The 137,914-nt window shown below is 47.4% G+C and overlaps 2 protein-coding genes and 1 long non-coding RNA gene across 3 annotated transcripts; 2 read left to right on the forward strand and 1 right to left on the reverse strand.

Annotated features, from left to right (window-relative positions):
- The first annotated feature begins 10,969 nt into the window (after window positions 1–10,969).
- LOC123346785 (zinc finger protein 850-like) lies at window positions 10,970–59,339 on the forward strand. Its single transcript, XM_044984246.1, has 3 exons — window positions 10,970–11,289; window positions 35,354–36,584; window positions 55,976–59,339. The coding sequence occupies exons 2-3, from the start codon at window positions 35,456–35,458 to the stop codon at window positions 57,163–57,165; spliced, it is 2,319 nt and encodes a 772-aa protein (XP_044840181.1). The 5' UTR covers window positions 10,970–11,289; window positions 35,354–35,455; the 3' UTR covers window positions 57,166–59,339.
- On the forward strand, window positions 16,857–25,679 carry LOC123344805. The gene is made up of 3 exons (XM_044981276.1): window positions 16,857–16,970; window positions 19,577–21,491; window positions 22,782–25,679. Exons 2-3 carry the CDS (start codon window positions 19,739–19,741, stop codon window positions 23,648–23,650), a joined length of 2,622 nt encoding a protein of 873 aa, XP_044837211.1. The 5' UTR covers window positions 16,857–16,970; window positions 19,577–19,738; the 3' UTR covers window positions 23,651–25,679.
- Window positions 59,340–63,683: 4,344 nt separating the features above from the next.
- On the reverse strand, window positions 63,684–87,354 carry LOC123344822. The gene is made up of 3 exons (XR_006572670.1): window positions 87,188–87,354; window positions 78,908–79,018; window positions 63,684–63,806 (listed from the first exon to the last, which is right to left on the reverse strand). It is a non-coding gene; the product is annotated as an uncharacterized LOC123344822 (long non-coding RNA).
- Between the last annotated feature and the right edge of the window lie 50,560 nt (window positions 87,355–137,914).

Genomic DNA, 137,914 nt, shown 5'->3' on the forward strand with positions numbered 1-137,914 from the left:
TTTATTTGAAAAATTCTTAATAAAATATCCCCCCCACCACCTTCCTTTTCGGCCCACAGCTGTTTCGGCAGAGCGATGCTGGGGAAGGAGGGTTAGTTTCAGCAGGGATGGGGAGCTAGGGGGGGTCGTGTTTTGGGGGGAGGGCTGGGTGGCACTGGGGGTGTGTGTCCAGCCCTCAGCTGTTTTCTTTGGAGAAATATGGCCCTCTTCGCTTTATGAGTTGTGCAGGCCTGGCTTGGGGGAAGGCTGCTGCCCCCCCATGTGTCTTTGACAATTTCTAGAGGGAAAAGATTCCCCACTCACAGCTGGGTGGGGCAATCCCCACCCCCTCTCCTATCCCATGGGCTGGGGGAGCTGCCATTGTATCTCTCACCATCCCTCTCCCTTCTCCTATCCTCTGGCTCTCCCCTCCCCAGCTGGTCTCCACTTGCTCTCATATTCTCCCTCCAGCCTCCCCACGGTCTTTCCCCAGCCCCCATTTTCCTTCCCTTTATCCCCCACTCAGGGTTTCCCTCTGTTCCAGCTCTGCTCCCTGGAGCCCCAGAATTCTCCCCCTGCCCCCTGATTCCGGTGTAGTCCCTCAGCCTCCCTTCTGCAGCCCCACATCCCCATGGCCCCAACCCCCCCGCATCCCTGTCCAACCCCTCACACATCCCTGTTCACCCCTCAGTGCCCTCTGGCTCTCACACCCCCTGCCCCTCTTCAGCCCCCTTCTGGCTCCCACACCCCTCTGGCTCCCCACCTCCAATCCCTCCCACTCCCTGCAAACCATGGGAGTTGGCAGCCACCTTTCCTCTGCCCAACGCAGGGAATCGCGGCCAGCCCAGCTAGGAGCAGCCTGGGGCATCCCCCTGCCCCTGCAGACAGGCTGCCCCGGGAGCAGCGCTCCGGGGGGAGGGGGGCAGGTCTCACCGTCTCTCCACGCGGGGCTCTGCCTGGGAGCAGGGCTCTGGGTCCCAGTAAGGGCGGGCGGGACAGGCTGGGGTCTCTGCACGGGGAGAGTCTCTCGGGGAGCAGCGGGAATGTTCCTTCCCCGCCTGCAGCCAGGGCTCTGGGTCCCCAGCGGCAGCAGCCGAAGCCCCGGGGTCTCGCAAGGAACGTGGGTTTCACCGCGACAGAGTCGCTGCAGCGACCGCAATTCACTTCCTGCTGCCAGGCTGAGTGACCCCGGGAATCGCTCCGCCCGACGCCTCCTGGGTCCTAGCGCGATCGATTGCACTGGGTCTGGCCTCTGTGTGTGTATGTTATTGTTATTTATTGTATTGTCACCCCCAGGCCCACCGATGGGGGGGAGGGAGAGAAGGCGTCAATTGCCCGGGGGGGATTTAAAAGGTCCCGGGCAGATGGGATAATTATGTATTTTTAAATAAAAATTAAGATAAAAAGACCCTCCCTCCCTTCCCCAGACCCTCCCATGTCATTGTCTAGAGCTAGTAGCTGGGTGCCTCCCAAATCCACAGCATATTTTAGTGACAACCATACAGCACAACTCTCGTAACTACACATGCATTAGTGATATGCATATTTAGATAGAGAAATGACTTTCAGCAAGATCACAGCTTAGCTCCTGATACCTTACAAGACATGCTTTATATGTAAGATCACAATGATATAAAAATGAGGAATATGGGGGTTACAGGATGCCCCCCCAAGGTATAGACTGTCACACCAGGATATGGGGGATGATGGCTTCCTGGTCCTACAGAAGCTGCCCAGAACCCAGAGAGTCAGGGGGCATGTTTCCCGGTGACACTGACTCTGGTGGGATTCACTCTGGTAAGAGATTGATCCAGGGAGCAGTTTGTAAACTGTGATCTCTTTTTTCCACAGCATGTTCACTGCCTGCTAGCAGAGGGTTGAGCTGCAAGGTCTGCTCCCCTAGTTCGGGCCATGGAGTTGTCAGTGATATGCCACCAGGTTCCTCTGGTTATTTGTAGGTCAAATTAACCCATCACTGGGCTGTAGGAAAAAACCCTCCAGTTCTCCTCCCTTTCCCCTCAGGGCTTCCTGCTGCTCCTCACCCTGCCAGTGTAATTTTGCCTGCACAATTTGCTACTGGTAGCAGTTATTAACATCTGTGTATCCTCTCCTTTGCTGCCTTGTCACAACTTGCTGCATTTGACTTTCCCCATTCTACAGTCCAAGGGCAGTAAGTTGTGATGGATGGAGGCATTCCCACCTAGGGTGACCAGAAGTCCTGATTTTATAGGGGCAGTCCCAATTTTGGGGTCTTTTTCTTATATAGGCTCCTTTACCCCTTACCTCCTATTTACCCCCCACCTCCATCCCAATTTTTCGCACTTGCTGTCTGGTCACCCTATTCCCACCACAATTTGGTATCTGTCACTTTCCCCGCTTTCTGGTCCAGGGGTAACAAACTGTGATGGATGGGGTTGATCTGTCATAGTTTTACCACCTCTGCCTTTCTCCATCCTTTGGTCCAGGGCTGGTAATTTTTGATGTATGAGGACACTTCCAGCACAATTTGCTACCTCTTACCTTTCCCCATCCTCTGCCTTTCCCTATATCCTAGTCTAGGGGTAGAAAGTTGTGACAGATATGGGGTATTGTAGCCTATACGGCTAGCCTGCTTATTTGTCTATCTATCTATCTATCTATCTATCTATCTATCTATCTATCTATCTATCTATCTATCTATCTATCTATCTATATTATCTTATAGGTTTCTAAGGGTTTGACTATTTGCTTTATTATAATAGGTTTCTAGATTTATATTATTTTTGGCTATAACACAAGGGACCTACAGGCAACATCCTCTATGATGTGCTAACGCAAAGTTAGCATACATATGTTTCATAGACTCATAGAACTGGAAAGGACCTCAAGAGGTCATCAAGTCCTATCCTCTGCACTCAGGGCAGGACTAAGTATTATCTAGCCCATGCCTGACAGGTGTTTGTCCAACCTGCGCTTAAAAATCCCCAATTATGGAGATTCCACAACCTCCCTAGGCAATTTATTCCAGTGCTTAACCACCCAGACAGTTAGGAAATTTTTCCTAATGTCCAACCTAAACCATCCTTGCTGCAATTTAACCCCGTTGCTTCTTGCTTCTTCCTCCTCCTTTTTAGACTCATAGACTTTAAGGTCAGAAGGGACCATTATGATCATCTAGTCTGACCTCCTGCACAATGCAGGCCACAGAATCTCACCCACCCACTCCTGTAACAAACCCCTAACCTACGTCTGAGTTACTGAAGTCCTCAAATTGTGGTTTGAAGACCTCAAGCTGCAGAGAATCCTCCAGCAAGTGACCCGTGCCCCATGCTGCAGAGGAAGGCGAAAAACCTCCAGGGCCTCTGCCAATCTGCCCTGGAGGAAAATTCCTTCCTGACCCCAAATATGGCGATCAGTTAAACCCTGAGCATGTGGGCAAGACTCACCAGCCAGCACCCAGGAAAGAATTCTCTGTAGTAACTCAGATCCCACCCCATGTAACATCCCATCACAGACCACTGGGCATACTTATCTGCTGATAATCAAAGATCAGTTGCCAAATTAATTGCCAAAATTAGGCTATCCCATCATACCATCCCCTCCATAAACTTATCAAGCTTAGTCTTAAAGCCAGATATGTCTTTTGCCCCCACTACTCCCCTTGGAAGGCTGTTCCAGAACTTCACTCCTCTAGTGGTTAGAAACCATCATCTAATTTCAAGTCTAAACTTCCTAGTGTCCAGTTTACACCTTCTCAAAAAAGGAGATCAGGTTGGTTTGGCATGATCTACCTTTTGTAAAATCATGTTGTATTTCGTCCCAATTACCATTGAGCTCAATGTCCTTAACTACTTTCTCCTTCAAAATTTTTTCCAAGACCTTACATACTACAGATGTCAAACTAACAGGCCTATAGTTACTCGGATCACCTTTTTTCCCTTTCTAACAACCTTTTGTGTACTTGAAAACTGTTATCATGTCCCTTCTCAGTCTTCTCTTCTCCAGACTAAACAAACCCATTTTTTTTTCAATCTTCCCTCGTAGGTCATGTTTTATAGACCTTTAATCATTTTTGTTGCTCTTCTCTGGACTTTCTCCAATTTGTACACATCTTTCCTGAAATATGACACCCAGAACTGGACACAGTACTCCAGTTGAAAATTACATATTCCAGGATTTAGTTTTATTCCTGTACAGACCCGGTCATCCCTGGCCAAGTGTATCTTGAGCTCAGGGCCATTGTTGTTTTGACTATTCCTTGATGTCCACCCCATGGATTGTCATGATACCGTTCAAAGAGTTGTAGAGCTTGTTTCATGGTGTGCACGACTACAACTTTCTTCCTTTGGCAGAAAGGAAAAGTGCCCCCTCTGATAATCAGAGAAAATGGAGATGTGATGATGACATCAACTGTTGCCCTTAAGCAATTATCAGATATCTTTGAAGTCATAGATTCATTATAAAGCATATGCATTTAAAAGCTATCTGAATACAGAATGGGTCGTCCTGCCTTTGGAAAGGGGGGTAAGGGGGGGAGAATTTCAATATCTGACTATAAATAATGTTGAAAAAAAAATTTAAACTAGAAGTCATTGCTCAATGAACATATATCGACTGTTGTTGTTTGTAGGATAGACTGGATAACATACTTGAGAAATAAAGATACATTTTAGGCTTTTTGGATAATATTTATATTTCATACTCTTTTGTCATGTAACTGACAAATACACTGTTACAGTGCCCGCATATGTAGCAAAGGAGATTTTCTGGGAAATGTGAAGAAAACTAGTGATCCTAATCCCAGTCCCAGTGAAGGTAAATTTAACACTTCAAATAATCCCAGTGTTAGGGGATCAGGACCATCATGTATATGCTGAAAATTCCATTGTTTGCAGGAAATTGACACAGATTAAGTCTGCCTGTTTTATTCATTCCTTCAGGATATGTGTTACTCCTCTTATATGCCAATATCTGTGCAATTTTTCCCTCAAAAGATTTCACTGAGTATTGTTCACAGAAGAAAACATTACACACTTAACTTCCACAAAATTGCAAACATCAAATATTTATGCATATAATAAGCAGTGTTTATATTGTAGGAATGACATGAAAATTGCAGACATATAAGCAGGGAGAGCCAAACTCAACAAACTTCACAGTGCAGCATCATTCATAGGCCAATCACAAGGGCTACATAAATACACTGGAGCTATGTGCATAAATTCAAAGTCAGAGGTGAAAATAAGCCGGTACGCCCTGGTACAGCGTACTGGCAAGAGCTGGTTTGCCGTACCAGGGCGGCCCAGCTTCCCCAGGGGGCAATTTAAAGGGCCTGGGGCTCCCAGCAGGGTCTGGAGCCCTGGGGTTGGGCTGCAGGATTCTGGGAGCTATTTAAAAAGTCCAGGGCTCCTGCTGCTTCTAGTGCCCTGGCCCTTTAAATAGCCATCAGAGCCCCACTGCCAGTACTCCAGGGCTCTAGTGGCTATTTACAGGCCTGGGACGGTAGAAGCAGGGGAGCCGCAGGCCCTTCAAATATCTCCCAGAGCCCAGGGGTAGGGGGAGGCTCCAGGGGCTATTTAAAGGGCCCGGGGCTCCAGCTGCCTTTGCCACCCTGGTCCTTTAAATAGCTGCTGGAGCACTGCTGCTTCCCCAGGGCTCCCATGGCTATTTACAGGGCTGGGGCAGTAGAAGGGGAGCCCCGGGCCCTTTAAATAGTCCCTGGAGTCCCGGGCTGCTGCTGCTACCCTGGGTGGGGAGGGGGCACTTACCTTACAGGATGGTCTGGGGCCGACTCCCTCAGCTACACCCCTTCTGCCCTAGGCCCTGCCCCTTCTGGGACCAGAGCTGGCCCCAGTGTATTGGTAAGTCACTGGATTTACTTTCATCCCTGTTCAAAGTATTTCTGGTACAAAGTGTGCCAGCATTTGTTCCATGGAAATCACATGTCACTTGAAATAATGAGATCACCTGTAACATTTTAACAAAATGAAATCATAGTAACTCAGGATAGGAAATATATTAACAGCACAAGAATGTGAATTTAAAAAAAGCACAAGCAGGGGTGTTTGCAGACACTGTTTAATGCATTCAGAAAACAACAGAACATATACATGGAAACCCTCTTCTTACCTGCCTTATCTGCCATACTGATTTTTTATTACAGGGAGTTCTTTCTTTTCTTAGTAAAGGTTTTGAGTGGTTTTTTTTTTTTGAAAAATGAGTTTTCTGAAATGCTGAAGACTCTGAAATTGATAAACCCATATAACACACATATTTATGTATCACGATGATAACAAGCATGAAAAACATTTAAAAAGTAAAAGCATGCATTTGTACAAAACATCTATTAATCCTAAAACAATACTAAATATGGGGGTTCCAGGTACTACTTTGAGGATCAGAGTGTCACAGCCTTATGTTCATGATGTTTATTACTCAAGAAATCATAAGTGACACTTTAGTTGTATGACAAGATGCTTAGGCAACATCCTCACAGTACCTATTAGATAACACTTGATACCAAACACATTTTTGGAGTAGAGAGGACCAAGCCTACATCTTTTCAGGACTATTTAAAAAGCATTTTACAAGTTGAATTACATGGCTATTGCATGAAAAACTCTTAATGAAAGTCTGAGCATTTCAAAAGAAATCTTTATTAATCCTTTTTGCACTGCATATTAGGTCATACAGTCTGTTAGTAAAGAAACATTGAATGCACACAAAACATTGAGGGAAGGACAAGAGTAGTGCAAAGCATTATAAATAGTATTTGAAATGCTTATGAATTCCTTCTGAAAGCAAGCTCATAGGCAGAAAAGCTACCATTGTGCTTTATACAGACTTCCACTTTTGTCACTGTTACATATATCAAGCAACAAGGTATCACCACAGAAAATTTAGTCAGAACCGTGGCGCTCACGTCACATCATTGCTCTCTGATTTTATTTTTGAGACATTTTCTTCCCTGTTAAAACTTGTGTTGTCTTGTCTTCATTGTGCTGTCACTTCACAACAGATCAATCACCCTTCTTACAGTAAGGTGACAAAAAATCAGTTTTTTAGCAGTGAGGAAAAGGCCTATGTCTGCATAATGTAGGCATAACACATACTGTACACAGCTGGATTCTTCAGTGCAGTGGTTGGTAATGTCAGAGCTTTGCTCCTTCTTAGTATCCTGAGCTGAAGCATTTGTCTTGCCAGCGTTCAGGTTGCTTCCAGCATAGGTGGGTGAAGATTTTGAGGCAAATGCATGTTGCCTTTATTTCATAGCTTGAGTCCATGTGCCTGGAAAATCCTTGCCAGACAGGTGATGATGGATTTTGCAGAGTGAAATTGTTCAGAAATACCCCTGGTATGGTTTGTCATTGAATTGGAAATCCACTGATTACAATGCCCATTGATGAGTAAAGGCTGGTGATGATCATTCAGTGCCCACCTGGCTGTACATTCCCTCTTCTGTTGTTACTGGACAGCAACTCCCAAACTTACAACATATTTAAGTAACAACCATACAGCAAAAATTCACTACTTGATAGGCACTAACAATATGCATACTCTGACGGAACAATGGGTTTCAGCAGATCCTGACCTTTCATGTGATATGTGACATGACATGGGGGGGAGAGATAGCTCAGTGGTTTGAGCATTGGCTTGCTAAATCCAGCGTTGTGCATTCAATCCTTGAGGGGGCCACTTAGGGATCTGGGGCAAAATCAGTACTTGGCCCTGCTAGTGAAGGCAGAGGACTAGACTGGTCTCAATGACCTTTCAAGGTCCCTTCCAGCTCTAGGAGATAAGATATCTCAATTAATTTTTTTTATTTTTTTTGTATGAAATATATCATAATTATACAACAGGGGTGAATGGGAGGGGGAGGGTTCTGCTTTAAGGTCCAGAGTGCCACAATAGGGTTGAGATACTTCTGAGTAAGAGGTAGCAATCTGTTGAAAGTTTCCACTGTGAAATCTGTATTTGCTTCTCCACTGTCAGTGCAGCTTTCATTTTGACAAGTTTGGCACACAGATCAAGGAATGTGGTCTTGTGCAGCCAATGCTCATTATCCCAAACCTGTGAATGCCACCACATTTGAATTGGTTGTCACTATGTCCCACAGCAATCTGTTCTGCATAGAATCATGTCCCACACTTCTATGCTTGGACTTTGCAAATACTACAGGATCGTGTACCTTGGGCTTGCAATACTTATGACAATAGTGCAGAGCCCTGCAGGCTTCATGCTTCTGTGTGAGATGGCAGACAGTGAGGAGGGCCAGGCAGGTTTGTGGCTTAGAAAAAAAGGTCTTAGTAAACTTATGTATAAGTTTTCATATGGGATACATATAAAATTAGGGGATGGTTAACAATACACTATGGGAAGTTGATCCCATGATCACAGTCACCCCTGTGCAACCTGTTTGGGAGCCAACTTACAATGCCAAACCAAAGCTTCCCAAAATACAGTGCGGTGGACAGTGATGTGTTGCACAGTGAGATATCTAATCATGGTGCACCTCACTCTGAATCTGTACAAGTGCTTCTGGTGAGTACCCTGACTGCCGAGGCAGGGAGTCCAGTAGGCATGTGCACAAGTGACATAATAACTGTAGTGAGCCTATGCTGACATAACTTGAGCTAACATACACTTGTACTGTAGATATGGCCTTAGGTCTATGAAATGTTTGGGAGAAGTAACAGGAAAAATATGAGGGCAGACTAAGATTCATTCAGGTGTTTAGGATCCAGCTTTTGTGGAACTGGCCTTAAAGGCTCAGGAACAAAGGTGCATAAGAACAAAATATCATGTATTTATTAAAATGTCTTGACTTCAGGGTGTCTAACTCATGATTTTAGAATTCCTGTGGTTGTCAAGGTATCTCAGGGTTGTAGATGTGTGTTCATTATGTTTTGAAGGCCAAAACTATAAATGGGTTCAACAAAGAATTACATCAGTCCCTCAGGACAGGTGCATCAGCTATTGGCCAAGATAATCAGGGATGCAGCCCCAAACTGTCCTCTGACTGCAAGACACTGAGAGTGGACAATGGGATGGTTCACTCAATAATGGCCTGTTCTGTTCATTCCCTTAGAAGCATCTGGCACTGGCTGCTGTCACAAGACAGGATACTGGACTAGACAGACTACGTCCATTACAGCAGTTCTAATGTTCAGCAAAAATTACAATAGATTTTTGCCTTTGAGAAGGATGTTTTAGGAGACAGTATCCTGCCTTTACTGAACATTTGAGAATCAAGTTGTACACAATTGCACGCGGAAAAACACTAAGGGCTGGATTGAGAGGCAAAATAGTTGCAAAATGCAGTCACCATTGGTGAATTGAATGAAAACAAAGTTTTGAGACCAGGCCAGAATTTCAGTCAGACTGGAAGTCAGATGATCCAACAGAATAAACTTCTGCTCTAAAAATAAGAACAAAAAGTTAGAATTAAAAATTCAGGGAATCCCAGCAGCAGATAAGATAAACTGTTGAACTGCTCTAAGACTCTGTGTCATCAGATACCCTGATAAGGGAGTCTTTGTTTTTGGGGGGGGGGGGGGGAGGGGGGTGTATCTGTAAAATGTTTCACTGAATTAAGTCTCCTGCAGCACCTCAGTAGGTTACATCAGACAAAGGGGAGCAGTAGTGATTAGGCATTCGGATGCCTGCGCCTTTCACTAAGTGATTGGGCAACAAAATGGCAAATCAAATTTAATGTGGATAACTGTAAAGTAATGCACATTGGGAAAAATAACCCCAACTATACATACAATATGATGGGGGCTAAATTAGCTACAACTAATCAAGAAAAAGATCTTGGAGTCATCGTGGATAGTTCTCTGAAGATGTCCATGCAGTGTGCAGTGCGATCAAAAAAGCAAACAGAATGTTAGGAATCATTAAAAAAGAGATAGAGAAAAAGACGGAGAATATCTTATTACCCTTATACAAATCCATGGTACATCCACATCTTGAATACTGCGTACGGATGTGGTCTCCTCATCTCAAAAAAGATATACTGGCACTAGAAAAGGTTCAGAAAAGGGCAACTAAAATGATTAGGGGTTTGGAGAGGGTCTCATATGAGGAGAGATTAAAGAGGCTAGGACTCTTCAGCTTGGAAAAGACGAGACTAAGGGGGGATATGATAGAGGTATATAAAATCATGAGTGGTGTGGAGAAACTGAATAAGGAAAAGTTATTTACTTGTTCCCATAATATAAGAACTAGGGCCCACCAAATGAAATTAATGAGCATCAGGTTTAAAACAAATAAAAGGAAGTTCTTCTTCACACAGCGCACAGTCAACTTGTGGAATTCCTTGCCTGAGGAGGTTGTGAAGGCTAGGACTATAACAGGGTTTAAAACAGAACTGGAGAAATTCATGGAGGTTAAGTCCATTAATGGCTATTGGCCAGGATGGGTAAGAATGGTGTCCCTAGCCTCTGTTTGTCAGAGGGTGGAGATGGATGGCAGGAGAGAGATCACTTGATCATTGCCTGTTAGGTTCACTCCCTCTGGGGCACCTCACATTGGACACTGTTGGCAGACAGGATACTTGGCTGGATGGACCTTTGGTCTGACCCAATATGGCCATTCTCATGTTCTTATTCTTTAAGAACCCAGCCCTGGGAAGCCCATGCTGAGAGGTGCTGTCTGTGACAGGGGAAATAATAATAAAAAAAACCCCTCTGCCCTCCCCTCCATTTTCACAAACACGGGTGTCTCAGTTCACCGGGGTAACTGTTAGCCTCTGCCCCTGCCTGTGCCAGGGTTTTGCCCTCTGCCACCCTCTCACAGCATCTCACCCCGAGCTTAATCCTGACTCCTTCCCCCTCATTCATCCCTGATTTTGCCTTCAGCCTCTTCCTCACGTCTCTGAGCGAGAACCGGACCCTGCTGCGCCCATCAGCTAACGCCCCCCACTCCCGAGGGCACAGACCCGCGACCCGGCCTGGCTCCAGTTCTCTCTGCTGCCCCTTAACCGGAGAAACCTGCAAAGCGAACCACGTGCGGAGTCTGTGCCACAGGGAAACGGGTCCCTCAGCAGGAAGTGAATCGCGTTCACTGCCGTGCTCAGTCTGCTGCCTGCGGGCCGCTCGCTCCACGGGGTCCCTTGCAAAAGCCCCCAGTTGCTGGGGCTCCAGCGCCCCGGCTGCACAAGGGAGAGGTTGATATCGAGGGAGCAACATCCCTGCTGTTTCCCAACAAGACAGTCTCCTAGTTCAGAGACCCCCCAACCTGCCCAGGGCACCCTGACCGGGAGGATAGACCTTCCCCTCCCCAAAGAGCTGGGGGGACCCCCCATTTCAGGGGGCACAGCGTAGAGCAAAGGTAAGCGAAACTTTGCCATCACCTTCCAGGTGGAATGAGGCGTCCTGGATAAACCTGTCTGCAGAGGGGGAGGTTTATGCGGACCCCCGTGGCTGAATTCTCTGCAGTCTCTGGTTAAACTGCCTTGTGTGTCCTGGGAACTGAATTGCATGGGGTCAGGTTAGGGCACTAACCTGGAATTTGGGAGAGGGGTGTTCAGTTCTGTGCTCTGCTTCAGACAGGGTGAGATGTTGGGAAAAATCACCCAAGCCCCGAGCTACAAAGGTATTTAGGCTCCTATTTTCCACTGATTTCAGTGGATGCTGAAATACCTTTGTGGCCCCAGGCTGGAGGGTACAATTTTTCAAAGGAGCCTAAGTCCTATTTTTAAAAATGCTGTAGGGCCCTGCTCTGCTCTTGGAAAGAGGTTCCTAAATCCAGACTGTAGGGAGGCATCTCCCACTTCTTGGGATTCTCAGCTGCAAACCCTTTCTTGGCCTTGGGTGATTATGCCATTTTAGCAAGGAAGAGGCAGCATTAAGCCCATCATTTAGCCCAGTGGTCAGAGTGCTCACCTGAGATATAGAGGAGCCCTCATTCAAGTCCCTTCTCCACCTAATGTATCCTTATTGGAAGCATTACAATTAAAGGAATAAATATAGCGTTTATGCCTTTTCCTCATTTTAGAGAAAAAATATGATTTCTGTACATTTAGTGCAATTCTAAATCAAGTCTAGCAAACAGGTGTTCAGAGTCCTAACCTGCATTCTTAGAGAAAATGAATTTTAATGCAATCAGTCCATTTCTAAATAGTCATTAAATAATTTACAAAATCTCAGGGCAGGTTTACACTTAAAACACTGCATTGGCACAGCTGCACTGATGCAGCACTTTAATGTAAAGAGGCTCTATGCTGATAGGTGATAGCACTCCTGTCCACATAGTTAATTCGCTTCAGGGAGATGCAGTAGCTATATCTATCTATCTATCTTAAAGGTCTAGAGAACATGACCTATGGAGGAAGGCTGAAAGAATTGGGTTTGTTTAGTTTGGAAAAGAGAAGACTGAGAGGGGACATGATAGCAGTTTTCAGGTATCTAAAAGGGTGTCATCAGGAGGAGGGAGAAAACTTGTTCACCTTAGCCTCTAATGATAGAACAAGAAGCAATGGGCTTAAACTGCAGCAAGAGAGATTTAGGTTGGACATTAGGAAAAAGTTCCTAATTGTCAGGGTGGTTAAACACTGGAATAAATTGCCTAGGGAGGTTGTGGAATTTCCATCTCTGGAGATATTTAAGAGTAGGTTAGATAAATGTCTATCTGGGATGGTCTAGACAGTATTTGGTCCTGCCATGAGGGCAGGGGACTGGCCTCGATGACCTCTCGAGGTCCCTTCCAGTCCTAGAGTCTATGAATCTATGGGAGATGCTCTCTACTTTCTGTCTACTCTAGGAGCTAGGTTTGTATAACGTGGTCGCTCAGGGTGTGTGGATTTTTCACATCCCTGAGTGACGTAGTTATATGATGCCAGTCTGTATTATAGATCAGACCTTAGTAGCAGCAGAATAAAGTAGTATTAATACATATATAAAGCATGCATTCTTAGAGAAAAATATTTTCTCACTAATAATACTCAAAATATAAAAATCTCAGATTATGGTGGGTTTCCTACACTTTTAATCTGCAGCAATTTCCCCCTTGTTTTGGAAAGTGTTGCTCTGAGTTACTATCCCCACTAATCAACTTCCCCTGTCCCTTTACATACATTAAAACTGACTGGTTTGCTTCATATGTAGTAAACATCATAGCTGGGAGTTTCCTCCCATTCAGTTTCTGGTGGTCAGTGGTCTGGGCTCAGGGGGCCTAAATATCACCTGAAGCTTCAGGGGAAGGACCCTGGTCCACAGCTCCGTTCCTCGGGTACATAAGAACAATCAGACTGGTTCAGACCAAAGGTCCATCTAGCCCAGTATCCTGTCTTCCAACAGTGGCCAATGCCAGGTGCCCCAGAGGGAATGAACAGAACAGGCAATCATCAAGTGATCCATTTCCTGTTGTCCATTCCCAGGTTCTGGCAAACAGAGGCTAGGGACACCATCTGTACCCATTTTAACTAATAGCCATTGATGGACCTATCCTCCATGAATTTATCTAGTTCTTTTTTGAACCCTGTTATAGTCTTGGCCTTCACAACATCCTCTGGCAAGGAGTTCCACAGGTTGACTGTATGTTGTGTGAAAAAATACTTCCTTTTGTTTATTTTAAACCTGCTGCCTATTAATTTCATTTGGCGATCCCTACTTTTTATGTTATGAGAAGGAGTAAATAACACTTCTTTATTATCTTTCTCCACTCCAGTCATGATTTTATAGACCTCTATCATATCCCCCCCTTAGTTGTCTCTTTTCCAAGCTGAAAAATCCCAGTCTTATTAATCTCTCCTCATATGGCAGCTGATCCATACCCCTAATAATTTTTGTTTCCCATTTCTGAACCTTTTCAAATTCCAATATATCATTTTTGAGATGGGGTGACCATATCTGCACGCAGTGTTCAAAATGTGAGCGTACCGTCGATTTATATAGAAGCAATATGATATTTTCTGTCTTATTATCTATTGCTTTCTTACTAATTCTCAAGTATCAGAGGGGTAGCCGTGTTAGTCTGGATCTGTAAAAGCAACAAAGAATCCTGTGGCACCTTATAGACTAACAGACGTTTTGCAGCATGAGCTTTCGTGGGTGAATACCCACTTCTTCAGATGCAAGACTTGCATCTGAAGAAGTGGGTATTCACCCACGAAAGCTCATGCTGCAAAACGTCTGTTAGTCTATAAGGTGCCACAGGATTCTTTGTTGCTTTTACTAATTCTCAACATTCTGTTCACTTTTTTGACTCCTACTGCACATTGAGTGGATGTTTTCAGAGAACTATCCACAGTGATGCCAAGATCTCTTTCTTCAGTGGTAACAGCTAATTTAAACACCATCATTGTATATGTATAGTTGGGATCATGTTTTCCAATGTGCATTACTTTGCATTTATGAACAATGATATAACAGTGGAGCCATGGATAGGTCGGGTAGAGCACATCAGGTCTGGAGATGGCACTTTCTCAGGAGCTGCTCCCAGGCTGTGGGACAGATCTGAGTGGATGGATGTTACAACCTGGTGCACGAGGTTGCAACATCACTCAGATGTGTTGTGTGTGCTAAAAGTTGTGGTTTCTGCAACAAAGTTGCAGCCTGCGATTTTCTTACCATCTTAACTATTATTTATTTAACATCCCCTCGGATTCTGAATAGTGATCTGAATTCCCCTTTAGTCACCTCTTTTTTCTCCCTAGTTATTGAATAATGGTGTAAAATCCTCTCACTTGTTTCTCTAGTTACCAACTATTAATATCAAATCTCCTTAGATTTTGCCGTTTTCAATCTGATTGTCAAAGTTTGATTAAACAAAAATCTCATAACTTGCCCCCTTTCCTACTAATTTTCAAATGTTTACATAACATCCTCTCAGATTCCCCCACCTCCACTCCATACATAAACCTTTTGAACTGCAGGAATTTGTCTGTATTTTGGAAAGAAACTGTTACTGACGAAGACATACTGATACGTGTGTTTTTAGGATTTTACTGCTTTAAAACGGGCTCAGGTTTTAAATCATGGAACATGCTTTGTGAGAAATATTCCACAAATTCACCGGATCTTGCTTGTTCTCTTTCCCCTGAGCAGGATTTCCAAGCCTGTCATGGTTTCTTGGTTGGAATGGGGTGAAAACCCCTGGGTCGAAAAGGGACATGGGCGGCTCTGGTCAGCACTGCTGACCACTGTTAAAAGTCTGGTTGGCGGGCGGGCAGGCCCCTTGCCCGGCTCCACACGGCTCCCGGGAAGTGGCAGGCATGTCCAGCTCCCAGGCGGAGGGGTGGTTGGGGGGCTCCGCACGCAGCCCCCACCCCTTGCTAGCTCCCATTGGCCAGGTCAGGGCAGGGTTATGTAGCATGACTCAGGAGCTGGAGGCATCTATTGAGGGGTCGTGGCGCACACCTCTCCTGCTGCTGCCCTATTCTCCTGCACATGCTTCTGTGGCTGGGCTTAAGCTGCGACCCCCCACGCTCTGTCTCCCCATCGCTGTCACCCAGGCATTCAAGGTATCCCTGTATCTGAGCGCTGCAAGGGGCTCTGGAAATGGGGCTGCTGGAGGGGAGGAGGATGAGACTGGCCCTCCCGGGGCCCTTCTGTGCCACCTCCCCCATAGGGCTCCGCATCCTGTTGGTGCCGTGTGCCTCAGTCTCCTCCCAACTCACCAGAGGGCCCTTTTGGCCTCGGACACCTGGCTCCTGTCAATCCCAGGCCTGGTACCGTGGTCTGGCCCTGCCTGGGGCTGGGGCCTATAGTGATTCTAGGGGCTGCCCCTTGCCACCCACACTGTGTTTAACCCCTCTCACTCACCCTCTGTGGTGGGCTGGGGAGCAAGCTAGAGGTTGGGGATGAGAATTAAGTAAGTGTCAAACCTGTTTGTTAAAGCTGTAAAACTTGCAAAATGAACTACAATACACAAGCTATTAATGAAGATCCTGTAGTTGCTGGAATGAAAAGCAAGTTCACTAGTTCCCAGATGTTCCCTCCTTAACTATTAAGGGCTCTGTTTTCTCTAGTCACCACAGTATCTGAGATTCTTAACTGAGATTTCCCTTTAGTTATAATTAAAGAAACACATCCAAACTTTAAGACCAATCAAGGATTTTGAAATCTCCCACCATTGCTGAAAATGCCACATGTATTTACAAGTGATATTACACAGTAAAAATCACAGCCAGATGATGATGGGTAGCAGTTCTGCAGAAAAGGACCTAGGGGTTACGGTGGACGAAAAGCTGAATATGAGTCAACAGTGTGCCCTTGTTGCCAAGAAGGCTAATGGCATTTTGGGTTGTATAAGTAGGGGCATTTCCAGCAGATCAAGGGATGTGATCATCCCCCTCTACTCAGCACTGGTGAGGCCTCATTTGGAGTACTGTGTCCAGTTTTGGGCCCCACACTACAAGAAGGATGTGGATAAATTGGAGAGAGTCCAGCGGAGGGCAACAAAAATGATTAGGGGGCTGGAGCACATGACTTATGAGGAGAGGCTGAGGGAACTGGGATTGTTTAGTCTGCAGAAGAGAAGAATGAGGGGGGATTTGATAGCTGCTTTCAACTACCTGAAAGGGGGTTCCAAAGAGGATGGATCTAGACTGTTCTCAGTGGTAGCAGATGACAGAACAAGGAGTAATGGTCTCAAGTTGCAGAGGGGGAGGTTTAGGTTGGATATTAGGAAAAACTTTTTCACTAGTAGGGTGGTGAAGCACTGGAATGGGTTACCTAGGGAGGTAGTGGAATCTCCTTCCTTAGAAGTTTTTAAGGTCAGGCTTGACAAAGCCCTGGCTGGGATGATTTAGTTGGGTTTGGTCCTGCTTTGAGCAGGGGGTTGGACTAGATGACCTCCTGAGGTCCCTTCCAACCCTGAGATTCTATGATTCTATGATCTATGATAGAAGTGCACTAATTTAGCATTCATGTACTTTGTCACCCATCACAGTAGTAGCTCAGACAAAGAAACGTAGTTACAGAGTGGAGAAGTCCAGCTCAAAGAACAGAATTATTCAGGCTGAATCATTCAGGATTTGGGTTTCTACTTCTAAATTTGAGACAGCAAATGTAAGTAAAATGTTCAAAAAGCTGTTTTTAGTACTGAAAGAGTACTTGAATGTACAATTATGCACGATTAAGAAAATATACATCGTCTTTAATAGCAACCTGGCTGAAGTACATATTGTGACAGAACTAGGATTTATATGAACTTGCAATATGTTAAGAATTTCTAATTTCTTTGTGTTCTGCTTTTCTGATTTGAAAAACCATTACAATCTACTTCAGAAGTTGTTGTTGCATCCATACTAGAGTCCCAGTCTTTCACACACAAAGAAAGCAACTGTACTATTTGTATAGATTCTTCATATTATGAAAAATATTGTCTTATAAGCTCACAAACTTTTTTGTTTGATAAGTCATTAGTAATTGATATTTATGAGCTGCTTCTCCTCTCATTTCCACTGGTATAAATCCAGAGTTGCTCCATCGAAACCAATGGAGCAGATCCTCAACTGATGTAAATCAGTGGAGCTCTGCTTTTTGGTGGTTTTGTTTTGAGGTATGCTAATGTACAGTAGCTGAGGATCTGGCCGAGCAGCATTATAACAATGTAATACCATTGTGAGGGGAGAATCAAGCCCTTCAGTACAGTCAGCATTGACACTTAAAAACTCATCACCCTTTTTAAACTATCAAGTACTATGAGGTTGCATATGATTGCAAGGCCTGCTTAGCGCAAGTATACTTGGAGAATATCGTAGGAGATATATAAAAAGATCAAGACTTCATTAAGATTAGGTAACTAAAGATGAAGTTAGACATTTTGAAAATCCCACCAGGTCAAGCTGAGGTTGCGGGCCAGTAAATATGGAACCGAATGGGGCTAAGAATATTGAGGTGAACAAGAGTTTGCAGCATCAGGCCTAGGTTCAGTCCCATGTTCTTGTTAAACTGGCACTCCCAGCGAAGAGAGAGACGTGTGAATCAAGAACAACAAGATCTCTCATGGCTGGGAGGCTCCACTGCACAGTTGAGGCACATTGGTTAGGGCAACATGGAGAAGCTTGCACTACTGTTGCTCTCCCTGTCTGTTTGTGAGTTCCACCTTTTGTCTAATATATAGACTGTAAGATCTTTGGGGTAGGGACTGTATGTTATAGATGGGTACATTGCTTAGCACAGTTTAGTGTAAGTGCTACTGTAATACAAATAAATAATGTTTACAACATTACTTCGATATGTTGAGCAGTTAATGTGGAACCATGTAGCACTTTTCTAAAAGGTACAACCTAGAAGATATATCATTGGATTTAGTCTAATTCTCTGTCCTCTACACAGCTAGGTTTTTTGTACTGGAATGGGTATACAGTGAGATTTGTGACTGATCCCCACGTAATAAAAGTGTAATTACGCCAATATTTCAGATCAGAGAATAGTATCCTTTTATTTTTTCCAATATAAATTACTTTTGTGGTAAAAAAGCAATGAGTAGCAGCTTTGTATCAACTGAGTTATGGAACTGAGGACCTGCATCACTGGTTAATCTTGCTTCTTGATTAGTCTGAGCCCTAAAGCACCTAAGCTGGATTTTGCACTAAGGTGGATGTTTAATAGTAATGATAATTAGCTAGCAGAATGCAGTTTGATGCTGCTGAAATCTACCCAGGGCCATTTATAACCAAATTTACAGGTACTATTGTTTTCCTTTATCTGTATGTATATAAGACCTTTAAAACATGGATTCTTGTACAAAAATGGGACTTTTTTTTAGTTACTTGGATATTTGTGCATTTTCTCCAGTTAGATTGTGTCCTCTTCTGTACAACATTTAGCAATAAGCACTATTCTTGTAGAGGGTCCAAAATCCTATAAATTAAGGGCTGCCCTCATGCTAGATTGTGCAAGTGAACCACCGTTTTTGGTATGGTCACACGTCTCAAGATCACTTGGCACCCATAAAAATAGCACCCAGTTTTAACTGCCCATGACCAATATGGTGCTATTTTGAGATGATGTGACAATGTAAACATCAGGACCTGATGAGGACCATTGAAAATCCTCATCTTACAGCTATATGGCAGTCTGATATTTTTAAACTATGCCCTGCTCTCTTCTGGGTGGGTTTTTTATTGTCTTAAAGATTAAAACAAAATTCCGAATATATTATCTTAATACAGTTAACTTAATATATCAACGTTACTTCCTTGTTTTGTTAATCTTGAAAGTAGCTGGTATCAAATGTAAATGACGTTATCTTATAGCTTTCACATCATTTTGCCATGGCTTAATAAAACTGTACTAACCATGAAAACTGTAAGCATGCGGTTTTATGTTTGATGTGCTAGTTGCAGCAGTTTGTGCTGTTCCTAGGGTGGTGCTAATTGAATTGATGCAAATATAGAGATGTCCTTGCAGAATTAGGTGTTTTGACCAGCTTGTGTAACATCCATGTTAACTTTAGCTCCACTGAAAACAGAAAACTATAATATAATATAATTAATATGGCCAATTTTAAGAGGACCTGTGCAGTCAGAAGTATTGACCGGACACCAAAAGTCTGGTTACCATAATTTTCTATTGTTTCCTGGCATCCTGTAACAAATAAAACCTGAAATTCGCATAATATATCTGTCAAAAATATATTTGATTGAATCTTTGAATAACTTTTTCAGTGCACAACCACAGGCAGTGGGGAGCAACTGGCCTTTAAAGAGTTAAGAGCCTAGCCAGCAGGCATCAACAGTCAGCTGTGTAGTTAGTGTTGTGACATCCACAGTCGACACTGTTTTATCTATTGGCTAAACTGTGCTGCAGTCACACTAGTGTGAGGTGAAATGGCAGAACCGGAAAAGAAAAAGATTCAAAGTTTGTCCAGTACAATCGATAAATTCTTCGTAAATGCTGATACCTATGAAGAACAACACATATGCATGGCTGAATTGCTTTTAACATATCATGGAGTTAAACACCACCACGGCTACCATTCTCAAGATTGTGGAAATAAGCTGTACCCCTCCATTTTCACTGATTCCAATATTGCATCCAGAATTCACTGTGGAAGGAGAAAAGCGAAGGCTTTGATTGAGAATGTATTAGCACCCTATTCATTGAAACTGGCTGTGCAAGACATTGGATCAACATCGTTCTCAATAGTGACAGATGCTTCTAATAAAGGGAACACAAAATTATTCCCAGTTGCCATCCGCTACTTTAATAAAGATAAGGGAAGCTGCACATGTATCATAGACTTTTTGGAGGATGCAGATGAGACATCAGAGGCAATCGCAAACAACTTACGAAGTTGTCTTCAAAATGCCGGTCTGATACATAATAAAATTGTGGCATATGGAGCAGACAACGCATCTGTCAATTTTGGAAAACACAAGTCTGTTTTGGTGCACCTAAAACAAATGTTAGATTTACCAAATCTTGTGCCAGGGCATTGCAGCACTCACATAATACACAATACGGTGAAACATGGCTTGAAAATGCTCTCTTATGATGTAGAGAACTTGGTCATCAAGGTTTTCAGTGAATTCTCGTCCTGTGCAAAGAATATTAGTGAACTTAAAGAGTTCCTTGACTTCATGGAGACAGAATATTCAGAAATCTTATGCCATGTACCTACACGTTTTTTGACCCTTTTCACTGCCGTTGACAGGTTACTGAAGAATTGGCCTGCACTCAAGTCTTACTTTGTGAGCAAAGGAGAGGAAACAGTGAGCTGCGCAATATGGGCCTTTCTTTCTGAGCAGGAGGACACAGTATCCAATGATGATATTATTACACTTCCAGACCTGTACATCTACTTTGTGCACAATATTATGAGCCAATTTAACAACACCATAAAGGTTCTTGAAAGCGATTACATTCAGGTAACTGAACTGTATGCTATATTCAACAAGCTGAGAAGAGAGATTCAGATTCGACAAGAGCAAGGGTTCTATGGATACAAGGTGACACAGTTCTTGAAGAAACTGCCGCCTAACAAGCAGAATAAATTTGTTGGAGATGCCCAACAGGTTTACACACGCATGCTACAGTACCTGGAAAAGTGGTTTGATTTCAGCGAAAACTCTTTCTATATGTTGTGTGCGCCACTCAATCTGGACAGACCTCTTGAACTAGACAAACTGTGTGCTTTGACTACAAACTTGGGCATTCAAGTGGACGGCGATGAACTATTTACAGAAATGTCTATGCTGAATGATGTGCTACCAACCCTAAAGAGTTTGACAAATGATGCTGAATTGACATTGTTTCAGGAGCAACAAGAGCACCATCATCGAATCAGTGTCTCTGAGGTATGGGTAGAATTCTTTAAGCACTGGGAAGCCCCGAACTTACTTAAAATTGTGCAGCATGTGCTTGCTATACCACCCAGCAACGCATTTGTGGAACGCGTTTTCAGTGTTATGAAGAACTTGTGGACTGATGAAAGGAATGAGCTCCAAGTGGACCTGGTGAAAGCTGAGCTATTCGTGCATTTCAACTATAAAATGACATGTGCTGAGTTTGCTGGATTTTTGAAGACAGAAGCAGCTAAAGAGCTTGTGGTGGCAGCAAGAAAAGAACAGAAGTATAAATGTAAGTAGTTTCAGTTGCCACTCTCATTAAAACTGTTTTTGTTTAATTTTGTTTGTATCTTCTTTACACTTCAGAAGAAGTTTAAAAAGTTTTTAATTTTTCAGTAGTGTTTAAAATCTCTCCCTGGTGAGGTGAAGGGTATTTGAATCACACATTCCATCTCCCACATTCAAACTGTTGCAGCTCCTGGCCTTCTCCTGGTGCCTGCTTGGTCCTTTCAGTGAAAATGAGCAAATGTGGCGGACAGCGAGCGACCGAGGGAGGGGAGATGGAGTGAGCAGGGGTGGGGCCTCAGGGTGGGGCCTCGGGGAAGGGGATGGGGCAAAGGTGTTGGGTTTTCCGTAATTAGAAAGTTGGCAACCCTACTTCTAAAGTCCCCCACGGTCTGCTTCATGTTAGCCAGGTCAGAGTTCCTAGAACTCTAGGTTTCAGAGTAGCAGCCGTGTTAGTCTGTATCCGCAAAAAGAACAGGAGTACTTGTGGCACCTTAGAGACTAACAAATTTATTTCAGCATGAGCTTTCGTGAGCTACAGCTCACTTCTTCGGATGCATAGAATGGAACACACAGACAGGAGATATTTATACATACAGAGAACATGAAAAGGTGGAAGTATGCATACCAACAGGAAGAGTCTAATCAATTGAGATGAGCTATCATCAGCAGGAGAAAAAAACTTTTGAAGTGATAATTAAGATGACCCATAGAAGGTGTGAGGAGAACTTAACATAGGGAAATAGATTCAATTAGTGTAATGACCCAACTATTCCCAGTCTCTGTTTAAGCCTGAGTTAATTGGATCTAATTTGCATATTAATTTGAGTTCAGTCTCTCTTTGGAGTCTGTTTTTGAAGTTTTTTTGTTGCAAAATTGCCACCTTCTAGTCTGTCACTGAGTGGTTAGAGAGGTTGAAGTGTTCTCCCACTGGTTTTTGAATGTTATGATTCCTGATGTCAGATTTGTGTCCATTTATTCTTTTGCGTAGAGACTGTCCGGTTTGGCCAATGTACATGGCAGAGGGGCATTGCTGGCACATGATGGCATATATCACGTTGGTAGAACTCTAGACGCTTGGCAGTAGCTCTCTCTCCCCTGACCTCCCTAGTCTGATAGTTCAGATGGGATATGGTGTCCAGATTCGTCCCCTTCTCTCTCTCCCTGGGGAAAGGATTTGAGGAGGATTCTGTTCCTGATTTTTCAGTTTCTCCAATGCTATTTTGGTTTGTTTCTCTCCTTTCCCCCTCCAGTGCAGGGAATGACTCATGTTTGGATTCTCTCTCTGTCCCAGCAGGTGAGGGGATGATGAGTGAGAATGTGGAAGAGAATCCTCAGCAGGAAAATCCTGAACAAGTTGAAACTCATGTTACATTATTGGGAAAATCTGAAGGGATTGTGTCCTGGAGTCCAGAGCATGGAAAAGCTGGTGGGTGTCAGCACAGGCCAGAGAGACAGCAGAGAAACCAGTCAGGGAAGAAAGTAGGTAAATCCACTCAATGTGAAGGTGGTTTGAAGAATTTTAGTAAAAACATGATGCACCAGAGATTCTCCAAAGGGGAGGGAAAAAACACATGCACCGAGTGTGGGAAAAGCTTCAGTCGGAATTTACACCTTATTATACATCGCAGAACCCACACAGGAGAAAGACCTCATAAATGTCTTCAGTGTGGGAAAAGCTTTATTGACAACCCAACCCTGAAAATACATCAGCGAATCCACATGGAAGAAAAACCCTATAAGTGCCCTGACTGCGGGAAAAGCTTCAGTGAGAGACCACACCTTATTGGCCACCAAAGAATCCACACGGAAGCAAAAACTTTCATATGCTCTCAGTGTGGGGAAACCCTCTGTAACTGGTCAGCCTTTCTTAGACATGAGAGAATCCACACTGGAGAGAGACCTAAACCTTATCACTGCCTCGAGTGCGGGGAGAACTTCCATGATAGGTCAGGTCTTAGTAGGCATCAGAGAATTCACACAGGAGAGAAACCTTATAACTGCCTGGACTGTGGAGAAAGCTTCAGTCGGCGCTCAAACCTTACCAGGCACCGAAAAGTTCACACTGGGGAGAGACCCTATACGTGCCTCAAGTGTGGGAAAAGCTTCAGTCGGAGATCAACCCACAGTAGACATCTGATAACCCATTGGGGAGAAAGTGAATAAATGCCCTGACTAGGGCTGGCTGAAGTGAATTATACTGAAGCAGTTGCACCTCTTCAGCTAAAGTTGAGACTAGCTTCCTTTTTAACTGCCAGTTTTTCTGTGTGCTCTAAAATCTAAACTGTGGACTTGGATTGTCTTGAAAATTGCTGTGCCTCATCTGGGCCGAGGGCAGAGCTAGTGATATGAGGTTGTGTTCATTTGGTCTAGGGGTTCCTCAGATACAGCTCCCCCAATAAGGAGCTGCTTTTACTATTCAGATAGCTCTGAAACCCTGTGCCAACTTAACCCCCATGGAAAGCAGGAAATATAACTTTAATGTACATGCTACCCCCACAACATAACCTTAACTCTGCCCTCTTTGAGTGAAGTCCCAGTGTACCAGTAACACACATTAGCTCTCTACCTTTACAGATGCTACAGAACACTTCAGGAACAGAGCACTGATGAGCAGTGTAGGACAAAGTCTGCCACCTTCTCTTGATAAGGGAAGACTCTGGTGTAGGTCAGGCATAGTGAGCAGCTGCCACTTATACTCAAAAACTGAGCGTACTCCCCACAAACCACCCCAGAATTTCAAAATGTTCCCATGCCTTCACCCCTGCCCTGAGGATTCCTTGAGACAGGGCTTTCACTGACCCTGCAGTAAGCCCTGGAGACCTCATGACATATGCCAGCAGATTGCTGGCAGTCTCCAGGGCTACATTCCCTTGTGCATTTCTACTGACACAGCCTACAGAATTCAGCACTGCAATGAAGCATAATTGATCCTTTTAAAGTACACCTGCACCTCTTCTCCTATCACAGTGACAGCTCTGCCAACCCGCTCCAGCTAATCTCTTCACCATTCAATACAGCTATGCCTCTCACAGTGAAGGTAGACGAGTGCATGCACAACACAAGCAATGGGACATTTTCTTAGTCCTTCGTGTCTACTTACTATGGCAACACAGTTACTGAACCATTCTCAGTGGCTGTTGCCAGCTCTAAGGGGGCAGAGTTAAGGTTGCATTGTGGGAATGACATTTACCTTCATTTCTTAGTTTTTAGAGGTGTAAGTTTAGCCACTCTCCACATTGTGGAAGGGCACAAGGCAGTGCTGGGCAACCTTAGCTCTGCATTAACTAAAGTTTTGAACAGTTAATATATTTGCTGATTTCACAAATGTTGTCACCGTTTGACTTTTCAGTGACTGGTTTCCCGTCTCTGGTGTTAGGAGACAGCAGTCAGCTCCCATCTGCTCAGCCCTCCTCTGGCTCTGCCTGGTTTAGCAAAGAATCCCTGATCAGCCCCTCCACCCTGCTGCCATCCATCTCTGTCTCAGCTGAAATCTTCTACCTCATCTTACCTGGTTCCCCAGCCTGTGTCCTATGGACTGGTATCTGAGGAACCTTTCATACCTTTTATTCACAAAGATGCCCAGGGACCTGAGGCAATCCAGTATGAAGGGACTAGGAGAGATGGGTGATGGGCAGGGAAGAGCCTGTGTTTGAGCACAGGGGGATGGGAACCAAGGGATTGAGTGTGTGATTCAGCAAGCGATGGTGAGAGTGCTGAGACTGGAGAACTCGCTGCACTAGCTGAGCACAGCTCGTCATTACAAAGAGGAGCTGCAGCCGTAGCCAACACCCAGAGAAGAAGCTAAGCCAGCATTTGCCCAGCTGTGGATGGCTCACAGTTACAGATCTGGTAGCCCCTGTAGCTGCCAGCGACTTGGAGAGAGATGGGCATTCAGCTCAGGGAGTTCAGTCCGAGCCCTAAAGTGCCCTCTCACGGTTGCAACATTTGGTTAAGACCCCATCAGAGTGCAGTAAACTCAAGGGGAAATTAATGAATTGCTGGTTGTTCTACCTAATGAAGAAATTTCAAGAGCAATAAGAGAGCAGTTCTAAAGTAATTCTCTGCATTTGGGATTGGCAACATGGTGTCCCGGTGGGTCTGCGTGTGTGTGTGTTTGAAAAACAGGATCTGGATTATATAAATCGATGGGGAGATAATTTTGACATTTAAATAAAACACAGTTATTGTCCTATTTCTTTTCAGTCCCTCACTATAGAAAATGATCACCAGCAACAGCTAATTTCCTTTAATTAGAATCAGCCCGATGAACCTTCTTAGGATGTGTATAAATGATGTGCACACGGCTGGTGATGCCTTTCTCCAAATAGAGGGTAGGGCATAGTGAGGCTCTTGTGTGATAACACGCTGGTCACAGGGAATTCAGCGACTGGAGTTATTCATTGATACACAGGGCCCATTTTGGTGACATTTTGGCCCCTCTACTCTGGGTAGTCCCTCTCCCAGAACCATCTTCCGGCCCCTCCTTTTATTCCTCTTTATACTTCATTCTGGTGAAGAAAACCTACAGCCACATCTGGAATCTGCTTCTTCAGTCCCTCACCTGTCTGTGAGAGGAGCCGGAATTGCTCATTCCAGCCATGCAGCCCTTGGGATTCACAGCCAGATTCCTCACCTCCTACTGAGCTCCTCTCTGCCCTTTTCCCCACATCCTGCTGTCTCAGACCCCTCTCATCCAATTATTTCCAGCCCTCCTAGAGATAAAATGATTCGCCACAATCCCCACCTTGGTCTCCTATCACCGTGGCTGCTGCTACCACTTCTCCTCCGAATTCCCCCCTTTGCCTTGCTGTCCCTCAGATCTGACCCCAAAACACCGCGGCTGAGACCCTCCTCTTTGAAAATCCCCTGCTTCTGTCTTCTAAGGTTAAGTTCCAGGGCCTGGTCCCGCTGTGACAGGTTGCCCCCGTTAGAATGCCACCTGATGTGCTGAGATACCACTGAGCCTGCCTGTTCTGCCAGCCTGGGCACCCTTTTTATCTGTCTTGCTGATCCAGGCTATTGAGCCTCCTCCAGAACACACACACACAGGGCCACACCCAACTGCAGAATGAAACAGACACTGAGATCAGTTCTGGGAAGACTCAGCTTAAGGGACTTGCCCCAGCACTCAGGTGTCCACCTCCCTTGGAGTGCAGACCCAAAGGGATATTATGAAATCTGCCTCCTCCCTCAATGTGGAAGAAGGTATGCACAGCCTCTTACTGCCTCCCCCCCCCGCCCCAATTGTGAATTGTACAAACAGGGTTATATTATAAACAAGAAAGAAGTTTATTAACTACAAAAAGTGAGTTTTAAGTGAATATAAGAGATAACAGACAGAACAAAGCCAAGCAAATAAAATATGCAAGCTAAGCTCAATATACTTAAGAAACAGTTTACAAAATGTAGTTTCTTACCTTGCAAGACCCATCTTGCATAAAGTATATCTCAGTTATATCATATTCATATTATAAGCATATTTCCATAAAGAATATGGAGTGTAACATCATACCCGCTCACCTCTACCAGCATCTGAGTTCAGGCTAGAGCCCTGAGGACACTAGAACAGGAATTAAACTGGAGTCAGAAGAGGTTGGTCCCTCCAGGGCTACCTGTTGCATCTGGAGACCAATAGAGCCAGCAAGGAACTAGCCTGTTTCACAGCTTGCTCACCAGAAGGGGCCCTAGGCCAGAGCAGAAGGGCCCAGGTGCTTTCCCATGTTCCCATGGCTAGGAGAGGGCACTCGGCCCTCTGGGATGCAGGACCCTGGTGCAGGCACCCAGCCCATTACCTCCCCCCTCCTCCAATGGGCTCATAGCCTGTAAACCTAATTTCTAAGAGTTACACTCAGGGGCGGCTCCAGGCACCAGCACACCAAGCGTGTGCCTGGAGTGGCAAGCCATGGGGGGCGCTCTGCCGGTCGCCGCAAGGGCGGCAGGCAGGGTGCCTTCGGCGGCATGCCTGCGGAGAGTCCGCTGGTCCCGCGGCTTTGGCGGACCTCCCGCAGACGGGCTGCTGAATCTGCGGGACCGGGGACCTCCTGCAGGCAAGCCGCCGGAGAGAGCCTGCCTGCTGTGCTTGAGGCAGCAAAATATCTAGAGCCACCCCTGGTTACACTCATCCAATCAGGAAATGGGAACTACAGCTTGTGATACAAGTCAGTCAGAAACAGCTCACACAGCTCAGATTGTTTTCAAGTCTTATTTGGCAAATCTCTTTGAATCATGACTAAATCTGAGAGAATTGTGCTCCGTCTCTGGGTAACACACGGGGAAAGGAGCTGAATTCCTGCCACTCCTTATTCCCTGCACATTCTGTGCTTTGTGATTCATGGGGCCCTTTTCTCACCCTCTCTCTGGGGTTCTGGCTCTTCCCCCCTTTTGCTCTGCTTGGGAATCACTAGTAGGCCTGCGGTTCCCACCACATGCAGAGGGCACTGTACAGACCAACAAGGAGATTGCGCTGGGAGCTCGCAGACCCCTTTGTGCTGCTGGCAGGATTATTGATTATTCATTAGTCTCCGTCAGTGGCGGGCACATCACAGACAGACCCACGGACATGGCTCCTGCCAGGGGAGCTCAAGCTGAAATGTTTAAATTTTCCTGGGCACAGGGAGGGGCTGAGTGTTCCCTGGAGAAGGTTTGAGGAGGGGCGGGAAGGTGGATGGAAGCCGGGGCGGCAGGGTCCAGGCAGAGGTGAGAAGGTGTTTGTGTGGCCAGAGTAGAGCGCGTACGAGGGCAAGGGGTAAAAAGCTTCCTGGGCTCCTTTCCTTGGGCAGGTCCCATTCACCCAGCCTGGCCCCACTGTTCACAGAGCCCTGGGGCTGGGCTCTCACTTCCCTTCCCCTGGCCCAGCTACCAAATCCACCCCTCCCTCCATCGCGCTGGGACCAGCTCCCCTCACATGGCTGTGGCGCAGAGCGGTCCCTACAGCAGGGCCCCAGGGCTCTCACTCCTGCCTCCACGCTGCCCCCTGTGGCCGTTTCACTCCCCTCCATGGGCAGAGACTCTGCCAGGGTAGGAAATGCCAGGGTGTTCCCCTCACTCACTGGCCCCATCACATTCACAGGGCTCCTGGGCCTGCCTTTTCTGTGGGAGGCTGATAATGCAGTTAATGGCCCTGAGGGGACGTGGGAATCCCGCAATCCCCATCCCGCTGCTGCCCCCGCCCCCAGGTAATGCTGAGTAGGACCCTGTCCGGGGTAGATAAAGGTCGCTGTCACACTGGTCACTGTGTAATGGGTGTGAATTCAGTTCAATGGGCCTAGGGTGACCAGACAGCAAGTGTAAAAAATTGGGATGGGGATGGGGGTAGGGTAATAGGCACCTATATAAGATAAAGCCCCAAATATCGGGACTGTCCCTATAAAATCAGGACATAGTCACCCTAAATGGGCCTGAAGCACATACTGATGGGCTGTAGTGAATTGGAGGAGGGGGAGGTAGCTGCCCGGTGCTCCCCAGAGAAACATTGTCCAATCGGGCAGCAACTTCAGCCCTTAAATTAACCAACACCTCCCCCCTCCCACCCCGATTCCCTGCGTATGGACACATCCTCCCATCTCAGCAGCACTCTGGGCTGTGGCTGAACCAGACCAGTGCCTTCCCGAGAGGCCAGAGCCATAGGTCCCCCTGCTTACGGCTTTCTCTGTTCAGCCTCGGCTGGGCGGGAGCGTTTCTCTGACTGTCATCTCCACTCATTTTAGAAACAATTGGATCTGAAATGTTTGTAATGCAAAACTTATGTTCCTCACTTTCCACCCGCTTTAAACAACGTAGGGTAACGGGTGCAGGGCAAAGCTGAAGTGGGAACTCCATGCAGTGAGGGGGCCTGAGATGGTAGGGTGGGAGAAATCACTGGTCCAGAGGGGCCCATCTGCCAGCAAAAACCATGTCACCCTCAGCATCCACCATGTCTCCTGATACAGAGAAATCAAACCTGGGGGGAAGGAATGGGGGAGTTGCAAACATCCTGGCATTTTGACGTTACATTTCGACCTTACATGATCCCGTTGTAATGCCCTTATCTCTGTCCCGTTCTCTCTCTCTGCTAGTTGTCTGCCCCCTTTTCTGGCCATGCCCCTTTCCCAGTGTTGCAAACGCTCATGATTTTGTCACGAGTCTTATGATAAAGTTTTCCTTAAAGCCCCAGTTCCTGGGGTCAAGTGAGATGTGATGATTTCAGCTTTCATTCTTAAAGAAAAAGTAAGTTTCTAACCCTTGTGGCTGTAGAAAAAGCCTCAAAATGTGACCCCAGTGCACCCTAAAGGCTTAAAAAGCAGAAGGCAAATAAAACGACCCCCAAAGCTGTTATTCTTACACAACCTCGTGGTTTTAAAGGCAAACTCATGGTTTTTGGTGAGCCTGACTTATGGCTGTTGAACATTTGGGGTCGGCAATGCTGTTTCCCCATCATGGACAGGATCTCTTTTACCCACTCTCCCCCACCCTTCCCCTTCTATGGCCTGTCTACACTGTCAAGCCACCCACTATGGAATCTGGTCCCCGCACAGAACAACCCTGGCCCGGCTAACACCTGAGTGGGGTTTGTAGTAGAACATGGTTCTGATCCACGTTCCCCTTCCCTCAAGTAGTGCAGGGTTCTGCAGACATCCCCTGGGGCGGTGCAGCCCCTGGGACCTGGGTCAGTCCTGTCTACACTGCAGTGCCCAGCCATGCTCTAAGGTTTTTGAGAACCACTATGCACTTAATGGTGCCCCAGAACAAGACTGAGAATGCAGACAGGGCTCAGACCTCTCTCCTATCCCTCCCTCCCTTCCCTGGCTCCCTCCCTTCTGCCTACTCCGCTCCTCCCCAGGATCTTCCCATCCCACTTCTTGGATCGCTTCCCCTCTGTAATTTCTGCCAGTCGGTGTTCCCCCATGTGGCCTCTGTCCCTTTGCCCCCTCTCATTACATCCACCCCCCCTCCCCAGAATCTTCCTCTTGTGTTCTGGGCTCTTCCCTTCCTGCTTCTGCAGCCCCCTCTCTACCCCTCCCTACTCCACCCCCTACCCTCTGCTACAGCAACCAACACCTCACATTGCACCCCCACTCCCCTCTTCCCCCTGCGCTCCCTTCTCTGTCCCTCCCCCAGCTCACAGGTCTGGGGCTGGGAACCGAGGAGGGGGGCAGGCAGGTGATGCTCTTTATACTATCCCCACAGGAACAGGCCTGGGGGCTAGTCAGCACTGGGAGGGAACAGTCTCTGCCGCGGGTGTCTCTGTCACACTCGTGTGATTGAGAAAGAACTCACGGAAAGTGCAGGGGCTGAAGTTGTTAATACACCTGTGCAGGGGGGAGGGATGGGGATCTTCTCATCTTAGCTGCATTAACAGCAATGCAACCCCTGCCCTCTGCTCCTGCCGGGCTCTGCTCAAGGGGGAGAGGGTCAGGGTAAGAATGGTTCAGGTGTAGAAAATGGAGGAAATGGCTTCATTGGGACCATGAATAGGCCCCAGTGGAGTTTTCCTCTTGTTTTTGTGTGGAGGATTTTTCAGCAGGGGAAGGGGTGAAAACTCAGATGAAGATGGAAGGGAAAGTGGTGGAGGTGGAGATACAGCCTGCAACGTGGTAGATTTAACCATCTCTGTGCAGACAGGGATATAAAAGGCAGAGGAGGAGAGAGTAGGTGACAAGGTGGAGAGAGGAGCCCAGGTTTGGAGGGAAACAATTGCTCTGATTCATTTGCCTTTCCTTCTCTGAAATTAGATAAGCTCCCCCCCCCCAACATCTTCGCTCTTTTTCTCTCTAATGATTTAATATCGATATAAAATTCATTCAAAATTTCTCCATTCCCCATCTAATTACTGAATTAGATTTAAAATCTTTGATTTTGCCCCTTCCCTGTAGATTTTGGTTATTAGTATAAAATTGCCTCAGATTTTGCCAATTTCCACCTAATTCTGAAATTCTGCGATAAAATCTTCACAGATTTGGGGGATTAGTCACCCTTTGGAATGGCAGCAACTTCTCCGGGTTTTAGAGGGAACCCTTTTCCCTGAGCCCTTACCCTGGATACAGAATTAAACCACTCAGTGATCTACTTTCCCTCACATGAAGGAATCAAACTGTTCCTCTTTGCATCGATTAAACTGACATATTTTTCGGAATAAAGTGACCTGCTTTGTGGTTCATAATAAAGTTTGGGGCCTCCTCCATTAGGAATAATAGTGTTTGTATGGCTGCTAATGGGGCAGTTGGCCATTTTATTTCCCCAGACAAGCCAGGATGAGGAAGAATGAGGGGTTCCCCTCCCTCCTGGGCTGCTCCATGCTTCTTGGGTCCCTAGTGCAGCAATTCCCAAAGTACTGGAAGGACTAGCTGGGGGCTGGGAAGTTGTATCAATTAACTACAGGTTGAGGAGTCTTTTTGAAGAATCCCTGGGGTGGGTGTGATTGTTTTCATATTCCTGAAAGGGAAGTGGGGAATTGAGTTTTTAAGTTTTTACAAAATGCCACCCTATGCAGCACTCAGGGTAGCCCAGGAGGAGAAGGAAAGAATAAGGTCTCTGAGGAGACTGCCCAGACCAGCCCAGACTCCCCAGATTATCCCATCCCAGCTGCCGCTGCCCACCCTTGGTCACAGCCCAACCCAGCTCCCCACAATTTACCATTCATCTGTCCTGACATTCTGCAGTCCCCTCCCCAACAGCTGTGGACCCTTCAGAGCACAGAAAGAGAGAGACAGCCAGATATAGCCTGATGAAGCAGCCACAACTCAACCCTGGAAAAAGCTGGGGCAGAGAGCTTTTGGGGTGCTGCCTGAAATGCTCCCCCTGAGCAAGGATGCTGTCCCCTGTTGTTTGATTCCTTCTGTGTTCCAGGAAACAGCACTTTGTACATTTGTAAATAAACAAAATTTCGTACATGCCGCCCCAAGCACGAGCTTGGCATGCTGGGGCTTGGAGCCGCCCCTGACTTCTGGATACATTTTGAGCCCTGCAAAAACAAAACCTGCCCATCCCTCCCCACCAATTTGCCTCCTCTCTCCCTTTTTAAAACTTGGGTAGAGCAGATTCTGATTGCTAGTAAGGGTTGAATGAGGGCAGAGGCTTCAGCAGATGTTACTGAGCATGTGCATATCCCCCCAGCCTGCTCAGTAACAACAAAGCAGCCAGTTTCCCTTTTTGCCCCCAGAGGATGGCTCCGTGAGGAGCAAAATGCAGATGAGCATCCTGGCAGGGCAAGAAGGGTAATTTCAGAAGGGGCTTATACTGGCGTTTGGAGAGACAAAGTGGGCGAGGTAATATTTTTTATTGGACCAACTTCTTTTGGTGTGAGAGACAAGCTTTGGAGCTGCACAGAGCTCTGCTCCAGGTCTCTGCTGGTGAGAGAGACAAGCTTTAGTTCATTTCACACCCCCAATTCTCTCCCCACCCCTTTCTCTGCAGAGGGGCATTCTAAGCTCAAGTTACAGCCGGTCCCAGGGAGGGCTGCAGGCTGCCTGGGTTGCTAGTCAGGGACACAGGAAGGGGTTGCTGAGAGCGGTTCTTGTATCCGGTGCTGGCAGCGGGGAGGCAGGAAGCAGGGAGAATTAAGGGCTCTTTGGCACTTCCGCACTGCAATACATAATTATTATTATTGTCACAGAGGCTCCTGCATTTGGGTGGTCAGTGTGAGAAGACGCTGCTGCTGTCCCCATTGTAAGCTGGAAGCCTGCACTGAGCAGCTGCTGCTCCCCCCAGTGGGGTCTGTGTGGGGTGGGAGAGACCTTCCTTAAATCCCCCCCTGTGCCCAGCCAGGACGGACTTTGTTTGGTGGCTGGAACCAGCCCCTGAAGCAGCCCTGGGCTCTACCCACACCGGCTCAGGAGCCGGAGCCTGCAGGTCAGGGGCTCTCAACTTTTCCAGGCTGCTGTGCCCCTTTCAGGAGTCTGATTTGTTTTGCATAGCCCCAAGTTTCACCTCACTTAAAAGCTACTCACTTACAAAATCAGACACAAATCATACAAAACCCAACTCACTTTCAGAATCATACAAAATTATACAAAAAGCTATTCACTTACAAAATCAGACAAAAGTGTCCCAGCACGCTGATGCTGAACAATTGGTGACTCTCATTGTTACCAGATAATTATAAAATGAATCAATTGGAATATAAATATTGTACTTACATTTCAGTGTATAGAGCAGTATGAACAAGTCATGGGTCTGAAATTTTACTTCATACTAGCTGATTTTGATACTCATACTTACCAAGAGCTCTACCTGCCTTGGGGGGTGGAGGGTGGTATTGTTATTCAGAGTTGGAGGAAATATTTTGTTTTGAAAAAGCCTGCTTAATTTTTAAATAATCTCTGTTAAACAACTCCTAGGACTTCAAAATAGCTTTTTTTAAAAGGGTTTGTTTATTTTTTTTCCCCTGGGAAGAAAAGGCCTGTGAAATTTAATCCAAAATGGTGTGGATTGGTTTCTCTGTCACTAGAAGTGTTTAAAGCAGAATTGGAGTCTTTCTAAAAGATTTACTGGAGCTCCCCAAGAATGTATGGGCTTGATTCAGGAATTACTGGGGAACAAAGACCCGTGAGCTCCTCCAGTTCTGCCTTATCTCACCCAGGACTGTCCCCAACAGGCACTGTATACATATGGCAGATGTTGCTCATGAATTCCCCGCCACCCTGACTGACACCTGGGAGTAGCTCCCTCCCTTCGACTGTTCGGATGGGCTGGGGGGGCAGGACTGGTCCCCAGAGCTGTCCCGCGCCATTCGGGTGCCCTATGCAGCCCCTCTCCATGGGGGGACTGTGTGAGGCCCCAGGCCTCCCCCCCAGGTCTTGGAGGCAGGAGCTGTGGGGGGGCACTTTTTTTTCTGCCCCCGGCACACCCCCATTCCACCTCTTCCCTGAGTGACCCCGCACTCCCTGTCAGCGGCGGGAAGTGGAGCAACCCGGCCCCAGCCTGCTCTACTCCATCAGCTCCCAGCTGCAGCACTCTGCTTCCTGCTGCGGGTGTGGGGTGGCCAGATGTCCCGATTTTATAGGGACAGTCCCGACTTGGGAGTTTTATTTCTTAAATAGGCTCCTATTACCTCCCCACCCTCTGTCCTGATTTTTCACATTTGCTGTCTGGTCACCCTGCGCCGTGAGAGTGGGGGACGATCCGTTCCCCAACCTGAGCAACATGGCTGGGGCCAGGGCAAGGGAAGCAGAGCGGGCTGGGGCCCGTCGCTCCGCTTCCCGCCGCCGGTGAGTGCAGAGGGCGATCCTTTCCCCACACTCACCGGCAGCAGGAAGTGGAGCGCCCCGGCTGGGAGCTGGCAGAGTAGAGCGCGCTGGGGGCCGAGTTGCTTCGCTTCCCACAGCCGGTGAGTGCAGAGGGCGATCCTTTCCCCACACTCACCGGCAGCAGGAAGTGGAGCGTCGCGGCTGGGAGCTGGCAGAGTACAGCGGGCTGGGGGCTGGGTTGCTCCACTTCCCGCCGCTGTCAGTGAGTGCGGTGTTGTTCAGGGAAGAGCTGGAATGGGGGCAGGCCGAGGGCGGAGCAGAGCGGGAGGGTTGGAGGCAGGGTGGAGAGAGTTGTCCAGGGCTCCACACCCCCCTAGGGATGGCCCTGCCCCTTGCAATAGGCGCAGCCCTTGGGGGCGCTGGCCGAGGGATAGGGCTGGTTGCCGGGGCTGGTGCTACTGCATATGCAGCACACAGCTGCCTAGGGCACCATGAAATTTGGGACAATTTGGTGCCCCAAATTCCACGGTGCTCTATGCAGCTGCGTGTACTGTATATGCCTAAGGATGGCCCTGCTGGTCCCCCACTTCTCTGCTAGGGAAGATTTGGTGAAGGATACACCTGATTTTTCAGTCTTCCCAGCAGGTATTTTAATTTGTTCCTCCCTTTCCTCTTCTGCTTTCTGACATTCCCTTTCCTCCAGTGCAGGGACTGACTCCTGTCTGGATTGTCTCTCTGTCACATCAGGTGATGGGATGGTGAGTGAGAACAAGGAGGTGCACCTCAGCAGGAAGGTCCTGAGCAAATGGAAGCACAGAGAACACTATCGGGAAGATCTGAAGGGGATGTTTCCTGGAGTCCTGAGCAGGGAGAAGCCTGCGGAAATCAGCACAGGCCAGAGGTGCAGCAGGGAACCTCCTCAGGGGAGAGACAACAGGGTAAATCCAGTGACCAAGGGGTTGGTTTGAAGGACCTTCCTGAAGACATGATCCAGCCAGGAATCTGCACTAAAGGGAAACCATATGAATGTGCTGAGTGTGGAAAAATCTTCAGTAATGACTCATCCCTGATTGTTCATCGGCGAGTCCACACAGGAGAGAGACCCTATAACTGCTCGGAGTGTGGGAAATCCTTCACTCGGAGCTCCACCCTTATTGTGCATCAGAGAGTGCACACAGAAGAGAAACCCTATAAATGCCCCGACTGCGGGAAAAGCTTCAAGCGGAGCTCAACCCTTATTTCACACCAGAAAATCCACACAGGAGAGAGACCTTATAACTGCCTGGAATGTGGGAAAAGTTTCAATCAAGGCTCAAACCTAATTAAGCATCAGAGAATCCACACAGGAGAGAGACCCTATAACTGCCTTGAGTGTGGGAAAAGTTTCATTCGGCACTCACACCTCATTAGACATCAGAGAATGCACACTGGAAAGATACCCTATAGGTGCCCTGACTGTGGAAAAAACTTTAGTGACAGCTCAGCTGTTGTTAGACATCAGAGGATCCATACTGGAGAGAGACCCTATAAATGCCTTGAGTGTGGGAAAAGCTTCAAGCAGAGCTCAGACCTCATGAATCATCAGAGAAGCCACACAGGAGAAAAACCCTATTACTGCCCTGAGTGTGGGAAGGGGTTCAGTCGGAAGGCTCACGTTATTTCGCACCAGAAAATTCACAGGCCAGAGAGGTCCTTTAACTGCCTCGAGTGTGAGAAAAACTTCACTAGGAGCTCTGACCTCATTAGACATCAGAAAACCCACACCAGAAAGACACCCTATAAATGTTCTGTGTCTCGAAAAAGCTTCAAGCAGAGGTCAGAACGTATTTCACATCAGAGAGCCCACACAGCAAAGAGAAACTATAAATGTTCTGTCTGTGGGAAAAGCTACAAGGTGAAGGTCTCTCTAATGTCCCATCAGAAACTCCACACAGGCTAGCAGGTGGCAGGAGCTCTCACTATGGGACAATGGATCTGTGCTCTCCTGAAGCAAAGTGTAGGTGTGCATCATTGATAGACGGTCTTTGCAGGGGCAGCAAGTGGATGACGGGTTTGGGTTTCAGTGGGGGATAGCTGACAGGGGTAGAAGAGGACAGAACGCTGGATACCCAGGAGCTGGGTGCTTTCAGGGTCGGGAGTGAGCAGGCGATTGGGATTGGTAACGAGACATTTCTGTGGATATTTTCCAATTTAGAGGAGATGTAAAAATGCCCCATTGCAGTTATTGTCTGATTTGTCTCTGCAACTCCTAGGGCGTCTCGGGGCAGGGACTGGGGAATATTATTCAGGGAAGCAGCAAGAGGCCCCCTGGGGCTGTAGGTACAAGGCAGGAAGAGCTGATGATCTGAACTAACAGGATGTCGGAGCACTGCTCAGTGTATCAGACATCTCCGAAGTCATGGATGGTGCGGGTGGCTGGAGACTGGGGAATTCATGGAGATTACCCAGAGAGGTAGGAACTCTAGGGGATGCCCTTTTGGGAGTGTGGTCTAGCGGAGGGTGGGGGAAATGAGTTAAGATTCCTGGGTGTGAGCTAGTGCTGGTCCCTTCCCCTCCTCTCTCTGTGTCCATTTTTCCCATCCGTACAATGGAGATAATAGTTGACCCTCTCCCTGGAGAGTTGTGAGGGGCCACTAATTACGGTGTATGAAGTTGGTCAGGAGAATGCAAGTACAGGAGAGGCCGAGTTTCATTATTATTATTATTACTGTGTACTGTATTCACCCACAAAAGATTATACTCCAATACATCTGTTAGTCTATAAGGTGCCACAGGACTCTTCGTCGCATTTTACAGGATTATAGAATCAGAGAAATGCAGGGTTGGAAGGAACCGTGAGAGGTCATCTAGTCCAGTTTCCTGCGCTGAGGCAGGACCAAGTAAACCTACACCATCCCTGACAGGTGTTTGTCCAACTTGTTCTTAAAAACCTCCAATGATGGGGATTCCACAGCCTCCCTTGGAAGTCTATTCCAGAGCTTAACTATCCTGATAGAAGTGGTCCCCAAACTTTTCAGAGTACTGCCTTTCCTTACCCCTGTTCATGCCCCCCTTCCCCCAGGGAGCCAGGTTCATGAGTGGGGCTGCGGCTCCCAGGGGGAGGGAGGGAGCATGAACAGTCTGGGACCGCAGCTGGGGCTGGGGCCGGATGTGGAGCCGCAATTGGGCCACGGTTGGGGGCCAAGGCTGGGTGTGGTGTGGGACCGCGGCTGGGGGCAGCGCCAGACCAGAGCTGGGAACAAAGCGGATCTGGGTGGTGCTCCCTTGCACTCCCAAAGGGGGCTGGCCCAGACTCCACCCCCCCCCACAAGAAATGTTCCTCCATACCCCACAGTTTCAGGACCTCCGTTTTATCATTAGAAAGCAGTTGACTTTTTCGTTTCTAAGTGTAACATTTTGTATTTGTCTTTACTGACTTATTTCAGACCAATTCTCCAATTTGTCAAGGTCATTTTGAAATCTAATCCTGTCCTCGAAAGTGCTAGAAATCCCTCCCATCTGGGTGTCATTCACAAATTTTATAAGCATATTCTCCACTCTGTTATCCTAGTCATTAATGAAAATATTGAATGGTACCAGATCCTGGACTGACCCTTGAGGGACCCCACTAGATATGTTCCTCATATTTGAGTATGAACCATTAATAACTACTCTGAGTATGGCCTTTCAAAGAGTTTTGCACCCACCTTATAGTCATTTCATCTAGACCACATTTTCCTAATTTGCTTATGAGACTATCATGTGGGACTGTGTCTTAAGCCTTACTAAAATCAAGATTACTCCTGGGGGAATTCTGTGCCAAAAAATAAATTCTGCACACAATATTTTAAAATTCCGCATATTTTATTTGTCAAAATAATGTGGGTTTTTTAAATGCAAAAAGATCCACAATTACAGTCAGTCAGTCATGACTGAGAACAACATTGCAGGATGTGCAAAATAATTTGTCCCCATCCACATGTGGTTTTGTAGGGAATTCTCAAGCATGAGGAGCTGGTGTAGCCATTTTGATGCATGATGTGAAGGCTGTCCATGGCGTGCAAAAGAATTAATATTCCTTTTCCATTTGGTAACTTCATCTGGACCTGGCCGGGTACTTTGGGAAGTGATTGGTTCTGATTGTCCTGACATTTTATTAACTGCTTGATAAATGTTTTATTTGCCCTCAAAGTCTTTTTTTTTTTAAATGGGTAAGTAAAATAAATCCTGAGCTATAATCTAACCCCATTATGTCACTTTCTCACAGGAAAAAAGTGAGAAAGCACATAGATCTTCCTATCTGAGGATTTCCTTATTGTCATTTATAATAAGGCTCCTTTACTTCACTCTGGCAGTGTAACGGAGCCTTAAAACTTCTATAGGTTTTATGCTCCTGGAGTAATTGACTGAGAATTGGAACTAACTAAGAATAGGAATATTAATCACATTACTATGCAGGCAGGCTGCTACATTTCTGCCTCAGAAAATGAGATTAACTATCAATAGCACCATTTACAATGTTGTTTTCCCCCATCAAGAGCAATGTTTTATTTCAATAATTTATTGATTTTGCACAGAAAGAACACTCTCCTTCTTCCACACCTTATCCCCTCTCAAATAAAAACTGACTGAAATTTTGTTTCAATCCAATCGCTGTGATCTTCTATAAAATTTGCCTCCAGGCAATTTAAGGGATAGCACTGGCTGATTGCATTTCCAAACGTGGCAAAACAGCTGCTTGCTTCATTGCAATGAAGGAACATAGGCAGGCAGGCTGCTACATTTCTGCCTCAGGGGATAGAGCCTGCCTCATGCCTAACAAAAAGCCCTACCTCTCCACACTGGGCTCTCTGCAGGAGAAAGCAAGAGGGATAGAGTCTCTCTCCAGTCCTGTGGCACCTTATAGACTAACAGACATTTTGGGGCATGAGCTTTCGTGGGTGAATACCCACTGCTTTTACAGATCCAGACTAACATGGCTACCCCTCTGATACTTGTCTCCAGCCCTGTCCCTTGATGGTAATTAACATCCACCCCTGCATGCCCAGCCTCCTCGCCTTCCCCCCCCAACCCTCTGCAGTGATTTGCATCTCTTATGGCTATTCTAGGTTTGCTGGAACAGATGCGCTGCCTGGGCTGCCAGGGCGGAGGTGCATGTCCCCCACATATTTCTTCTGCATTTTTCTGAGTGGGGAGCACAGAAAACTGTGGCCCATAAGAATTCTGCACCTATGCAGGTGCACAGAATTCCATCAGGAGTACAAGATATATCACATCATCTGCTTTCCCCCTAGCCACTAGACCAGTAACCCTGTCAAAGAGGAAATTAGATTGGTTTGGTATCATTTAAGAACATAAGAACGGCCATACTGGGTCATACCAATGGTCCATCTAGCCCAGTATCCTGTCTTGGACAGTGGCCAGTCCCAGATGCTTCAGAGGGAATAGAGCAGGCAATCATCAAGTGATCCATCCCCTGTTGCTTATTCCCAGCTTCTGGCAAATGAGGCTAGGGACACTTCAGAGCATGGTTTTGAACCCCTGCACATCCTGGCTAATAGCTATTGATGGACCTATTCGTCATTAACTTATCTAGTTGTTTTTTGAACCCTGTTATAGTCTTGGCCTTTACAACATCCTCTGGCAAAGAGTTCCACAGGTTGACAGTGCTTTGTGTGAAGAAATAGGTCTTTTATTTGTTTTAAACCTGCTGCCTATTAATTTCATTGGGTGACCCTTAGTTCTTGTGTTAGGAGAAGGAGTAAACAACATTTCCTTATTTACATTCTCCACACCAGTTGTGATTTTATAGACCTCTATCATATCCCCCCTCAGTCGTCTCTTTTCCAAGCTGAAAAGTCCAGCATTATTAATTTCTTCTCACACAGAAGCCATTCCATACCCTATCATTTTTGTTGTTCTTTTTTGTACCTTTTCCAATTCCAATATATCTTTTTTTTAGATGGCGTGACCAGATTTGCACGCAGGCAATATGATATTTTCTGTCTTATTGTCTATCCCTTTCCTAATGATTCCCAGCATTCTGTTTGCTTTTTTGACTGCCGCTGCAGATTGAGTGGATGTTTTCAGAGAACTATCCACAATGACTCCAAGATCTCTTTCTTGAGTGGAAAGAGCGAATTTAGACCCCATCATTGTGTATATATAGTTAGGATTATGTTTTCCAATGTGCATTATTTTGCATTTATCAACATTGAATTTCATCTGCCATTTTGTTGTCCAGTCACCCAGTTTTGTGAGATCCTTTTGTTACTCTTCGCAGACTGCTTTGGACTTAATTATCCTGAGTAGTTTTTTTATCTTCTGCAAATTTTGCCAATGAACTGTTTACCCCTTTTTCCAGATCATTTATTAATATGTTAAATAGGACTGGTCCCAGTACAGACCACTGGGGGACACCACTACTTACCTCTCTCCATTCTGAAAACTGACCATTTATTTCTACCCTTTGTTTCCTATATTTTTTAACCAGTTACTGATCCATGAGAGGATCTTTCTTCTTATCCCATGACAGCTTTCTGTGCTTAAGAGCCTTTGGTGAGGGACCTTGTCAAAGCCTTTTTGAAATTTTTGACAAATCCATGTTGGCTATTTCTTATGCTTTTATCTGTAGGTACTTACAAACCTAAAAAAATGTAATATTGACATTGATACCTGAGAGTCACTAGCCTAGGTTTGATTAAAATGGAGTGAAGTCCTACGTGATGGTCCCCTGTATTTTGAACTTGCTCGCCAACAAGCTGAAGAGGACAAGAGGCACAGGAGGAAGGAGAGACTGTTCTCCAGTCATGGTCAACAGCCTCCTGCTGAGCCTGAAAACATCTGCCCTCATTGTAATAGAACTTGTGGTTCAAGGATTGGCCTTATTAGCCACCTGAGGACCCATAACTCCCATCTAAGATGATCATACTCGGTATCTGTCTCCCAGAGCTCCCAGAGCTCTGCTGGGGTATGATGATCCTTAGAGTCCCAGGAGAGGACTGAAAGCTCAGAGTGGGTGGCTCAGAGCCCCAGTGAGGCTGGGGTGGGTCGGAGAGACCCAATAGGCAGAGAGGAAGCCCAGGGGCAGCTGAGAGATCCCAAGGGCTGTGTGGACTCAGAGATTGTGTGTGAGTGTGAGAGACAGAGAATGTGGCTGTGTGAAGGGGGCAAAAATGGAGTGAAAGTAACAAAAGGAGGAAAATAGAAGAAAAGGGGAATGATTGGACGTGAACAAGGGAGAGGAAGAAATAGCAACACATGGTGCATTTAGATCTCAGCTCTCCCCTGCTGCTCCTGGTCCCCACCCTCAGCATTACCATTAGGGTTGCCAATTTTCTAATTGCTGAAAACCCGAACACCCTTGCCCTGCCCCGCTCTTTCCCCCGAGGCCTCCCCACCACTCTCCCCCCAGCCTCTGTCGCTCACTCTTCACTGTCCCTCGGGCAGCAGGTGAGTGGGGGGGGGGAGGAGTGGGGGAGGAGGGGTCATTCCCCCCTCACCTGGGACTCACCTGCTGCCTTCAGAGTCAGGCTGGGAGGAGCTGATGTGGAGCCTGCCTACCTGCCCAGTCGAGGCACAGCAGAGTGGAGGGGGTTGGTCCCCAAGGCAATGAGCTGTAACACGTAGGGGTGGGTCCCTGGAGCAAGAGGCCAGGGTGAGGAGAGGTGAGTCCCCATAGCGAGGAGCCAGGGCCGGGGCAATCAGGGCACGACGGGGCAGAAGGGGTGGTGGATAGGCTTCTCCCCGGCCGGTGGCACCTACCTCTTGCAGCCCAGTCTGGAAGCCAGCCACTGCTCTCTGTCAGGCATCAGCAGCTGAGCAGAGAGCAGCTCCTCCATGTGGCTCCAGCCACAGCTGCTGCTCTTCTTGTCCCCAAATGGCAGAGGCCAGTTACTGCAGCCAAACCGGAGTTTTAGTGTCTGGTCACATGTGCTGACTGGACACAGCAGATTCCCTTTGAAAACCGGACACCTGGCAATCCTACTCGCAACTGATTTCCAAATAGTTATAGGGCTGGTCTCTAGGGGGAAACTTTACATAGATTCATTGATTAAATGTGATTACCTAGTCCTACCTCCTCTATAACAGGCCATAGAACTTCCTTGGATTAATTCCTGCTTGAACTAGAGCATATGGTTTCAAAAACATCCAATCTTGATTTAAAAATTAGTAATTTTTCCCCTTGGCTAATAACCCCTCACTGTTAAACAATGGCACCTTGTTACTTGTCTGCATTTGGCTTCACCTTCCAGCCATTAGATCTTGTTACACCTTTGTCTGGCAACATGAAGAGCTGCCCTGTATCACATTTCTGTTCTCTATGCAGGTACCTATAGATTGTGAGCAAGACACCCCTTAACCTTCCCTTTGCAAAGCAAAAATAGACCCCAGGAGCTCACTCTGTCATTGTACAGCTCGTTTTCCAGTCCTTTAATCATTCTCACGTAGGGTTGCCTGGGGTGGGGGTGGGGGCAAGTGGGGCAATTTGCCTCAGGCCCCGGGCCCCACAGGGGTCCCATGAGCCGCTCTGCATTTTCAGCGGCACTTTGGCAGCGGGCCCTTCGCTCGCTCCGGGTCTTCAGCGGCGGGTCCTTCAGTGCAATGCGAGACTCGGAGTGAGTGAAGGACCGACCGCTGAAGTGCTGCCGAAGCCTCGGAGCGCCGCCCGGTGAGTACAAGCGCCGCCGCAAGCGGTGGAAACAAAGAAACCACGCCCCAATTGGTGGCACTTAGGCTGTTCTACTGCTGCCGCTTCATTCTTCATCCTTCCCTCTGAGAGGGACCCGCCACTGAATTGCCACTGAAGACCCGGCCCTGCCCCAGGCCACCTGAATCCTCTGGGCGCCCCTGTTCTCACGGCTCTTCTCTGAACACTCTCCAGTTTATCAACACAGTAGTCCAGCAGCGATTGGACCACTGCCAAATACAGAGGTAACACAACCTCCTACTCCTACTGGATTTATTTGCTGTAAATTTATTATTTACTCCCTGTTTATACATCCAAGGATGCATTAGCCCTTTTGGCCACAGCATTGCCCTGGGAGCTCATGTTCAGCTGATTATCCACCAGTCCCACAAGTCTTTTTTCAGAGAGTCCCTGCTTCCCACGAGACAGTGCCCCATCCTGCAAGTGTGGCCTACATTCTTTGGTTCTAGATTCATAACTGCATTTGGCCATATTAAAACACAAATTGTTTGCTTGCACCCAACTCACCAAGCCACCCAGAGGCTCTCTGTCAGCAACCTGTCCTCTTGGAGATTTACCGCTCTCCCCTTCTTTGCAATTTGCTAACTTTAGGGGGTGACGCTTTTTTATTTTCTTCCAGCTTGCTGATGAAAACATGAAGTTAGGGTAGGGCCATGAACTGATCCCTGCAGGATCCCATCAGAAACACACCTGCTCAGTGATGGTTCCTCGTACAATTCTTCTGAGACCTGTCAGCTAGCCAGTTTTAATCCATTTGTTTTGTGCCATACTGTTTTGTTGTTGTTGTTTTTTTTTAATAATTTACCATCTGTCCCCCAGCTCCTGCTGAAGGTGTGCCTGGCAGTCTGGGTGCCCTTTGCAAGGCGGCTGGTGAGGGAGTGTTCACCTCCCTTCTCCTAGTGGCGCTGTAGTCTGAGTGGGAATCAGGAGCCTGGGGAGATGCCCTGGGGACCAGAGAGCCCATCACCGAGAGAGTCCCCCAATGAGAGACCCCCGAGCTCAGACACAGCCCTGGCGGGCAATGGGGGATGATTCTCTGTGGGACACGTTTCCAGGGTTGGAAAAAGATTCTGTCCGGATCCCTCCTGAGCCACGTGTTCAACCCCAGGGCAGCGCGCAGGAGGGGAGCGGGATTCATTAGCTCCTGCCACCAGAGGGCTCTGGGTGTTGCGGAGGCTGGGGACGGGCAGGCTGCGCGGGCCCTTTAACTCGGTCTGCCAAAGGATCCGGGAGATTTGCAATTTGAGCTTCCTGGGTCAGGTGGCGCAGACGCTGCTGCTGCCGCCGCTTCCATAGCTCCATTGAGAGCCGGGAGCCCGGGCTGAGCCGCTGCTGCTCCGCAGCGGGGTGTGTGCGGGGAGAGACCTGCACTAACCCCCCTCTGTGCCCAGTCGGGGGGACTGTCTGCCCCTGGCAGCCCCGGGCTCTGCTGCCACCAGCCCCTGAGCCGGAGCCTGCAGGTGAGGGGCGAGACCCGGGGGAAGGGCTGGGGCCGGGCAGGAAAGTGACTCTGCACCAACGGCCCCTCTTCGCCCCAGCTCTGCCCCCGGGGGGGCGGGGGTCTGCGAGTCCCAGAGCTGCTGCGATCCCTGATTCCCCCCCCCCGCCCCCGGCTCTGCCCCCCCTGAGCGCCTGCTGATCCAGCTCGCAGTGACACAGCTGTGTGGGTTCTTCCACACCCCGGACCAACATATCCAGGCTGAGAAAACCCCCAGGGTAGACACAGCTCTGCCGACAAAGTGGTTCTGTCGGCCCGGCTGTCAAGAGAAGTGATGTTCCTGCCAGGGGCGGTTCTAGGCACCAGCAAAACAAGCCTAGGGCCTAGGGCGGCATAATCTAGGGGGCGTCCCCTGCGGCCGGGGGGGGCGGCAGGCTGGGCCGGCGGACCTGCCGCAGTCATGACTGCGGAGGGGGCGCTCGTCCCGCGGCTCGGCTGGACCTCCCGCAGGCATGACTGCGGCAGCTCAAGCGGAGCCGCCGGACCCGCGAACCGTCCGCAGCCGTGGGAGGTCCAGCCGAGGTCCAGCCGAGCCACGCGGGACCAGCGGTCCCTCTGCAGTCATGCCCGCGGGAGGTCCGCTGCTCCCGCGGCTCCGGGGCGCCTCCCGCGCATGACTGCTTGGGGCGGCCAAAAACGTAGAGCCGCCCCTGGTTCCTGCACCGGAAGAAATACTCCTGCTGCGTCTACCCTAAAGGTCTAAGCGTGCATAAGCTCTGCAGAGTAGACATGGCTGCAGGAAAACAGCAACCAGATCTCCTGTCCACAGTGGGGAAGGAGAGTGAAAGGGTGAGAAAAAAGTGTGGAAAGGAGAAGCAAGTGGGGAGAGAAGTTACAGGCTCCCAAACGTGCCCAAGTCTGTTGACTTTAGATTCACTTCTCATTGCAGAACACAAGGAACTGAGGCAGGAAAAGTCAGTTCCTACCTCTGCCTAATCCCTGCTACTGCCCTGGGTGACAATGTCAGGGGAACCCCAAGGTAGCTGCCAGGGCCGGCTCCAGGCACCAGCATGCCAAGCAGGTACTTGGGGTGTCAATCTGCAAGGGGAGGCAGTCCCTGTGTTTTTGCCCCCAAGCAGCGCGCCAAATTGCCACCACGGATGGTGGGGACAGTCCGTGTGCCGTTCAGTCGGCATGTGCATTTCCACCGCGCCAGCAATTCGGTGGCAGTTTCCATGTTCAGCTGTCTGCGGCGGCGCAGCTTCTGTCTTCCGGCTGAAGACAGAAGCTACCACGGAAATGTGTGTGCCGCCCTAACGGCACACTGACGGCCTCCGCTGTCCACGGCGGCAATTTGGCACGCTGCTTGGGACAGTGAAAACAGTAGAGCCGGCCCTGGCAGCTGCTTTGATTTTGTTCTTTTCTAGTATTTGGTTCTAGGAGGGTTTAGAAAAATGCCCCTGTGTTTTTGCAGTGTGGCAGAATGCAGAACATCTGTTTGCAGGGAAGGGGAGGGGGATGAACCAGTGTCTAAAGCCCCCTTCTGAAACTTTCCCTCTGCCCTTTTCACCCTGACAGGCTGGAAAATAACATCCAGGTTTCATTCCACGTTTTCCCACTCTCCCTGGGGATAGTGAAGTGAAATGGCTGCAGTGTAACAGGCACAGGTAAGCAATTATCAGGTAGCAGGTGTGGGGGTCCCTACCAGTGTCCCTGATTTCCCTCTCATGCCAGGGACACTTTGTGCCCCTCCATTACACTTAATAAAACCACCATCTTTTTCTCCTCAGGTAGTTAGCGATTAGATACTGTTCTAGTTCATTGATAGATGAAGCCCAGTCCTCTATTGAGCTAACAAACAAGTCCATTTTCTCCAAACATTCAGACATATTAACTTTTTTTCTCTCCCCGGTAAGTTTACAGTTTACTGACAGTCCCAGTAATTGCAGGCTGTGATTTCCTTTTCGTTTCACTTCCACTGGGTCTCCAGAGTCATTGTCTATTCTACTCTATCCCTGGGTTCCGATCCCATCCCATAACCAATTGTTGTCTTTTTTGCTCTTTACACAACAAAAACAAACTTGTAGAAACCCCAGGTACAGTTGAGTTCCAAATAACCATACTTATTTAACTAGTGCAGATATCCAAAGCCTAACTACATTCTGACAGGTTTTTGGAGCTTTCTAAAACTAGAACATGGTGAGGGCTAACAAACTGTTTATAGGGACGCTACGTTCTCTTCAACGTGGAGCTGGAAGATGTGGGAAAGGCCCAGCAGGAAGAGTTAGAAATTACCCACTATGAGGAAACAGCCACACATTCAGGGGTTTATCAAAGACCTACTACCAACCCACAGAACTCTGAAGCCAAGAGTCACTCCAGAAAGTCAAGAGATAGGCATAGATTCATAAGTTCTGAGGCCATAATGGACCATTGTGATCATCTACTTAGACCTTCTGTGTAACGCAGGCCATAGGACTTCCCTGTATTTATTCCTGGTTGAAGTAGAGTGGATCTTTTAGAAAAACATCTGATCTTGATTTTAAAATTTGCAGTAATGGAGAATCCACTGCAACCCTTGGTAAGTTTTTCCCAATGCTTAATTACCCTCTCTGGTAGAAAGTTTGCACCTAATTTCTAGTCTTAGCCCTGGTCTACACTGGGGGAGGGGATCAATCTAAGTTACGCAACTTCAGCTACGTGAATAACGTAGCTGAAGTCGATGTACTTAGATCGACTTACCGTGGTTTCTTCACTGCAGTGAGTTGACTGCTGCCGCTCTCCTGTCGACTCTGCTTGCGCTTCTCGTGGTGCTGGAGTAAAGGAGTCGATGGGAGAGTTCTCGGGGATCGATTTATCGTGTCTAGACTAGACATATCCTGAATTTCAGCTTCCAGGCACTGTATCTTGATGTACTTTTGTCTGCTAGATTGAAGAGCCCCATATGAGTACTGGTAGATGGAGATCACCTCACCACTTAATCATTTGTTTGATAAGCTAAATGGATTGAGCTCCTTGGGTCTATCAATATAAGGCAGGTTTTCCAATCCTTTAATCATTCTTGTGGTTCTTTGAGTCCTTTCCAATTTTTCAGCATCATTCTTGAACTGAGGATACCAGAACAGTACATAGTAGTCAAGTAGCAGTTGCACCAGTAACACACAGTGAGGTAATATAACCTTTCCATTCCTATTCAGGTTTCCCCTGTTTATATGTTAAAAGGGCTAATGTGATCCTTCAGGTACAGCGTCACCCTGGGAACTCAGGTTCAGTTGATTATCTACCATGAGCCTCAAATCTTTATCCTGGGGAGCAGTGACTCTGAAAGAGTATCTCATTTTGCAAATACTGCCTGCTTTGTTCCTAGATGTGGGAGTTTATACGTGGCTGTAGAGAAACACATCTTGTTGGAAGACATCTAGTTTGCCAAGTGATCCAAATCTCTGTAAAATGACCAGTCCTCTTTATTATTTACCACTCGGTCCAACCTTTGTGTCTTCTGCAAACTTTATCAATAATAATTTTGTTTTCTTCCAAGTCATTGATAAAAATGTTAAATAGCATAGGGCCAGGAACTAGCCACTGTGGGATTCCACTAGAAACACATCTGTCCTCTGGCGATTCCCCATTTACATTTTGAGACTTATCAGTTAACCAGTTTATTTTTTTAACTGTTTATTTATTAATTTCTCACGCGTTCACAAATCCTTGCCTGGTACATATCAGACAGAAAACACTTGTTACAAGTGTTAGCTTTTGTTTAAAGAGACATTATACAATCAGCCAGTTTTTAATCTATTTAATGTGCCATGTTGATTTTTGTATCATTCTAATTTCTTAATCAAAATGTCATGTGGTATCATGTTGAATGACTTGCAGAAGTCAAGTATACAACATTAACACGGTTACCTTGATCAATCAAACTTGTAATCATCAACAAAATCCTAAGTTTGACAAGATCTATTTCCCATAAAATGGACATTAATTATATTACTCTCCTCTAATTCTGTAGAAATCAATTCCCACATCAGCAGTTCCATTGTTTTTCCTAGGACTGGCCTATAATTACCCAGGTCATCCCATTTACTCTTTTATAATATTGGCACAACATTAGTTTCCTTCCAGTCCTTTGGAACTTCTCCACTGCTCCAAGCTTTTTTTTTTTTTTTTTAAATCAAATCAGATGTGCTGATTTTAAAATGTCTAACTTTAATAGCTTTAATAGCTGCTAAAATACTGTCCATTGTTAAAGTGGACAGTATTTTATCATCATCAGATGATATGAATATATCATCAGCTTTTTTCCAAATATGGAAGAAAAATATTTATTGAACACTTCTGCCTTCTCTGTATTATTATTGACTGCTATTTCCATATAGCAATGGACTAATAACATTGATAGGATTGCTTTTCTTCCTTGTAAGCTTTAAAAACTCCTTATTGTCCTTAACTGTTCTGATCATAGAGTTCTCCCTATGTCCCTTTGCTTCCCTTATTAATTAAATACAATTCAAACATATTAATTGCTATCAGCCGCCCTGTTTCACCATTTGTTGTGTATGTATGTGTATATTTCAGTTTTCAAAAATACTCTCACTTCCCTGCTAAGCCAGGCAGTTCCTTTTTAAACCAGTGTAGCCTTCTTTCTCGATTTTGGGATTGTGGCTTTTTGCCCATCTAGTAAAATATTTCTAATCAGTTTCCCATTGTCATTCACATTTTTCTGTTTAAATTCTTGTTACCAGCTGATATGGCTCGTAACCATCTTCAGCTTTGCGAAACTAAAAGCATCAAGGAGAGAAAGAGTTCTATATAACTGGTTTGAACTTTCTTCTGTTTGTAACCACTAATTGTTAGTGCTGGGATGAAGAGGAATTTATTTGTCAAGAAGCTAGAATTCCCTCATGTTGGATGCAACACTTTTTGAGTGAGTAAATTGCCGTGTATAAATTAGAAATTCTCATGACACTTTAGTACTGGTAGCATGAGAACTGCAGCCTGTGTCACTCAGATTAAAGTTCCTCATGATCACACAGCTTTCTTCCCTACATGTTATAGATAGATGCTTGTGGAGCCATTCATCCTGTTCCTTAAATGTGATTTGGTAGTCTGTAGCAGACACCAACTAGTACCTCATTTGTGCTTTATCTGTTAGTACACTCATCTGTAAGCATTAAAGATCATTTGCACTGAGTTGTTGGTGACTCAGAAACAGATGATGCCATTTGTGACAGAGTGCCATGCCCCCTCTGCTTCTGCCTACTCAGTCCTTCCTAAATAGATTTTAACCATTGATCTTAACATGTGACTCATCCCACCAGTTTCAGTAACACCATCTAGGCCTGGTCTACACTGGGAGTGGTGGTGTCGAGGTAAGATACGCAACTTCAGCTATGGGAATACCGTAGCTGAAGTCGGCGTATCTTATTTCGACTTATCTCTCGTCCTCATGGCGCGGGATTGACGGCCACGGTGCCCCTGTCGACTCCACTACCGCCACTCGCCCTGGTGGAGTTCCGGAGTCGACTGGAGCGCGTTCGGGGATCTATATATTGCGTCTAGATGAGATGCGATATATTGATCCCCGATAAATCGATCGCTACCCGCCAATCCGGCGGGTAGTCTGGATGTATCCCTAGATCAAATTTGTGCTCATAAATGTCTTGGTTTTTTATCCAGGCCCCTAGCATAGTTATGTAGGCAATTCACAGTGCATCGACACAACTCTCCCTACAACAGTGTACATGGAAAAGTGGCCTCCCTACTGCTGGGATTTACCTTTCTGACTTCTCCATCCCCCTGCTTAATCACGACTCTGTTTCCTCTTTACCTCAGCCAGATTTCTCCCCCAAACTCTCCTTTTCTCTCATGCCCCTATAGTCACCTGCTTTTCCCTTTACAGTTTCCCACCTCTCATAGAATGATAGAATATCAGGGTTGGAAGGGACCTCAGGAGATCATCTAGTCCAACCCCCTGCTCAAAGCAGGACCAATGCCCAACTAAATCATCCCAGCCAGGGCTTTGTCAAACCTGACCTTAACAACTTCTAAGGATGGAGATTCCACCACCTCCCTAGGTAACCTATTCCAGTGCATCACCACCATCCTAGTGAAAAGTGTTTCCTAATATCCAACCTAAACCTCCCCCACTGCAACTTGAGACCATTACTCCTTGTTCTGTCATCTGGTACTACTGAGAACAGTCTAGATCCATCCTCTTTGGAACTCCCTTTCAGGTAGTTGAAAGCAACTATCAAATACCCCCTCCCCCGAGTCTTCTCTTCTGTAGACTAAACAATCTCAGTTCCCTAAGCCTCTCCTCATAAGTCATGTGCTCCAGCCCCCTAATCACTTTTGTTGCCCTCTGCTGGATTCTTTCCAATTTTTCCACATCCTTCTTGTAATGTGGGGCCCAAAACTGGACACAGTACTCCAGATGAGGCCTCACCAATGTCGAATAGAGGGGAATGATCACGTCCCTTGATCTGCTGGCAATGCCCCTACTTATACAGCCCAAAATGCCGTTAGCCTTCTTGGCAACAAGGGCACACTGCTGACTCATATCCAGCTTCTCGTCCACTGTAACCCCAGGTTCTTTTCTGCAGAACTGCTTCCTAGCTATTTGGTCTCTAGTCTGTAACAGTGAATGGGATTCTTCCGTCCTAAGTGCAGGACTCTGCACTTATCCTTGTTGAGAACCTCATCAGGTTTCTTTTGGCCCAATCCTCTAATTTGTCTAGGTCCCTCTGTACCCTATCCCTACCCTCCAGCGTATCTACCAGTCCTCCCAGTTTAGTGTCATCTGCAAACTTGCTGAGAGTGCAGTCCGTGCCATCCTCCAGATCATTAATGAAGATATTGAACAAAACCGGCCCCAGGACCGACCCTTGGGGCACTCCACTTGAAACCAGCTGCCAACTAGACATGGAGCCATTGATCACAGCTGACCCCCCACTCACAGCTACTGTCCCACATGCCCTGCACTCTCTATTCTCCTGCACCTGCTCAGCCTTCTGCTGGCTGAATCCCCTCAACCTCTCTTTGTCCCCCACACATCCTCCTGGACCCCCCTTAGAGTCCCTATAGCTCCCCATATTTCCACTTTTCCTCTTGAGTTTCCTGTCCAGAGCTCCAGCCATATTCCTTGAGAAGAGCCTGATATCATTCACACTGGAAACAAGGGCAGTTGGTGGCTATCTTTATTGGGGGCAGCCTCACTTCCACATGCCAAATCTGTAGGGAAATAGTGGCCATCTTGATTAAGGGCCATTTGACTTCAGCTTCTCCCTCCCCCAATAATGGGAAATGGCAGCCAGGTCTCACAAGGGAAAATGTGCGAGTTTTGGACTGAAATCCCAACTAAATATCATGAGACTTGTGATAAAAATCACCAGAATCTGGCATTGCACTTTTACAGCAGAAATTGTGTGTGGTTTTTAACGAAAGCTCTGGGAAATTTCCCAGCTCCCTAGGGAAGTTCTCTGCTTTCTGTGGGGAGGGGTAATTTCCAGCCCTGCCTGTGACTGGTCAGGGCTAGAAGAGCGGATAAGAGGTTCAAGACCTGTGCTGTGCCTGGGTCATAACATCCCTTGGTATGTGGAGGACCCTGAATCTCTGGAAGGGAGGAACCTCAAGTCTCCAAGGAACCATCTGACCTCCTCAAAGGGTCTCCAGGAACGGTTTCCAATCCCTTTGGTTTATACAAGTGATGGAATACACTCCTGTATTCATACCCTGCACCCTACTGGAATACTTTTTGTACAAAGTATGACTTTTGAGGTCTCTTTTGAAAGTTCATAATTTGGTGGTCAGTGTTGTCCTGATAAAAGATGTGGCAACATTGTATGTAAAATTAAGATTTTCCTGTAGGATGTTGTTAACACGTGTTCCAAACCATAGCAGAAGTTGGCAAACTGGTCTGTCCTAAACAGTGTGCTCTGCTTCATTAGCATTTAATATATGGAGATATGCCTATCTCATAGAGCTGGAAGGGACCTTGAAAGGTCATTGAGTCCAGTCCCCTGCCTTCACAGCAGGACCAAGTACTGTCCCTGACAAGAATTCCCACCCCCATCCCTAAATGGCCCCCTCAAGGATTGAACTCACAACCCTGGGTTTAGCAGGCCAAGTCTCAAACCACTGAGCTATCCCTCCCCCTTATTTAAGTAGTAACTAGAGTCATCAAGCAGGAAGGGAGATAAAGGGAGTGCAAACAGGTGAAGTAAAAAGCAGCAGAGAAAATCCTTCCACACAGACTTTGTCTCCTTGTTAGATGTGAGAAAGTGTCTTCTCTTTATTTTTCTTGTAGTCATTTCTCACTTTTATGCCTCAAGTATTCACTTTATTTAAAATAATAAGCAGTCATATTATTCCTTTAAGGAATAAAGGACTTATTTTATTTGTGTTGTCCTGGAGAGGGCTGGATAGTACAGAACATACATTTCATGGGGAAATCTAAGACTGGGTGTGTGTGAGGGTCATACTGAAGTATAACCAAGGCTGGTGAGAGTCAGAGTGTAACCCAAGTGTGCCTGGAAGGCTGCAGTTACACACACACACACACACTCACTCACTCTCTCTCTGAGTGTGGTTTGCATGCTGGTAGGCTGTTTGTGTATGGCCCTGGTGGGCGCCACTTCAGCAATGCATTGTAAGGCACCCAAGGTTATAAGGCAGGGGAGACACAGCTGCTCATTAGTCTGGATTGGACCCTTGCTATGTCACACCCACCCAGCTAGCACATCTGGAAGCAACCGTGTCTTAGAATAAGTAAAATCTTGGTCTCATGTGTTTTCTTTGCCTGGAGCAGGATTTCCCATTCCCAAACTTGTTGTGATCTCCCAGGGAAGAGACATGGGTCCAAGATCTCCAGGACTCTGAGGAGAGGGAGATCCAGAGAAACTGCCACACAGGTGAGGAATTGGTTAAACAGACACAGAAGCCGTCTGCCATTGATGTGGTATATCTTGACTGTAGTAAGACTTTTGATACGGTCTCACACAACCTTCTCATAAAGAAACTAGGGAAATACAGCCTAGATGGAGCTACTATAAGGTGGGTGCGTAACTGATTGGAAAGCCATTCAGAGAGTAGCTATCAGTGGTTCTCACCCAAGCTGGAAGGGCATGTTGAGTGGGGTTCCGCAGGGATCAGCTCTGTGTCTGGTTCCATGCAGTATCTTCATCAATGGTTTAGATAATGGCATAGAGAGTACTCATAAAGTTTGTAGACAGTTCCAAACTGAGAGGAGTTGCAAGTGCTTTGGAGGATAGGATTACAATTCAAAGTGATCTGGACAAACAGGAGAATTGGTCTGAAGTAAATAGGATGAAATTCAGTAAGGACAAATGCAAAGTGCTCCATTTAGGAAGGAACAATCAGTCCCACATGTACAAAATGGGAAATGACTAGCAAGGAAGGAGTACTGTGGAAAGGGATCTGGGGGTCATAGTGGATCACAAGCTAAATGAGTCAACAGTATAATATTGCTGCAAAGAAAACCAAAAGAAGCACATCATTCTGCGATGTATTAGCAGGAATGTTGTAAGCAAGACATGGGAAGTAATTCTTCTTCTCTACTCTGCGCTGATTAGGCCTCAACTGGAGTATTGTGCTCAGCTCTGTGCAGCACATTTCAGAAAAGATGTGGACAAATTGGAGAATGCCCAGAGAAAAGCCACAAAAATTATTAAAGTTCTAGAAAACATGACCTATGAGGAAAGATTGGGGAAAAAAAAATAGGTTTGCTTAGTCTGGAGAAGAGACGACTGAGTAAATAAAGGTTGATACTAGGAGGAGGAAGAAAAATTGTTCTCTCTAACCTCTGAGGCTAGGACAAGAAGCAATGGGCTTAAATTGCAGCAAGGGAGGTTTAGGTTGGACATTAGGGAAAAACTTCTTAACTTTCAGGGTAGTTAACCACTGGAATAAATTGCCTAGGGAAGTTGTGCACTCTCCATCATTGTCTAACTGGCTCTTAAAAATCTCCAGACACCTGTCAGGGATGGTCTAGATCAGAGGTTCTCAAACTGTGGTCCATGGACCACCAGTGGTCCGCGAGCTCCATTCAGGTGGTCTGCGGATAGTTCCCTCTAAGGTGTGTACCTGGGCAGCCACACACAAGAGAATGAAGGGCCACCCACCTAATTAGTGTAGCCATGCAGGTGTGGCTCCACTAAATAAGTACCTGGACCCTGGAGAAGATGCACATTTAAGGTGAGGTGGTGGCCTTGGGGGGAATAGAGGGTAGGTAGGAGGAGGCAGTGGGGTGAGAAGAGGGGGTGGGGCGAATTTGGATCATGCAGGGCTGCAGCGGCTCCAGGGCTCCAGGGCTGCGGCTGCCAGGGAGAGGTGGCTCTCTTATGTCTAAACAGCTGAGATTCTCACAAAGCCCCTGGAAATGTGTTGGGAAGGATTTAGAATCCTGAGTTTTCAGGTATCCCAACAGATATTTTAATTTGTTCCCCCCTTTCCTGTTCCACTTTCTGAGATTCCCATTTGTAACAGGGGCTCGGGTGGTTGGGCAGCCTAGTAGTTAGATTGCCAGGCTCTCAGTCCCCTACTGGGCTGGGTACTTTGTCTTTAAGGTCAGGGGAGGGGTAAGGGACACCCAGGCCCTCCCTCTCCACAGGATCCCAGCCCATGGCCCTGTGTATATCAACCCCTGAACAGGGTGGGGTTGGCATCCCTCCCGGCAGGGAGTTAGAACACTGCCCTGGGCTTCTTCCTACAAATCCATTCAGTTTGGGACATGGCCCCTCCAGTACAACCTGCTGGTGGCTTGCTGCCCATACGGTTCCCTCTTGGGTCTAGGGACATGCCTTGGTGTGGTCCCAGGTCCCTTCAGGCAAGGTGAGGACGAGCCCCACAATATCTCTGGGGTCCGCTCAGTCTGTTACCTCTGGTGCTGGGGGTTCATTCACTGTCTCCCCTTGGTTGGGGAGCCAGTGCTGGCTTCCAGGTGTCTGCCCTGGCTGGCAGGTCACTGCTCCATTCCTTCAGCCTTGAGCAAAACCAGGGTCCCTTCTTTTATCCTCCCTCCAGTCCTGGCATTGTTTGCAGGTATAGGGGTGGGGCTACGTTAACCCAAACACTTTCTTTAACCCTTGCTGAGCCAGCTGGCAGTTTCTCTGCTTCATTGCGCTCTTCTTCCAGTGCAGGGACTGACTCCTGTCTGGATTCTCTCTCTGTCATGTCAGGTGATGGGATGGTGAGTGAGAACAAGGAGGAGCATCCTCATCAGGGAGGTCCTGAGCAAATGGAAGCACAGAGAACACTATCGGGAAGATCTGAAGGGGATGTTTCCTGGAGTTCTGAGCAGGGCGAAGCCTGCGAAAATCAGCACAGGCCAGAGGTGCAGCAGGGAACCTCCTCAGGAGAGAGACAACAGGGTAAATCCAGTGACCAAGGGGTTAGTTTGAAGGACCTTCCTGAAGACATGATCCAGCCAGGAATCTGCACTAAAGGGAAACCATATGAATGTGCTGAGTGCAGAAAAATCTTCAGTAATGACTCATCCCTGATTGTTCATCGGCGAGTCCACACAGGAGAGAGACCCTATAACTGCTCGGAGTGTGGGAAATCCTTCACTCGGAGCTCCACCCTTATTGTGCATCAGAGAGTGCACACAGAAGAGAAACCCTATAAATGCCCCGACTGCGGGAAAAGCTTCAAGCGGAGCTCAACCCTTATTTCACACCAGAAAATCCACACAGGAGAGAGACCTTATAACTGCCTGGAATGTGGGAAAGGCTTCAGTGAACGCTCAAACCTAAACAAACATCAGCGAATCCACACGGGAGAGAAACCCTATAACTGCCTTGAGTGTGGGAAAAGTTTCACTTGGAGTTCACACCTCATTAAACATCAGAGAATGCACACTGGAAAGATGCCGTATAATTGCCCTGACTGTGGGAAAGGCTTCAGTGACAGCTCAGCTGTTATTAGACATCAGAGGATCCATACTGGAGAGAGGCCCTATAAATGCCTTGAGTGTGGGAAAAGCTTCAAGCAGAGCTCAAACCTTATGAATCATCAGATAATCCACACAGGAGAAAAACCCTATTACTGCCCTGAGTGTGGGAAGGGGTTCAGTCGGAAGGCTCACGTCATTTCACACCAGAAAATACACAGGCCAGAGAGATCCTTTAACTGCCTTGAGTGTGGGGAAAACTTCTCTAGCAGCTCTGACCTCATTAAACATCAGAAAACCCACACTGGAAAGACACCCTATAAATGTTCTGTCTGTCAGAAAAGCTTCAAGCAGAGGTCAGAACTTATTTCACATCAGAGAGCCCACACAAAGAGAAACTATAAATGTTCTGTCTGTGGGAAAAGCTACAAGGTGAAGGTCTCTCTAATGTCCCACCAGAAACTCCACACAGGCTAGCAGTTGGCAGGAGCTCTCACTATGGGACAATGGGTCTGTGCTCTCCTGAAGCAAAGAGTGAATGTCCTTCATTGGTGGAGGGTCTGTGTAGGGGCAGCAAGTGGATGAAAGGTTCCAGTTTCAGTGGGGGATAGTTGGCAGCGGCAGAAGAGGAGGAAGCACTGGGGAGCTGGGTGATTTCAGGGTCTGAGGGGAGCAGGCGATGGGATTAGTGGAGGACATTTCTATGGGATCTACGTGCACTTTCCAATTTAGAAGAGAGGTAAAAATGCCCCATTGCAGTTTGTGCCTGAGTTGTCTCTGCAGCTCCTAGGGCATCTCGGGGCAAGGACAGGGGAATGTTATTCAGGGAAGCAGCAAGGGGCCCTTTGGGGCTGTAGTTACAAAGCAGGAAGAGTTGCCAATCTGAACTAACAGGATGTCGGAGCGCTGCTCAGTGTATTGGAATCTATGCAGTCATGAGTGATGGGGGCAGCTGGAGATTGGGGAATTCATGGTGGAGATTCCCCAGAGAGGTGGGAACTCTGGGGGATGCCCTTTTAGGAGTGTGGTCTAGTGGTTAGAGGGGAGAGTGGGGGAAATGAGTTAGGACTCCTGGGTGTGAGTTAGTGCCAGTCACTTCCCGTCCTTTCTCTGTCCATTTCTCCCATTTCTACTGTGGAGATAATAGTTGTCAAACTCCATGGAGAGTTGTAAGGGGCTGGTAATTACTGTGTGTTCTGTAGCTCAGGAGACTGCAAGTACTTGGGAGGGAAAACATCATTATTTTTATTATTGTTATTACTGTGTTTTGTAGAATCACAGAAATGCAGGGTTGGATCATAGGTGCTGGAACTGGGGGTGCTGCCAAACCCCCTGGCTTGAAGTGGTTTCTGTTATATAAAAGGTTTATAGTTTTAGTTCAGTGGCTCGCAGAACCGCCTCTATAAAAATTGTTCCAGCACCCCTGGGTTGGAAGGAACCTCGAGAGGCCATCAAGTCCAATTCCCTGCACTGAGGCAGGACCAAGTAAACCTAGACCACCCTTGTCAGGTGTTTGTCTAACCTCTTCTTAAAAACCTCCAATGATGGGGATTCCACGGCCTCCCCTGGAGGTCTATTCCAGAGCTTATCTACCTGAATAGTTAGAAAGCAAATGATTTTTTCTTTCCTAAGCGTACCATTTTGCACTTGTCTTTATTGACTTGATTTCAGACCAATTCTCCAATTTGTCAAGGTCGTTTTGAATTCTGATCCTGTCCTCGAAAGTGCTAGAAATTCCTCCCATCTTGGAGTCATCAGCAAATGTTGTAAGCCTATTCTCCACTCTGTTATCCTAGTGATTAATGATCGTATTGAATAGTACCAGATTCATGATTGACCCCTGAGGAGCCCCATTATCTATGTCCCTGTAGTTTAAAAATGAACCATTGCTAACTACTCTTTGAGTATGAACTTTCCAACAGTTTTGTATTCAACTTATAGTAATTTGATCTAGACCACATTTCCCTAGTTTTTCTGAGATTGTCATAGGGGACTGTCAAAAGCCTTACTAAAATCAAGATCTATCTGCTGCGTTCCCCATGGCCACTACACCAGTAACCCTGTCAAAGAAGGACATTAGATTGGTTTGGCGTGCTTCATTCTTGACAAAGCCATGTTGGTTATTTCTTATAATCCTATTACCCTGCAGATACTTACAAACTGATTAACAATTTGTTCCAGTATCTTTCCAGGTATTGAAGTTAGGGTAACCAGTCTATAGTTCTCCAGGTCTCTTTGTTTCCCTTTTTAAAGACAGCTACAGTATTTTCCCTACTCCAGTGCTCTGGGACCTCACCCGTCCTCTGAGGTCTCATAGATAATCGCTAATGATTCAGAGACTGGTTCAACTAGTTACTTAAGTACCTTAGTCTAGAGTCAATTTTTGTCAGGCCATGCCGATTTCAGTACATCTTACCTCTGTATCTGTTCTTTAACCTGTTATTTCTCTGTTCTGGCTTGAATTCCTTCCCCCTTCCTGTTCATATTAATTATGTTAAGTATCTGGTCAGACTAGTGAATACTGATGCAAAGTAGGCATTAAACACCTCAGCCTTTTTGTCAGGGCCGGTGCAAGGATGTCTTGCGCCCTAGGCGAAATTTTCACCTTGCCCTCCCCCCCGCCCTGAGGCGCTTCCCGCCCTGCGGCAGCTCCCCACCGTCTGCCCTGAAGCCCCCCCCCCCCCAGCTCATCCCTGCTCCGCGCACGAGCACCTCGAGCACGCTGTGGCTGCTTCACTTCTCCTGCCTCCCAGGCTTGCGGCGCCTAAGCTGATTGGCGCCGCAAGCCTGGGAGGCGGGAAAAGTGAAGCAGCCACGCCGTGCTCGGGGAGGAGGCGAGGCAGAGGTGAGCTGGGGCAGGAAGTTCTCCTGCTTGCTGCCCCCTCCCCCCCACTTGCTGCAGGTGGCCTCCCCGCGCTCCCCTGCCCCAGCTCCCTCCGCCTAAATGCTGGCAGCGACCGGGGCAGCCGAAGATCCGGCCGCTGCCAAAGAAAATGGCGCCCCCCAAATCCCAGCGCCTGAGGCAACCACCTAGGTTGCCTAAATGGTTGCACCAGCCCTGCTTTTTATCATCCATTATTATAACTATTTGATGCTCTCCTGTCCCTTCCCAGCTCTCTCTGTCAGGGGGAGCGTGTTACTGAATGGAAAGGAAGGTCTGTAGCTGGAATCTCTTATCCCTGTTTTCAGGAAGGGGCTCAGATGAAATTGTGACCCACTGGGATTATTCCTGAAATAATTGCCCTGGCAGGGATTTTCTCCTTGTTTCTGGATCATGGGGAGGGGCAGGGGCTTGTGTTTCTGGAAAATCAGCTTTTGGGTGAGTCTTTTATATCTCATTGACATTTTTACCTAAATGTTTCTTTTTATACAAATAAATTGTTAATATTTTTGTTTGTGTGTTTGGTGTGAAGTCTGTGTCTCCCAGAGCTCTGCCGGGGCATGATGATGCTGGGAGTCCCAAGAAGGAACTGAAAGCTCAGAGAGTGGGTCAGAGCCATCTTTCTCCCAGCCTCTGCTGAAGGTGCCCTGTCAATCTGGGTGCCCTGTGCAAGGCATCTGGCGAGCAAGTGTTCTCTTCCCTTCTCCTAGCAGTCTGGGTGGGAAGCAGGAGCCTGGGGAGATGCTCTGGGGACCAGAGCGCCATCACTCTAGCTGAGCTGAGACACAGCCCTGGCAGGCAGCAGGGGCGCTGCTCTGTGGGACAAAGGTTGGAAAAAGATTCTGGCTGGATCCCCCCGCCCCCGGGTCACGTTTTCATCCCCAGAGCAGAGCGCAGGAGGGGAGCGGGATTCATTAGCTCCTGCCTCCAGAGGGTTCTGGGTGTTCTGGAAGCTGGGCACAGGCAGGCTGCATGGGCCCTTTATCTTGATCCATGAATCCAGGAGATATTTGCAATTTGAAGTATATGTGTAGTTCATAGCTCTGTTTGAGGAACTGCCCCAGTTTGAGGTGTCAGTAGAGGACGTTTTGGACCAAATTGATAAATTGAACAGTAATAAGTCACCAGGGCCAGATGGGATTCACCCCAGAGTTTTGAAGGAACTCAGATATGAAATTACAGAACTACTAACTGTGGTATGTAACCTATTGCTTAAATCAGCCTCTGTCCCAGATAACTGCTGCAAACACCCTGGTGAAAGTTGTAATAGAGGCATCACCATCTCCGCCTCCAACCATTTTGTGGGGAGTGAGGCAGGCACCAACCTAATTCCTGAAAGAAATGCCTTAGGAACCTAAGCCATCTCCCAAGGCAGGTTCCTATTCCTGAATCACTAAGCAGAGCTAGGCTCCTTCCCGCAGCCTGGACTTAGGACACAGATGGCTAGTTGGCATCTTCCATTGGTTGCTAAGCAGCTCCTTGCTTAGAAAGCTGGTTTTGTTGGATCACAGTTTTAACTGCCTAGCTCTCCCCACTGATTGTATAGGAACATCTGGCACCTAACTCAGGTTGGAGGATAAGAACGGCCGTACTGGGTCAGATCAAAGGTCCATCTAGCCCAGTATCCTGTCTACCGACAGTGGCCAATACCAGGTGCCCCAGAGGGAGTGAACCTAACAGGCAATGATCGAGTGATCTCTCCCTGCCATCCCTCTCCATCCTCTGACAAACAGAGGCTAGGGACACCATTCCTTACCCATCCTAGCTAATAGTCATTTATGGACTTAACCACCATGAATTTATCCAGTTCTCTTTTTTAAACACTGTTATAGTCCTAGCCTTCACAACCTCCTCAGGTAAGGAGTTCCACAAGTTGACTGTGCGCTGTGAGAAGAACTTCTTCCTTTTATTTGTTTTAAACCTGCTGCCTATTAAAGGTCCTGTGGGTCCTGTAATGCTCAGCATCATGCCATCTAAGTTCCTTCTTGGGGTCCACCCTAAGACAAATAACTTAGTAAATCAAGTAAAGTGAGCTCAGGACTGCACACATAAGGTGTGAACAATAACTCTGGCAGTTCCAAGTGAACACATGCAGTTTAAATCAGCACTAAATCAGTTTTAGTTACAATATTCTTAGATTCAAATCCTATAATTTCAGTCCAGTTATATTCTTAAGATTGGGGTAAATTCTCTTCCTAAGTTACTTTAAGGCTTTATTCCTTTTTACTATTTCTAGTGTCATTCCTTTCTTTTGCACTGTTTGAAATAAGGATACTTTTTAATTATTGGATGGAAGTTGTTAGGGTTTTGATTTTAGTGTTTTCTAGTTAAGAGGACCTACCAGCCCAAGAGTATGGTTTTGTGGAACAGATCTGAACACTGGTGGATTCAGTGTGGTAGGAAAACAATAATTAAGCTCTCCAAGGCCAAATTTTGACTTCCTTCCAAGCACAGATGTTCCCTGTGGAATTTTAGCAATAAGCATTGATTTCCAAAGTCTTTAGGTACTTCTAAGCAGGTGGAATTTCTCACCCTTCCTTCTGTGGTTTCGGGTGCAGTCTTTTTCTCCATGTTGGGACTTAGGATTCTGTCCTAAAAGAAGTGTCTTTTCCCCTAAGCTGCTTATCATTAGGATTCTGGATTTTAGCATCCCAGGATCTAAATTCTCGTCCTTAGAGAACAAGAAAATCACTTTCTCTTAGAACATTTCTTATGTGGGATGTATCAGTTTCCTCTGAATCAGGTGTTGATCTGCCGAACATGATTTGCCAGATGCAGGATTTTGCTGGACAAAGTTTTTGGGCTTGACAATCTTTTTTATGTATCATCTCTCCATTTGGTTGCATTGAGGGGGTAGTCTACCTCAAAAGTACAGACCTGGCAATTTTCTATTGGCTTTTCTTTTGGGGAGCCATTTCTTTTAACTGCAGATTGTCACTCATTAACTGGCCAAGTTAAAATGTCATGGCAAATTTCCTGCCCATCCACTAGGTGGCATTTGTGCTCCACAAAAGGGTTTCCAGCCTCCTCTTGGACTCCTAATAGTTTAAAAAGGATTTTGACTCAATTTCCTGTTGCTACTTCTTCATGAGCCATTTAAAAACAGAATATGTTTTCTTATATTTTGTTATAACTTGGTAATTATCTTCTGGAAGCTTTATTCTTCTTTCTTTTTACTCAACTTTAATTTCAAGAGAGCTTACTTCCATCCCACTTCCAAATGCAGGAAGAAATTACCCCTAGTTTGATTCTAATTTTAAGAACTTCCAAGTTCATTATAAAAACAGTATCTTGACTCCATATGGTTATTTTAAGCATTGTCAAAGATTCTTCAAAACATTAGTAACAAAACAAGAGGGCAAATTCTTACTAATAATGTTATCTAATGTAACTGCACAATTGTTACACTTAAATTTAGGGATGTTGTATAAAGGTTACTAATATATGAGCATATACTACAACTTTACGCACCAAAATCTCATTTTGTTAGTAAATCTCTTTTCATGTATATGAATACATCCAACTGCATACATCTCCACAAAACCCTGCTTTATTACCAAAAAGCCTTTCGTGGGTTTTTTTGGCATTAGTTTTATTTTTCCTAGGATGTCTAAACATTGGTTGTTTACTTTTCTTCATCTTATGAATTAGGACAGAGGTCAGCAACCTTTCAGAAGTGCTGTGCCGAGTCTTCATTTATTCACTCTAATTTAAGGTTTCGCGTGCCAGTAATACATTTTAATGTTTTTAGAAGGTCTCTTGCTAGTCGTCTATAATATATAACTAAACTATTGTTGTATGTAAAGTAAATAAGGTTTTTAAAATGTTTCAGAAGCTTTATTTAAAATGTAGATCTTATCAGTCTAGTGTGATCCTTGCCCTTGCTTTTCCTTGCTGAGTTTTCCAATGTCTGGCATGTATTTGGATAGTTTAAGCTGTGCACAGGCTTCTGAGTGATCAGTTGTTAATCAGCTTTGAGAGGGACAGAGGACAGATTTCATGTGTGAAAATACCTGTTCACACAGGTATATGAATCCAAATGCTGAAAGCATTGCAAATGAAATTTTCTTCAAACAGTTAAATTTCACTGGCAGGGACGTCCCTCAGGTCAGAATATCTCCCCATGATCTCTCTTGGTAGCTTCAAGTGCGCTCCACAGATCTCCAAACTTTGATGCCCACAGTTCTGAGCTTTTTAACTGAATGAGCTGCATTTCGAAATCTTCAACACCCATCCACTGAAATACAGACAAATCCAAGTCACTTTCATTGAACTTTTCAGGTTTAATTCGAAAAGAAAGCATTGGGCCAAATCGCTGGAAATCTTGAAATTTGCCTGAAAATTCTGATTCCAGTTCTTGCCTGTACATTCTAATCTCAACGTCAAATGCAGTGCGCTGTTCCACATGGCGTGATAGTGATGTAAGCAGCAAATCAGGACTTAAAAATATCCCAGTACAGTGATGCTTTAACAATTTTTAAGGTGAGGGTGCTGAGCTGTGCCCCCTCCTGCCCCTGTCTGCACCCCTCATTGGCCCAGGCTGGGGCTGGTGGGTCTCAGCTGGGGTGGTTGCAGAGCCCCAGGCAGTGTCTGGGACCCCAGGCTGGCAGCAGAGCCCCCCAGACTGGTGGCTGGGACCCAGCACTGGCAGCAGGCTCAGAGGGGCTGGCGGACGGAACCCTGGCTGGCAGGGGGCCGGCAGCTGGTACCCCAGGCTGGCAGCAGAGCCCCTGAGACTGGTGACTGGCAGGGGGTAGGTGGAACCGAGAACAGCCTCTGGCCCGTGTCTCTGCCCCCCATGCTGCCGTCCCCTGGCTGGAGCTGTGTCAGGGTAATAGCCACGCAGGCTGCTGTAGGGAGCCACGGACCCTCCTGCCCTGGGTGGGGGGCCCACGGGGTGGGGACATAGGCTGGGGCCTGCTCTTGGCCCACTCCACTCCCCCTGGGCAGGTGGAAGGTCCGCAGCTTCCGGCCCGCTGCGGCTTCTGGCTTGGCTGGAGGCAGGGCCTTGGGTAGAAGGGGTGGGGCCACAGATGGGGTAGAGGCCCCTGGTCCCCCCACATTTTGGAAGGATCCACTACCCCTGTGGCAATGCCATTTGGCTCCCTCTCTCTGGCCCAGTCTGGTCAGGACATTTTTTAGGACTAGAATGAAGTCGAGGGTACCAGGAGATGATGGGGGTGGCAGCCATAACAGTGAAGCTCATTCCAATGGCCAATTTTTTACCTCAAAGTCTCTATAGTTAAGGACCCCAGAAAACTGCTGAGCAGTGCAGCTGACATACTGTGGGGGGCAGCACTGTCTGCTGCCAACTGGGGAATCCTGCAGGCTGCAATACACCAGGCTGCTACCACTGCCTGTGCCTCACTTAGCCTGCAGGCAGCACAGAGAGGAGGCCCACAGCAGGGCACAGAGGTGGCTGTGGGGCTGTTTCAATTCATATGCACTGTGAGGTCTCAGGGGCTTGGTGATGCAGGGTTCCCAGAGGCAACCTGGAATAATGGGGTGCCCAGCGCTGGCCCTGGGAGGATGGTCCTAGACTAAGAAGGAGTCTAGTCTGTGAAAGAAGCTTATTGGAACATCTCTGAGGGTGAGATTTACCTGTATTCAGTTTCTCAGTGTATTAGGCTTAGACTTGTGTGTTCTGTTTTATTTTCCTTGGTAACTTACTTTGTTCTGTCTGTTATTACTGGGAATCACATAAATCCTACTTTTTATACTTAATAAAATCACTTGTTTATGAATTAACCCAGAGTAAGTGATTAATACCTGGTGGAGCAAACAATGTGCATCTCTCTCTATCAGTGTTATAGAGGGCAAATACTTTATGAATTTACCCTGTATAAGCTTTATACAGAGTAAAATGGATTTATTTGGCATTTGGATCCCATTGGGAACTAGGTGTCTGGATGCTGGAGACAGGAGTACTTGCTGAGCTGTTTTCAGTTTAGTCTGCAGCTTTGGGGGCATGGTTCAGACCCTGGATCTGTGTTGCAGCAGGCTAGCGTGGCCCAAGCCGGCGTTGGTGCATCATGGGTTGCCAGTGCAGAGGACGAGCCTTGTCCTGAGGGCACCACACACAATTTTGCATCCATGTTTTAACATCATTTTTCAAACACTCTCATTCTGCTACTTGCTCCAGCCTTTTTAATGTCCCTTCCACTTCTTCATGTGTAAACTGATGGGCTACATTAAGTAACTTTTTTTTTTTTTTTTTTTTTTGAACTTGGTTAGGGTGGTCTGTAGTGCCATCTGTTGGCTCAGATGTGTCAGCACAGACCCTTTTTTTGAATTCTGATTACAACTGCTAAGTCATGCTGTTTGGCTATTGTATTTACCTGATTATTTCAGGTGGCCTCCATACCTGTTCCTTTACTGTGTGCCTTTACATGTCACACCTGTAACTGTTTAGGGTTCTTTGTTACCCACTGGTAAATTAATTTCCATACCTCTGAATCTGCAATAGCCGTTTTATCTGCTGCTTTTTACCTGTTTTTTTTTTAATTTTATATTCAGAACTGTATCCGCTTCACACAAAAATTACTGTCAGCATAAATATACATGGGCCATGGGGAATTTTTATATTGCCTTAAAACCTGATAAATTGCATGGAGCTCAGCATGCTGAGCCAATCCATGGTCTAAATGTCCCTGAATGACGTCCTTTTCTAAGTTAATGGCAGCATATTTTACACATTTTCTTTTACTACTATTGCGCTCCCATCAGTAAACCACACGTGCTTTTTTTGGCCCACGGAATTTAATTCTTCCAGTGGGGGTGCCTCTACCAAGGCAATTCTTTGCTCCAGAGTGAGCTTTGGACATCTATGTTGGTTCCCTTTTTCAATTAGGGCACGTGTTAGCATGGGCCGGCTTTAGGCCAATTCCAGCAATTCCCCCGAATCGGGCCCCGCGCCTAAGAGGGTCCCGCGCCCAGTGAGAATCCCTTCCCTGGCTAGAGGCGCCTTTTTAATTTTTACTCACCTGGCGGCGCTCCGGGTCTTCGGCGGCACTTCGGCGGTGGGTCCTTTGCTTGCTCTGGGTCTTTGGCGGGGGGTCCTTCAGTGCCGCCGAAGACCTGGAGCGAGTGAAGGACCCGCCGCCGGAGACTTGGAGCACCACCCGGTGAGTACAAGCCCCATGTGTTTTTTTACATTTTTTTTTTTAATAGTCGTCCCTGCCGGGGCCCCATTGAAACGGTTCCAATTGGGCCCCGCACTTCCTAAAGCCGGCCCTGCGCAGCTCGGACACTGTTTCCGTGGTTATCCCTCTGTTAACTAAAATAAGTGTCCACTGGGTCATTTGGGTGTTTGAGACTTTGCCTCCCATCAATCTCCCTAATAAAATGTACTTGAGAGGAGTGTGGGTGCTTTGGATAGAAATAGGGGCTGTTCCTGTAAGAGGCTCAAAAGATTGTACTGCCCAGATGGCTGCTAGACACTCACGTTCACAGGGGATCAAAATTTATTTCTGCTCCTTGTAATTTCCTGGATTCATATGCTACTGGCACTAGCTTTCCCTCTTTATTATTTTGTAATAGTGTGGCAGCCAAGGCCATGTTATTAGCCGCCAAATGAATAACAAAAGGTTGTGGCTCCTTAGGGAAAGGCAGGGTGTGAGCTGTGAGAGCCTTTTATTTTAGCAGGGTTAAAGCGGAGTCCTGTTTTCCCCATTCCCATTTTGTTTTTGAGCTGTTTCCACAATGGGTGAGTTATTTCAGCATATTTATAAATGCGTGGTCTAAGAAAATTGAATTCTCCTAGGAGTACCCTTAAAGAGCGGGTGTTGATAGGGGTCAGCATTTTTACCAGTGCCCTTACCCTCCTCTGATCTACCTGTCTCCCTTCTTGTCCAACGACTATGCCTAGGTATGTAACCTGAGGTAGCACCAATTGAGCCTTGGCTAAGGCCACTTTGAATCCCGTTTCCTGAATTAGTGCCAAAATTTTGCTGTTAGTGTTTGAGGTTGTGCCTCAGTTTCCCCAAATATTAAAATGTTGTTTACATACGAAAACACAAAAGGCCTTTCTTGTGGACTCCACTGGTCTAGCATATCCACAACATGCCGATGGGCAATAGCTGGGCTGTTGTGATATCCCTGGAGCAACTGATAAAAGGTCAATTGTTGCTCCTTTATTGTAAAGGCAAAGCGATCTTGAGAGTCCGGCTGTAGGGGTATGGCAAAGAAACAGCCAAATCAATAACTAAAAAGTGCAAGCCACATATCAATATTTCTATAACCTGTGTCATATCAGCCACAATAGGGGCCATAGGGATGGTGCCCTTATTGATTTTTCTATAACTTATTGTTAAACACCAGGATTGGCCGTTTGCCTCTAGCACTGGCCACACAGGGGAGTTAAAGGGTGAATTCGTATTTCTAATGACCCCCTGTTCTAATTCGTGGATGGTTTGCATCAATTGAGCCTTTGCCTCTCTCAGGTAAGAGTATTGTTTTTGGGGAGGCACAATTCCCCAACAATCTTAACACAAGCATTCATTTTACCACAATCTGTGTGTGTGTGTGTGTTTTCCCCCCCCTGAGTCCATACTGAGGGGAATTTCAAGCGCCACTTTTCAGCTTGTTGAGCTGCAAGTGTGGTTACTGGTCTCTCTCCCCCTTTCATTAATATGATATCCTGCCTGATTTTTCCTGAATGGGGAGGGGGAATTTCTAACTTCCAAAGGCATATTGATTACCATGTTGTTTTTGAATAGCCAGTCGGATCCCAGAATAATTTCATCAACCATATCAGGAGTTTGGATCAAATCCCCTCATTTCTCAAACCCTTGCACCAAAAAGAGGACTTGAGTCCATTCCCACCTGAGACTAGGTTTCCTTTGAAAGGATTTTAAAGCTACCTGTTTAATTTTTTTGTTTTGTTTTGTTTTTTTAATTTTGGGGCTGTTTTGATTAAGGATACAGTGACTCCTGTATCTATTAAAGCTAGTGTAGGGGTATATCCATCCTGCTGAATGTACACACATGGTCATCCCCTGGGATCCCAAGAGATCTTGCCTACGAACCTCCACCTCTGTGCCCCTACTGGTGATGGGGGGTTCCTCATTCAACGGGCCCCTCTATTCTTGCCCCAGAAAAGGGACTGGGTCCGGGAAGCATTGCAGCGAGGAGGAAGAGGGTGGTGCACTAGGAGTTATGCTAGTCACCTCTTTTGGTGGGGTTTGCAACCTCATGGCTTCCCTGACTAGTTCTAGTGTAGGGGCCCTGTTCTACTGTTTTTGGTTTGCCCTGTGCTGCATTCGTGTTCGCCAGGCTATCTGGCAAACTTCATAGAATATCAGGGTTGGAAGGGACCTCAGGAAGGCATCTAGTCCAACCCCCTGCTCAAAGCAGGACCAATCCCTAACTAAATCATCCCAGCCAGGGCTTTGTCAAGGCTGACCTTAAAAACCTCTAAGGAAGGTGATTCCACCACCTCCCTAGATAACCCATTCCAGTGCTTCATCACCCTCCTAGTGAAAAAGATTTTCCTAATATCCAAGTTCATTTTCTGTGTACCCACCTCTCTCCTTTGATTGCTGGGAGGAGGCTGTCTGATATTGTCAGAAATCTGGTTATAACTGATCTCCTGGTTTCCCCATCCACGGGAGCAGCCTCTAGTATATCCTCCTTGGGACCCCGTGATTCCCTTTGTGCCACTTTTATTGGTGGAAGTGCTGGTTCTAATGCAGCTACATAGGCAGCTCTTTCTTTTTTTTATAGTGGGCTGTGATCCAGAATGGGTAGTTATTTGTTGGACTGAGCCTCTTAGTTCCCTTAGGGTAGCTGGGCGACCCTCTTGCCAAATTCCAAGTCTCCTGGAGTAGTAGGGGGGTTAGGGAAGCAGCACAGTCTCTTAAGGATTGTACACTGAATGCCACTATATCCATCACTGTGGCCTTGCCCAAAGGTGTTAAACCTTTCTTTATCTGCATCTGACCCCATCGGGTTAAATAATTCTCAGGGTATTCATGAAGAGCAGAAGAATATAATTGTTTCTTTTGAATTATGATTATTATTACGATTATTATTAAGACTTTATTAATATGACTTTATTTTGTATCAAATGAACAAACAGAACTTCATGAGTAAAGTTTTATGAATGAAACAGCGTTTGTTCATAAAACTGGCTATCTCAATAACTGACTGTCAGGAAGGAGTTAAAATTCAGCCCGCAGAAAAGATAGAAACTGCTGAGAAGCAAGGATACAGGTTCTGTCAATACATGATAACCTAGTTCAGCTTATCAGTAAGAAGGAACAAAGCTTGTGCCCATGGAAAGGAACAATTCAGTGAGGAAAACAGGATTGAGCCCAGACAAACAAGCAGGAATATTTCAGTAGAACAAATGCCACTGACAGTTGTAAACAATTGATAAGCTTATGCCTGCTGTCAAGGTTCCTTCCCCACTCTGGACTTTAGACTACAGATATGAAGACCTGCATGTGAACCCCTAAACTGAATTACCAGCTTAGATTTGGTTTTGCTGCCACCACTCCGAAATACTAACTCCCTTCCCTGGATAGTCTTGAGAGACCGATCCAACCCCTTGGATCTTAACAAATGAGATTTTAACCATCCCCTGTCCTTTCCCCCACCAAATCCTGGTGAGTCCAGATCCAATCCCCTTGGATCTTAAAACAAGGAAAAATCAATCAGGTTCTTAAAAAGGCTTTTAATTAAAGAAAGAAAAGTAAAAATCATCTCCATAAAATCAGGATGGAAAATAACTTTACAGGGTAATCAGATTCATAGAGCCCAGAGGAACCCCCTCTAGCCTTAGGTTCAAAGTTACAGCAAACAGAGGTAAATCCTCTCAGCAAAAAGGAACATTTACAAGTTGAGAAAACAAAGATAAAACTAACATGCCTTGCCTGGCTTTACTTACAAGTTTGAAATATGAGAGATTTGTCCAGAAAGATTTGGAGAGCCTGGATTGATGTCTGGTCCCTCTTAGTCCCAAGAGCAAACAACCCCCAAACAAAGAGCACAAACAAAAGCCTTCCCCTCCCCCAAGATTTGAAAGTATCTTGTCCCCTTATTGGTCCTTTGGGTCAGGTGTCAGACAGGTTACCTGAGTTTCTTAACCCTTTACAGGTAAAAGAATTTTGGTGTCTCTGGCCAGGAGGGATTTTATAGTATTGTACACAGGAGGGCTGTTCCCTTCCCTTTATAGTTATGACACCCGCCCAGTAACTTAGTTCTTAGAACAGAATAAATCCTCCCTTCACAGCCCACTGGATATCTGTAAGCACTCATCCCTACCTCCCCTCCTTCCCCCACAAGGTAGTCATAGATGTTTGATGTAATTAGGATAACCTCTATATGTACGTACTGTTCTTATTTTTATCTTTGTTTAGGGTTCTCTCGACTTGTAACAATGTCTGTCTCTGTATGTACAGATAAACATAAATGAATTGATAAAAGAATGTATACAACTGGCCTCTATGGCACCATATTTTCAAAGTTACTTGTCAGTCTTCCCGGTACTGTAAATAAACTCCCTTCAGTACTGTCTGTGCTTGCCTGATTCCTTGGGGGCGGGGAGAGGGAAAGAATCTTTTTGCCTAACATGGCTAGATGGCAATAAAGCCGCTCGTTAAGTCTGCAGCTGTTCGGTTCAATTACTGTCAGCTTGTTAGAGCCATAGCAGTTCGGCCGGCTGCTCTTGCAGTTTCAGTTCAATTGCTGCTTGGATCACTGTTTCAACATTGTAACTCCTGTTTACTGTTTGACTCCTAACATTGTAAATTGTTCATTACACTTGTTTTGATAAGACTCCATATTGTAACTAAAACTCCATTTTGAAATGCTTATTCCATTTTGCAAAACTCTGCTGTAACCTTATTAACTTAATTCAGATGTGTGAATGATGGAATCCAGCCCCAGCCTGTCCTGATAAAGTGAAGTGCAAACACCAGCGACTGAAGATGCAGACAACAGCCCTGAAAAAGTGAAAAGAGTCCACCCTAAAAAAAAAAAAGAACAAAGGTGCAATTGAAACAAGATCAAAGTCATGTCCGAGGCTGAAAGTCATGTCTGGAATTGACGGGTGATCAATCACACAGTACCCAGAGGCAGCATGACACAGCAAGACCCAGAGATTCTTGTTCAAACTAAAGCCTATACAAAGAATGGGTGAGATAGAAGACTGGGTAACGTTCTGCTGCCAACATCGAAGGGCATCGGTGTGTGCCCGACAGAGACCCGGCTCTTCCTCGTGCCTGGCTTTCCTGGCCAGTTAGCCACCATGAGCTGTGAACTCAAGCTGCAAACCCAAGCTATGGACTCAAGCTACATTCAGAACTGGTAAATATACAGCAGCTGCAGAACATTTGATGTGTGTGTGTGTGTAGGTATTCGGTATTGGCTATCGGTTATAAATCAAATTATGGTCTCATAATAAATGTGGCATATTACCTTGTCCCCTGGAAAGATCCTGTGTATTTTTATCAGCATAACATTCATTGGGCTCTTGCGTTGTGGCTATGGCTTGTGCTATAAAATTGCGTCTGCCTATTTGCTCTCCAAAAAGTTCCATTGGAGTCAATATGCTGTTGTTCTTGTTGACTCTAATTCTCTCTAGGACCCGCTGAATCTCTGAAGCCACACAGACGCCCATCAAGCTTCAGTGGCGTTCAGCTCTTCCCTTATAGTGAGCAAAAACGCATTAGAACATCATCTGGAGAAATTGTCCTTTTTTAGGGGTCTCAACTATCAGCCATGGCTTTTAAGTCAGTTGTACTTCCCCCTCCCTCTGCAGGTGTTGTGACTGTAGTTCGTCGTATGGCTGGAATAGGGTTTGGGTTAGGTTCCAATCCCTGGGGCTCCTCCCATATATCTCCATTCCAAGCTTCACTAGGGTCCCATTCTCCCTCCCATTCGGGTACTTCACCATCTTGGGCTTCGGCCCATTCTCCTGCTGTCACAGCTGCTACTTGGTGGGTAGCAAACACCAATTTTGTTTTAAGGCATTTAATAATAGATTCACAGCAGTTGTTATTGGCAGGGGCTCTACCTTGTTCTAACGTTGTTTTTTTTTACCATTTCTTGTAAAACCAGATTTTGGTTTTTTTTATTTGTTTAGATAATTCACTTTTTTAAATTTTTGAGAATGTCTAACTGGCTTTGGACCCCAGTGGCTGGTATTTTCCATTTATTAGTTTCTTGTTCAGATACACTGAGTTTTTTTATGCAGTGTGGTGTTCTCCTCCTTGCAGGTAGCCAAGAGAAGAAATGCCTCATTGCATGCTTCCCACAATAGCCAGATTGCAGCTGAGTCTCTTTTTATTGGAGTCTATGGCCTGTAGACCAACAGATATTTTGCCAATTTATCTTCCAAATCAGCTATAGTATGGACATCAGCTAATGCTTGTTCAGTCCATGTGCTGTGCCCAAACTTCTGCAAAATTGTCTTAAAAGGAGTCATTTCCTGTATGAATGACAATTTTTTCTGCTCTTTTTGAACTCTGTCCTTAGGGGACTCCTTTTGCCTAAACATATTTATTTATAAATCTTTTACCTTTATAACTTTTCTGTGCCCATGCAAGTGCTGGGACTTACACAACACAAGTCTATTCCCACTAAAAACTCTGCCTGACAGAGCAGGAGGGGGAAACGCTAAGCCCCTTTTGGGCTCGATCCTGCTACAACTGAGGGTATATTCACCTATGCAATTTTTCCCTGACAGATGGGTCGGAGTGAGGACTCTAATCCCTCCCCTATTGCCCGGCACTTCTATGACCGGGAATGTGCACACCTGAATGATAAATCACTTTATACATATGGTATAACCTTTTAGCAATATTTGGCAGTATTTTCAACAATCACGGTGCATGTCTTCCCCCTTTTGCAATTCTCCACCAAAAACATTATGCTGATAAGAAGCACACAGGATCTTTTTCAGGGGAAAAGGCAATACGCAGTGTTTATTGAACATACAACAATTAGCATATGCATTTAATCACACCACACACACACACACTGCCCCGCCAGTCGATATTATAGTTACCAGCTAGGTTGATCATGGGTAGGTAGGAGCCCAGTTCTTTCGGTCACAACACGATGCTCCTGGGAAGTCTTGGCAGGACGAACCCAAAATTTCATGGCAAGTCACCCTGTTTATATAGTGATTTTCCTTCATTGGGACCAATGAGTTTTGCACTGTCATGCCGTAATCAATTGTTTGCGTGCTTGTTATGTTTTTTTAAATTGTCCTCATTCTTTATCTTGTTCTTTCATTAAGTCTTTTAGGGAGTTATCCCATGCTGGTTTTGATTACAGCTATTTTGTCCCTATTAATAGGTGCCTGTCTTATTTTTAGAGTCATCAATCTGCCCTCCTTTGACATTTCAATAGGGGTGTGTTGCAGCCTTATGGTGACCTTGCGTATGTCTCCAGTTCTTCCCTAGAACATCTGGTTTAGTGATGGACTTCACACTTACTTCTTAACACACATTTCTCATTCACACACAAAACACAATTAATTTACCCAGAATATTTTGAACAGGAACATTAAGTTGCAATGCAAAAGAAAAACAATCATGGCATTCTTTTACTTATTTTAAAATGTTAAACCTATAACAAAGTGGTGACTCTCAAAGGTCTATTATTTCCTTGAAATCAGTCCAGACACACACAGATTCTGGCTGATGCATCTCTACCAATGGCACATTAGGCCAATCAATACATTTAATACATGCTATATTATCTTATTTTTTATTCTTCATATTAAATTATACAAAAATCCTACTACTACACTAGGACGAGTCCCATATGAGTATGAGCTTGGCAGGATCGCTTCATGACACTGCGGTCTCCAACCTCACATTTTTCCTGATTTTGTCAGCAGTGAGATTATTTAATTAACTAAATAAATAAATAGATAAGTTATGAAGGAATGATCAGAATTTTACCAGTAGCAGCTGGCCAACAAAATTCTGCCTTAGGAGACTGATAGCAGACTTACTCGTAGAAATACTAATTTTACAAGTGCAATTATTGTTTTTTTCCTCAGCCCTGGCCTCCTGCCTATCAGTAATGAACAATTAATGAAGGGTAAGGGTAGGGTAAGGGTACTTGTGTAGCCAGATGTGTATATTTTTGTCATATTTGAACAAAACTGTCTATATTTAGAGAGACTCTTCTTTTCCCCATATCTCCTTTAATTATTAATCGATTTTGATAAAATTTGAAATGGTGTCAGTTTTTTCTTTTTTAGAGACCCCTCATATTGCGAGGCCCTAATCTGTATCTTAGTTATCTTATGCCTTAATCCAACCCTGGGTGTAGGAAAATCCCTGCTCCCAGCCTCCCCTCCATTGTGCTGAGATCATCTCCCTCCATACGGCTGAGTCAGATTCCTGCCCCTGTGCTGCCCCTTGTGGCCATTTCACTCCTCTCCATGGGCAGAGACTCCCCCATGGCAGTAAATGCTGGGACTTTCCCAATGGTCTCTGGCCCCATTGCATTCACTGGCTCCCCTCCTTCCTGTCATTACATTCCTGCCCCCATTACCCACACACTCTAGAGGCAACCACCCTTATCCTGTTCCTATTGCTCAAGGCACAACCCTGTTAATTTAGCACCCATCATACTCTTCTGTGGTCTCAGGGCGTAACCTCACACTCTGCGGCTTTGCGGGGTCTTTTACCAGTGAAAGCACTTTACACAGTAATATCCTTAACCTCTATTTATGAACAAATACCAAAACAGAACGCTCACACACAGCATACAATGCTCACCCTTCCCAATAAGGCAGATGAAGTTTTCCTGATTGCCAGTCAAGATCAGGTCACTGGGGACTCCACCATTCTGTATGATGTAGTTTGCAGGGTGTTGAGTTCTGGAAGCTCTGATCTTGGGCTGGGTCCTGGAATTGGTTCCAAAAAACTTGCTTTTGAACCCCAGTTTATACAGTGAAATGTGAGTCCTGCTTAGCTGCAGTATTACAAAATAATTCTTTGACCAATCCTAACATATTGTAGAACAATTCTTTAACCAGTCATACCCCACCATCTTAGATGATTTTAGTCTTGTAAAATTAGTTATGTAACAAACAGAAACAAAGAACGAGACAGAAACCACACAAAAAATAGAGAAGTGGGGATCATAAAAGTAAAACAATAAAGAAGTAGAGATTTCACACCCACAACTGTTAAGGGATTCCTTGCCAGACAGAATGCTGTCAAACAAAGTTTTGGGTTTTTTTTTACACATTTTAATATCTGTTTTCTTTATCCAGTCATGGTGGGTGCTATTAGGACAGAATCTCCTTCTTAACAGCCTATTACACAATCTTTATGTAATTTAGATGGAATGTGGGGATGTGACTTTCTGCTTCTTGGCTCATGGCTCCTGCTCTCTTAATATGGCTGCAGAAAAAGGCCTCAGATCTTACAGATACTATATATAAAAGGGAGTAGTTCAGCCCAGTCTGAGCTGATGGAGGAAGAGAGCGTACACTTGCTATGAGCTCCTGCCAGGAAGCTGCTAGAGCTGAAGACTGTGAAGACCAAACAGGCCGAGTCCACTGTGGGGCCTCAGTCGACCATGGACACAGAGGGAGACAGACGGCCACTGCCGGCAGAGGAAATGTCAGAGCTGAAATCATACTAGGAAGCAGCCCAGGAAGAGCATTTTTTGAGATTAGAACCTGAACCCAGGGCTACTGGTTTTACAGAGCCCTGGGCTGGGACCCAGTGGAGTAGGGTGAACCCAGGTCCCCCTACCCCTTCCCATGCCTACTCTGGGTACAGCAGGCCCAAGGGATTGGGAGCTACTGCAAGAGATGGTGACTATTGGACACTGCTACCAGAGGCTAGAGCCGCTAGGCACTACAGCCCCAGATTGATTGATTCTCACCACTAGGCCTCACGGCCCTGAGGACAGGGGCAGCCATACTGACTCTGGCCATGGGGCCACTCTGCCCTGAGAGTAAGGGCAGCTCCCAGATCTCCGGCTACTAGGCCCAACTACTCTGACCGCAAGGAGCCACACTCATGGAAAAGGGGCATTTTCCCCCCTTTCTTTCCCCAACAGCCTGAAATCACACTACACCCTGCTACCTAAACTGGAATGCTAACAGAATGTGTAGCTGACAGTTCTACAGGTACAACACCCAGTTCCAACTTTCACAAGTAAAAGGCACAGCTCTTTTCTGCTTCTCTGAATTACTTGTTTCTGTCCTTATTGGAAAATCATTTCAAGAGACATTTCCCCTTTCTAATTCTTTGGATATTTGTAAATTCCCACATAAAGTACACAGCATTTCAGGTGATAAAATACTCTGGGTGGGTGTGACGTTCTGTACCTCCTGGGAATACCCTGCACCCCCATGTTCACTCTTATAAGATGATTGTGTGGCATCCAATGCACAGTTTCTCATGTTGGGTGTCTTCAGAAGACTCATGATGCACTGAGCATTGTTGTTATAGTAATGTAATGTTATGTTATAGGTTGTAATTTCACGTATATAGTTATGAGGCTGAAAATGTGTCCTCATGGCTTACAACAAGCCCAGACAAAAACTCTCCAAGAGCAGAGGGACAGTTCACACCTCAGCAGGGCATGTATGGGACAAACCCAACCCAGCCCGACAAGAACAAAGGACACTGGCCTAGGCAACAACAAATGATCTGTTGGACTCTCGAGTTAGTCACCCCCCCTTCCTTTGGTCAGTTTGGAACTGCAATGAGGTAATGCTCACATGATTCTGAAGGGGTGGGGGCAAAGCCAAGAGGGAAGAAAGAACATGATAAAAGGAAGAGACATTTGCCATGCTCTTCCTCTCTCTTCCACCTCTATATACAGACATCACCACCAAGCGACTGAAGCGCTGATCATAGGGGAGAGCCTGGCTGCGGTGAGAAGCATCTAAGTTTGTAAGGGCATTGAATGTGTTAAGATCAGCTTAGAATGCATTTTGCTTTTATTTAATTTGACCAAAACTGACTTCTTATGTTTTGACTTATAACCAATAAAAATCTATCTTTGTAGTTAATAAATCTGTTTGTTTACTCTACCTGAAGCAGTGCATTTGGTTTGAAGCATGTCAGAGACTTCCCTTGGGATAACAAGCTTGGTACATATTAATTTCTTTGTTAAATTGATGAACTCCTAATCTTGCAGCATCCAGCGAGCATAACTGGACACTACAAGATGGAAGTTCCTAGGGTTATGTCTGGGACCGGAGATAGTGGCTAGTGTCATTCATTTGCACAATCCAAGGAGCAGCTTACATGCCAGAGACTGTGCGTGAACAGCTCAGGAGTGGGGGTTCTCACAGCAGAGCAGGGTAAGGCTGCCTCCTAGAGTCAAGGATTGGAGTAACCTAGCAGATCACTGGTCCAGATAACACCAGGGGAATACCACAATAGGACTTTCACAACTGCCTTGGGGATCTGCACACTTGGTGCCAATTAATTTAAACAAAAATTGAGTATTCAGATCCCTTAGCCAGCTCTGAAAATCCCAGTATTGCTATATACACACAGATCACTGAAGGCCAATTTCTGCCCCTTGTGACCAGAAGAAAAAAACTTCAGCTGATCACTTATACTACACTATAGAGTTTATTGCACTGTTCCTATAGCAGGATCTCAGGGCTTGTCTATACCTACAGCACTGCTGCTGCACCACTGCAGCTGTGCCACTGTAGCGCCTAATGAAGACTCTACCTATGCTGACTGGAGATCCTCTCCATCAGTGTACGTACTCCACCACCCTGAGAGTTAGATTGGTATAAGCGAGTCGCTCAAGGCTGTGGATTTTCCACACCCTTGAGCAATGTAGTTATACTGACATAAGTTTGCAGTGTAGACCAAGCCTTAGGCTGAGTTAATCTTTTAGTGTAGATAAGGTAATTGCTAACCTTTCCATTTGCACTACTTTTCTCATTTGCAGCTCCTACTCACTTAGATGTAGGGAAGGGGAGATGCATGCAAAGATGTGGGGTGGAGGGGCAGTACTGGGCCCTAAGAAACCTCCCTCGCTCCTATTTTCTGTTCACTTTTTCTTGCAAACAGCCAAGTCACATATGTCAGAGCTCCGAGCCCAACTCACTAAGCCTCACTTGGGTGTTTCAAACAGCCATGCTGATCCCCATGGAACAGTTCAGAATCACATTCAATTGGGATCCCTTAGGGAGCTTTGAAGGGTTGAAGCCAATTGACACTTCTAATTTCAAATATGAAGTTATTATTCAGCCTCCTCCCAAATCCCATTACCTGAAACTCTTCTGAACATGAAATCAAAGCCCCTTAATCCCTGTATCTTTATTTTTGGTTTTATCTTTCTCTCATCTCCCTCCCCCCAAATCCCACCCTTTTGTTACTTCACCTCTGTGTTGCCTCCAGAAAAAGTAACAGACCAGGACAATGAGAACAACCAGGAGAGGCAGGATCACACAGAAAGCCACCATCCAGGGATTGGCTCTGGGGAAAAACAGCCCTGCAAGAGAAAGCGTCATTGACTTGGGAGCAAACACACGCAGAATGAAGACAGGACACTTTGACAAAGGTGACACTGTGACTAGTTAAAAGAACCTCACAGGGAAATACACCATGAGATGTGGCTCCTTTGTGCTTTATTATTAAGCCAATGAAAGTCCAGGTTTTAGTCTTCTTCCTGAGCATGGTTAATTAAAGGGAGGGAGTAGGGTGGAGCTCTGCTATGCTACACCTGTCTCCCACTGACACAAATTCAAGCATTCCCAAGGCTGCTCTAATAGATCCCTAAGCTGTAGCCAGGGCAGACTGGCTCTCAGAATCAGAGAGTTGTGACCAGCCTCCTGACACCCCCCGATTCTCCTGTTCTCAGTGGGGTTTAACCATACAAGAGAATCTGGCCCAAAATATGTTAATACAGGATTTTAATACAAACAAAATTTGAGCATGGAAATGTAGAGTAAAATTTCCTCCTACGTCCACTTTCCTGGGCCCTGGAGTGATGCTCACTATAGGGTCCTTGCTATGTGATTGCGGTGTATTGAAAACTGTAGAAATCACAAACTGTCACTTTGAATCCTGAGGGGTGTTCTGGTGCTGCTTGCAGGCTAGGGGGCTATGTCGGGACCATGCAATCTGGGTCCTCAGCTGTCAATCTGCAAAGAGCCAGCCTAGAGCAAGGTGGGCTATGTTCTGCCTCTGCTATGGGAGCAGCCTGCTTTCTCACTCTCTGTACATGGCTGTTGTGTGTTAGAGTTCTGGATTCTTAGGAATAAAGCAGGGTTACATTGCAGCCTTTAGGAAGAGTATTTATGTTTTGTTTCCAACTCTCTGTAGGTATGCTTTGAACACAACAATCACATGATATTGGGCATCCATAAGCTTATCAGCAGGGCAGCACTATGAGATCTCAGATGAATACTGCTTAACAAATGCATTTAAACATTTAGATATTATTATAGTGATGAATTACTCATTCTGTATTAACAAAGTTATTTGGTAGATCAGGGCCGGCTTTAGGCCGATTAATCCGATTCCCCCAAATCGGGCCCCATGCCTAAGAGGGCCCCGCGCCGGCACCTAAGAGTTTTTTTAATTTTTACTCACCTGGCAGCACATTTCAGCGGCGGGTCCTTCACTCGCTCTGGGTCTTCAGCGGCATTTCGGCGGTGGGTCCTTGAGTGCTGCCAAAGACCCAGAGCGAGGAAAGGACCCGCTGCCGAAGTGCCACCAAAGACTCAGAGTGCTGCCGGGTGAGTAAGAATTGGGCCCCCGCACTTGCTAAAGCCGGCCCTGTGGTAGATGATAATGCATACAAATCTGAACCTTTTTTCTAAAAGTTAAGATACTCTTAGCTAAGTGTTTGTTTCTATGTGTTTTGAGCCTGATCCTTTATTGCTAGCACTGCCAAAACTCCTATTGATCTGGTTATGCAATAATGGCAGGATCAGGCCCACTGTGTGACTATGAAATAAAAGAAACCCACCATATACATTCATGGGGTGATGCTGGCTGTGGAACTCTGCATTTACTGCCTTCTGTGCAATTAAGTACAAGTTACGGCTTGATCCTTAGTTCTCACTGGGGCAATTCTCCCACCATCCTAAACTCTCATTTAGGATGGTGGGAGATTTGCCAGAGTCTGCACTGCAGGACGGGGCCCATAGTGCAGCTCTTACACTGATGTGGTATTTTAGATGTAATCTGAGGCTATGTCTACACTACAGAGCATTTATCGACATGGCTGTGTCGCTACAGCCGTGTCACTAAAAGTTATGCAGTATAGCTGCTGTTTTGTTTGTTGGCTCTTATGCCAACAAAAAACTTCTACACAACGAATGGCGTTTGTATTATTAGCAGAAGAGTGCTCCTGCTGACAACATGCTGTTCACACTAGCACTTGTCGTGGCAAAATTTTTTCTTTCATGGGGGGAGGGAGGAACACTTCTGAAAGACAAAAGACAAAAGTTTTGTCATTCAATTGCCAGTGTAGACATTGCAGCTTTTAGTGACACGGCTGTGCTGCTACAGCCATGCCACTAAAAGGCACGCAGTGTAGCTGCTATTTGTCAGCAGGAGAGAGCATTCCTGGCAACAGAAAACTTCCACCCCAGTGAGCGGTGTTAGCTTTGTCGGCAGGAAAACGCTCCTGCTGACAAAGCACTGTTCATACCAATGCTTGCTGTCAGCAAAACTTTTGTCTTTCGGGGGTGTAAACAAAGCCTAAGTAGCAATGCTCAGATCATATTCCAGGCTCTCTTGTGCTATTCAGGAAAAATGACTTCATTAGCCAGATTTTCAGAACCTAGCAGCTCTCACTGAGAACAAGGGAGAATTCGCTCCCCCAAACCCACTGAGAACTGTGATCCTCACAGCACACACACACAGAGAAGTTAGATACAAACATACATACTCTTGCTGGAAGGTTGCAGCATAACATGACTTTATTTCTTAGAATCCAGAACCTTAACACACAAGAACCCCACAATAGAGAGAGGAGTGATCCCTAAGGCAGTGGGCACAACTCACCCCACCTTGCTTTATGTTGCAGTATAATGCTATGACACACTGTACCCCATATAACAACCTGTACCCCCAGGTTCACCATTGTTATATAGTTATGATATATTTTGTACAAAGTATGCCTTGTGAGGTATCACTGGAAAATTTTTAATCTACTGAACATCATTGTTCTGTTAAAATGTGTACATCAGCATTGTATGTGGAGCTATGAGATTTTATTATGTTTGTAAATGAAATATGTTGTAATTCTGGGGAATGCCCACAGACTAGCTTCTCAGAGATGACAAAGAGCTGACCACAGGTGTTAGAATGCTATTAACTGCTGAAGCAACCATTCATAAGAACAGAAGAACGACCATACTGGGTCAGACCAAAGGTCCATCTAGCTCAGTGTCCTGTCTTCTGACATGCATCCGACGAAGTGGGTATTCACCCACGAAAGCTCATGCTCCAAAATGTCTGTTAGTCTATAAGGTGCCACAGGACGCTTTGCTGTCTTCTGACAGTGGCCAATGCTAGTTGCCTCAGAGGGAATTAACAGAACAGGTAATCATCAAATGATCCATTCCCTGTCACTCATTCCCAGCTGCTGGCAAATAGAGGCTGCCTTTTATCCACCATCCCTACCCATACTGGCTAATAGCCATTGATGGAGCTATCCTTCATGAATTTATCTAGTTCTTTTTTGAACCCTGTTATAGTCTTGGCCTTCACAACATCCTCTGGAAAGGAGTTCCACAGGTTGACTGTGTGTTGTGTGAAGAAATACTTCCTTTTGTTTGTTTTAAACCTGCTGCCTATTAATTTCATTTGGTGACCCCTAGTTTTTGTGTTATGTGAAGGAGTAAATAACACTTCCTTATTTACTTTCTCCACACCAGTCATGATTTTATAGACCACAATCATATCCTCCCTTGGTCATCTCTTTTCCAGGCTGAAAAGTCCCAGTCTTATTAATCTCTCCTCATATGGAAGCCGCTCCATACCCCTAATCATTTTTGTTGCCCTTTTCTAAAACTTTTCCAATTCCAATATATCTTTTTTGAGATGGGGCGACCACATCTCCATGCAGTATTCAAGATATGGGCATACCATGGATTTCTATAGAGGCAATATGATATTTTCTGTCCTATTATCTATCCCTTTCTTAATGATGCCCAAATCTGTTCACTTTTTTGACTGCTGCTGCACACTGAGTGGATGTTTTCAGTGAACTATCCACAATGACTCCAGGATCTCTTTCTTGAGTGGTAACAGCTAATTTAGACCCCATCATTTTATATATATAATTGGGATTATGTTTCCCAATGTGTATTACTTTGCATTTATCAACATTGAATTTCATCTTCCATTTTGTTGCCCAGCCACCTAGTTTGAGAGATCCTTTCAGCTCTTTGTAGTCTTCCTAGGATTTAACTATCTTTAGTAATTTTGAATTATCCGCAGATTTTGCCACCTCACTGTTTACCCATCTTCCAGATAATTTATGAATATGTTGAATAGAACAGCTCCCAGTACAGAACCCGGGGGGACAACACTATTTACTTCTCTCCATTCTACAAAATGACCATTTATTCCTACCCTTTGTTTCCTATCATTTAACCAGTTACCAGTCCATGAGAGGACCTTGTGACACTAAGTACCTCAGGGGAACACTCTGCACCCCTATGTTCATCCTAATAATATGATTGTGTGGTATCCAATGCAAAGTTTGTTATGTTGAGTGTCTTCAGAAAGCTCATGATGCACTGAACATTGTTGTTATAGTACTGTTGTAATTTCATGTATATAGTTATGAGGCTGAAAATTTGTCCTCACGGCTTACAACAAGCCCAGGCAAAACTCTCCAGGAGCAGAGGGCAGTTCACACCTCATCAGGGCATGTATGGGACAAACCCAGCCCAGCCGCACAGGAACAAAGGACACTGGTCTAGGCAACAACAAAGGATCTGTTGGACTCTCAAGTGAGTCACCCCCCCTTCCCTTGGCCAGTTTGGGATTGCAATGAGGTAATGCTCACCTGACACTAAAGGGGGGGGGGCACAAAGCCAAGAGGGAAGAAAAAACATGATAAAAGGGAGAGACGTTTGCCATGCTCTTCCGCTCTCTTCCACCTTCATCTACAGACACCATCTCCAAGAGACTGAAGCACTGATCAAAGGGGAGAGCCTCGCTGAAGGGCAACCAACCAGCCTGTGGTGAGAAGCATCTAAGTTTATAAGGGAACTGCAAGTGTTAAGATCAAATTAGAATGCATTTGGCTTTTATTTCATTTGACCAAAACCGACCTGTTGTGCTTTGACTTATAATCACTTAAAATCTATCTTTTGTAGTTAATAAATTTGTTTGTTTATTCTACCTGAAGCAGTGCATTTGGTTCAAAGCATGTCAGCGACTCCCCTTGGGATAACAAGCCTGGTACATACCAATTTCTTTGTTAAATTGATGACTCATATAAGCTTGCAGTGTCCAGCGGGCATAACTGGACACTGCAAGACGGAGGTTCCTAGGATTGTGTCTGGGACTGGAGATATTGGCTAGTGTCATTCGGTTGCATAATCAAGGAGCAGCTTACATGCCAGAGGCTGTGCGTGAACAGCCCAGGAGTGAGGGTTCTCACAACATAGCAGGATAAGGCTGGCTCCCAGAGTTTAGGATTGGAGTGACCGAGCAGATCACCAGTCCAGATAACACCAGGGGAATGAACTGACCATTTATTCCTATCCTTTGTTTCCTATCTTTTAGCCAGTTACCAATCCATGAAGGGACCTTCCCTCTTATCCCATGACAGCTTTCTTTGCCTAAGAACCTTTGTTGAGGGACTTTCTCAAAGGCTTTCTGAAAATCTAAGTACACTATATTCACTGGATCCCCCTTGGCCACATGCTTGTTGACCCCCTCCAACAATTCTTGTGGATTGGTGAGGCATGATTTCCTTTTACAAAAACCATGTTGACTATTCCCCAACAAATTATGCTAATCTATTTGTCTGACAATTTTGTTCTTTACTATAGTTTCAACCAGTTTGCCCGATAATGAAGTCAGGTTTACTAGCCTGTAATTGCCGGGATCACCTCTGGAGCCCTTTTTCAAAATTGGTGTCACAATATCTATCCTCCAGTCATTTGGTACAGAAGCTGATTTAAATGATAGGTTACAGACAGCAGTTAATAGTTTTGCAATTTCATATTTGAGTTCCTTCAGAACTCTTGGGTGAATACCATCTGGTCCTGGCGACTTATTACTGTTTAGTTTATCAATTTGTTCCAAAACCTCCTTTAATGACACCTCAATCTGGGACAGTTCCTCAGATTAGTCACCTAAAAAGAATGGCTTAGGTTTGGGAATCTCCCTCACATTCATTTAGTTTCTCTGCAATGGCCTTATCATCCTTCAGTGCTCCTTTAGCTTCTCAATCATCCAGTGGCCCCACTGGTTGTTTAGCAGGCTTCCTGCTTCTGATGTAGTTTTAAAAAAATTGCTATTACTTTTTGCGTCTTTGGCTAGCTGTTCTTCAAATTCTTTTTTGGCCTTCCTAATTGTATTTTTACACTTCATTTGTCAGAGTTTATGCTCCTTTCCATTTTCCTTACTAGGATCTAACTTCCACTTTTTAAAGGATGCCTTTTTGCCTCTCCCTGCTTCTTTTACTTTGCCATCAGGGGGGACTGTAAACAAAGGATTTGTCTGTCATCCCCAAAGATGTCTCAACCTTCACGTCCGCAGAAGGTATGAACAAGAAATTTACAATTCACCTGAAAGAGGCCTTGTATCTCATGTACGCAGGGAATCGTTTTGTCCATACCCCAATGGAGTTGATCCTCAAAGAGAGGAGGAGGGTATAAAATAAGAGACAGTGATCGCCACATTACCTTTCCTTCTCCATCTCTTCTCACAGCAACAAGATTGCTTGAAAGACAATAGGAGCATCATTGAATTGTGTGTGTGTGTTGGGGGAGGAGGTGTGATCCTAGCTGGAAGGCTTTCTAGTACGTATGGACTGCTGAAAGTTTTTGGGTGTCAGAAACCTTTTTGTGTTCACATCTCACTTAGCCTGTTAAAGTTTAGGAATTAGTTTGCAGTTTTATGTTTTTTTAAATTTCTTGTGTAACCAATTCTGACCTTTATGCCTTATCACTTATTACCACTTAAAATCTACCTTTCGCTAGTTAATAAACTTGTTTTATTGTTTTACCTAAACCAGTGTGTTTTGGTTGAGGTGTTTGAGGAATCTCTACTCAGGTTAACAAAGGCACCAGCAGAATCATTTCCTTTGATGAAATGACTGACTATTAATGAGCTTGCATTGTTCAGTAGCATGCTGGACACTACGGGATGAACATTTCTGGGTTGCGAGGCTGGGGCTGGGGAATTTGCAGGCGTCACCCTGTATGTAGTTCATGGGTGGCTTGGAGAGCATTCATGTAATTTTGTTTGGAGTGACTTTACATGCTAATGGCTGTGTGTGGACAGAGCCTGGAGATGCTGCTTTTCACTAGCAATGCAGTGTAAAAATCACCCTGCACTGGAGAGTTAAAGGGACACAGTGGTTCAACAGTCCAGAATGTACCCTAAGGGGTGTCACAAACACAAGTTTATTTCTTAGAATCCAGAACCTTAATAGACAAGAACCCAAACCCGGGGGAGGGGGACTGCTCCCTAGGGCAGTGGGCACAACTCACTCCACCTTGCTTTAGGCTGGCTTGTCTATTGTAACAATTAGTGTGCGGCAAGCTGGGGAGCAAATCCACCTTTCACCAGGCTGCTGCACACTAACTGTCTGTGAGGATCCTGTGACCATGCACTAAAATTCCCTGGTGCACTTTGATTTGTTCCTGTTTCAAAGCGGTGTAGTTGAAAGCACACTATGGAATTGTTAGTCCATGTAGCAGGGTCCACCCAGATAGTTAGTGCGCAGCAGGCTAGTGAGAGGCAGATTTACATCCCAGCCTGCCACAAAATAACTGTTCCTGTAGACAAGCCCTGATTCTGCTCGCACACTTTGCTACAGAGCCCTCTAACCTGCAAACAGGACTTGGAAACCCCCCACTCTTAAAGTGACAGCTTGCAATTCCAACACAGTCCTCACTATACCACAAGAACAAAGGAGAATTCCCTCCCCTCGCATTGAGAAGAGTGATGATTCCTGGATACTGAGTTGTTATGAAAATCTGGCCAATGGCGTATCAGCCTGCAAGGTGCTAAACACCCTCAGCTCCTACTGGAGTCAAAGGGTATGTCTACACTATAATTAGCACCCGCAACTGGCCATTGCCAACTGACTCAGACTCACTGGCCATGGGATAAGGGGCTGTTTAGTTGCAATGTAGCTGGCCTCAGGCTGAAACCTGAGCTCTGGGACCCTCCCACTTCACAGGGTCCCAGAGCCTGGTCTCCAGCCCAAGCATGAACTACAGTTTAACATCACCATAGCCCAAGCCCCTTAACCTGAGTCAGCCGGCACAGGGCACCAGCAGGTGTCTAATTGCAATGTAGACATATCCAAAGACAACTCTGGTTGCTCAGGATTTTCCAAGACGTGCTCAGCACCTTGAAGGTTCATACCAGTAAATAGGAGACCCAATAATAAATACTCTCTGCCCATGTCTGCAGTGTCTCTGTCCCATGTGCAGCACGGACAGGCACTGACCTGCTATGGAAAACGTTGACTCTCTCTCCTGGTTGAGTTGGGGGTTCCTGACACAGCAGGACACTTTCTGGTTGGACTCTTCCGTTATAACAATGGCAATCTCTGCTTGAAACAGGCCATTGGCCTCTTGGGATATTTTTTCAGAGTCTGATGGTAAAAGCTGCCCCTGGAGATCTCTCCATAGCGCCTAAGGTTCTGGGTACCATCCGGATGATCGACACACCACCCGGATCCCTCCGTCCTGATATCCCTCTACAGAAATGTCAGGATCAGAGCCCAAACCTGCAGAAGAAATAAATGAACTTGTGATAATCCTACAATGCCCAGTAATGAGCCAAAAGTTTTATTATACCATTATCAAAAGCCATTTCCTATCAAACTAATAACACTGGTCTACAATTTTTGAGAAGTCGTCTGCTTCAGAGATAAAATGTGCTATTTATTATGTATTTTGAGGTGCTGAATTCAAATATGACAATTAAAACAACTGATTGGCTACTGTTTCTAAGTTATTTAAGTTTTTACATTTTATGTCTATGTATATTGTGTAGATAGTAGAGTTTTAATCATAAATTGTAAACCTAGGTCTTTTCATGTGTTTATAGTTGTTTACATGATAATATTTTACCTGTCCTGTTTATGTAACACCTTAAAAATCAGCAAAAGGGTTATCTAACTAAAATTTATTATGAAACAAAAGGCAAAAAACTATTATATACATAGTTTAGTCCTATTCAGTGTCTACTCGGCGCTTCTTGGCTTGTCTCTTGTATTCATTAAATGGAGCATCTCTTGTCACTGTCCAGCAATAGTCTGCAAGCATTGATGGGCTCCATTTGCCCTGATAGCATTTCTCCATTGTTGCAATGTCCTGGTGAAATCGCTCGCCATGCTCGTCGCTCACTGCTCCGCAGTTCGGTGGAAAAAAATCTAGATGAGAGTGCAAAAAATGTCTCTTTAGTGACATGTTGCAACCAAGGCTTTTGTATGCCTTGAGGCGGTTTTCCACCAACAACCTGTAGTTGTCTGCCTTGTTGTTTCTGAGAAAATTTATTGCCACTAACTGGAAGGCTTTCCATGCCGTCTTTTCCTTGCCATGCAGTACATGGTCAAATGCATCATCTCGAAGAAGTTCACGAATCTGAGGACCAACAAAGACACCTTCCTTTATCTTAGCTTCACTTAACCTTGGAAATTTTCAACGGAGGTACTTGAAAGCTGCTTGTGTTTTGTCAATGGCCTTGACAAAGTTCTTCATCAGACCCAGCTTGATGTGTAAGGGTGGTAACAAAATCTTCCTTGATTCAACAAGCGATGGATGGTGAACACTTTTCCTCCCAGGCTCCAATGACTGTCGGAGTGTCCAATCTTTCTTGATGTAGTGGGAATCTCTTGCACGACCATCCCATTCGCAGAGAAAACAGCAGTACTTTGTGTATCCAGTCTGCAGACCAAGCAAGAGAGCAACAACCTTCAAATCACCACAAAGCTGCCACTGATGTTGGTCATAGTTTATGCACCTCAAAAGTTGTTTCACTTTGTCATAGGTTTCCTTCATACGGACTGCATAACCAACTGGAATTGATGGCAAAACATTGCCATTATGCAGTAAAACAGCTTTAAGACTCGTCTTCGATGAATCAATGAACAGTCTCCACTCATCTGGATCATGAACGATGTTGAGGGCTGCCATCACACCATCGATGTTGTTTCAGGCTACAAGATCACCTTCCATGAAGAAGAATGGGACAAGATCCTTTTGACGGTCACGGAACATGGAAACCCTAACATCACCTGCCAGGAGATTCCACTGCTGTAGTCTGGAGCCCAACAGCTCTGCCTTACTCTTGGAAGGTTCCAAATCCCTGACAAGGTCATTCAGTTCACCTTGTGTTATGAGGTGTGGTTCAGAGGAGGAGGATGGGAGAAAATGTGGGTCCTGTGACATTGATGGTTCAGGATCAGAAGTTTCATCCTCTTCCTCTTCCTCGTCTGACTCAAGTGAGAATGATTCTGGTGCATCAGGAACCGGCAGTCCTTCTCCGTGGGGTACTGGGCGTATAGCTGATGGAATGTTTGGATAATGCACAGTCCACTTTTTCTTCTTTGACACACCTTTCCCAACTGGAGGCACCATGCAGAAGTAACAATTGCTGGTATGATCTGTTGGCTCTCTCCAAATCATTGGCACTGCAGAAGGCATAGATTTCCTTTTCCTGTTCAACCGTTGGTGAAGATTTGTTGCACAAGTGTTGCAGCATATGTGTGGGGCCCACCTCTTGTCCTGATCTCCAATTTTGCAGCCAAAATAAAGGTGATAGGCTTTCTTAACCATAGTGGTTATACTGCGATTTGTGATGCAAAAGTCACTTCACCACAAACATAGCAGAAGTTATCTGCACTGTTCACACAAATACAAGGCATCTCTGCTCACTTTGGCTAAACAGAAATGTGTCCCTTTGCAAAATCAAACACTGACAAATAAGAGAGCACGACACTGTATGATTTCTAGAGCTGATATAGGGCAATTTGTTCAGCAGAGTGATGTAAGCTTCGTTATGATTGCATCATCCATGACTTCTAGGAATAACATGATGCAATTCATACCATGTATGACGCAATACCAGCTTCAGATTGCATCATTCATTGTTTTGCCTAAAAAGCAAGTACTGTCCAAACCCAGTCATAGATTTATTTATAGATCCAGTCAAAGATGTATTTTAGTCATTTCTGGTTTAAATTGAGATCCCTTCCCTTTATAACTCACTTATCCTCTGCTATTCCCAAGTCAAGGGTCGTATATACTGACCCAATAGCATATCTTGAAAACTAGAGGCAATCAACAATTTTAAGCATCATTTTCGTTCTCAGTGACCCAGAATTAGTATAGTTGTACTACATTTATTTCAGAAGCATTTTGCCTGTAGAACAGTGTAATCGAATGTGAGTCCACAAGTGTGGTTAGTCAGTTAATCTGGCCAGATTCATATTTGATATACAGTAAAATTAATGTTAATGTCAGGGCTTCTCTATACACAAACTTCCTCCAGTTTAGTTAGACTTGTTTAGTTAATCAAGTGTCAATCCCTGTGCGGACACTCTTAAATCAAGAAGGAATTGACTCAGTTAAATCAATATAAGCCATTTCCAAACGTATTTAAGTGTCCACACAAAGGTTTGCACTAGTTCATCGAAACCAGTGCATGTGTATGTGTAGACAAGCCTTAAATTAATTTACAAATAAAAAAACCTTTGTATAGAAGAGTTCAGGTTGATTGGCAGGGCCTTGTACCCTTCCAGAGCGCAGAAGTCGGTAGCAGAAAGCTGGTACCTCTGAAAGCCAGGAAATACACGCAGCAAAACAGAAACACAAACACTAGATAACAAGGAATTGCAGGGTTAAGGTAACACCTCCCACAGCAGATCACACTTGTTTTTTTTTATTACTGATGAGATAAACTGAAATAAAATTAGCTTAATCTGAAACAAGAGTCTTGTACCTTAACCAAAGTTATGAATTCAAACAGATTTCATAATTGCAGTTTCATTCTTAGACTGTTTGGAAATTTCACACAGACCGTCCTAGAGAGAGAAGCAACTTACAAGGAGAGACAGAAAAGGGACGGGTGTCTGGAGCCTTCCCACTCTGATTCTTGACCAAAAAAGCACAGTCTACTAAGTCCTCTCCCAGAAGGTGTGTGTCTCACAAGGTTTTGGCCGAGAGACTCGTGTAAAATGTCCAAGAGCCACAGATAAGAATTGAGGTAAAAGAGCCTAAGGTGGAAATCATATATAAACACACACACACCCACACCCCGGTGCATCTGTGGCTGTTCCTTTTCAACAGTACTTGTCAATTTAGTTTTTTTCCTACTGGAAGAGTGGAACAGCTGTCCACCGACCTTAGTTGAGGACTAGCAGGTAAACAAAGGAAAAAGTTAGTGAACACTTGCAGCATTCTCAGTAGGACATCTCCAAGACAGGGGGCCAATTCCACTTCCAAGTATAAAAAAAAAAGTTGCCAAACTCTTCAGTTAGTTCTGCCAGACCCAGAGGGAGACAGCCATACCAGAGGGGAGGTGAAGATCTTTGCCTCGAGGGCTGAAACTCACAGGTCTGTTTTACTCACTGCAGCAAGAAGATAACCACAAGAAGGATACCAGCCTATTTGAAGAACTGGGTGCTTACTACTTGCTCAGCTCAGGGCAGCATGATGACATTAATGCCAAATTAGCAGTGTCTGTTGTAAATGCATAGGGTTTGTTGCCTGTCAACCATTTGGTACAGAAGAAATCTGTATGTTTGATGCTCATTTTGTTCTTGCTTTTTGCAAAGTATTTGCTATGCTGAGGTAATCAGTGATGAGATGCTAAAATCTTAACAACCGGTTCCTTCCCTTGTGTTTCCCTGATTTGGATTCCAGCATCGCTCTGCCTGGATTCCCACTGCCTTCCCTGTGTTGGGAGTTGCTGTAGTGACTGGTGGAGGGATTAATTTGAGCAGACTGGCAGAGCTGTCACTGCAATATGAGGAGAGGTGCATGTATCTTGAGGGATCAAGTATGTCTCATTTCAGTGCTGAGTTCTGTAGGCTGTGTCAGTAAAACTGCACAGAGGTGTCTACTTGCCATGGGGACTGTCAGCAGTCTGGTGCTCGCTCCACCTGACCTAAACCTCATGTCACAGTTACAAAACTAGCTACACCTGTTCCCTTGCCGGTTTCTCTGGCAGCACATTCAGGGGTAGGGTGACCAGATCACAGGGATGAAATATCGGGACACGGGGGGGAGGGGCGGAGCAAAAAAAATGGCGGCAGAGCAAAAAAAAAAAAAACAGTTTTGCAGGGGCCGGGGGCATTAGCAGGACCCAGCCGCGCCGCCGGATCGCACACAGCGCCCCAGCCGCGCGCACTGCATTCCCCGCGGAGCCTCCCACCCCGGGCACATGAGATTCGTCCCACCGCAGGCGGGGAGCCCCGCGCCTCTCCCGCTCAGCTGCACTCCAGCAGCTCCTTCCCGGCAGGGCAAGATGCTGGAGCGCAGCCGAGCGGGAGAGGCGCAGGATTCCCCAGCAGCGTCGGGGAAGTTTATCGGTTCGGGGGACCCTGGCCGGCTCCTCGCGCCAGCCGCCCCGCCTGGGACAGATCTCGCCCCCGCAGCCCCTCTCCACCACATGTCTCCGGCGGGCAGCCCACACCCCCGGGCCACGCCGCTCACCCGGGCCCTGCCTGCTCCGCGCTGCCCCTGGACCCACCATGCTGCCCCGTGGACTGCAGGGCTGGAGCAGCCTCCGCGCTGCACTGCAGCGCTCCCGGCCCCAGCCAGCCATGGCCCGTGTGCCCAGGCTGCTGCACAGGGGCGTCTCCTCCCCAGGTTCGGCTTGGGATCCAATGGGGCAGTGAGGGGGCGGGGCTGGGGGCAGGGATTTGGTGAGGGATCCAATGGGGGAAGGAAGGGGCGGAGTCGGGCCGGGGGGCAAGAGCCCCTCCGGGCTCCGCCTGTGCACGGGAGCGGAGGGCAAAATTGTTTGTTTGTCCAGTGTCCCGACCGAACATTGGTCGGGACGCGGGACAAACAAGCAAATATCGGGACAGTCCCGATAAAATCGGGACGTCTGGTCACCCTATTCAGGGGTCAGGTCTTCTGCCTTTACCTGTCCTTGCGGGGGGTGGGGGTGGGGGTGGATTCTGTATATGAAACACGGTTACTCTGTGGGTGCCAGACGTGAGCCAAAATCAATCCTAACCAGTGACATCAGTTTGGGGAGGTTCAGAGTGTGCACAAAAGAGTTGTACTTACCACCTGTTAATATCACCTGCTGCAGAGTCCAATAAGTCACAGCAATTTTCAAGACAATCTGAGTATGGGTCTGGGTTTTAGAACCCTCAGAAAAAACAGCCGTTAACCATAAACTAGGATAAACTTTAACCAGAGCAGAGCTACTGCCCCACTATAATGAGAAAACCAAGTTTCATGTCACAATGAACCCTCTGACTCCACTTATTACCCTCTTGAAGACATCAAAGTATCAGAACAAGTTACTGACCTGCCACCTGCAGTTCCAATAAAGCTTTTTCAGAAGAGACACTGGACTGAAAAAAACACTTGTACTGCCCCTCGTCTGACAGTCGGATATCGCGTATTCTCAGGGAAACGCTCCCATTGGTGATGTCATCTTTCAAGAGCTCAGTTCTTCCTTGATATTCCAGCATCTGCTCTCCATACTGATCCTGCCCACCACGGTACAGGTGCACAACTGGAGAGAACCAGAATCGGAACCACCTCACCTCCATGTTCTCAGCACGCATCCTGGGGGAGAGGTGGCAGGGCAGGACGGCTTCCCCACCTAGCGAGGCAGTGATTGGATAGTCAGGTCCAGTCACTGTGAACTGTGCTGCAAAATGTACAATAAAAAGTGGAAATTAAATCGGCCCGGGGCTGCAGGTGGCATTAATTCAGCAGTAAGACACACACTAAGAGAGCACCCTGCATTAGAAGTGAACACCCCATACCCATGCAGTGCCCTAGACATGTCTACGAGTGCAGAGAGACACAGGCTTGGGGTAACTGCACCTTTGACTCCCTCTGTGGTCTGCTCAAGGAATGGCCCCTTAGGTCTCAGGCCTCCAGCCATCACCTCTCCCTGGGCAGGGACCCATGTCCCACTCCCTCCACACTGGAGTTTCAGGCTTGCAGCCTCCCTGAAATTCACTATGTTTTTTCCAGCAGGCCTAACCAAAGGCCAGAATCTGTGCTTTGCTTTCTCTCCCAGGGCTACGAACAGCATGTGCCAGCGGTTACCAGCAACCCAATAGTTCTTTCAAAGCAGAAAACATTGAAGGACAAAAGCCTGACAGAGAAAACTCACGATAAACCAATAAGAGGTCTGAACACAATACATTTATACCAAAGGATTCTCATCTGGCACATGGGACCAGGGCCAGCTCCAGACCCCAGCGCGCCAAGCAGGCGCATGGGGCGGCATTGTCCGGGCAGGGCGGCATTTGGCTCCGGCGGACCTTCCGCAGTCATGCCTGCGGGAGGTCCACCGGAGCCCGGGACGAGCGGACCTGCCGCAGGCATGACTGCGGAGGGTCCCCTCTTCCCGCGGCTCTGCTTGAGCTCCCGCAGGCATGACTGCGGCAGGCGCGCTGCTCCCGCGGCTCGGACGGAGCTCCCGCAGGCATGCCTGCGGATGCTCCACCGGAGCCACGAACCAGCGCACCCGCCGCAGACACTTCTGCCCTGGCCGCGGGACCGGGGAAGGGCGGCGCAGCACGCCGCCCTGCTTGGGGCGCCGTAATTTATAGAGCCGCCCCTGCATGGGACTCTCTGATAGGTTCCAAAGTCCTTCAAACCTTCTCTAAGGGTTTGTCCTCTTGTCCTAGGGTGGCACTTCTCTGCAGCTGTTACCTGTTACCTGTCCCAGCAGTAATTACCCTCCATGGGTTGTATCTCCGGAGGAGATGGAGTAACCCTCCCCAATGGAGTAGATTACAATCCTGAGCCCACAGAGGTGCATATAACATGTATAGGTACCATTTATACAGGGGAAACAAAAAGACCATTCATAAAATTAATTCAATAATCCCCAAAATACAACATGTGGTTGCAATACCTATCACACAGAGTACACGTGTGTGTGTTATACACTGTCATACATCAGAAGCAGGAAGCCTGCTAAACAACCAGTGGGGCCCCTGGACGATCGAAATACAAAAGGAGCGCTTAAAGACGATAAAGTCATTGCGGAGAAACTAAATGGATTCTTTGCTTCAGTCTTCATGGCTGAGGAGGTTAGGGAGATTCCCAAACTTGAGCTGGCTTTTGTAGGTGACAAATCTGAGGAACTGTCACAGATTAAAGTGTCACTAGAGGAGGTTTTGGAATTAATTGATAAACTCAACATTAACAAGTTACTGGGACCAGATGGCATTCACCCAAGAGTTCTGAAAGAACTCAAATGTGAAGTTGCGGAACTATTAACTAAGGTTTGTAACCTGTCCTTTAAATCGGCTTCGGTACCCAATGACTGGAAGTTAGCTAATGTGACACCAATATTTAAAAAGGGCTCTAGGGGTGATCCCGGCAATTACAGACCGGTAAGTCTAACGTCGGTACTGGGCAAATTAGTCGAAACAATAGTTAAGAATAAAATTATCAGACACATAGAAAAACATAAACTGTTGAGCAATAGTCAACATGGTTTCTGTAAAGGGAAATCGTGTCTTACTAATCTATTAGAGTTCTTTGAAGGGGTCAACAAACATGTGGACAAGGGGGATCCGGTGGACATAGTGTACTTAGATTTCCAGAAAGCCTTTGACAAGGTCCCTCATCAAAGGCTCTTACGTAAATTAAGCTGTCATGGGATAAAAGGGAAGGTCCTTTCATGGATTGAGAACTGGTTAAAGGACAGGGAACAAAGGGTAGCAATTAATGGTAAATTCTCAGAATGTAGAGGGGTAACTAGTGGTGTTCACCAAGGATCAGTTCTAGGACCAATCCTATTCAATTTATTCATAAATGATCTGGAGAAAGGGGTAAACAGTGAGGTGGCAAAGTTTGCAGATGATACTAAACTACTCAAGATAGTTAAGACCAAAGCAGATTGTGAAGAACTTCAAAAAGATCTCACAAAACTAAGTGATTGGGCAACAAAATGGCAAATGAAATTTAATGTGGATAAATGTAAAGTAATGCATATTGGAAAGAATAACCCCAACTATACATACAATATGATGGGGGCTAATTTAGCTACAACGGGTCAGGAAAAAGATCTTGGAGTCATCGTGGATAGTTCTCTGAAGATGTCCACGCAGTGTGCAGAGGCGGTCAAAAAAGCAAACAGGATGTTAGGAATAATTAAAAAGGGGATAGAGAATAAGACTGAGAATATATTATTGCCCTTATATAAATCCATGGTACGCCCACATCTCGAATACAGTGTACAGATGTGGTCTCCTCACCTCAAAAAAGATATTCTAGCACTAGAAAAGGTTCAGAAAAGGGCAACTAAAATGATTAGGGGGTTGGAGAGGGTCCCATATGAGGAAAGATTAAAGAGGCTAGGACTCTTCAGCTTGGAAAAGAGAAGACTTAGGGTACATCTTCACTACCCGCCATATCGGCGGGTAGCAATCGATTTCTCGGGGATCGATATATCGCGTCTCATCTAGACGCGATATATCGATCCCCGAACGCGCTCCTGTCGACTCCGTAACTCCACCAACCCGAACAGCGGTAGCGGAGTCGACATGGAGAGCCGCGGACATCGATCCCGCGCCGTGAGGACGGTAGGTAATTCGATATAAGATACTTCGACTTCAGCTACGTTATTCACGTAGCTGAAGTTGCGTATCTTATATCGATTTTCCCCCATAGTGTAGACCTGCCCTAAGAGGGGATATGATAGAGGTATATAAAATCATGAGTGATGTTGAGAAAGTGGTGTGGAAGCAAGGAAAGAATTAATAAGTATTTGAAGGGGATTTTAATGCATGTTAGTCAGTTAGCAAGAGTCAGGCCATACTGTGACCCTTATGACGTGAGATTTGTAGAAGCAAGATAATGTAAGACAGAGTGAACTGTGTGAAAGTATTACGACCTTGCAATGTGCAGTCTTGCTTTTTCTAGTAAGATAGCATAAAAGCTTATGTATAAACAAAATGTATTTGTTGCTTTTTACTGTCTCCATGATTGTCTAAGCTTGTCTGTAACAAAGGTATAAAGGTTTGATGTAATTGTTTACCAGTTGAGAGACCTGTCCAGGACCCTGTGTCCTATGGCACTCTCTCCCTCCATGGTAATTACTGGAGAAATAATAAAGTATTTAATTTTGCTGCACCCAAACAAAAAGCGAGAACTAAGTTTTTCTTCGACAATTTGGGGGCTCATCCGGGATGGCAACGCCCACGGACCCACAGACGGCTACTACGGATCATTCCCCTTCGAACCCCATGGCGCCACATGAGAGGTATGAGACCTTTTGAAATCTCTATTGGGGTATCGGAGGAGGACTGTCCCTGAGGACGTCTGTCTCTCTGTTGGGCTCACGCCATCTGAACTTATTGACTGTGCAGCAGGATCAGATGCAAAGTGGTATTGGGGAGAGGCCACAATAAGATTAGTTTATAGCAGTACTGGGAACTGCTGAGTTGGCCAAGGTAAATGCATAGGTAAATGCATAAGGTAATGCATTAGAATGCACCGGTGCTGAGGGGTTTTTACCGCCTCAAGAGGGGTTGTCATACCGCCTCATGGTATTGGTCCGGACCAGGTAAAGATGCATCGTGGTTAAAAAAAAAAAAAAAAGAAAAAAAATTTTTAAAAAGAGATAAAAAGGTTAAAAAAAAAAAGGAAGAAAAAGAGGCCTTGGTGTGTGTGTGTGTACACCAGTGTGAGTGGCTGTTACCGGACTAGCCCGGTAACTAGTGGATCTTTAGGAGATCCGACCCACGGTGGGCTGACTCAGCCTGGCATAGTCCAGCGAGGAAGCTGCCTGGGTCTAGGAGTGTGTGAACCCATCTTCCCTCCCCTTTCCTTGTGAGTCTCTCCTGTGTGAGTGGAAAATGGGTAAGGGACTGTCTAAATATTCCACCTCACCCCCTAAGGGTTCCCCAGCATATTACATGTACGTACATTATGGTCCTAAAACCTGCAGGTATTTAGCGAATTGGAATCTTCACACGCGTGGAAATCCATCTAAACAGTGCCCATTAGAAGGTATTTTCAATCTAGATAAGATCATATATCTCAGTGGAGCTTTAATCACAAAGAAAAACCTCTGACACAGTGTGAGCAATTTGTCTAGGAACGGGTTAATTTGAAATTCGGCTTCACCCAGAGATAGGAGAAGTTGTTTTGTGTTCAAGGTCGAGAATCAGTGTGGACTATGCTAAGTGCAAAGGAAAACTGCTTTCAGCCCCGGCTGCTTGTGGAAAATAGAGACAGGCAAACCAAAGGCAGTACAAGTTACAGAACTGGAATTATATTTGCAAAGCTTAACTTCCCAGTGAGACATGTGTGAGTATTAAAGTGGTTTAAGGCTTGGGGCATTCATGTTTTTCCTGTGTGAGGTGGGAGCATTCCCAATACTCTCCATTGTTGTTTTATTATTTTTAATGAAGCTTTAAAATTTGATTATATGCTCTGTCAGTCTGATCACCTGACATGAGGGATAAATTAGTGCCAGGAATTTGTCACAGTTTGGTGGGCACTTAATAATGGGGGGGCCCTACAGAATTTACACCATCTATCTGTTTTACCCTTGTTATTTTGTGTTTGCTTCGTTTGGTATTGTTGGTGTTCTATGATAAGGATTGCATGATTAAAGGTGAGCTATGATAGAATAAGGAAACACTATTTGGTTTTGGTGCACTATTTAGCTTTGGCTCTGTTTTGTTTAACCGGTTACTGTTGTTTTTCTGCTCTGTTCATTTGGGCGTTAGGTGTGTGAGCGGAACTGAACTTCTCGTTCGTAATTCCTCAGGGTGGAAGCCATGTGTGCGATGAAGCTCTGAGGTTGTCCTGAGATTTTACTGTCCCGCCCCGCCCCCCTGTAACGGACAATGTAATAGAAGTAGGAAAAATCTGGCTTAGACTGTAATTTTCTTTGCTCTCTGTGTAATTTTCTTTTCTGTTTAAGTGTCAGCAGACGAATGGGTGGGTCTCTGGGTAGACCCCCAAAGGGGTTTGGATTATGTGTTAAGTGTATGGCCATGTATTTTTGCCCAGGTGGCAAGCCTTACTCGGGAGGACTCGGGTAGTCTTGTGAGTAGAAATGTTTTGGGGACAAGACCAGAAGGGTGAGAGCTAGTTGTGAAGCCCACCCTCCTAGCTAAACTGGAGATAGGGACGATTCAGCGAGAAAAGCAGGATCGGGCCCAAGCGGGCAGGCAACGGACAGGGAGAGAATACAGGTTGGAAACTTTTGAATTTCAAATACTCAGAAGGACATTTGGACTGGTGATTTGCATTGGTAAAGTGGCTAAGAAATTATTAGATTGCAATCACTTGGCTATGTTTTGTTAAATCAGTTGCAGAATGTATACAGTGCTATGTACTGAAAATTTTATTAGGCTCTAAAGGCACTATAAGTGGTGCTGTTTCCTTCCAGTGTTTCTAAGCAGGAGTTAAAAGAAAAAAAATAAAAAAAATATAAAGCAAGCCAGAAAGAATCTGTGTTACTGCAAATTAACTAACTGATAAGGTAGAGGCCACTGAAACCAGGGCTGTCTAAGAAGCACATACGAGAAAATATGGGGTAATTCCTCTGTTTTGCCTACAATCAACAAGAGTATTTGTATATTTTAAGTATTTAACTGCCCCGAAGGGGTGGACCTCTGTTTTTGTCTTTCAGATAATCAAAGAACATTAATGCCAGCTGCACAGCATTCAACGTACTATGATTTACTGGCAGTCACAATTATGTTGTGTGTTCTATGTTCTGTCTTGTGGTGTTTGTCTCGTGGCCAAAATTGTTGTGTTTAATATTTTCATGAGATGGTCTGATTTGACATCAAGCGAAAATGTTGCATTGCAATGCAGATACTTGTTTTGTTCAACTTAGAATACAAAGTGTTTGGTTACATCAGACAAATGTGATATACTAAAGTCTAATACATTTTCTTCAGTAAGAGAAAGAAACTACATTGGCCAAATCTTTTAATTGAGAATTGTTGTTAAAATCATACTGACAGTCTTTGGAAGCAAGGACATGAAAAGTTAACCCACTCCCCATATTGTACAAGGGATCCTTCTGGCTACCTCAGACTTTTGGCCAGAGGGCTGGGGATGGTGGAAAGCTATTGGACTAGAGGTTATATTAAGTGAACTTCTCAAAGTGGGTGTGCTTGTCCTGGCTTGTTGTTCCAAAGTTCTGTAATAAGGTTATTTTAGTGAAAGGGTATATGTGACATACATTGAATAATAATACTTCTGTACTGTATAACAGTACTGTTTATGTGTTCATGGTATAAAAGAAGGTGTATAATTGAAGAGTAAAAGTTTCCTTTGTAGGTTAAATGGAAAAAAAAACAACCAGAGAATGGCTAACATGCGCTGGCCCCAGTCAAGGACACCGCTTGGCTGCCTACCAAGGGAAGGGGGGGGGAATGGTTGCTGCAGTTACACGAGATTGGTATGCAGCGGCCAGCCCACTCTCCTCCTTGAGGACCTTTTGTAAATATTCAGATTGATTTTATTTAAATGTCTAAGTGTTGTGGTTATGAATATGTATTAGTTTTAGTTGATGTATTTACCACTTGGGTTGAAGCTTTTCCCTGCAGGACAGTAGATGTCTTTGCTTACAGATTTTGTACCACGTTTTGGCATCCCTGTGACTATCAACAGTGATCCTGGAACTCATTTTACTGGACAGATTGTAAAGGGGTTATGTGCAACTCACTGCCCTCACCACCCACAGTTGGGACAGTGGAATGCCAGAACGGGACTTACAAAAAATAAACTGGCCAGGATTTGTGCTGAGACACACTTGAAGTGGCCAGATGCCCTTCCTTTGGCACTGATGTGTATGAGAGCCATTCCCAATCGATAGACTGGACTCGGCCCTCATGGAATTTTGCCAAGACACCCAATGCAACTACCAACTGCATCCCCACTAGCCCCAGCTCAGATGGACATTCATTTGCTGGTTAACATAATGCTTAAGTGTTGTCAGGCACTAATGAAATGTGTTAAGTCTTTTTATACACAGGTGAAGGAAGCATTACCAAAGGATCCTGTGCAACCTTGCCACTCGTTGGAACCAGGAGACTGGGTCTACATAAAGATCCATCAACGAAGGACTGCCTTGGCTCCACGCTGGAAAGGCCCTTTCCAAGTCCTGCTGACTACCAACACCGTTGTGCAGTGCAACAGACTGACTGCTTGGACCCAGGGTTCTCACTGCACAAAGACCCCTCCACATCAGAAGAATTTTTCTACTGATAATTCGCCTATTCCTTTTTCTAGTTTTACTGTGCTTCTGGACAGCAGGAAAAAAGGACAAGGATGCTGAACCACAACTGCTTCAGGAAAGAGGAAGAAACACTCACTCCACTGACATTGCCATAGTCCAGGAATTACTGACTAAAAAGGACATTGAGAACTGACCCTGGTGAAGAAGCAAAGAATTACATTCTGGCAGGAAGAAATTTGTGGGACCCATGCTTGGGAATGTGGTATTAATTGGATTTTGGGGTTTATTCTACAGGCTGCGCCCTGAGTTTTGGATAAATCCTTCAGTATGTATTGCCCTCCCTGATTGGATTTTAAATGACATTGCCCTTATCCAGTTTTCACTTTTACATACCCAGATTGCTCACAAGGGGCTGCCATTAGATTAGCACAACGGAGAACCTGGAATGAGAGGACGTTGGGCAGATCCCTATGGGCTGGGGCTAATAGTGTCGTAGCCATTTGGACTATTCTTAAAGGCCATGGACGAGATGAGAAATTAGGCCAACTAGAAAAGGTCACTAGCCTTATTCTTAGAACTCAGCTATCTTAAGTACGGGCTGGAGTTGGTGAGTACTATGTCATTTCCGCCCTTAGTTCTATGACCCAGGAGTTACTGACAAAGATGGTATTGAATATCACTGAGGCTGGGAAGGCATTGCAGTGGGATCTAGAACAGACTTGGCCCACTGCCCTTACTGTCACATCAGGGGTGCCATCTGATCTGTGGTCATACAGACATACTTGGACACTTTCTGGATGGAAGTGTGGACATTCACAGTGCTCCTTCCAAGCATATGGACCGGTTAGGATGGGTGTGGGCTCCCACATACCGAATCCTGCTGGGTCCATGGGGAGGATGCATGTGGAACTGAATTATTTGCCGAGACATCTGGGAAATTAGACCAGCTGGTATACCTACCTGATTTATAGACAGTACCCCTAGAATAACACCTGACGAGATATACATATTGATCTTACCACTGCTGCAGGCAATTATATCATTTACTGGCCTGCAGATAGAATGCAGATAGAATGTTGCAAGTAGCTCTTAGATTTCAGGTATATTTTGATTGGACTAGGGTAGTGCCTGATCGGTTTCAAAATTTGCTTTCATTGTTACCAAAGGTTCAAAGAATCTCTGAATTGCAAGGGCAAATTCACATGCTTTAGAATATATATTAAGCTGAAAAGGATGCCTTTCATACAGCTTATGGAGTGTTTACTTTATGTACTAGGTATGATGTCTTATGCTTTGTGATCAAAATTGTACAACAGCCCCATTATATTATTCCTATGGGAATGTTATTGTTTGTCGTGTTGTTAGTTAGTTTAGGATTATGTTATTGTTATTGTTTTTGGAAAAAACATAATTATAGTAATAATACCTTTCATGATCATGCTAATCATGCATTGTCATTACATCCCTTGACAACCCCTCAGGTTGACATATCTGCTGTAGAATCTAAACTCCATGGTTTAATGCGAATTGAGTTTTGAAATTGTTTGTTGTACTAGAAGTACAAAAGGGGGGAGTGTGGAAGCAAGGAAAGAATTAATAAGGATTTGAAGGGGATTTTAATGCATGTTAGTCAGTTAGCAAGAGTCAGGCCATACTGTGACCCTTATGACGTGAGATTTGTAGAAGCAAGATAATGTAAGACAGAGTGAACTGTGTGAAAGTATTACGACCTTGCAATGTGCAGTCTTGCTTTTTCTAGTAAGATAGCATAAAAGCTTATGTATAAACAAAATGTATTTGTTGCTTTTTACTGTCTCCATGATTGTCTAAGCTTGTCTGTAACAAAGGTATAAAGGCTTGATGTAATTGTTTACCAGCTGAGAGACCTGTCCAGGACCCTGTGTCCTATGGCACTCTCTCCCTCCATGGTAATTACTGGAGAAATAATAAAGTATTTAATTTTGCTGCACCCAAACAAAAAGCGAGAACTAAGTTTTTCTTCGACAGTGGATAAGGAAAACTTGTGGAACTCCTTACCTGAGGAGGTTGTGAAGGCTAGGACTATACCAATGTTTAAAAGGGAACTGGATAAATTCATGGTGGCTAAGTCCATAAATGGCTATTAGCTAGGATGGGTAAGGATGGTGTCCCTAGCCTCTGTTTGTCAGAGGGTGGAGATGGATGGCAGGAGAGAGATCACTTGATCATTGCCTGTTAGGTTCACTCCCTCTGTGGCACCTGGCATTGGCCACTGTCGGTAGACAGGATACTGGGCTAGATGGACCTTTGGTCTGACCCGGTACGGCCGTGCTTATGTTCTTACTGTCCCTAATATCTCTGAATAGGGCTCAAAACTTCTCATGGGCCCCCCGGGTATAATGGATATCGGGGGCTTGATTCTCTGATACATAAAGGACTTTTTGTGCCACTTCTCATGGGGCCTCTTCAACTGCTGCAGGGATGGTGAAGGGCATACAAGATGGAAAGATATGAAAATAGATCATCATCACTATGCAAGCAAAGTCAGAGGCCAGATAATGGAGAGGGAGAAGGAGGCAGAGAGAAAAGTGCAGGAAGCAAAGAACCAGCCATTATGGAATTGCAGGGGGCATCTCAGTGAAGAGACTCAGTATCAGGAGAAAAAAACAACAGAGAGTACTTGTGGCACCTTAGAGACTAACAAATTTATTTGGGCATAAGCTTTTGTGGACTAAAACCCACTTCATCAGATGCATAGAGTGGAAAAAAGAGTAGGCAGGTATAAATATACAGCACATGAAAAGATGGGAGTTGCTTTACCAAGTGGGGGGGTCAGTGCTAACAAGACAATTCAATTAAAGTGGAAATGGGGCTATTCTCAACAGTAGCATCAGGACACACAGAGAGAGCAGGTTAAATTAGCAGGATGGAAATCACAGCAGGAGGGAACCAAAATGCCCAAGTTTCTGTGGAGGCAGCCCCGGGGCTGGAGTGGGTCACTCTCATTCCTGAGGGAACAGAACACAAAAGCTGGCTAATTTCACATCCTCATTGTGGCAGGAGCTTTAGCTCTGAGCCCTGATCAGATGTGCCTAGTGCAGCACGAATGATTTGTGAGTTGTTACTTCATAGCTGAAGAGTCGGGGATTCATGATTTGTTTGTGACCGAAGAGTCTGATCTGTGACTTACACAGACTGCCAGTGCAGTGTACAGGAATGGGTAATGTCCCTTTAAATAGTTTGTGAGCTCTGTACTTTAAGAATTTAGGTGTATTCTTATCACTTAGCTAGTTATAGAGGTAAAAGACAAGAATCAAAGTCAGTCTGCCTGTTTATAGGCCTTCTCTCACTATGATAGCCTAGGCTAAGGCCTTTGGCTAAGCAGCAGAAGCAGCCATAAGCTGGGAAGCGAATGGTCACGTCCTCACTAGTCACACTGAAATAAGGCAGTTTTGGCCTGTTAAAAAGGTGATCCAATCTATCACCTCTAGATAAAGGGAAGAGCCTAGAAGATTTAAAGAAAACTTAGTTTGACAGCATCCTGTCTGGCAAGAACTCACTTATCAATAGCTGGGGTGTAAAATCCTCATTTCTTTGTTGTTCTATCACTATAGTCCCCATTTCCCTATTGTTTATCTGTACGATCTCTGTCTGGTTCTGTGATTGTTTCTGTCTGCTGTGTAATTAATTTTGTTGGGTGTAAACCAATTAAGGTGGTGGGATATAATTGGTTAGATAATCATGTTACAATACGATTGGTTAGTTAAATTTTAGTAAAATGATAGGTTAAGGTATAGCTAAGCAGAACTCAAGTTTTACTATATGGTCTGCAGTCAACCAGGAAGTAAGGGGGGAACTGGAATCATGTTTTGCTAAGGGGGGGAAATGGGAACAGGGACATAGGCAAGGCTTTGTGGTGTCAGAGCTGGGAAGGGGGACACTGAGAAAGGAAATTTGAATCATTGCTTGCTGGAAGTTCACCCCAATAAACATTGAATTATTTGTGCCTTTGGACTTTGGGTATTGTTGCTCTCTGGTCATCTGAGAAGGACCAGGGAAATGAGAAGGTGAAGGAATAACCATAGAATCATATGATCCTATGATTCTAAGCAGTGCTGATCCCCATGGAACAGTTCAGAATCAATTTACAGGATGGATGTAGTGTCAAGGCCTGACAAGCTGGTGTATAGATCTTAACCATGGTCAGTGGGAACCCAGCTGCATGTTGCTGATTGTTGTGTAAAGTGCAAAGACACACCAGGGCACATCACACAATCCATTGTCTACAGCCAAGCCCTAAGATACAACCAAATTTGCTCCAATCCCTCAGACAGAGACAAACACCTACAAGATCTTTATCAAGCATTCTTAAAACTACAGTACCCACCTGGGAAAGTGAGGAAACAGATTGACAGAGCCAGATGGGTACCCAGAAGTCACCTACTACAGGACAGGCCCAACAAGGAAAATAACAGAACACCACTGGCCATCACATACAGTCCCCAGCTAAAACCTCTCCAGCACATCATCAGCTATCTACAGCCTATCCTGGAAAACAATCCCTCACTCTCACAGACCTTGGGAGGCAGGCCAGTCTTCACTTACAGACAGTCCCCCAACCTGAAGCAAATACTCACCAGCAACTACACACCACACCACAGAAACACTAACCCAGGAACCAAACCCTGTAACAAACCTCATAACTTACTATGTTCCCGTATGTAGTCTCGCAACACCATCAGAGTACCCAGCTGTTGCCGGCACAGAATGCCCGAGGACAGCAACAGTGGTTCGTTGCCCGGTGTGCTTCGCTCCAATAAACACACCAAGGTGGAGAAGCAGACAAAGTTTATTTGAGATCTCAAAGCGGGATGCTCGGAGACAGGCACGTCTCAAATCAAGCACACAACTACAAACAGCTTTTCTCTTTTTATACATAACTTCAGCTAAGCTGTCTTCATTACCCCCCCACTACTCTACCCTTCCTTCCCCCACCCCCTTACATTCCCATGTAGCAGGTATATTAAGCAGCAGCAATTCAGGGCCGCCCAGAGGATTCCGGGGGCCTGGGGTCTTCGGCAGCGGGGGGCCCTTCCGTTCCGGGACCCGCCGCCGAAGTGCCCCGAAGACCCGCGGCAGGGCCCCCCCCGCCGCCGAATCACAGCCGAAGTGGGACCCGCTGCCGAAGTGCAGCCCGGTCTTTGGCAGTAATTCGGTGGCGGGGGGCCCCCCCGCGGGTCTTCGGGGCACTTCGCCGGCTGGTCCCAGAATGGAAGGGCCCCCCGCCGGCGAATTACCGCCGAAGACCGGGGCTGCACTTCGGCGGCAGGTCCGGCTTCGCCGGTAATTCGCCAGTGGGGGGGTCTTTCTGCTCCGGAGCGGAAGGACCCCCCGCCGGCAAAGACCCGGAGCGGCAGAAGCTCCTGCGCCCGGCCCCGCAAGAGTTTTCTGGGCCCCCCGGAGTGAGTGAAGGACTCCAGGGGCACCGAAAAACTCTCGTGGGGGCCCCTGTGGGGCCCGGGGCCTGGGGCAAATTGCCCCTCTTGCCCCCCCGTCTGGGTGGCCCTGCAGCAATTACATTAAGCAGGTTAAATCATACTTGGCAGCAACCAGCTTAGCTCATTAGTGACTTTTTCTTGAACCGTTATCTTGTCTTACTTTCTTTGATTTGTTATCCTGCCCCTTAACCAGGTGCAAGCAGGCCTCATAATTACCTCCTGGTACCAGTGTTGCACTGATAACCAGCTGTTACACATTCCATTCTCAGTTGCTGGCCTGTTAGGTCGATTAGAGTTTAAACATGGAAGCGCTTTGGGCAATCATAGAATAACTTTGGTTCATTTAGGCCTGGTACAGGAAGGCTTCATTGACACTGTGGTTTTCCACCCTCCTGAGTTACCTAGGGCCATGCCTAATGCCACCAACACAGCCACATCAGCCACACCATCAGGGACTCATTCACCTGCACATCTACTAATGTGATATATGCCATCATGTGCCAGCGACGCCTGACTGCCATGTACATTGGCCAAACTGGACAGTCTCTACGTAAAAAGAATAAATGGGCACAAATCGGACATCAGTAATGGTAACATACAAAAGCCATTAGAACACTTCAATCTTCCTGGACATTTTAGCAAAGCTTTTGATACAGTCTCCCACAGTATTCTTGCCAGCAAGTTAAAGAAGTATGGGCTGGATGAATGGACGGTAAGGTGGATAGAAAACTGGCTAGATGGTCGGGCTCAACGGGTAGTGATCAATGGTTCCATGTCTAGTTGGCAGCCAGTATCAAGTGGAGTGCCCCAAGGGTCGGTGCTGGGGCCAGTTTTATTCAATGTCTTCATTAACGATCTGGAGGATGGTGTGGACTGCACCCTTAGCAAGTTTGCAGATGACACTAAACTGGGAGGAGTGGTTGATACGCTGGAGGGTAGGGATAGGATACAGAGGGACCTAGACAAATTAGAGGATTGGGCCAAAAGAAATATGATGAGGTTCAACAAGGACAAGTGCAGAGTCCTGCACTTAGGACGGAAGAATCCCATGCACTGCTACAGACTAGGGACCGAATGGCTGGGCAGCAGTTCTGCAGAAAAGGACCTAGGGGTTACGGTGGACGAAAAGCTGAATATGAGTCAACAGTGTGCCCTTGTTGCCAAGAAGGCTAAAGGCATTTTGGGTTGTATAAGTAGGGGCATTTCCAGCAGATCGAGGGATGTGATCATTCCCCTCTACTCAGCACTGGTGAGGCCTCATTTGGAGTACTGTGTCCAGTTTTGGGCCCCACACTACAAGAAGGATGTGGATAAATTGGAGAGAGTCCAGCGGAGGGCAACAAAAATGATTAGGGGGCTGGAGCACATGACTTATGAGGAGAGGCTGAGGGAACTGGGATTGTTTAGTCTGCAGAAGAGAAGAATGAGGGGGGATTTGATAGCTGCTTTCAACTACCTGAAAGGGGGTTCCAAAGAGGATGGATCTAGACTGTTCTCAGTGGTAGAAGATGACAGAACAAGGAGTAATGGTCTCAAGTTGCAGAGGGGGAGGTTTAGGTTGGATATTAGGAAAAACTTTTTCACTAGTAGGGTGGTGAAGAACTGGAATGGGTTACCTAGGGAGGTGGTGGAATCTCCTTCCTTAGAGGTTTTTAAGGTCAGGCTTGACAAAGCCCTGGCTGGGATGATTTAGTTGGGTTTGGTCCTGCTTTGAGCAGGGGGTTGGACTAGATGACCTCCTGAGGTCCCTTCCAACCCTGAGATTCTATGATTCTATGATTTTATAACAGATTTAAAAGTAGCCATACTTGAACAAAAAAACTTCAGAAACAGACTTCAAGGAGAAACTGCAGAACTAAAATTCATTTGCAAATTTAACAGCATTAATTTGGGCTTGAATAGGGACTGGGAGTGGCTGGCTCATTACAGAAGCAACTTTTCCTCTCCTGGAATTGACACCTCCTCATCAATCACTGGAAGTGAACTATATCCATCCTGATTGTATTGGCCCTGTCAACACTGGTTCTCCACTTGTGGGGTAACTCCCTTCTCTTTTTTACCCATGAAAGCTTCTGCCCAAATAAACCTTTAAGGTGCCACCGAACTCCTGGTTGTTTTTGTGGATACAGACTAACACGGCTACCCCCTGATACTTGACACCAGGCATTCTAAGCAGATGCTGTTTATAAGACAAGGCAGTGATGCGAGATAGACGGTGATGAGCAGCAACAGCAATAGTAGCAAACCCAGCGAGGAGGCCGGAGCTCCTACCTGACACTAGCTTGTGAACCTGCAGAGTGAGGCAGAGAGTGATGTATGTGGGCAGAGCAGAACTCACTGTGGGGCCAGGGGAGAACAAGGGAACCTTCCCCGTCATCGTATCTTGGTCTGCGGAACAGGAGAAAAAACAAACCAGATGGCGAGTGAGTATGATGCAGTGACAGGACAGTGACACAGGGCAATGAGGAGGAGGTAACAAGCCTCATTGTTGCCTACCATACACCAGAAGGGAAGGGATTTCCCCCACAGTCCTCGTCTGCCCTGGCTCTGAGCAGGGTAAGATGTTGCTGTGATTAAAACCCAGAACTGTCAGAAGCCAGTCCATACCATGGCTGAGACCTGTGGAGCTCTCTGCTCTATTTAGATTGTGTAAGGACCTAGGAAACACTGTGGAGCTCTCTGCTCTATTTAGATTGCCTCTGATTGGCCAAGTGTCCCAGGGCTTGCCCCATGGAGATGTCTGGGCAACCACCCAGGTCTTCACTTACTACTATGCTAGACTTTGCCTTGTCTCCTGATCTCTGACCCTGAATCCTGCCTCTTGATTCTAATCTGGTAGTACCTCTGATATCTGACTCTGACTCTTGTTTATGGACCCTGGCCTTGTGATTCCTCTAACTCTGGCCCAATGACTCCCATCCCAGGTGGGCAGACCTCAGCCCAGCTGTGACCACTAGGCACTATGCCCTGGTCCCTTACACCTGGATGGGGAGGGAGAGATCTCTCACTATAGGGGTGTCCAGCTCCCAGCACAATGGGGCCCCATCTTGGCTGGGGCATTTAGATGCTACCAGAGAATAGGCCATATTAAGGAAAACAAGCCAGTGCAGGAAAAGCCGTTGAGAGGGGTATGAATGGCCACTGATCACTGTGGGGGAAAGTGGCCCCATCTCTCAGCCACACTTGTCCTAGGTGAGGGATCTCTGGGGATCTCCCTATGAGCACATCAGTCCCTGACCCCAGTGATTTTGTGTGTCAGTGTGACCCATCCTCATTGCCTCCAGCACTGGTGCAAATGTCAAAGAAATTCTGATCAGGGTCACCACATCTCTGTGCCCCCTGAGATCTGTGCCATTTAAACCACTCTCAGGGTGCGTCTACACCGCAGCTGGGAGTGAGCTTCCCCGCGCTGGTAGACAGACGTGCTAGTTCTCCTTGAGCTAGGATGCTAAAAATAGAAGAGTAATGGGGTAGCCCAGGCAGCATGAGAACAAACCTGCCTGGACTCCTGGGATATGTACCTGGGTGGCTAGCTTGAGCCACCACCTGTGCTACCCCTGGCTACACTGCTAGTGTTAGTGTACTAACTCGAGCACAGCTAGGATGTGTCACTCTAACCACATTGGGAAGCTCAGTCCCAGCTGCAGTGTAGACGTACCCTTACAGAAAAAGAGTGCTTTAAAAAATGTTAGAGTCACTCATGGCTCATATTCCATCCAGCCATGCAGCCCCTGCCAGGCTGTGCAGTGATGTCAAGTCCTCCCAGGAACCAGGCTGTGTCTGTAACTTCCCCTAGACTGGGATGGCCACTGTGTTACCCACAGAGAGGCCAGCATTGGCCAGGAAGGGAGCCTGACCAGGGCTCCAGGACACAGACTCATGGCCTCCCCATGTGATTCCCACTGACAGAGATCTGGGAGGAGGTGATGCACCCCCCTGCTCTGGCAGAAATCTGTAGGATGGGTGGCAGTGGTAACAGCATCTGCCCTCCCTCAGGGCAATGGCCCTGCAGACTTGGGTGGGGATGGGAGGAATTCACTGAATCTGGACCAAGGTTTTTCTCTTCTTGTTTTTCAACAGCGCACTCTGGAACGTCGATGTAGTGACAATAACAAAGGGGAGGAGGGGGAAGAGAAACACAAATACACAAACACACACACACACCTGTCACAAAGGGAGCCCAGCTCTGTGCCAACCAGCATCCCAGTCCGTGTTCAGATGCAGAGAAATCTCTGAATTTGCAGGGACATTCCCACAGCCAGGTTTACTTTCAGAATCAGGAGATGCCGGTTTCTTCCTGAGAATCCCTTCAGTGAGGCCCATTGGTGCTAACAGCCCATCTGAAGGGACCTCAGTGCTGTGTGTCCAGAAATCTCAGCCAGAGCCGTGCAGCTGGGGATCCAGAGCCCGGAGCTTCCCTCCCTGCTGAACCCTGGAAAGAAGCTTTGAATCAGAAAGTCTGGAAGGTTCCACAAAATTCTACAAAGGTCTAGAACATTCTAGGAGGTTAGTGAAAAATGAGCCCACATAAGGAAAACCCAAAACATTTTACTTCAAACATTCAATGTTTCCTTTTATCACTAACAACAAAAACAGCCCCCTGAGCCTGGCACTGCCCAAGCCTGGCACCCCAGGTAGTCACCCAGGTTACGTGCCCCTAAATCCGGCCCTGGTCCCCATGTCACTTACTGAGGCTGCAGCACCAGTTCCGCTCACAGGGTCACTGAGCCAGAGGGTTTGAGACCCGACTCTTCATTGTTATTTTTGTTACATTTGTAGCTGAATTGACAGGGCCGAGCTCCTTCCCCGGCTAGGCCTTCCACGCCATTCAAAACTGAAAGTACAAAAGTAGCAGGAAGTTAAGGTAACGGTTTGTGTCCCTGGCTGTTCGGGGCAGAGCAAATTCCTCTTAAAGAAACAGCCCCACTCATAGGCACGGTGCTGGCAGGGATAGGCCTGGTAGGGGCAGTTTGCCGGGTGAGCCAGTGTAGGGGTATCAATGCTCCCCACCGCAAAGTTGCTCTCCAGGGATCGCTGGGTTCTCAGTAATTTCCTTCTGCACAGCACCATCCGCCAAAGCTTTGTCTGGCTGAGGAAATAAAGCAGCAACAGCAAAAAGCACCAGCCCGTTTACACCACTCCGTGTCTGTGCCCTGGGTGGAGGCAGGGGGAGGGGGAGCTGAAATCCAGAGCGACTGACTGGGAATGGGGTGGGAAGCAAGAACTGATCAATGGTGGGGGTGGGGAGATCAGAATGGACTGAATGTAACTCAGGATCTGCCAGGCTGTAGCTGGCTTGGATCCTGCAGGTGCTCAAGGGAGCAGGGTCTTGGGTGGGGGTGGGGGTGGGGGGGGGGTCAGGGCGGGCAGCAGCTCTGGGACTCGCAGACCCCCGCCCCCCTGGGAGCAGAGCTGGGGCAAGGAGAGGCCGTTGGTGCAGAGTCACTTTCCTGCCCAGCCCCAGCCCTTCCCACGGGTCTCTCCCCTCACCTGCAGGCTCCGGCTCAGGGGCTGGTGTCAGCAGAGCCCGGGGCTGCCACAGGGGCAGGTTCCAGCCACTGGAAAAAGTCCCCTCCCCACCAGGGACTGTAGTGGCCAAGTCTGAGTGTCGGTGAAAGTTCCGTGGGGCTCAGGGCTGGTGCTGGTGCTGGAGGTGGATGCTGTGGGGAAACAGCGGGTCTCGTCACTGTTATGCTGTAATCAGCAGCCTGGAGAGGAGGAGTCCTTGGGGCTCCCTGGGCGCTGAGCCAAAGGACTGGATGCATATAAATCACATGAGTTCCCCTCACCCCAGCCTCACTCCTTCCAAAACAGGAAACAGGAGCAGGAGGGGGAACAGAGCTCAGATCTGGTGCCATGTCCTTGCTGCTCAGTACAGATGCTCCCAGTCACCAACACCCCCTGAAACCCTCCCATCTCTCCAGCCACTTCCCCAGCAGCCCTTAGTCACAGCAGCACTCCCTGAGACCAACATGATGTGTGAAATGGGACGGTTTGCAGGATCAGGCCCTTGTCAGCTCTCTCATATGTTATTGCTCCATATTTCATACAGGGGAAGGCAGGATCCAGGAAGTGGGTCTGAGTGAGGGGCAGGGCGGGACTTCAGCACTGGAGCCCGGAAGCAGAAGGGGCTGAGATCCAGGCAGCTGAAGCTGACCAGAGTGTCAGGAACTGCTTCCCATCAGAATTTGCTACCAGCATAAAAAACCTAAACTCACATGGCGGCTGCAGCATAAGTGTTTGCAGTAGCAGTCCCCTAGGTGCTTGTTTCTGCCTCTAGTCATGTGCACTGTTGCCCACGCACCCACACACCTATCTCCTGCCCAATCCCTAGCAGGAACCATGAACTTGGAGAAGATAGGTGCTCCTCTGGTTATCTTGCCTGCAGGGTCTGATCCAGCAGGTCTGCTCAGAGGCCAACCATCGATCCAGTCTCATACAAAATCTGGCCAGAGGAGGATGTGCCACCCCAATAATTAGAGCACTCACCTGCAATATGAAGAGACCCCCATTCACTTCCCCTCTGAGAGAAAGGACTTGAACTGGGGTCTCCCACACTTCTTAGGAGAGCTCTCTAATAATTTGTCCTAGTATGTTTCCAGGTACTGAAGTTAGGCTGACTGGTCTATAATTCCCTGGCTTGTTTTTGTTCCCCTTTTTAAAGATAGGTGCAATGTGCTCTTCTCCAGTCCTATGGGACCTCACCTGTCCTCCATGAGTTCTCAAAAATAATTATTAACAATTCTGAGATTGCTTCAGTTCTTAGGATTTTGGAAGCTCATCTCTGGCTGAGACCCCAAGGGCAGGGCCCCCTATAGGGATCTGAATCAGTCACTCTCTGTGTCCAGTGAATGTTTTGCCTCTGTGCTGAGACTCCAAACAGCATCTGCATCGGTGCTGATTGTGATGGTGGATGAGCTAATGTGGGATCGAAGTTTCCTATGAAATAGATGAAGACCCAACAGGTCACTTCACACAGGTCACCAAATCTTACTAATCTATTAGAGTTCTTTGAAGGGGTCAACAAACATGTGGACAAGGGGGATCCGGTGGACATAGTGTACTTAGATTTCCAGAAAGCCTTTGACAAGGTCCCTCACCAAAGGCTCTTATGTAAATTAAGCTGTCATGGGATAAAAGGAAAGGTCCTTTCATGGATTGAGAACTGGTTAATGGACAGGGAACAAAGGGTAGGAATTAATGGTAAATTCTCAGAATGGAGAGGGGTAACTAGTGGTGTTCCCCAAGGGTCAGTCCTAGGACCAATCCTATTCAATTTATTCATAAATGATCTGGAGAAAGGGGTAAACAGTGAGGTGGCAAAGTTTGCAGATGATACTAAACTACTCAAGATAGTTAAGACCAAAGCAGATTGTGAAGAACTTCAAAAAGATCTCACAAAACTAAGTGATTGGGCAACAAAATGGCAAATGAAATTTAATGTGGATAAATGTAAAGTAATGCACATTGGAAAAAATAACCCCAACTATACATACAACATGATGGGGGCTAATTTAGCTACAACGAGTCAGGAAAAAGATCTTGGAGTTATCGTGGATAGTTCTCTGAAGATGTCCACGCAGTGTGCAGAGGCGGTCAAAAAAGCAAACAGGATGTTAGGAATCATTAAAAAGGGGATAGAGAATAAGACTGAGAATATATTATTGCCCTTATATAAATCCATGGTACGCCCACATCTCGAATACTGTGTACAGATGTGGTCTCCTCACCTCAAAAAAGATATTCTAGCACTAGAAAAGGTTCAGAAAAGAGCAACTAAAATGATTAGGGGTTTAGAGAGGGTCCCATATGAGGAAAGATTAAAGAGGCTAGGACTCTTCAGTTTGGAAAAGAGAAGACTAAGGGGGGACATGATAGAGGTATATAAAATCATGAGTGATGTTGAGAAAGTGGATAAGGAAAAGTTATTTACTTATTCCCATAAAACAAGAACTAGGGGTCACCAAATGAAATTAATAGGCAGCAGGTTTAAAACAAATAAAAGGAAGTTCTTCTTCACGCAGCGCACAGTCAACTTGTGGAACTCCTTACCTGAGGAGGTTGTGAAGGCTAGGACTATAACAATGTTTAAAAGGGGACTGGATAAATTCATGGTGGCTAAGTCCATAAATGGCTATTAGCCAGGATGGGTAAGAATGGTGTCCCTAGCCTCTGTTCGTCAGAGGATGGAGATGGATGGCAGGAGAGAGATCACTTGATCGTTGCCTTTTAGGTTCACTCCCTCAGGGGCACCTGGCATTGGCCACTGTCGGTAGACAGATACTGGGCTAGATGGACCTTTGGTCTGACCCGGTACGGCCTTTCTTATGTTCTTATGTTCTTAACTTATGTTAAATATTGTCCATGTATCACTGTCCTGTGCTATTACTGACTGACTGTACCAGTGCCCCAGCAGTGAAAGCCTTGTGCGTGCCAACCCCCAGTCACTTCTCTGCAACAGAAACCTTTCGAAGCAGGATCATTGGATTATATTTATACTTCCAGCTGCTTTGATTTCTGGGTTTGATACCTCAATATCTCCCCTGGATTTCTGCAGAATCTTTTACACAAATTATTGCTGGGAACATTGATATTCTACTTTCCTGTCAGGTTGCTTTCTTTTTCTTGATTAAACTCTTCCAGAATTAATGAAAGAATAAATATATGAATAATAAGGGCCCAGAGACCACGGTGATGGGTGCAGAATCAGAACCTGAATAGAGCAGAAGGGATCACCCTTGTTGTGGTAAAACCTGCTGGAGAGGTTGTAGCTAGGGGAAGTCTCCATGGGGGCCCACAGGGGATCTCCCATAGCTCTGTGAATGGGTGGGAGTTGCTCTCCCACAGAGTGAGCTGGAGACTTGCCCCAAAACTGGCTGGTGCTGGAAAATCAGCAGGAGGTCAGGACCTTCAGTATGGAGGCCCCAAGCAGTCCCCATGGCCACTGCTTGGAAACACAGCTCCTAGGGAGTAGCACTAACAGGAGTCCCCTGTGATCACAGCTGCCCCTGGGGAACCCCTGAAAGGAGGATCCCCACTATGAGCAGGGGAGTGCAGAAAATATCATACAGCCCGAGGTGATATTATATTTTCCAAGGCATCTGCACTGGGCTGAGGGAGGGATGATGGGTGTCTCCAGCTCTTGGCCCACATGTTCCGCTCACCATCTGCTGTAGGACCCATGGAGCACACTCTGCAGCAGGGGTGGGGAGTGCCACAGAGACCTCTGAGCCCTGTTCACATGGAAGCAGGGAGACCCTGGCACAGAGATTTCCTGTGAGAGCAGATCTGGGCAGGGGGACATGAGTCACCTCTGTATTTGGTAACTTTTCTTCACACCAGTTTGCGCTGAAAGGCTCCTTGTCTCTGGAGGCAGGAATTATTGTAACCTTCAGACTTTACAGCAATAAACAATATGGTAGCATAATAAAACAGTCCTTTATCAGGTCAATGGTTGCATGATGCACAGGAACACATAAACTGTCTGGCTCTTGGGAAGTTTCATTCTTAAGAAGAGAAGGAAGAAAAGTTAGAAAATTTCATCTAACATTGAACAATGGAACAATAGCAGGAGATACTGGCTCACACAAAGGACAGGGATAACAGTTCAGAACCCCTCAAGGGTCAAGCTCTAACCCTACCCTAATTGATCCCACTCCTGCTGTCACCGACCCACCCACCTCATATGTCCCCTCCCAGTGTCCCACCCTTCTCCTCTCATCTTAGCCTGTTCCCTTCTGTCCTTGGAAGATCCAACTTCATGATCCTGCCCCTCCTCCCCCGGTTGTGTGTCTGTTCCTGATGCTGGGAGGGGAAATCAACACTCCTCAGCTAGAAGCTTCAACCCGTGAACCCCAATCCTGCTCCCATTGGGTGAATGGTTAAAACCCCCACTGATGTCAATGGGGGCTGTAGCTGGTCCCCCATGTGGGGACCCTCCCATGTGATTGCCAGTGGCTCAGTATTACACATGGCACCAGAGAGATGTCAGTGCAAAATCCAGTCACTTCAGCCTGTTTGCTCCCAAACTCTCCTCTCTCTCCTAGAACAGAATCAGACTTTTAAACCTGGTGATTAAATAGGGACGCCCCCATCCACACTGTGTTTATACCATGTTAGCAGCTCAGTGACATGCAGGTTACTCCCGAATGTAGAAATGCCTCAATTGCCAAGCAGAGGACACGAGACTTTCACCGGCTGCTATTTCTCCGAGTGCCTGGTAAATAATTTGCCTGACTGATCTGACCCCACCCAGTCTCCCCACCCAGTGCAAAGAAACACTCAGACTGAACTTTCCATAAGTCATTTGTGACCCAATTACACTCTATGACCCTGTTTAATAGCAGGGGTAAGGAGCAGGTGGTGAAGGAAGGAGGGTGGACAATGAGTAGAGAGGTATAAAAGATGTGGCTCGGGACCAGAGGGAGATGTGTAACTCACATTCACCAGAGGGTTACAAGTGCACCGAGGGGGGGTTTCTGCTCCTCCAGGAGAGGCAGGTATGTCACAAAGCTTATGTAGGCAGTCAGGGGTGGAAATTTTGGCAAATATAAATGTTACAGAACACTAAAGATTCAAAGCCTCTCCCATGTTGAACCTCCCTTTGCTTTCTATGCTTTGGCCACATTCTCCCAGACTTTAGACAGTGTAAAGTGGAGAACATTTAGTCCCTGAGCTGTCCTTGCATGCAGTGAAGGGTCTCTGCAGGCCTGCAGTACAGACAGACTTGCACAACTGATACTAGATTCCATGCTGGTGAAGTCAAGCAAGGAAATGTTAGGAAATGCCAGACCTGAGGGTAAGCAACCAGTTCAGCAGCATTATGAGTCGACTGCTCCAGTCAGAGCCTCATGAAAACTCGTCTGATTGGGGCTGGCAGTTCTGGGTATGTCTGCACAGAGATAAAAAAACTCTCAGCTGGCCCAGGTCACTCTGCTCACGCAGTGGGTTAGAAACAGTGGGTGCCCTGTGGTGACCCTGGTGACTCTCTGGGTCACACCCTACCAATAGGGACAGCTGTTCTGTACCATAACCTGTGGGACCTTGTGCCTGAGGCACCTTCAGAGCTTCTCATGGGGCTGTGGTCCAGCTGGTGAGCTTCCAGATATCTTCAGGGGGTCTGGTGACCTCATCAGGTGGAGACAATTACACAAGCTTTGCTGAGTGAGACTGGAAGGTAACACCTGTGATGGTTGGACCCTTGCCTGCTATGGCCTTAGGCCTGGACCCCCCTTCCTCCTGTCTGGGTGCTCTCTGCCTGGGAAATCTGATGGGCCCAGGTAGGTCTTAGCAGGTTACTCTAAGGAGCAGTGTGATGCAGTCAGTGGTTCGCTCCATCAGTGGCCTGGTGTGACCCTGTGAGCATCATTCCCCTTTACACGCAGCCTGGACGTTCCCTTAATTAAGGTTTGTCCGAAAGTTAATACTCCCAGGGTGTGAGACAACCAAGGAGCCTGCATTGACTGCAGAGGCCTCCATTGGATGCTGCATCTCAATTACTGCGGCAGCTGATCACTGCTCTTTGTAGCCCCCAGTTACCTCCTGCTCCTTTCTTTAGCTATTAAACAGGGTCATAGATTGCAATGGGATCATACATGACAGAGGTTCAGGGAAAGTTCAGTCTGAGTGTTTCTTTTTACTGAAACTGGAAGAAAACTTTCCAAACTGGGGAGGGGTGAGAGGACCTATCTAGGGAAGAGTGTGTGGGATCAGATCATTTGGTGGAAATTATTTACCAGACCTAAGAAAAATAGCAGCTGTTGAAGGCTTTGTGTCTCCCTGCCTGGAAATCTCTGCACTGGGAAATAACTTGTGTAACACCTGAACTGCTAACATAGTATAAACATGGTGAGGGTCGGGGGGCAGCATCCCCATTTAACAACCAGGTTTTAAAGTCTTGTTCTGTCCTAGAGAGGGAGGAGAGTTTGGTGAAAAACAGGCTAAAGTGACTGAATTTTGCCCTGTGAGCTTGGAAAAGAGACAACTAAGGGGGATATGATATGGTCTATAAAACCATAACTGGTGTGGAGAAAGTGACTAAGGAAATGTTATTTACTCCTTCTCATCACACAAGACGCAGGGGCCATCAAATGAAATGAACAGGCAGCAGGTTTAAAACAAACAAAAGGAAGTATTTCTTCACACAATGCACAGTCAACCTTTGGAACTCCTTGCCAGAGGAAGTTGTAAAGACCAAGACTATAACAGGGTTAAAAAAAGTACTAGATAAGTCCTGGAGGACAGGTCCATCGATGGCTATTAGCCAGGATGCGCAGAGATGGTGTCCCTAGCCTCTGTTTGCCAGAAGCTGGGAATGGGCGACAGGGGATGGATCACTTGATGATTACCTGTTATGTTCATTCCCTCTGGGGCACCTGGCATTGTCCACTGTTGGAAGACAGGATACTGGGCTAGATGGACCTTTGGTCTGACTCAGTATGGCCGTTCGTATGTTCGTATGTCCTCCTGGCTGCCAGGGTCCCTGTCATGCTAGGCACTTGAACTTTGAGCAGGGAGACTCTATCTCCTGTACTCTCAGTGCTCCAGCTGCTGGCGCCAATGATAGAATTTCTGGAGGGTTTTTTCAGTTGCTTGTTTTAAAAAACCCAGGAAATTACATGCAAAACAACACTGTTAAAAGAATGTTCAGGTTGCAAAATCAGGCACTCAGTCATAAGGGAGGAAATGTCAATACTACAGTTGCCTGTGCAACCTTAATTCAGCCTTCTTCTGCATATGTATATGATATTGACTTTCATGACATGGTCACATGGTGTTTTTCCACAGGGCCTAGGATTAAGCCTCATTTGAACTGCTGTGACCCCTCCCTTAGTTTAAGCTATCTGTAAGACACTGCTAAGCAGCCCCACCTACAACAAAGGGTATGTGAGCACCTACGACGCTGATTAAAATATCACCATATAGATCATTGTTGCATCCACTGTGATATACTTGCAACAAGTCTTGTACAAAATGTGGCATGTAAGATGTCTATAGAAAGGTTATGATTTCCTGGTTATGACTATGCTGTCTGTATGCATATATCATTTTTGTATTTGAAGCTATGAATATTGGCTCTATACCTGGATTTCAAATGTTTGCTCCTGGGGTAACGTCCAGCACATCTTGGAAGGACTATTCGAATTAAGTAGCTCATCAGGAAACACTTAACTGACAATGGACCACGGGAGATGCCCATCTACACTGAATGGATTGTCCTGCAAACGTTTCATCTGAAGTATAGGTAATGGTTTCCTGTAATGACTAGGCGAAATGCATGCACATGTGACTTGTCCATGTGACTCCAACCACCATCTTGTTACTGTACTTCTCCACAGTAAGAACAATGGGATTACTGCCACATGGCAGAAGCTATAAGAGGCCTTGCAAATACCTCCATTTTGCCTCTTTCCTGCCCCAGCCTCTTTCTTGCTCAGGCCTCTGGACTATGAACTTATACTAATGGGAGCATTCTAACCAAAGAACTGAGGACCTGCCAATGGGCAGCCAGGCGCTGCAGCCTGCTCGCAGCCGGGTGAGAGGGGCTCCCCCCTCCAGCCTTGGGGTGCCTCTCCCGGCCAGGCAGGCTCTGAGGGGGCCGACACAGGCAGCGCTGGCTGGAGTCTGTGACCTCTGCGCGGGTCCGGCATTGCAACGGGGCTCGGCACAGTGCAAACGGCGCCGGGATCAGTGGGGCCCACCCCTCCGTTGCCTGCCGGGCCACTGCAGAACCCTCTCTGCCACCGCTGCCCGCCGGGCCGCCGCAGAACCCTCCCTCCCTCCCAGGGGCCGCAGGAGGTGGTGGCTCAGCTGCTCCTTTAAAGGCTGCTCGGCCAGGCCGGGCTCAGAGCGGCGCGGGAGGCGGAGGCTGGTGCAGGCGGTGGGGAGTGGCGCGTCCCGGGGAGCCCGGCAGCACGTGCTTTCTCGTCTGGTGCCTGGAGCCGGCCCTGTCCATGCCCCCCTGCCATCTCCCCGGGAGCTGTGCTCAGAAGCCAGGCTGGGAGCGAGGCTGCAGCTCCCAGGAGGAGCATGGACTGGTGTAAGGGGCCAGCTGGGGCTGGAGCCGTGGCCAGGCCAGGAGCTGGGCTGAGGTCAGAACTGGAGAAGGTCAGGGGCTGGGAGTGGTGCTGGGAGCAGAGCCACTGCCAAGGCTGGGGTGGGGCTGGGAGTGGAGCTGCAGCTGGGGGCGTGGCCAGAGTAGAGATGGGAGTAGAGTGGGACTGAGTGGCACTCCCTCCCTGCCCCCCCCGGGGACTGGCCCAGGGACCACCGCAGCCCCCCCCCCCAAATGTTTGCCCCATCATTTGGGGACAACTGCTCTAGATGAGCTGTTACTGCTAAAGGACCTCGTTCCTGGTGTTCCTGGATAAACCTGGCATTCCTGGATAAACCCGCGCCTCCTCACTCTGAATTTAAACATGGCTGTGGAAATGTCCATGAAAATTCAGAGATCACTGCTCATTGGAACACAGACGGGGACGCTGACACAGGGCTGGTTCTCCCTTTCATTCATCTGCTACAGTTAGTAATTTAAATGTAATTGGCAAGTCAATTTGTAATTTTCCATAGGCCTGGTCTACACTAGGACTTTAATTCGAATTTAGCAGCATTAATTCGAATTAACCGCGCACCCGTCCACACCAGGAAGCCATTTAATTCGACATAGAGGGCTCTTTAGTTCGAATTCTGTACTCCTCCCCGATGAGGGGAGTAGCGCTAAATTCGACATGGCCATGTCGAATTAGGCTAGGTGTGGATGCAAATCAAACTTAGTAGCTCCGGGAGCTATCCCACACTGCACCACTCTGTTGACGCTCTGGACAGCAGTCCGAGCTTGGATGCTCTGACCAGCCACACAGGAAACAACCCGGGAAAATTTGAATTCCTTTTCCTGTCTGGGCACTTTGAATCTCATGTCCTGGTTGGACATCGGGGCGAGCTCAGCAGCACCGGCAACGATGCAGAGCTCTCCAGCAGAGGAGTCCAGGCAATCCCAGAATAGAAAGAGGTCCCCAGCATGGACTGACCGGGAACTCTTGGATCTGATCGGCGTGTGGGGCGATGAGTCTGTGCTTTCGGAGCTGCGCTCCAACAAACGGAATGCAAAGACCTACGAGAAGGTCTCCAAAGCCATGACAGACAGAGGATACAGCCAGGATGCAATGCAGTGCCGTGTGAAAGTCAAGGAGCTGAGACAAGGCTACCATAAAATCAAAGCGGCAAACGGACGCTCCGGAGCCCAGCCCCAGACATGCCGCTTCTACGAGGCACTGCATGCCATTCTCGGTGGGTCTGCCACCACTGCCCCACCAGTGTGCGTGGACTCTGACGAAGGGATAGTGTCGACGGCCAGTTCCTCGTCGACGTTCGCAGATGAGGAAGATGAGGAAGGAGATGAGGAGGGGGAGGCAGTCGACAGCGCTTACAACGCTGATTTCCCCGACAGCCAGGATCTCTTCATCACCCTCACTGAGATCCCCTACCAACCCTCCGCAGCCGTTACCACGGACCCTGAATCAGGAGAAGGATCAATCGGTAAGTGCTTTAAACATGTAAACTTTTATTATTAATGGAACAGGAAAATAGACTAGGCAAACAGAAGGTCTACATGCAGGGGAATGGAACAGGAATCTTCCGCGGAGATCTCCACGAAGCTCTCCTGGAGGTAGTCAAAAAGCCTATGGAGGAGGTTCCTGGGGAGAGCTGGCTTATTGGGTGCTCCGAGGTAGCACACTTTTCTGCGCCACGCTCTCAGCTGGTACTCCGGGACCAGTGCCTTGACGAGCATCGCAGCATAGGGCCCTGGCTTGTGCTGGCTTTCATTCAGCATGCGCTCCCTGTCTCTCCGTGACACCCTCCTCAGGGTGATCTCGCGCGCAGACTCCTGCATGGAAGTAGAGTGATTTGTATACTATTACTATTGGTAGTGCTTCACTGTTCCTTAGAACAACAAGAAGCGTCACTTTAGAGCCACGTGCTGGAGGCTACAGAGTGGCAGCATACAGGGATCTTTTCCAAGGGAAAACCACGAGGGGGTGGAACAGGGGCAGAGTTTATGCTTTCAGGATTGCCTGCAGCAAGAGGACCGAGCTGGACATTGACTTTTAAGCAGCCGAAAGCCTTTGGCTTACCATGCCTGGCTGCTCCACGGATTCAGCTTTCCTGCCCCGCTTGTCTGGTCTCCAGTGCAATACCCCAGGCAATGAAAGTGAATGCAGATAAATCGAACTTTCCCTGAGTGAGTGCTCAGGAGATAGGTGCCGTCCATGGTCTGGTTCACAGGCAATGAGTAGACTATGTTTCATTTTTAAGAAAAGGCATCTTTGTAAGCAATTCACTCCCTTTTCCCCCTCACACAGCTGCAACAGTATCCCGACCTGCTCCACCATGCCCCTCACAGAGGCTGGCACAGATTAGGCGTCGTAAGAAAAGGACCCGGGATGAGATGTTTGCAGAACTTATGGGCTGCTCCAGAGCAGAAGTGGACCAGCAGAGCCAGTGGAGGGAGAACCTCACACAGCAGCAGCGCTCACACAGCGAACGGGAGGACAGATGGCATCAGGAGGACCAGCAGGCGACTCAAACGCTGCTTGGACTACTGAGGGAGCAAACGGACACGCTCAGGCGCCTTGTCGATGTTCTGCAGGACCGCAGGCAGGAGGACAGAGCCTCCCTGCACTGTGTCTGCAACCGCCACACACTCCAATACCCACCTTTCCCAGAATAACAAGAAGGAGGGGTACCAAGGGCCATGAAAACTGTCACTGCACCACAGCGGAGTGCTCAAGTTACCAAAAGTTCTCAGTCCCTAGATTTTGAAAAGTTCGCACCTTTACTGTGTTGTCGAGTATTAAAAGTAGTTTGCTGTTAATTACTGTTTCTGTCATGTTTGTTTGCTGAAGGCTTTCTGTGAAGGGGGGAGAGGGGTTTGGTAATTGCATAGGACAGTCACCATGAACAGGGTACAGACATGGGGGCAGGATCAACAGCAGGTTACTCACTGAGTGCAGTCACTAGGCACCCTGGTCAGTCTGTGAGGTGTTTTTAATGTTCTGTTCATAGGCGGCAGGTGCCCTGCTCCAGGTATACTTGGAGGTGGGTCTCTCCCCCGGCCCAGCCTGGATCGGGCCCTGGCCCACGCGGGTCTCCCCCCGCCCCGTCAATTCCCTGCCTGGAGCAGGTCCCAGCGCCCACCTGCCACCCCTCCCCCGGCGTGTCGTCTCCCCCTCCTCCCGTGCTGCGTCCCTACCTGACAGTAGAGCGGCTACCGGCACAAATGCTGTCTGCTGCCCCAGGGTCCTAGCGCCTGCCATCCACAAATGGCAAGGCAGGTTGCCATCACCCTGCCCTTCTACCATTGCCCTGAGCCTCCACAATGCCCCAAACCCTCAGCCCCAGCCCCAGCCCGCAACCCCCTACACCTCCTCCCCCTTCCCACACACCCCTCACCCCTTCCTACGCCCCCACCCCCAGCCCTGAGGCTGCACCCAAACTCCATCCCAAAGCCTACACCCCTCACCCCTTCCTGCACACCCACCTGTAACCGTCCTCCCGCCAGAGACCGCTGTAGGAGCAGTAGCCTATCATTCCTAGAGTCTAGAAGCGGTCTCTACATCACTGCACACCCTACCCACCACAGTCCGCGTCCCTGTTTCAACCCTTTGACGCGAAATCATTATTAAAGAAAAGGTTTTTAAATAACAATGCTCCATTACCTTTATTTTTACACGTGTGTTGGAAGGGGGCAAATGGGGTGAACGGGGTATGAGACTGCAGAGGAGAGTCAACAGTAAATGGGTAAAGAAACAGGGGCAGGTTCAGCTTCTCTGTAAAGCAACTGGACAGTCATAGGTTACCCTGCTCTCTGAGGAACCTAGCTTTCAAAGCCTCCTGGATGCACAGCGCTTCCCGCTGGGATCTTCTAATGGCACGGGTGTCTGGCTGAGCATAATCTGCAGCCAGGCGATTTGCCTCAACCTCCCATGCCACCATAAAGGTCTCCCCCTTGCTCTCACAGAGATTGTGGAGCACACAGCAAGCTTCAATAACAATGGGGATATTGTTTTCGCTGAGATCCGAGCGAGTCAGTAAGCTCCGCCATCTCCCCTTGAGATGTCCGAAAGCACACTCCACCACCATTCTGCACTTGCTCAGCCAGTAGTTGAAGAGTTCCTTCTCACTGTCCAAGGCGCCTGTATAGGGCTTCATGAGCCAGGGCATTAGCGGGTAGGCTGGGTCCCCAAGCATCACTGTAGGCATCTGCACATCCCCAACAGTTATTTTGTGGTCCGGGAAGAAACTACCTGCCTGGAGGCGTTTAAACAGACCAGAGTTCCTGAACACACACGCGTCATGAACCTTGTCCGGCCACCCGACGTTGATGTTGGTAAAGCATCCCCTATGGTCCATCAGTGCTTGCAGCACCATTGAAAAGTAGCCCTTTCGGTTAATGTACTGGCTGGCCTGGTGGTCCGGTCCCAGGATAGGGATGTGAGTCCCATCTATAGCCCCACCGCAGTTTGGGAATCCCATCGTGGCGAAGCCAGCTATGACGACCTGGACATTTCCCAGGGTCACTACCTTCGAGAGCAGGAGTTCAACGATTGCGTTGGCTACTTGCATCACAGCAACCCCCACGGTAGATTTGCCCATGCCAAAGTGGTTCGCTACTGACCGGTAGCTGTCTGGCGTGGCAAGTTTCCAGAGGGCTATGGCCACTCGCTTCTGCACTGTCAGGGCTGCTCGCATCCTGGTGTCCTTGCGCTTCAGGGCAGGGGACAGCAAGTCACACAGTTCAAGGAAAGTGCCCTTACGCATCCTGAAGTTTAGCAGCCACTGTGATTCATCCCAGACCTGCAGCACTATGCGGTCCCACCAGTCCGTGCTTGTTTCCCGGGCCCAGAATCGCCATCCCATAGCATGAACATGACCCAGTGCCATCATGATCTCCACGGCGCGGCGTCCCGTGCTTTCTGACAGGTCTGTGCCAGTCTGAGACTTCATGTCCTCACCGTGCTGCCGTTGCCTCCTCGCCCGATTTCTCAGCATCTGACTGTTGAAGAGGTGTACGATAAGGTGCGAGGAGTTGACAACGGCCATAAGTGCAGCGATGATCGCAGCGGGCTCCATGATCGCAGTGGAGTGCTGTGGCGTCCGCGCTGTCACTTATAACAGGAAAAGTGCGCGAACTGATTTCCCGCCGGCGGGAGTGACGGTTGAATGCTGACAGTTACCAAGGACCACCCTCGACACAGTTTTCCCCCCCAGCATGCATTGGGGGGAAATCCCAGAATTCCAATGGGCAGCGGGGAGTGTGGGAACTGTGGGATAGCTTCCCACAGTGCACCGGTTCCAAAGTCGACGTTTGCCCCGTTACTGTGGACTCACACAGTCGAATTAGTGTATTTAGTGTGGATACACAAATTCGACTTCATAAGGTCGATTCTACAAATTCGACTTAAGTTGATTCGAAATAGTCTTGTAGTGTAGACATACCCTTAGGTGATGTTATGATGATGTGTGTTGTGCATGCATGTGTTTCTTCCCCCCTCCCTTATTTATAAAGGTCTGGATGCACAAAAAGAGCTAGGTTCTTTAGTCTGAGGTTTTAGGCACCTAAGTCCATGGTCAGAGGGTGAAACCTGGGGTCAGGGAAGGTATCCTTCTGCCCAGCCTGCCACTTCTGCCCAAGGCACCACCCCTCCTTCCCCCTTTCCCCGCCGGAGGCCAGAGGCCCCTGTCCCCTCTGCGGCCACCAGCCCCCCTGCCACCCAAGTGCCCGGGGTGGCTCCAGGCACCAGCACGCCAAGCGCGTGCCTGGGGCGGCAAGCCATGGGGGGCGCTCTGCTGGTCGCCGGGAGGGCGGCAGGCAGTTTGCCTTCGGCGGCATGCTTGCGGAGGGTCCGCTGGTCCTGCGGCTTCGGCAGGCTTCCCGCAGGCGGGCCACCGAATCTGCGGGACTGGGGACCTTCCGCAGGCAAGCCGCCGAAGGCAGCCTGCCTGCCATGCTTGGGGCGGCAAAATACCTAGAGCCGCCCCTGCGAGTGCCTCTGGCCCCAGATTGCTGGGCAGGCAGGTGGCGCAATCTCCCCACCCCCAAACACCAGGTGGGCAGGCGGCACCAGCTCTAGGCACCCGTTGTCCCTAGCCACAGACCAGCCCCAGCCCATGGCTTCGGCCTTGGGGGAAGAGCTGCAGAGTGCCAGCGTGGGCAGAGCGTGGACAGGACCACACAGGGCTGTTTGGGGAGGCACAGCCTCCCCAGGCCTTTGATACCCGCTGCCCATGCCTAAGTCCCAGTTTTAGGCTGCACAAAACTCCAGCTGAACCCTCTAGGGGCCTAAACACTAGCTCAGCACCTAAACGTTTGCAGTAAAAGTTCCCTCAGTGCCTGTGTTTCTGCCTTTCGGCATGTGCTCAGCTGCCTCCCTCTCTGTGTCCGCACACATATCTCCAACCTGAGCCCAGAGCGATTCACAAACCAGGGCAAGATAGATGATTGGCTGCCTGCTGGATTGGGCCTCTCAGGCAAGTGTTCACAAAAAGAGTAGGCCTTCGCTCCTAACCTTTAGCCTAGTGGTTCGGGTACTCACATGGGCAGTGGGAGACCCCCAGTTCAAATCCCCCTATATCTGAGGGAGTAGAAGGGATGGGACCTGGGATCTGTCAAAACTGCTGAATTGTGGGGTATGTTGACATGGGGCTTCCTCACTTCTGGGTGAGTATGCTCTGTCTGAGGGGGGACTTGAACCAGAGGCCTGCCACACCCCAGGGGAGTGCTCTAACTACTGGGCTAAAAGCTATGAGGGAAGGGCACCTCCTCCTTCCCCCCCTCCAGTTTCTTGTTAAAATGGCATAGTGCCCAGCTCCAAAGTCAGTTCCCAGCTGCTGGTCACTACCAGAGCTAGGTGCCTCCCTGCAGCCCAGAATGAGGTGCCTATCTTTGAGAAAGGGGCGGGGCTTAGCACATACCCCTCTGGCTGGCACATCCCCTGGGCTAGCTTAGGCAGTTTTCTGTCTAGTTTGCTGGCTTTTGTGAATGGCAGTCTAGGGCACCTACCTCTTCCATTCATTGTATGGGACGCTGGGCACCTAACTCAGGCTTTGTGAATCCCTGTGGTCTCCTAGGCACCTCAAAGTTAGCTGCTGTCGCTGTGACATGCTGTGTGATACTCTGTCAGTGGGAGTCACATGGGGAGGCCATGAGTCTGCACCCAGGAGCCCTGGTCAGGCTCTCTTCCTGGCCAGTGCTGGCCGCTCTGTGGGCAACATTGGCCGTGGCAGCTGTCCCAGTCTAGGGGAAGTTACAGGCACAGTCTGGTTCCTGGGAGGATTTTATACCACTGCACAGCCTGGCAGAGGTCACACGGCTGAGTGCAGCGTGAGCCTGAGTGACTCTAATACTTCGTCTAAAGCTCTTTGTCTGTCAGAGCGGTTTGGATGTTGCAGATCCCTGGAGGCACAGACGTGCCTCACTGAATTCATCCCTGACATTGCAACAACACTGGAGACAATGAGGGTGGGTCACTGACATGTAAAATCACCACGGCTACATAGGGAGCTCCCCAGAGAGCCCTCACCTGGGACAGGTGTGGCTGGGAGGTGGGGCCACTTCACCCCAACAATATTTTTATATTTAATATTGAAACAACCCCTCCACTTCCAGTTCTGGCTGCTGCTCCCCCAGGCCTTGTCTACATTGGCTTTGTCTCTTAACATGTCCCTGGATTGCTGTGATTGGTTTCCACAGGTGGTAGCCATGGTGCAAGCACTAATGAAGGCAAGCTGCCACCAAATGTGGCATTTTAAGCACCACATCATCTAACCCTGGTCAGAGCAGGTGCAGACAAAGCCTGTTTGTCTGAATCCGTTCCCTTCTGCTTCAGCACATCTTACCTCCTCCCCATCCTCGTGGCGCTGTCACTGCATCCCACTCACTCACTGTCTGGTTTGTTATTTCTCCTGTTCCCCAGACCAAGCTACAATGATGGGGAAGGTTCCCTCATTCTCCCTCGGCTCAGTGAACTCCGCTCTGCCCGGCTACATCGCTCTCTGCCTCACTCTACAGGTTCTCAGGATGGTGTCAGGTAGGAGCTCCGGCCTCCTCGCTGGGTTTGCTGCTGTTGCTATTGCTGCTCATCACCGTCCATCTCACTTCACTGCCTTGTCTTATAAATGGCGTCTGCTCAATCCGCCTGGTGTGTCTTTGCTCTTTACACAACAATCAGCATCATGGAGAAAGCACAGGGCACTGCCAGGTCCCTAGGAACCATGTTTGCTACCTATACACAACCTTGTCTAGCACAGCTACATACATGCTGCTGCTCTGACTGGCAGCTTCTAAAACAGAACACAGTGAGCACCACTACAGGGTTCACAGACTATTTAAAGGGACACTGCCCAATTCCTATACATTGCACTCATAGGTGGCAGGTTATATCTGTGTGCGGTGCCCGGGCTCCAGGAATAGTCAGGGCCGGGTGCCCTGCTCCAGCAATATTTGGAACTGGGTCTCTCCCCCGGCCCTGCCTGGATCAGGCCCTGGCCCCCGCGGGTCTCCCTCCCCACTGCGTCCCTGCCTGGAGCAGGTCTCAGCCCCCGCCTGCCACACCCCCCCCCCCGCGTGTCCCCCTCCCCTCCCCGCCGCGTCCCTGCCTGACAGAAAGCAGCGCGCGCCTCTCCCATGCCTGCTCGAGCTGCCGGGGCACAACTGCTGTCTGCTGCCCCAGGGTCCTAGTGCCTGCCCTTCACTAATGGCAAGGCAGGCTGCCCTTACCCTGCCCTTCCGCCCTAGCCCTGAGCCTCTCCAATGCCCCAAACCCCTCAGCCCCAGCCAGAGCCCTCATCCCCCCGCACCCTAATCCTCATCCCTATCCAGATCCCTCATCCAGTGGTGAGCTGCAGCCGGTTAGCACCGGTTTGCGCGAACTGGTTGTTAAATTTAGAAGCCCTTTTAGAACCGGTTGTTCCCCGTGAGACAAACTGGTTCTAAAAGGGCATTTAAATTTAACAAGCGCTCCCTGCTGCCCGGCCCCAGCTCACCTCAGCTCTGCCTCCACCTCCTGCCATGAATGCTCCTCCCTGCTTCTCCTCCCCCCCTGCTTCCAACGAATCAGCTGTTTGCGCGGGAAGCCTGGGAGGGCTGAGAAGCAAGCAGGCTTCCCCGGCCCAGGAAGACGACGCTGAGGTAGGAAACTAGGGGGGGCCGTGTGCCTCGGCCGGTTTCCAGCCGCGGCCCGTCCCCGGCCGCCCGGCCGCGACCCCCCCGACCCCGCATCCCCCCCCCATCCCTGCCCCTGCGTTCCCAGCCCCGCGTTCCCGGCCGCGACCCTGCCCGGCCCCGCATCCCCGACCCTCCCTGGCCACCCGGCTGCGGGTCCCCGCCCGGCACCGACACTCCCCGGCCCCGCGTCCCCGACCCTCCCCGGCCACGGCACCCCCCCCGGGCCCGCGTCCCCCCCCCCGCGTTCCCGGCCGCGACTCTGCCTGGCCCCGCATTCCCCACCCTCCCCGGCCACCGCCCGTGGCACGCCCCCCCCGGCCCCGCGGCACCCCCCCCGTCCCTGACCCTGCCCGGCCCCGCGTCCCTGACCCTCCCCGGCCACCCGGCCGGGCCCCCCCCCGGGCCCCGGGTCCCCGCCCGGCCCCGACCCTCCCCGGCCCCGCGTCCCCCCCGTCCCTGGCCGCGACCCTGCCCAGCCCCGCGTTCCTGGCCGTGTCCCCCCGGCCCCGCGTCCCCCCGGTCCCCGGCCGCATCCCCCCCAGGCCCCGCGTCCCTGACCTACCCGGATGACCGGCTCTGGACACGGCCCCCCAGCTCCGGCCCGGCCTGGCCCCGTGGCTCCAGCCGCCCCTGCTGTTTTGCCATGGGGCCGGGCTCCGGCAGCGCGGGTCTGGGCGTGGCGGTGGCCCCGGCTGCCCGGCTCCAGCTCTGGCCACGGCCCTCCCTGGCTCCACCCGGCCAGCCGCCTGGCTCCGGCCGCCGGGCTCCCACCACATTCTCCGGCTCCGGCCGCGCGACTCCTGTCCCGGCCCCGCATCCCCGGGCTCCCGGCTCCAGCAGCGGCTGGACTGTAGTGCCGCCAGCCATGTCCAGGCAGCGCGGTAAGGGGGCAGGGAGGGCGTGTTGGAGAGAGGGTAGGGGAGTTTGGGGGTGGGGGGTCAGAGGGCAGGGAACAGGGGGATTGAGTAGGGGCAAGGGTCCTGGGGTGCAGTCAGAAAGGATCAGGGGTTGGATGGGGCGGTGGGAGGCAGTCAGGGGCAAGGGTTCCAGGGGCAGTCAGGGGACAGAGAGAAGGGGTGGTTGGATGGGGCAGGGGTCCTGGGGGGCCATCAGGAATGAGAGGAGGGGTTGGATGGGGCACGGCGGAGGGTACTCAGGGTACAGGGAAGGGGGGGTGGATGGGGCAGGGGTCCCTGGGGTGGGGGGGCATCAAGGAACGCGGGGGGTTGGTTGGGGTAGGAGTCTGGGGGGCGGGGCATGATCCTTCCTGGGGTGAGGAGGGAACCGGTTGTTATGATTTTGGCAGCTCATCACTGCCCTCATCCCCTCTGCACCCTAATCCTCATCCCCAGCCAGAGCCCTCATCCCCCCTGCACCCTAATCCTCAGCCCCAGCCCTGAGCCCTCATCCCCCCGGACCCTAATCCTCATCCCCAGCCAGAGCCCTCATCCCCCCACACCCTAATCCTCAGACCTAGCCCTGAGCCCCCCCACATCATGAGCCCCACAGCCCTCACCCCACACCCCAAACCTCTGCCCTAGCCCTGAGCCTCCTCCTGCATCATGAACCCCTCATCCTCAGCCCTAACCCCTGTACTCCCTCCTATCCCCAAACTCCCTCCCAGACCATGCACCACCTCCCCCTTCCTACACTCCCACTCCCAGCCCAGAGCCTGCACCCAAACTAAATCCCAAAGCCTGCACCCTGCACCCCTCCTGCACCCTAATTCCCTGCCCAGTACCTGCACCCCAGACCTCCCTCCAAAACCCCGCCCAGAGCCTTAGGCAGGTGGGGGTAGAGTTGGGGGGGGCAAGTTCTGGGCACCACCAAAATTTCTACAAACTTGCCACCCATGACTGCACTACAAGACTGTACAAGTCACAGATCAGACTTTTCAGCCAAAAACAAATCATGAATCTGCGACTCTCCTGTTATGAAATAACAACCCACTAGTCATTTATACTGCACTAGGCACATCTGATTAGGGCTCAGACCTAAACCTCATCCCACAATGAGGGTGTGAGGATATTTGCTGGCTTCTTCATTCTGTGCCATTGGTGAAGACCTTATCGTGTCCCACTTCACCCCTGGGGCTGCCTGCACAGCTACTTGGGCATTTTGGTTCCCTCCTGCTGTGGTTTCCATCCTGCTAATTTAACCAGCTCTCTCTGTCTCTCCTGTGCAGTTCCACAATGGCTGGTTCTCTGCTCCTTGCACTTTTCTATCTGCCTCCTTCTCCCTCTCCATTATCTGACCTCTGACTTGCCTTTAAAGCCACCATCTGCAGAGTGGTGAAGATCTATTTTCACATCTTTACACCTTGCCAGCCATTACACCATCCCTACACCAGCTGGGGAGGCCTCTTCACTGGAGCAGCGTGAGAAGTTTTTGGTGCATCAGAGAACCAGGCCCCCCAATAGCCATTATATCCAAGGTGCCCGTGAGAAGTGTTGAGCCCTATTCAGAGATAATAGGGAAATTGTCCAAAGTTCACATGTGAACTGTGTGTGACAGATATCTCAGACACATGCGGCATTTAGGGGACTATCAAATTCACTTTATGAGTGTTCTGTGTATTTTTGTACCCCTTTTATAAATACTATCTGTTAGAAATCTTATTCCTTCACCCTCTCACTTCCTGGTCATTCTTGTATGAACAGAGAGCAACAATACCCGAAGTCCGAAGGTGCAAACAATTAGATGTTTATTGGGTTGAACTTCCAGCAAGCTTAAATCCAAGATCCTTTTTCCTTATTTTCGAATCCGAACTTACTTCTTGTTTGCCCCTAATTTATATAGTAATATTCTCAGCTATACCTTAACCAATCATTTTACTGAAATCCAATTCTAACATATTGTAACATAATTCTCTAACCAATTATATCCCACTACCCTAATTAACTTACAGCTAGCTAAATTAATTATACAGCAGACAGAAACAATTAGAGAACCAGAACCAGAAAAGTGGGGGCCATAAAGATAAAACAATACAACAACTATTGAGAAGTGATTTTTTGCCAGACAGGATGCTATCAAACTAAGTTTTCTTTAACCATCTCTATCTGGTGGTGATAGGCACTATCAGGACAGGATTGTATTCCTAACAGCCCAATAGCACCTTATTTCAATGTGATAAGTTTGGAATGTGAGGTCATAACCATACACTTCCCAGCTTCTGGCTGCCTCTGCTGCTTAGCCAAAGGCCTTAGCCTAAAAACCAGGCCTCAGACTATGCTAATGAGAGAAGGCCCATAGACAGGTGGACAGTGATTTTGATTCTTTGTTTTATACCCCTGTAACAAGCTAAGTGATAAAAATACACCTAAGCTCTTAAAATATAGGCCTTTACAGGCAGGCCTGCATATCTATAACCTGACACTCCACATGCCCTGCCCCCTATTTTTTTTGGGGGGAGGGGGGGGCGGGAATCCTCCTGCCCAGGTATTCCTGGAAAAGCATAGGACATATGGTGACACACTTCCTGATAGGGCCAGACATCAAGGTGGAAGGTGTTGATATTCCATCTGTCTCACTGCTCCTTGTGTAGTACTGTGCCCTGCACCTTCTCTCATACGGGCATACCACACCTATTCCAATTGGTGTTCCAGACTTCCCATTATAGAGGGCCTGAGAAGGTTGAGTCCAGGTTGTCTAGTACACTGTGGGGGAGGGCTTACTACATTACTTATAAGTTATAATTAGTGGATGTTCTCTAGGGGATTGTGCTCCCCTTGATCATTTCCATATGCAACGTAACACAAATACAGTTAACAATACACCAGCTGCTATGATAATCCACAGCAACACCGAGAGTCCTGACCATTGCAATATGGTCAAACATTCTGGCCACCACCAAAAACACTGCTTCTCCTCCTTTGATAGGGTTAAAATTTTGTCAGTGCCATCCTATAGTGTGTATTGTAAGTGTGTCCAACTGTTAGTGCTTGCAGCACGTTGTTCTTGTAATCTTTGTGTACTTTTGTCCATATTGTGTGTCTATTGAATATCCACAGTGAGATCTGGTATTGTCCAAATCAATTCAACTACTTGGTATGGCATGGGGTAGGTGGTGCTGGTTCGATTGTTTACAATGATTAAGTCCACTGATCCATTAGTGCACCATAGTCCAGGTGGCAGTGTAATAGAATTTCATAATTTGGTCATATACAGGAAGGATTTTGCCTCCTAGTGTTATATTGCAGGATTGCATACATTCCCAACAGAATACACCGTACCCCATATACATTACCCCTAAATACCCCCTCCCCTTTGCAACAGGCCATTGAACCTGCTCCTCCATAGTCATAGGAGAGGGGCACATCCATATTCCTCCTCTGGATACACAACTGCTTAATGTGATGACAGTCCAATTTACCCCATTCCATCCCCCCCACCCATTTCCTGGTGGTTCCCAACATGCTCCCTCTTCCCTAGTTACTCCCATAGAGTTTAAGAGGACCACCTTATTTGCATTTTCTTCCCATGGTATTATAGTAACAATTACACAAGAACTGCCCCCACAGATCCGGGATGTTATTTTCCAGGTAGATGAGTATGTTTTTGCAATTGTGGATAAATATGGGCTACCCTCCTGATTTAATATTGAAGGCCATTGTTATGACCAAGCATCTCTCAAAGTATCTATTAACAAATTAACTGAGCATTTTGAATACCTACACACATATCTCCCCATGTTAATCTTCTTAATCCCCTGCCCAGTGAGGTAACTGCAAGTTTATCTCTGCTGCTGTCCTCCACCCTGCGGAGGTTGCTGTGCTATTAATTTGTTGTTGAAATCTCACATTTTGGCTTACTAGTTGTTTGGTTACCCACTTGTCTCCCAGATTCCATGTACCCAGCACAGTGTTTCCCACTGCCCACAATCCCCTTTTCCGACGACGATTCCAGGTGTGTCCCCTCACCCACCAATTGAATTGTTGATTCAATCTTTTTATGTACATACATCTTTACTCCGATATAATGCGACCCGATATAACACAAATTTGGATATAATGCGGTAAAGCAGCGCTCCGGGGGGTGGGGCGGGGGGGCTGCACACTCCGGCGGATCAAAGCATGTTCGATATAACGTGGTTTTACCTATAAGGTGGTAAGATTTTTTTGGCTCCCGAGGACAGCATTATATCGCGGTAGAGGAGTACTACAATTAGGACGAATTTGGTCCACCCACCATTCTTTGGGACATACCACCCATGTAATAGAGTGAAAGGACACATTAAAAAGTGCTGGCTGCACCCGCTCCCACAATGACTCCCATACATTTGCTCGTCGGGGAATATTCTCTGCTCCAGGCTGTGGCCACTTTAAATTTGGATTCTTCCAACTTGGCATCCATATCACCTGTAGGGTTACATTCTGTAAAATGGTTAACTCATCATACACCCAGCATCCCAAAGGGGATTTTATACCCAATGCAATATGTACATAATAATCACACCTTTGGGGATTATCTTCCATGAAAGTACCATTGTGGTTACATATGGTAACATCATACCCTAAATGTGGGGCCTGTTTCCCCCCCAAGAGGGTTCATTTGCTCCAGGAGACCAGAGGGTTATATTCTTTGGACCCTCTGTAACAAACCACATAGCTGGGTAACTGTGTTTTCCACTATAATTAATCATGGCAGCACCCAGGGAGTACCATGCAATATTTCCTGATAAATTTGATATTCTTCACCGGGTTGGGATTCCCCTATCTAATCCATAAACCATGTACCGACACTGCCAAATACCTGTTGGAGTATTAGTGGTATATCTTTCTATGGTGAGATTCTCATAGTCTTCATTAGCTTTATTACCACAGGTTGCATGTGTAGCCATCCATGTGTTTCCTCCTTTTGACACTTCACATCATGGGATCTGAATAGAATTTGTAAATGTGACAATTGTGATTAGCACTAGTAATTGTTCCATCCAAGGCCAGGGAATTTTCATCCTTTTCTCCTTTTTGAATTAACCTGTAATACGCACAACAAAATTTACACAGCCCCTTTCCCACTCCCCTGTTTGTACCTTTTTATTTGCATGCAGTGAACCTCCTCTCGCCCTTGTAAAGGTGCCTCCTGCTGGTCATCCTCAGGGAATTAGCTCTCCCCGCATCCGGAGCATCTTCTGCAGGCCGGTGATCCGCCTTACCTGTGGCCCCATGTCCCTCCCAGGACCCCATTTACCTCGGGTGCTACTCCCTGGCAGTAACCTCTTACAGCCTCAGGGTCTCCCCCTCCCAGGGGAACCCCAGCCACTATCCCCACTTTGCCTCAGTGTTTGGTTACTGCCAGTCCCCATCTAGCCCCCCGCTCACTGGGGCAGACTGCAGTATAAGCCACTCATCATAGGCAAAGGGGGTTTGGACCTGCTGCCTCTGCCTACCCATGGGCTGCCCCCTGCAACCCAATACCTAATGGGACTTAACAGGCCTGCAGCCTGGGCCTGTCCTAGGCTGGAGCTCCCCAGGCCTTTACCCCAGCCCTGCTCCAATCTAGGTGCCCTTCTTGGCATCTTGCAGCCAGGCCCTTCTCCCTCTACAGGCAGAGGGAGACTGCCTGGGTTTCTGCCTCACAGCCTTTTATAGGGGCCAGCTGGGCCCTGATTGGGGCGTGGCCCAGCTGCAGCTGCTTCCCCCAATCAGCCTGGGTCTTTCCTTCACAGCCTCAACCCTCTGCCAGGGCTGGCATTTAACCCTTTCCAGGCAGGAGCGGGTGACCACCCCGCTACACCCTCCATTTTCTGTACCCAATAATAGCAGACTGGGCCCTAATTGGTCAAGGACAAGATAGAGGCCCTTCCATTTAGAAGCTGGGAATGGATGGTGTTGACCTGGAATCTTGTACATCACTAGATCTCCCACCGTGGGCAGATCATGCTCCCCGGGCAGGCTATACCATGCTTTGACTCTTGCTGCTCCTTGTTTGTCTCACCAGGCCACCGCCTGCTGTACCTGTTTTACATGGCCGATTAGAGTTAAAATCCATTCTTTTGTTAAGCCGTGTGCAGTGATGAGCTGCCAAAATACTAACAACCGGTTCCCTCCTCCTCACCCCAGGAGGGGTCATGCCCCCCCCGGGGGACTCCTGCCTCATCAACCCCACCATGTTCCTTGACAGGCCCCCCACCCTCCCGGACCCGTGCCCTATCCACCCCCCTTCCCTGCCCCTGTCCGCCCCTTGCCACCCCATCCAACCCCTGCTCTCATTCCTGATGGCACCCCGGGACCACTACCCCATCCAACCACCCCTTCTCTCTGTCCCCTGACTGTCCCTGGAATCCCTACCCCTAACTGCCCCCCACCACCCCATCCAACCCCTGCTCCTTCCTGAGTGCCCCCCCGGGACCCTTGCCCCCATTCAATCCCCCTGTTCCCTGCCCTCTGACCGCTCTGACACTAATCCACCCCCCCCAACTCCCCTGCCCTCTATCCAACACCCGCTCCCTTACCGTGCTGCCTGGAGGTGGGGGCCCAGCTGGGCTGGGGCTGGAACCGGAGCCACCGGGCCGATGTCAGGGCCGGACCCTGGGGGCCGGGGCAGGAACCGCGCCGCCTGGCCGGACCCCGGGGGCCGGGGCAGGAACCGTGCCGCCAGAACCGTGCCGCCTGGCCGGACCCCGGGGGCCAAGGCAGGCGCCGCGCCGCCCGGCCGAGCTCGCGGCAGGACCCGGGGGCCGGAGCAGGAGCCGCGCTGCCCTGCCCGGCGAGGTTGCAGCTGGACCCCGGGGGCCAGGAGCCGCGCCACGCTGCCCGGCCCCAGGGTCCGGCTGCGACCTCGCCGGGCAGCGCGGCGCCTGGAGCCCTCCTCCCGCTGGCGCCCCCGCCCTCCAGCCTCCAGCTCAAACTCACCTGCAGGAAGCCTCTGCTTTCTTCTCAGCCCTCCCAGCTTCCTGCGCGAACAGCTGATTCAAGGGAAGCTGGGGAGGGGGAGGAGAAGCCGGAGGAGCTTCACAAGAGGAGGCGGAGTGAGGTGAGCTGGGGCCGGGGGAAGGGTAGGGAGCTGCTAGAGTTTTTATTAAATTTAAAAGCCCTTTTGGAACTAGTTGTTCCTCCAGGAACAACCGGTTCTAAAGGGGCTTCTAAATTTAACAACCGGTTCGCAC

This window comes from Mauremys mutica, chromosome 12 (genome assembly GCF_020497125.1).
Source record: "Mauremys mutica isolate MM-2020 ecotype Southern chromosome 12, ASM2049712v1, whole genome shotgun sequence".
Lineage (NCBI taxonomy): Eukaryota > Metazoa > Chordata > Testudines > Geoemydidae > Mauremys > Mauremys mutica.

Bases quoted from the DNA above. Each gene is read 5' to 3' on its own strand.
- LOC123344805 (XM_044981276.1), top strand. From the start codon at position 19,739: ATGGCAGAACCGGAAAAGAAAAAGATTCAAAGTTTGTCCAGTACAATC. The intron at 21,492-22,781 runs GTAAGTAGTTTC...CTGTCCCAGCAG, and splicing joins AAAAGAACAGAAGTATAAAT to GTGAGGGGATGATGAGTGAG.
- LOC123346785 (XM_044984246.1), top strand. From the start codon at position 35,456: ATGGAAGCACAGAGAACACTATCGGGAAGATCTGAAGGGGATGTTTCC. The intron at 36,585-55,975 runs GCTAGCAGGTGG...CTGTCATGTCAG, and splicing joins CCATCAGAAACTCCACACAG to GTGATGGGATGGTGAGTGAG.